Source organism: Ursus arctos, unplaced genomic scaffold (genome assembly GCF_023065955.2).
Source record: "Ursus arctos isolate Adak ecotype North America unplaced genomic scaffold, UrsArc2.0 scaffold_9, whole genome shotgun sequence".
Classification (NCBI taxonomy): Eukaryota; Metazoa; Chordata; class Mammalia; order Carnivora; family Ursidae; genus Ursus; species Ursus arctos.
In genome coordinates, this window is record NW_026623111.1 from 57,436,175 (window position 1) to 57,580,353 (window position 144,179).

A 144,179-nucleotide genomic window follows, 5' to 3' on the forward strand; every position below is an offset into this window, starting at 1 on the left:
TATCTTTAGTTATTATACATGTGAGAAGGTATCCCTAAAATGCCTTAGAATTTGGTAAATGTTTCTGTAGTGGATAAACATATTTTAACCAGGAAGATTTAAAATTAAGTATAAAAACATTTCAGAGAATTATACTTAAAATAAACCAATAATAATAATAATAATAATAATAATAATAATAATATTCATGGTTTAGGAATCTCCACGTATTTTGTATTTTATGTACTACTATTCTAAAAAATTTGGCCTATTAATAGAGTCATTTTGTAATTCTTTTAAAATACACAAATATGTCATTCAGGTTGGTGATTTTAAATAGAAAATTTCTTATTTTATATATTATTTGAATATTTAAAGGAACTAGAGTCACTATTTGCAAATTTAATTTGTTAGACTTAAAAGAATTATTAAAGAATTCAGAGAGGTTTTGTTCATGGAGCCTGACACCAGAAATACCTAAAAGGGAAATACAAATAATAAATTCATAATTGAAGTTTAAAATATCTTAAGAGATTTAACTTGCTTTGTGTAAGAGGCTATTACCCAAAAACTTTAAAAATGATATCTAGAATTTGACTAATAAACAGAATGAAACCATAAATTGAATACAAAAGTTTCAGCATTTGTAATTTTAATAAATAGAATATTTTTATGCTCAAAACAACCAAAAACGCCACATTGGTAGAATCCAGAAGGAGAGATGATAGGGGGAGAGACATAAGTTTCCAAGCCAGTTGGGTTAGCTGTGTTAACAGTAGGTGTGACATTACATGTAAATGTATTATGTAATCACCTTTTTTTTCCCCCTCAGCCTCTGAGTTAGGTATCTCCTGTGCTTTCTGAATACATGTTTTTTTTTTTCTGAAGACACCCAGAAAGTGATTAGAGCTTAAATTTATTCTCCTGAAGCAACCGGTGTCAAGCTCCCTGGATTGCCTACATTCACAAAGACAAGAAGATGAAGACATGACACTCAATTAAAGGGTAAAATGAACAAAGCCCTAAACCAGAAGTTGTTTGAGCTGGGTTTCTCTCTGAAACCGATTGCAGTGTTGGTCATTATCACTGAACCTCTCTGTTCTATAGTTTCCTCCTCCGTGAAATGAAAAGAGAAGACAATAAAACCACCAAGATTTTTGCCACCCTCGATATATTATTAATTGTAGTAATCCATTACACTAATTGTAATTATTCTAACAAGAATTTAGACTAAAGACATTAAATAATATCATAAATTGTGATTAATCTTTTAAAAAATAATTTTAAAAGGAAAAGCCATGACTCCTAAAAGGAATGAATAGCAAAGGTTTTACTTTGCTCCTTAGGAAATGAGGGAACCAGTAAGATGTTACAACTGACTTGAGGACCTCAAAATACCATACATTTTGAGCAGATAGGGAATGTTGAAGCAGATTGACACATGGACGCAAAATTGGCCAAACCGGTCACTATCCACAGAGTGAGGGTCTGGCAGAAATCTGGAGGTCACACTTGATTCCAGCCTCCTCCTCCACCTCACCGTGTTATCAGTTAATAGTCCTCTTGCCTTTGCCTCCAAAATGTATGTCAAGTCTGTTTTTATCCCTCCATCCTCACTGCCACTGTTCTATTCCAAGGGTCATCAGCTTTTATCAGAACTACTTTCATCTACCATCACCTTTAAAACATGTCGCCGGAAAATATTTTAAGCTATTCATCTACTTCTTAAATTATTGCTGTACTTCTTTTCTCCCTTTACCCCAATTCAAATAGTCAATCCAGTTTTTATTGCCAGCCAGGTAGGGAGGAGGCGGCAAGAAAAGGAGTGTAGCGGAAAAAAATTAGAAGTAGTTTGCTAATCTCCCAGGCCTTTGTTTCCAAAGACAAAATTCCTAAAACTGGGAGAAAATTAAAGAGACTGCAGACAAAGCGTCTAGGCTGGAATCATCAAAGAAAAATGATTTTCCTAAAACAGAAAAGAAATTCCCAGGACTTTAGGGCAGAGGCTGCATAATGAGAACAGAGAGGTCTGAGGGTCTAAATTCAGAGGGAAGGTCCTAGGCAAAGCCACTGGAGGAGTGGGAAGCCCTCAGTAATGAAAAGACTACCCTTTTAAGAGTCTGAACAGCCTTGCAAAAACTCCTACACCCCCACCCTGACAGGGAGCCCCTGGATTTGAACAGCCAAGCTGAAGGGAATGACTGATTCTCAGTACCAAGGTGGATTTCAAAATAAATGACCCAATAACCAGGTGCTGTCATCCCCACTCCAAACATCAGAATTGCATAAGATTCTGGAACAATCCAGAAAGTTGGGAGTAAATCACAATGACTAGGGGTCAAGTTTTCCACCAGTTTAATGGGATGTGAGGCTTATAACAGAAATCGAGTTAGACAAAGTAAAGGGACTTAAAACGAGAAAATGGGAGGAAAAGCTAAGAAAATACAAGAGATGTTCTTATCTAGAAATAGGTAGGTCTAGTTATTCTGAAAAAAACACTTCCTGAGGCAAAAAATGTGTAAGATGCTGTATAGAGTACTGTAAACTTTTCATAAATCTATCACTGGGCTCATAAGAAAGCAAAGGCTCCCCTCCCCGAATTCACTTTGACCGAGTTTGAAATGACTGGAAAATTAGCCTCTATGAATGTTCTGAATAAAACTAAAGTTGAGAATATTTTAGAAGAAGATGAAAAAACCCGAACTCAGTACAACCTGAGGTAGAATCTACTAAGATGTATTACAACTGACTGTGGCAAAAACATATGTAGACCAGAAAAAAAGCTTAGTTGGATAAATTTGCCAATTTAATGAAAATGTAAGGTGTTTACAGACAAGGTTATTCCTTGTATTTTTCATTACAACTATTTGTGGACATCTTTGGAATTTATCACGTATTATTAAGTCTGTAGAGTCATTGGGGGACCTCATTTGCTTTTATGAACTTCGCCTCTTTCAGTTCCAGAGTATTTTTTCAATAGAAACTGAACATCCTGACTTGCTCCACCATACATTGGTTCAATAAGTTAGCAGGGTGTGGTTTTGCTGTGATTTTATTTTTTAGCTCAGAGCTGAGAATGGAATTTTCTTGAATGAGAAGACTCCTCTCAATCTCTATTACTAAACACTGAATGACTTTGGAAGTTCGCTTTTGCTGCCCTCTGCATGAGCTCATTTCTTTTGGTTTCAGGTGACAGGAACCCAATTCGAACTAGCATGACCCAAAGGGGAAATTGATCGAAATGCTCCTAGAGTGACGAGAAGATGTGGTGGCGTCTCAGAGACAAGGGTGGCTAGGGACCGGAAGCCACCAGACCTCTTCTCTCCCATTTCTCCTTTTCTCTGAGAGTCAAGTTTCTGGATCCTACCTCTGCTGGCTTTTTTTCACACGCTAGAGTGGTCCACCAGAATACCAGAACCCCATCATTTCATCTTCAGAGAGCAACTCTTAGTGGCATTTCCTGGTCCCAAGTTTTAAAATCCTGGGAAGTGCACTCAGTAAAGCAAACAGAGTCTGATCCACGCCATCCCAGTCACTGTGACTAAGGAAGCAGGCTACACAGCAAGATATAGTCATCACTGGAGCCACTTGCTTCCAAAAGGGGAATACGCATCTCCCTTTAAAAAAAAAAAAAAAAGTCTTCTCTGGACAGGTAAAACAGTTCACGTCCTTAACAAACGTCAAAGATGTCTCCCTACACCAGCAGTTCTCAAAGTGTGGTCCACTAACTCCTCAGGGTCCCAAGATCCTGTCAGGTCTGCAAAATCAAAACTAATCTCATAGTAACACTAAGATGCTATTTACCTTTTTTAAAATTTTATTTATTTTTTTGTGGATGTTGACTTAAGCATTGGTGATGCAAAAGCAATTGTAGGTAAAACTTTGGTGTCTTGGGACACCTAGTGTCTCAGTCGGTTAAGTGTCTGACTTTGGCTTAGGTCATGATCCCGGGGTCTTGAGATTGAGCCCCACATCAGGCTCCTTGCTCACCACAGAGCCTGCTTTTCCCTCTGCCTGCCGCTCACCCTGCTTGTGCTCTCTCTCTCTGTCTCTCTGACAAATAAATAAATAAAATCTTCAAAAAAAAGAAAAAAAATTTTGGTGTCTTAGCATAACTGAAGGCAATGACACCGCATTATACTGCGAGCCATTATGTTCTTCACCACCACACCTGTTGAGTTTAAACGGGGGAAAAACAAGTTTCATTTAGGAATGTCCTCAAAGAAACAGTAAAAATCATTAATTTGATCAAATTTCCATCTTAAGTACACATCTTTTTCATCTCCTATGTAAATAAATGGATGTATGCATAAAGCATGCTTGCTGCTACCAAAATGAGATGATTGTCGCAAGGAAATGCACTTATGCGATGACTCAAATTGCAAGCTAAACTAACCACTTTTTTTGTGGAACACAAATTTTATTTGAAAAAATGACTAAGACATACTATGGTTATTCAGATTTGGATATTTACATGACATTTTCTCCGTCACTTCAAAGAAAACTGTTGACAGTATTTGGTGCCAATGGTAAGATTCAAGCTAAGTTAAAATTAGAATTTGGGGGCACTTGGGTAGCCCGGTCGGTTCAGTATCTGACTCTTGATTTTGGCTCCGATCATGACCTCAGGGTCATAAGATCAAGCAAGCCCTGGGTGAAGCTCCACACTGGGTGTGGAGCCTGCTGAAGATTCTCTCTCTCTCTCTCCCTCTGCCCCGCCCCTGCTCTCTCTTTCTCTCTGAAAGAAAGAAAGAAAGAAAGAAAGAAAGAAAGAAAGAAAGAAAAAGAAAAGAAAAAAGAAAATTAGAATTTGGTCTAACTTGTATCCTCCACAATTAATTTAACAGCTTCCTAATATTTAAAGACTTTTCTGATGATATAGGTGGAGATACTAACAAACGTAACTTTTTGATGTTGTATGTAATAGTGTGTTAAAATACGGAAGGTCTTCATAATTCAGTGAACAAATATTTTCTATTATGACCAATGCATGATGTTACAAAACCATATAAGGGTAAAAGATACAAAATGCAAGATAGACCAATGAATTTTAATGTGATAGAATATAAAAATTTCATTGAGACACTTTCAGATTCCACATTGCCGCTAACTTATAAGAAAATATTGCTTGTTGGGTTTTGGTGCAATATAAAAGCAGAAAAGCCATAATTATCTGAAAGGGTTCTTAAAATGGCCCTCCCACATAAACAAATGGTTTTTGGAGTTTTTAATCCATTTTAAGAATGTAAGGGGGTCCTGAGACCAAAATGTTTTGAGAAATACTGCTCTAAACTCTACTTACATACATAGACGTCTAGGGACAAGGCATAGTGTTGATGCCTCTAACTAGTAAGGAACACCCAATACTACAATGCCAACTGGAAAGATTTTACTATTAATAATCATTTTTCATCATCATCATAACCATTGCTACCAAACATAACAATAACCATTTATTCAGGCTCCGCTCTGTCTAGTGTCTGTTCTAAATGCTTTCCGTGCATTTAATCCTTACAGTCATCCTTTGAAGGAAGATATCATTATTTATCATCATCTCCATTTCATAGAAGGGGAAACTGAGAGTCAGAGAGGTTAATGAGGGTCAGAGGCCATGCAATCAGCAAATCCTAGACTTCTAACTACTCCACTGTCAGTTAGGAAAGTCCCACTAGTACTGCTCTGTCCTTTTACAGGATGTATCATGAGACAATGCAAAAGACAGGACCAATCAATGTTCTATAGCCACACTGCCCATTATGACAGCTGCTAGCCATGTTAGGTTATCGAGTTTTCAAAATGCACCCAGTCTGAATTGAGATGTTACGTAAGTGTAAAATATACTTGGGTTTCTGAAGACTTAGAACAAGAAATAGAATGTAAAATATCTTGTTAACATGTTTATATTCATTACGCGTGAAATGATAAATATTTTAGAGATATTGGGTTAAATAAAGCATATTATTAAATACACTAATTAATTAATTGATTTCACCTCTTTCTCCTCTTTTAAAATGTGATTTCCAGAAATTTTTAAATTACGTATGTGACTTGTATTTTACTTCTATTGAACAGCACAGGTCTGCAGCATCGACGGAATGACATTTGAGACTTGTTCAAATAAGACGTTTCATTATGTGCATCACCTCCAAGAAGTCAGTTTCTTCCTTTCTGAAATACTTGAAGGGCTTCCTCCTTAATTAAAATAAAAATTAGTGACATGTGGTTTTGGGTCCTCGAACAGCCCATGCAGCTTCTAACAATTTTATTTAAATCAGGGAAGTAATCACGTTTCATCATGCCCTTTTAAAATTGCTCTTGTTCAGGCAAATATTCTTTGGCCAAGCGCCAAATTTATGCTTTTACACATATCGCATAACCGCTTTTAATCTTTTTTTTTGCCATTAATATTTAAAAAGAGGGAATTGGAGTTAAGAAGAGAAAAGCAGGGGCGCCTGGGTGGCACAGCAGTTAAGCGTCTGCCTTCGGCTCAGGGCGTGATCCCGGCGTTCTGGGATCAAGCCCCACATCAGGCTCCTCTGCTATGAGCCTGCTTCTTCCTCTCCCACTCCCCCTGCTTGTGTTCCCTCTCTCGCTGGCTGTCTCTATCTCTGTCGAATAAATAAATAAAATCTTTAAAAAAAAAAAAAGAAGAAGAGAAAAGCAAAGTGATGAGAGGACATGTAGCAGCACCCACGGAGACGTTTTTGCAGTGCAATGTGAGAAAAGAAAGAAAACGAAGACAAAATATATCATTGTCCTCAGGCTGCTGCGTTCCTGCCTTTGGGGAGGAGCGTGAGGTGGGGAAGGAGCTGTCAGAGTGGGTTTAGAGCTCCCCCCCCCCCACCTCAGCTACAGCAGGGGTGGAATTCCTGAAGGCAGAGCCCAAGTCACGTAACTGCCCATGTGAAGAGACAGCGGGAGCAGGAGGAATGTGTTGCTCTGTACCTCAGATCCAAAGATGTTTTTTTAATGCACCCCCAAAGTTTCCCCTCTAATAACAGATAACATTGATCGGCACCGAGAACACGCCCACCTTTTACATATATAATCCACTTAATCTTCCCAATAATGCCAGGAGGAAAAGGAGACGTAGCAGTGCCAAGTAATTAGAGTTACTCGGTGCGTAGAAGGTAGAAAGCAGATTCGAATCCAGCCTTCCGGGGCCATGGGCGAGACATCAGAACCCAGCCTCTAACCACTTCACAATCCTGCTTCACCCAGCTCTCTCAACTCAGTTATTCTGTCTCTCCCAGCCTAGGAAGAAGCCAAGAGCCCAAAGCTAACACTACTGTATTCTCTAACATATATTCTTTGACATTATCTGTAAATTATCATAAATTCAGAATGTCGAAAGCTAAGTCAACCAAGGGCGATTTTTTATAAGATGTTGAAAGTCTACAACCTTAGAAATTCATTTTAACAGTGACAAAAAAAAGAGTGGAAGTCAGCAAAAGGCAGATTTATCTCAGATTTTATCCCAGTGGAGTATTATAAAGGAACTAAGAGAATTCTATGAAGAAACTGGTTTTTGTTACAAGGCGTGCAAGAGTTGCGTGCAAATTCCATCCCTGGCCCCACTGAGGAGTGCAAGTCCCCCTGGTGCAATATCTCATAGCATCTTCTGGTTTCCTTCACACTTACAGTCTCTTTAAGTATCTCTCAGCCCTTTATTTGTAAAATCAGTATAACCTTATGGGGTATAAAGTTTAAACAGATTACATAAAATGCTTGGAATGATTCCTAATACATAGCAGAAGCTCAAGAAATGTTAGTGGGTATTATTATTTATAGTATTTAATGTAATAACTTATTGCATATATTTTAAAACTCTTTAAAAATTCAGTTTGTTGGAAATGCAAAAACAGTTCACCCATTTCTCCCATCCCTCCATCTTTAACATCATAAATTATTGCATATATTTTTCTGATTGTTTGTTCAATGCTTGACTTTCCACTACTAGAATATAAGCCCCTGATGGCAGAGACAATGAAACACCGTGGCGTACATCACAACCGCTCCCTCTTCTCTAGCTCTCCTCTCCATCTGGGCAAAGGAGAAGATTGTGCTTCCTTGCTTTCTTGGGAGTTGCGCGTGGCCACTGACTCGCTGTAACCAATGAACTAGGAGCAGAAGTGCCACTTCCGGGTAGGAGCCGGTAAAGGCTGCACGGAATTCTCCACTTCTCTTTCCCCGTCTCAGTGAGTGTGGAAGCAGGTATGGTTAGGGAGGTACAACACTGAGGCCCTCGACATAGAGGATAGCTACTGTGGGAAATGACCTGGATCCACAGCAGATGTTGATGAGCAAGGAATAAATCATTATGATTTATGAGACTTTGGGATGGTTTATGACAGCAGCATAACCTAGCCTACCCTGACTGTTGCAACCTGTGACATCCCCACAGCCTAGCATAAGGTCTGGCATCTAGTAGCAGATCAAATATGTTTTCACTAAATTAATAAATTGAACGTTTTAATCATTAATAAAAATGAATGATTTCAGCTAAAGAACGCAATTGTTTTCAACTCCATTCTGTGTACAGTGGGAAGTTTTGGAAATTTTAACTGATTCGGATGTGGGGATTACCATCCTTTGGGTACCAAACCATCAATTTAGGTATCAAAGTCAGAATCACACATGCTTTGCACTCCAGATGGGTTCCATTAAAGTTTTGCTGAATTTCAATTGAATATTTTTTCTTTGTAGGTGTTTTGAAAAACCTTTATTTCTGCCATAGAGTTACTTACTTCAATGGCTCTTATTTAAAGGCACCATTGCCTTATATAAATTTTATATATAAATATACAAATTTTAGTTTATATATAAAATTCATCAGTGTGTGGCCCTTGCCCCCATGACAACCACAACTCAGATACAGAAATTCCTCATAATCATATAGATTACACTAGAAACTGGAAAAACCTCAAGGCCAAAAGCACTCAGAAAACATGTTCAGAAATTAAATTTGCAGTTTCTCTGGCCAGGGAGGAGGAAAGGGGGATAGTCACTTGGTCGTGATATCTTTTTTTTTTAAGATTTTATTTATTTATTCGACAGAGATAGAGACAGCCAGCAAGAGAGGGAACACAAGCAGGGGGAGTGGGAGAGGAAGAAGCAGGCTCCCAGCGGAGGAGCCTGATGTGGGGCTCGATTCCAGAACGCTGGGATCACGCCCTGAGCTGAAGGCAGACGCTTAACCGCTGTACCACCCAGGCGCCCCTGGTCGTAATATCTTTTACTTCTCATTCCAACAGTGATCAACAAATGAACCAAAACTGAAAGAAAGAAAGAAAGAAAGAAAGAAAGAAAGAAAGAAAGAAAGAAAGAAAACCACCAAAACCAATAACAAAACAAAACAAACAACAACAACAAAACAAACCATCAAAACTAGAGCCCAGTTTTATCTGGTTGTGGAAGACAAACTGCACAAGTGGTAAGGGTGGGGTCAGGCAGAGGAATGGTGCAGTGATAAGACCCAAACAAGTGACAAAATGAAACCTGAGGTTCTGGTACAGGAGAAAGAAGTCACAGGCAAAGAAAGCTATTCCCCAGGTCTGCGAATGGTCCTGAGTGAATTAATTCTTTAGGAAGGCTCATTAATCCCAGCCACTGTCCAGCTCTAGTGACTAGGGGACCAGCGGGCAGCTGCTAACAGAGACATTGGAGATGATCTGGCATCTGGTCTGATAGAGGTGTGAGAAATAAGCAAGTCTAAGGTGATGGGGAGGACTAAGTGCAAGGTCAGCGTTGATCCGTGTGAACATACAGAAACCCTGGGCTTTGGAGAGCCAGTACAGTACAGGGAATGACCAGGGTGCCTGGGCAGGCGTCCCATCCGTGCCATTGGCTCGTTGTGTGACCTTGGACATGTACTTAAACCTCCCTGTGCTTCCATTCCTCCCCTGAAAACGACGATAGAATAGTGCCCACCTCAAAGAATTGCTGTCAGACCCTCACTTGGTTAATATCTGTGCAGCACCGTGGCCCAGCACACAAGGATCACTTAACGAAATGTCAGCCTTTGTTTTTTTATGCCCCTGGTGCACAAACTATTCAATTATGAGGTCCAGTCCTTACCAGCCATGTGACCTTGAGTGCATTACTTATCTTCTCTGTGCCTCAGTCTTCTTATCTGTAAAATGGAATAATAATAATTCTTATGTCACAAGATTGTTAGAAGCAGTCATGATACCACACCTAGGAGGCTGCCTGGCTCAGTTATCCCATGATCACTATTACCTGACTTTAGTATTATTTCTTCTGGTAAGAAGCTGAAAATGATAAAGGACAGCCTGGCTTAGGCACCAGGAAGTGCAGTGGCGTTGAATGTGTGGGAAGGTTTAAAGTACACGCAGGAACATCTGAAGAAATGTAGGAAAAGGTTCTCATACTTGTCAAGTAACGTGTATGCTCTTTTGCAATAGTGGGGTCTTGGCTCTTGGAAGTGACGCCTAGCATGGCCTATGCTCACCTGTTGTAAGCTCGCGTAAGAGAAGTTGAGAGTCATTCCTGAGGGCAGAGATGCACTCACACTTCTTTGCGCCCCCTCAGTTCCCAGCCCGGGGCTAGACGCCAGGACCTTCGCCGAACCCCGTCAGAACTCGGGTCTCGCGCCCTGACTGTCCAGCAGAGGCCGCCCTGGGCCGAGGCTCCCGGGACCCGAGCGCCGGGAGAGGGGAGGCCGGGGGTGGCCTTGTCAGCGCCGCGGGGCCCGGGTGGGAGGGGTTTGGCGGGGGCCGGCGCGGCGGCAGAGGCGGCCCGGGCTCGGGCGGCGGGGATGGAGCAGAAGCGCGCCGGGCGCCGGAGGACACGCAGCTGACGGAGCCGCGCCGCGTTTGCCTCGCTTCTCCGCCCGCCGCCGGAGCAGCCCGAGCCGCGCGGGCCGAGCGCGCAGAGCCGCCCTCGCCTCCCGCCTCCCACGGCCGCCTGCCCGGCGGAGCAAGAGCCGTACGCGCTCCCAGCGCTCGGTCAGTCCCGGAGCTCGGCACCGCACACCAGGGTACCATGGTCTGCAAGACTCTCTTCGCTCTCTGCATCTTCACGGCAGGTATTTGGGGGCGCCGTCCTCCCGGAGGGGCCGGGCGCCGTACGGGCCCCGGTGGCCAGCGCTGGGGCTGGGGCTGGGGCTGAAGCGGGGACACGGGGAAGTAAGTCACCACGCGCGGGTGGCCGGAGTGGGACGAGCCTCCGGAGTTGCGTGAAGGTATGTGCGCACTTGGATTTGGGGTGGTGTAAGCCTGTCGAGATCCTGAGCCCTACGGGACGGAGGGGATGACAGGGTCCTTCCTGCCGCAGCCCGCGTCCACACAAACTCTGGGCTTTGTGGAACAGGTGGCTGCGCGACGCGTTCGAACCCCGGGTGGGCGACACTGACTGCGTGCGACTCGAGGCTTCTGGCGTCTCCGAGCACACCCTGCCAGAGTCGGGAAGCAGACTTCTTGAGGCGGTTGGGCCCCGGGAGGGACGGGAGAGGCGCGGGGAATCGCATCTGGAAGGCTCTAAGCAGTGGCTGCGCGCGCGGCGGGGACTTGGTCTGGTCTCGGGTCTCCGGCGTCCCTCCGTGGTTGCGCGCTGGGGATGATGCGGCACTCACAGCCCCGCCGGCAGCTGCCTTAACCCGGCTCGAGCTCGCGATCACCACCTGGGTTTGCAGTTCTACCCTGTGGCGCGGAGCCTCCCCCCAAAATGAGTGCAGTGGCAGAAACTGTCTAGTTGGCTTAAAACTACCCGCCGCCCCCGACACCAATTCTGGACCGCTTCGCTCCGCGCGCCTCGCTGGTCTCGGGACCAACCGCTGCGGCCTCTGGCAGGGGCTGCGGAGAGAGGAGCAGGGGGACTGAGCTCGGCTTAGTGGGGGCCGGGAGACGTTCGAACAACGTTTTCAGTCTGGTGTTGGGTACCCAGTTTTTCCAGAAAACGCAGCCCCACAAGGGACAATCGACTATGGATAAGGCACCAATGGAACCAGCAGCCCGAGTGCGCGGACACTTGTTCCAAAGCCACACAGCACAAGCTGATTTGACTCATACTTCTAGTCCGTGGTTTTTATCCTCCTGAATTGCTTGGGTTCCTGTTCTTGTGGACACAGGTTGTTACAATCCCTTGAAAAGAAGCTAGGGGTTTCCTGGCCGCTCGCAAAGGATAATGCAATTTTGAGGAAAAGTTTCCCAACTCAAGATTATAGCGTGTTTTGTTTCGTTTCTGTTTTCTTCCTTTACTTGCTGGAAGCCTGGGGAAAACCCCCTTCTCGTTTTGGTATCCGCACTGTTTGCAGTCGCGTCCGCAGACGTTCCCGAACACTCTGGCGGCTTTGGCTACGCAGCCTCCGCGGGGCTGCGAGCGCCAGGATCCCAGCAGGTGTAACAGCCGCATCCCAAACCACGGGATTGCCATGTGAGGCAGTTCCAGGAACCCTCCACGCAAGAGATGTTTACGAAACGACATGAAAGGTGCCTTTACTTTCCTCCTCACTGGAAATCTTTTCATGAAGCCCAAGGCTCAGAAAAACTTGAGAGAGCCAGTAGAGCCAGTGCGTAGGTTTGTTTGCTAATTTTATCTTGTGGCTTGTCTTTTTAATTTTTATCGACAGCTCTGGCAGCTGGCAATACCCGGCCTAACCCTACTGGGCAGTGTATGTAGCATTTTTTTTTCTTAGGAACTCAACATTCTTTTTTTCTTGGTCAATTTTAGAGTGTAGTCCAGCTGTTCTGGGGGTGAGAATATTGCCCTTGTCCATCGCCGGAGTGAGGGGGCTTGGGGGGCCACTGCGCAGCCTCATCCATGTAGGGGGTGGAGGTGTCAGAACCAAGACAATCACACCCTCCCAGTTCTGGGGCTCTTCTGACCCCAGAAGACATAGTTATGTTTCTGCGTACATCTTACAAACAGAGTGATGAAGCTTCAACCTTCCCTCTTTAGGGATCCCTGTGTTGTTAGAGCTACTTGCAATTAGTGGTAAGGAAAATAATATAAAAATTGGCATAAATACCTCATGAGACTCTTTGCATCCCAAAGTAGGTTGTTTTAAGAAACCAAAATATCATTTTTCTAGGAAAAGAAATTGCTGTGTTGGGAAAGGAGGGGGGGTGAGGGTTCCGGAAATGAAAGTGGCGTGGGTGTTTCTGTGGCATCCCCCAGCTCCCTTGTAAAGCTCTGGTCAGTTTCACCCAGCAGTTGCTGCTTTTCTGTTCTTCTCCTCTTCCTCTTCCTCTTCCTCCCCCTCCTCCTCCTCCTCCTCCTCCACCCACCCCTGACTCCTCCTCTTCCACCTTCTCCTCTTCCTTCTTCTTTTTTACCCCTCCAGTAAAACTCTTAAGGTGATACTTTCTTGAGTCAGGAATGGGGTTTGGCAGGGGACTGTATTTTAGGTTAATAAATCCACTCAATATATACATAGCATTTTCTCCTGCCTGTATAATGGACTTGCAAATATGTGGGTATTGTCAACAACAATAATCTCAACATTTATTCACTTGTATTTTAAAAAGAAAGAAGAGGGAAAGCTTGGACTGTCTTCAGTTCTTTCAAAGTTGATCGTGGTATAAACTATAGTTGGCTCTTTTACAGACCATTCTCAAATATCTCTATGCTCGAGGTGTATAGGAATACTGCCCCCAAATTAAAATACAAGGCCGCACCCTTGTTTTGGCTTCAGAACTGATGAGGGAAGGAAGCTTCCCTCTTCATCCCTCTCCCTCTTCCCTCCGGATTCTCTTCTTTTTTCCCACCACCATCATTACCCCCCTCCGGTGTTTTGCATTGATTTAAAATCTCCCTCACCGAGACATACTGGAACTTTCAAAAGGCCTTTTCCAACAGTCAAGGAGGACAAAAGGAAAAGAAGCATAGGTAGAAAGAGGCACAAACCCCATGATCCTACTTTCCTGCCTTGGATTCTGCCCTGTCTGTCCCTGCTCTTCCCACAGAGAGACCATCACATCCCACTCCATTACCTAGGCCGATATACTGGCCGTTGGTGACCAAACCCAACAGAGCTAGACTCCAGTCTGCCACCCAGCTAGAGATCCCGTCTGTGTTGTGGGCCTGTCAGATCACTCTTCTCTGGGTGACTAATACCTAGAATGTCCTGATCATTGAAGGGAGACCCCACCCTACACATTTACAGCTCTGTTGTCACTACGAATCATGATGTAGGCCAACACCTTATCATAAGCCTATTAAAGCCTTTTCATGAATCATATCTTAAACATATTAAAAATAAACCAAAAATGCACACACATTTATGAGAAAAGCAAGGTTGCCTGTGGTTATTGGGGGGGGGGAGGGGTGAAGGGTTACTCCCATTCCTTTAGCCTGGTCACCTCCCATTCTTCTGAAGTCTGTATCACAGTCCAAGAAGTGACACCTCCTTCCCATGAAACCCGACCTGAGAAGGTGGAAGCTCTTCGTTGTTATCTGATACATTTACTGGGGCAGTGTTGCAAAGTGGTAAGCCCGGGGATTCTGCAGCGAGATTGCCTACGTACAAAGCTGAGTTTTACTCCTTACTAAGTGTGTAATTTCGGGCACGTAACTTAACCATTCTCAGTTTTCTCATCCCCAAAATTGGGCAAATAAAACCTCATAAGGTTGTTGAAAGTTTTAAATGACTGAACTTACAGCGCCTGGGACGTAGGAAGCACTCAGTAAGTGCTAGCCCCCGTTGTTTCTATTGATCTTATTGATAACGTTTGCCAGTGTTTGGTACCCATTAGGTCGTCCTCTCAGAAGCAGAGCGTCTACGTTTGCGCTTAGACTACGTAAACCAAAGATCTCAGCTAATAGTCCAGCGTAGAGCCAGCTGTTCTGGCAAACCTTAATGTGCAAATGAAGAAAATATTCAGCTGAGCCTACTAAATGCCTAATTTGAAAAGGTTAATAATGTGCCAGCTCCGATTTAGCACAACCGTCCGAAAGAATGCTCTGTAACGAATAGAAGCAAAGGCTCACATGGACTTTGTTTCTTCCACAAAGTCTTTTGCAACCTGGTGTGTTTCAGAAGCCCAACTCCGCTAAATCTTTTAAGTCAGGTTCCCAGAGCCACAAATTTTAGATGATTCCGATGAAAGAACTTAGGAAAAGGCAGTTCATGGTACCTGAAGGATCCAGAATGGCTCTCTTAAAAACCCAGAAGCGTTAGTAATGACCAGACCTCTAATTTACCTTGAGTGTTTGGGCCAGGTCTAATTGTGTGTGTGTGTTTCTAAAGAAAATATTGGCCAAGTTTTGTATACTGTTTGATCAGACTTTCTTAAGCAATAATTTTCCCTGTGGGAGTAGGGAGGTGGGGAAGTGGCCACAGCATCCACTGGAAACAATGGAGAGGGACATTTTAGAAATGTTTTCAAAAGGGATTGGCTGTCTTCACATCCCAAATGAACGGAATTCTGCCATAGCGTTTATAATGGTTTGCTTCCTTCTGGAAGTATCTGTCACTTAAACTGGGTGTGTTAGTTTGGGAATCAAATATTTGCTTTGCTAATAAGATACTGACTGAAACAGTTGTTTGGAAAAATTAATGTTTCATTTAGAAGACAGCAACAATTCTAGAAAGAGGTAGGCAAGTAGTAATGTGTGCCTTAGGCAAAGCTGGCTTTTTACTCGGAAATGCAGGGCTAATGGGTGATTGTCCAGTTAAGGTGACTATAAAATAAGACTGATTTGTGTGCGGCATGACTTTACTTTTAGTCACAGCATAAATTATTTAAATGACAGAATTCACATAACAGATTTTCTGATGTGTGGATCTTTAAACGTTCATCATTATCCTTACACCAGCATAGCCCGTTTCTTTTACCTGTTTTATACCTGTTTTAATGTCATTTCTAATCATTGAGACCTTTGCCACTTTTAAATAATAGAAATCATTACAACAAAATAGACAATTACATAATTCTTTTCATCAGTGTTTTCCATTGGTACAGGGCAGTATGGTGTCAATTGAAAATAATCTGTTTTAATTTTCCTTTGGCTAGTGTTGCCAGATTTAGCAAATAAAAATACAGATTGCCCAGTCCAATTTGAATTTCAAATAAACAGTGAATTCTAAGCATGCCCCACACAATAGTTGGGACATACTTAAACTAAGTAATTTTTCGTGATTTCTCTTGAATCCAAATTTAACTGGGCATCCCATATTTTATCTAGAAACCCGACGTTTGGCCTTTCATCTGCAATTCGTCTATACAATGGGTTTGATATAGGACTCACTTTCCCTTGAATCCCCCTCACCTAGCTTTAGTTGCCCTGCTCCATTTCAGTCTGTTCATGGGAAGACAGGGAGATTTCAGGGCAGCTCTCTCTAGGATAGCAGCTCCAAGGAATAGGGTTCAGAGGCAACTCTCCAATGAAACTTTTTAATCTGATTGCATTTCCTTTTTTTTTTAAGATTTATTTCTTTATTTTAGAGAGCATGCGTGCACGCTGGAGTTGGGGGGAGGGGCAGAGGGAGAGGGAGAGAATCTTGAAGCAGACTCCCTGCTGAGTGTGGAACTGGGACCCTGAGATCATGACCTGACCCCAAATCAAGAGTCAGACACCTACCCAACTGAGCCACCCAGGCGCCCCTCTGATTGCATTTCCATTAACTGTGCACTGTTACGTGTTTCTGAACAGCTGGAATTTCTGTGGCCTTCCTGAAGCTACATTACCTTAGCCTCTTGTGACTTTTCCTTTAAAAAAAAAAAAACACGGTATCCGTATTTTACATGGTAGCAATATTCTTGCCTGGGAGCTGGAACTAGAAGCCTTCTAGAATCCAGCTGGCAACTGATTAAAAAAGAAAGTTATAGAATAGCTTTGGATTTCAATGCTCTTTTCTGTGCCAGGATCTTAATACATCTCACAAATATTAATTATATAAGGTTACATAATTCCTGCAGGATAGGACTATTGGTACACTTGAAATCTGTAGGTATAAAGCCTGAAGCAACACATTAGAATTTCAAGGCAAATTGGGAAAAAAAAAAAAACCTTAAGCAATTGAACTGTGGTGGAAATTAGCATCTTTTATACCTATGGCAGAATCTGTGAGATCTGTGAACAGGTAACTGTTAAGTGGGGGGAAAAATTGTGTCAGGTTACCAGTGTGGTATTTGGAAAACACGTCTATTCGATACAAAATAAGATGAATGGTAGAATACAACTTTGATGATAGTATCTTCCACTTATAGTCCAAATTCTGACACCTGATTTTGTTTTCTATCACGGGGGAGATAAAGACAGAGGAACTTCGGTGCAGGTGTTGAACACGAAAAGAATTGGAAGAGAGAAAATTTTGTTTGTTTGATTTTTTGTGTTTTTTGGCCGTGATTGAATGGGGTGATGAAAACATGTTAAATGATGGTATTCTTGCCAGTTTTGTGTTACCCAGAAGCGTACTCGTTACTGACCGTTTGTTCACGTACTGTTGTGTCCCGTGATGGATTACTAGTAGTGCTTCTGCTTCTTAGGACCTAGAAAAGCTTCTGTGATCCTACGGACGGACAGCAGACAGATAGCATTATACTGGCGTTGAGTATTTGATTGTTAAGCACTCCACGCCATAGGGTTCTTGCTTTGTGCTGTAATTTGGATTCTTTAGGAAGAACGATAGCAATTATCGTAAGGCTAAAAGGATGCTCTCTTTCTTCACCCTGCAGAAGCTACAATGCCTTGTCTCTGTGTGTTGAGGGAAATGTTTAAGACGCCACCATTCTATTGAGTTCATGTAGTGTGTCAGATTACGTCAAATTATGGGAGGATTTCAGTACATCGCAGAATTACAATACGGAGGGGTCTTGATGCCCGTTTGTTCATGAGAGGGTCCTAAAGAAATCTGGTGGACTGAACACCTCTCTGGTGGCCTGGGAAAAGAGGCAAGTCGTTGGTGGATCGCACACTCTGCCAGTGGGGAATTCTTGCTCTCGGTGGATTAGCGGCATGAGAAGCAACATCAAGAGGAATATGGCCATCACCCAACCGATGAGGAAGCCTGGGTGTTTTGTCTTAAAAATTACTATTTGATACGGACAACATCCAAGAGGAAGAGCCCTGGAATTCTCCTTTTTGAAGAGCTATTCACACAGGTCTGAGCAAGAGAAAGAATGATCAGTTTTCAAGAATAGAAGATCATTCATCATTTACATTGTAGGAAATGTCAGTGGGGAAGTAAGTGTGATATCAAATTACATGTGGAAACTGGGTAAGAAATGGACAGTAGGAAGGAGTCATGGCTGTTCCAGAAATTCTGCCTAGGATACATGGGGGAGAGGCTGGGGGTGGTCTGTTACATGAGACGAAGAGAATATCAGATGGCTGAATGTGGTGGCGGTTGAAGAGTAATGGAGGTAATAATTAAAATTATTGGGGGCTACTCCAGACCAAACCACCCCCTTGCTGCTGCTGGGAATGGGGAATGCATTAAGTTTCATTTTGGGTGGAGGGGGTAGGGGAAAGGGGGTGGAGGATGGGATAAAAGATTCCTCCTCAAATTTGTATGAATATAAACCTACTTTAGTAGCCTCTTTAGGTCTGTGAAAGGTTGCAAATCGAGCCTTTCTGATGCAACAATGTGGTGGCCCTTAATGGCAGGTAAGTAAGGCATCCTCAGCAAAGTAAAAGGGGACAAAGAATGAGAAAATGCTTTGAGATGCCAGAAGGAATGTGCTGCTTAGTTCGAATCCATTAAGGAGGGCTGAGTGGCGTGGGGTGCTCGCTTCAAGGCAGCCATCCTAGACGCACCCGCACTTCAAAGAGTCTTACTTTGAGCAGACTCCCCTTTCTAGTCTTATAGAAAGAGGCGCACAGCCCTGATATTTATCAGGTGAGGATGAGATTTTTTTTTAAGATTTTATGTATTTATTTGAGAGAGCGAGTGAGAGGGAGCACAAGAGAGGGGAAGGTCAGAGGGAGAAGCACACTCCCCGCTGAGCAGGGAGCCTGATGCTGGACTCGATCCTGGGACTTCAGGATCATGACCTGAGCCAAAGGCAGTCATTTGACCAACTGAGCCACCCAGGCGTCCCAAGGATGAGATTTGCGAGAAGCAACAAGGTGTGGTGGAACAGGCTTTGGCTAAGTCAGGCTGGCATGGAATGCCAACTCCAAGATCTCAATTTCCTGCCTTTTTGGGTTGTGATGTATACATTGATTACGATGTGAGTAAGCATTCAACAAATAGAAGGTTTAATTTATTTTACTTCATTTGCTCGCCTGCGTCCCACTACTAGATTGTAAGGTGCGGGGAGAGCAGGAATTTTAGCTGCTTTGTCCCCACTGTGTCCCCAGCATGTAGAACAGAGCAAGACACCTAACGAGTGCTTAGCAAATATTTGTTAATTTTTAATTGAGAACCTGCATGTACTAAAACACTGTCCAAGACTCTGGAGAAACAACAATGAACAAAAGACACGAAACTCTACCCTCAGAGAATTTTCTTCTTTGCGGATGATGAATTTTGACTTGGTCAGAAGAAAATCAGTGGTTGACTATCTAATAGGCAGCAGGGAGTCTGCTTCTCCCTCCTCCTCTGCCCCTCTCCAGGCTCCTGCTATTTCTCTTGCTCTCTCTCAAATAAATAAAGTCTTTTAAAAAACACATTTTTGAGGGTTGGCAAAATGAAGACTTAATTCAAATTTTGCCTTAGATCACCCCAAAACGAGACATTGGCAAACTTGCTTACTATCAGGTGCTTACATCTAGTGTTTCCAAATAGCTTTTAAAAAAATATATGAGTCAGCCTTTAGTTTTCATTGAGGGTTACAAAAGATAAACTTTAAAATCAGCTTTTTTTTTTTGAGCTATGCACATACAAGACGTTTCTTTTAAAAATGTAAGCCTTTCCTCACCCCCATGGATATCACTTTGAAATAGTTGAAATGTAAAAAAATAAAATACAGTTTAAAAAAAGAAAAAAAAAATAGCTGAAACGTTTTAAGTTCTCTGGCCAATTAAGAAAATGTCACCTTTGAGCTCAGCTAGAAAAGTCCGCCATTTGAACATTTTTGAGAATTTTCGGAATAAGTAAAAATAAGCTGCTGATGAAAAGTGCTTTGAGTCTAAAGGAAGCACGAGTGGCAGTCACCCAGTGATGTCTGAGAAAGTTAACTAAACTCTACCGCTGAGTGTTGAGAGCATAAGTTAGTCGCTAATGAACCGAAGAACAGAATGGGAGTTTTCTTGGCCTTAAAGACTCCGCATCTGCCTCCACTGGTGACTCTGAATTGTGTTGTGGTCCAAGCGATAGTCTGAAGGGGTCGAGGTCCCGACTGGAATCAGCCGTGCGGTCCCGTGAACGCTTGTTACCAACGCCGCAGGGCGGACCCCCGACGGGACTGGCGTTGCAGTCACCCGGGCTGGCAGAGCCCTCAGCTTCATCGTCCAACAAATACTCATGGTACTTTCTGGCTCAAATAGAAACATTTAAGTATTTAGCAGCTGCCAAGAAGAACACGAGCTTAAGAAATAACAACATACGTGTCTTGAAGCCTCAGGGACAATGGTACAATTGAAGACTGGACTTGAAGAGCAACCTATAAGCAAACCAAGGAACAGCAAAGATGACACTTTATGTTACAAACATCTGCCTTGCTCGTTCAGCGAGGTCCACTTGCCCATTTTTGAGGAACGGTCAGACGGTTTTCCAAAGTCGCGGCACCATTTTATATTTGTGTATCCTTTCTCAATAAAGTCACTCAAGGACATTTTTTTAAGAAAAGGAAGAAAAAAGACAAGAGAAGCCTCCCCAGATCTCAAAGGCAAGTGCAGCTGCTGAGGAAGGGAAAACGATTACCTCACCGAGAACCGTTTGAGTTAGGTGGGTTATCGGGAAAGAGGGCGACGTGGTTTCTGAGATGAGGAAATTTACAGCCAAATTTTTGTTAAAAAAATTAAATGTCAGTAAGTGACAGTCATGTCTTATTTTATAACAGTTCTTAAAAGCGGCCCTCAAGCACTGTTTTCTTTTTTTGTTATTATGGAAACTATAAACAGGCACAGAAATTGCCAAGAATGTATCTATCACCCTCCCAGACCTGAGTCAGAGTCTGTTTTGGTTAAGAACTTTTAAAATTTTAATACGCTGGAAATCATATAAATGTCTAACCATAACGTACTGGTCGGATGGATTAGCAAACATTCAGTGTTCATTCAACTGGGCCACACCGAGCAACTGCTAAGAAGGGGGAGGTGCTTGGCTCGTTAATGTACGAACACATTAGGTGGTTACAGTATGTTGAACTAATAAGTGTAACTTTATATTTCACAATTATATCTGAAAAGCAAGCTACAGAATAAATGTACATTGTGATGCAATATTTAAAACATTTTTGTGTGTGTGCCTGTAGAGAAAATCATTTAGAAGAATATGGTGGCTATTTCTGGCAAGTGAGCTTTGGGTTAGTTTCACTTTTTATGCTCTTTTCTTTTGTCTGAAGTTGTTAGTTTGTATTGCCTTTGCCATTAAAAAAGTAAAGATATTGTCAAGATTTTAATTCCTCTTTATCAACACTTAATGCAGCTCTTGTAATTGCTGGATAGCTACTTCTGTCCTCAAAATCTTGATTCAGAAATCCTTCTGATGGATCCCTCAAAAAATACATCTTAGAAAAGCAAATAACCTCAGAAAGGTTTACAGGATATCACTGATGTAATGGGCCGGGACGGTTCTGGGAAGGAATTGACTTAAAGTAATATTATATTTCATAAAACCAGAGTGCTACATAAATCATGGATCAGAACAACCGTCTTGGATAGTATTTTAAGAAACTCTGACTTAACTGATCAGAATTTGAGATACTTTGTTTCTCTACCTTGGTTGTCACTTATGGAGCAATTTTTAAATTAGAACATTATTCTAAGCTTTTCTAAAATGAAATCTGTCATCTTAGATATCAAAGAAGAAAAAATAGCCCTCAGAAGAATATACAATTTGGTTTCCTTTGGAACATTAAATTTGTTATACCATCTTTTCAATAAATTGATCGATAAAATGTGGTTTAAGGAAATGCTGGTTCATCCCTTACTAGCAGTGCGTGAGCAGACAGGCCAGCCCCTTCAGATTCTAAGTCAAGCTCAACATGCTGGTGTGGGGTGGAGATTGCACACTTGTGATTTTTAGTTGTAGTAGGCATCACACATTATATGATGTTCATTTCATTTGCAACTTCATCTAATCCTCCTAACAACCCCATGAGATAGACCGTACCAATCCCACGGCGCAGTTCAGGTCACCACGTCTCAGAAGTTAAGTAATGAGATGTAGATCACACAGTTGGTAAGTGACAGAGCTAGCTTTGAACCCAGGTCTGTCATCTTTTACCCACCTCAGTCTGTACTGTCTTGAATGGCCAAATCAGACTATGTAAATTTAGTCTCCAAAGTTTCTCTAGACCCTGACCCTCTTTCCCATCCCCACACCTACACACTTTTTTTTTTTTAAGATTTTACTTATTTATTGGACAGAGAGAAACACGGCGAGAGAGGAAACACAAGCAGGGGTAGTAGGAGAGGGAGAAGCAGTCTCCCCACTAAGCAGGGAGCCGGACGGGGCTTGATCCCAGGACTCTGGGATTATGACCTGAGCCAAAGGCAGACGCTTGACCAACTGAGCCACCCAGGCGCCCCATACACCTACACGCTGTATAGAGAACCTTGTCATTTCTTCCTAGCCTGTCACAGTAACTCCTAAATGGTCCCTGGCCACCCTTTGCCTTCTCACAGTCTCTCGCCACTCTTTTGGAAGTCATTCAGGCCAGGCCAGACTGCCTGCTCCCCTCCAAAGGAGCAGAGCAGACCTAAATCTGCCCGAGAGTCTTCCAGGTGCTCAGCTTATAGCTGTAAATCCCCTTTCCACCAGAAAGAAGGCAGGCTCCTGGGAGAAGTGGGTCATTCCTGGTATGGGTTCGAAAATACATAAGATGAGCCTGGACTATCTTGTCATACCAGATAGCGAGGATGCTGTCAAAGACAGCCATGGCTCCTGTGAAGAGGACTCGGAACCCTTCAATGAGGCTCCCACTGGCCAAAGGTGAGCATCAGTGAGGATAACTGCAACGGACTGAGTCACACTGTTCAAACTCAGGAGTTAATTACGATACCAAAACCAAAGCAATAATACAAAACTTCATTTGTCTTCATTGCAGGACGCTAACAAGCCAATACATTATTTTGAAAAATAATAGATCAATAGGAAGAACTAAAATTCTTGATTGATTGATCTTATTTTGCCTTTATTTTATGAGGTGTATTGCTGGGTGACCAAATATTAGATAGTGGGCTGACTGTCCTTAAACAGGTTTTCAGCTAGTAAATGACGATGGCCCGGTAGAAAGAGAACAGCACCGTACTGCATGGCCGAATGAGCCAGTGGTCTTGGCACTGACCGTCAGCGGCTGCCAGCGCCATGAAGTGTAACACAACCAGATACTGTGTCTCCTGACGGGAGCGTACACCATCCCCCGTGAAATAGCCTTGCCACATTGAAAGGAACCCACATCTGATCAAGCCTCCACGTCCAACTATCAAGTCACAGGAAATACAGAGGACCAAAGAAAGTGTTAAATAACACCACAGGAATGAAATCAGCAAAAGCCAGACCACAGAAAGCTCTACCCGACAAACAGACCGGTTACTTCAACAAACAGATTGCAAGGAAAAAAGAGAGATTAAGAGAAAGATGGGAAGGCAGGATTTATTGGTGAAAAAGAAACTTTAAGAGACATAGCAACCAATCACAATTGTGGACCTTATTTGTATCAAACCAAAACTGTAGAAATAAATTATGACCTTTATGAGACGACTGTGAATTTAATCATTGACTAGACATTTCGTGATATTAATGTATTATCATTTTCAGTACGATAACGACATAGCCTGTATGTTTTCAACGACAGCCCTTGTCTTTTAGAATTATACACCATTATATTTACATAAGAAGTGCCACTGTGCCTGGGATTTGCTTCAAAATAATATGGGAGTGAGATATAGGTGGGGGCATTTGTAGAAAAAAAAAAAGATCTTGAGTTAATAATTCTTGAAACTGAGCAAAGGGTACATAAGGGTCCATTACACTCTTCTCTCCCATTTTGTAGATGATTAAATTTTTCCATTATTTTAAGTTTTTAAAGAGAATCTTCCAGAAACCCCCATTTCTTACAGAAACAAGTCCAAACTCCTTAGCAAGTGGCTTAAGATCTGAGTTAGAGGCAGAACAAAAGAAAGGTGGTGCAGGTAGTCACAGTGTGAGAGGCTAGAGAAGCAAATAGATCATTCTTGTTTGGGAAGTCTTCCCCAGGACAGAATCACGTGCCATATACCTTCAGGCCTTTGCCCCTGCCAGTTCCTCATTCTAGAATGCCGTACTCCACTGCCTGCCAACCAAAATTCTCTTTGTCCCGCAAGTTCAAATTTTCCCTACACTGGTTTGCCTATGTTACCCCCGTAGACTTCTGGTCTTTGGAGAGCAGGGATCTTGGTCTTAGTTTTGTATCCCTCCTGCCCACGTATGAGTGTGTACACAGTAGGTGCTCAGTACTTACTTAATTGACCTGAGGAAGCTGAAGCTCAAACGTGTAGACCGCAAGGTCTCACAGCTCATTTGTGGCTGAACTTAGATTACAGATCTCACGTATAAAGGAGTAGGAGTCCCCTGACTTAAACGACTCCAACGCTCCTTCCACATTGTTTCCCAGCAAGCCAACACTTGAGGGTAAGGCTGGAAGGCTCCCTGATCGCTGAGAGAAGTAACGCATTAACTCAGAGTAGCTGAAAGTGATTTATGGATTGGCAGGTAGAAGGGCGTAGAGCCTCGAGGGGGTTGCCTAGCGAATAAAAACATGCTGCGAGTGCGAAGTGGCCTGGGAGCTGGGACACCACGTGGCTAAAGAGCTGCACGGGGAGAGACTCCGTGGAGGCACTGGACATCAAAGGCCCCGGGGGAAGCACAGAAAGGAGAGGAGACCCGGTTAGCCTGCGTCACACGATCACACAGCAGCTCGAGAAATTTGGAAAGCAATTGTAATGGCTTTCCAAACAAGCCTGCTGTCTTTGGGCAAGCATCCTTAGCTGCACGTATTTGCGGAATAAAATTCCACTCTAGACAAGGAAATCCAGTAAAGATTATGCTTTAAAGGATACATAGGTAGAGGAATTCAAAAGAAAGTGCACCCTCCTGGGTAGGAGAGGCCACTGGCTCCTGTGTTCTCGGTTACCCAGCAGCAGAGGCCGCCAGCCAGTGTCCTCTCCCCAAACACCGGTCCCCCATGCTGCTGCAGGCGCTCGCTCCCTTGGACGATGCCACACTGCCAAGCTTGGGATAAATATAGATTAGCTATTGTCTTAGTTTCCTAGGGCTGTCATAACAAATTACCACAAACTTGGATGGCTTAAAACAACAGAAATTTATTCCCTCACTGTTCTGGAAGCTGGAAGTTTGAAGTCAAGCTTTCAGCAGGGCCATGCTCCGTCCGATGCCTGGAGGGGAGGACCCTTCCTTGCTTCTTCCAGTTCCTGGTAGCCCCAGGCGTTCCTAGGCTTGTGAAAGCATGAAGGTCAATCTCTGCCTCCATCTTCATAGGACCTTCTTCCCTTTGAGTCGGTCTGTGTCCAGATCCCCTTCCTACGAGGACACCAGCCATCCAGTCATACTGGATTAGGGCGCTCCCTATTCAGTATGGCCTCATCTTAATTTGATTGTATCTGCCAAGACCAGATTTCCAACGAAGGTCACATTCACGGGTACCTAAGGGTTGGGGCTTCATTCTGTCTTTTTGCGAGGACACAATTCAACCCGGGCCCGCTATATCATTCTCACATCTAAGCCATGTTCATGAAAGACCCACCCCCACTCATAAAAGAAGCAGTTAGTAATTTAATCAATTATAAATTACTTTTATTCAAGATAGCAGCTGCAATCACTTCAAGTATTTTTTGTTTTACTTGTTTACTTTTTAATGCATTTATTGCTCTCGATGATAGAAGGCTGGTTGAGACCGTTTAAATCAGGCATTTCTCAACCAGAGTGCTGTGGGCATTTGAAGGGGACATAGCTTGCAGAGACAGCATCTCTAGTCCCTGACCACTAAGTACCCAGACACTGTGACAAGCAACATAGAAGAAAAATGAGGGGGGGGGGGAGGAGGGAAGGAAATGCCTTCACATATTTCTAAACTTATTAGCCTCATTGAAAACCAATGGTGTAAATTAATGAGATTTTTAATGGCTCTCCTTAGAACAAAGAATGGGTTGCACTAAACAATAGCAGTTCTGCTTATGTAGCCAGAATAACTTCAAGAGTCCTCTGGATGCTTCCAGAACATTCTGATACTGGCATGATTTGTAGCATGTGTGCTTTTGGGAGCCATGGGGCAAATTTGAGGGCATCATTTCACTTCTTCTCTGCTGTGGTTAATACTGTATTGTTTTCAACCTTTTGCCTGAGGTAGGGTCAGGAAGAGAATAGTGAGAGCAAAAAGTTACATGGGATAAAAATAACCTCTCCTCTTTTTTGGTGTAGCTCGATGCTTGTAGATATGATGCCTTTCCTTATGTGCAGGGAAAACATGATCTGCTCCCTAAAAAAAGCCTCTTTCCCCCTTTCTCTGTAATGTGTTATTGGATGTAGGACATAGGAGGTCACAGGAATCTTTCATGGGAAACTTTAGAAATTGTGACATTCTAAAACAGTGGATTACTGTCTGCCAGTGTGAAGTGTGTGCGTGTGTGTAACGTATGTATATGTATATTTATGGGTAGGATGTGTGTTTCCCTCCTTTCTTTACCTGCGTCCTTCCTTACCAAATGCCAAATTACCAAAGTAATTAGAAGAATATTAAAAGGAGGAGACCAGGTAACAAGAGGAAGAATTTTTTTCAGGGAAAATTAATGTTCAAGGGATTCATACATTTTCCATAATATCTGAAATTCAACTCTTCCTCCCCATGAAAAGCTGGATATTCGATATATTTAATTAGCCATAATCATACTCGTCCACATCTTCTGATTAGTAACTAGGATGTTAATTAGATAGAACGTGGACATTTATTTGGTTCTATAGCTACCTAGTCATTTGTTGTGGAATTATAGCTTCCCTTCCAAGTCAGAGTGAAGATCAACATTTGAAATTCTTTTCCCTGGAAAATATACAATTTCTCTTATAGGAGATTTAATTACTCAGATAGTTTTGCTTATATGGGCAAGAGAAATATTCTAAGAGAAGTGAGAGGTGTAGTGTCTAAAGTCGGTATTGATTTGGGTTATTCTCAAAGGGATAAAAAAATTTAAAGCTATGAACAAAGCTCCTTGATGAGAACTGAGTTCATGCCGAGATAAAAAGTTACAGAGCAAGAGAACAGCCTCATTATATTTTTAAAATCCCAGGGAGAGCCATTGTTTTGCCAAAGCAATGTGGTAAAACAGCCTGGGACCCAACATCGGTGCCCAGGAGACTAGGAGTAAAGAGCTTTAGAAGCTTTGAATTTTTTTCTAAAACAATTAAGATGAAAGGAGTTAATCAGGAAATCTGAGGTTATATAAGGGTTGAGCAAGTCAACCAGCTCATATATCTGGTTTGGGGCACATGCTTGGGATGACCACACTTTTCCATGGAAGACTGTTCTTTATGATAATTCTTCCAGAATGAAAGGAGTGACAAGAAACATTAAAGTCTGAAAAACGATCCCCACCACCGACATCTGAGAACATCCTGGCCTCTCCAGAGACATCTGACCGAGGAAAGCAGACGAGCCAGCTGGGGCTCAAACCCCCAAGGGCCTGACAGGAAGAAGAAGGAAAGTGGGTCAGGCCTGGTCAAACAGCATGTCTCCCTTGGCAAGTCAAGCTGGCCACTTTGGAGGCTACCAATTCTATCATGACTGGCCTGGCCACCTCACGACCTCCTCTCCAAACCTGGCGTGGGAGCTGCTTGAGATGACGGCACTCGAGGCAGAAACTCGGAGCAGATCTGGACTAGAACCTCGGAAGCATCAAGCCTCAATCCCCACAACAGATTCTTCTCAGAATTGGTGGGAAGAGATCTTTCACTCTTTTTGCAGGAACTACCCCAGAAAAATTAAAAGCCTTCTGAGATGGTGTGTGAAGAGACAGGAGTTCTAGGGAAAAGACCCAGTTTCTCTTTGACTTCATTGTTGCTGGGTTTCTAGGAAGGCACAGAAAACCTGAACTGGAGACACAGGCTTACTGACATGTGCCAGGTCGGACTTCACCAGGTCTGTGCTGGCCAGAGTGACCTCATTTCTCTCCTCTCCTCACCTGGGCCGAGTCTGGTCAGAATATCAACAGTGGCAGCTTGGCTTTGGAAGGGCACTTATGTTTTTTGCTTACTGCAAAGGCTTTTTTTGTCCTTCCAATTTTTAAAAATTCCGGTATAGTTAGCATACAGTGTTATATCCGTTTCAGGTGTACAATACAGTGATTCAGCCATTCTGTACAGTACTCCGTGCCCGTCACGATAAATGTACTCTTCATCCCCTTCACCTATTTCACCCATCCCCCCCCCACCTCCTCTCTGGTGACCATCTGTTCTCTAGTTAAGAGTCTATTTCTTGGTTTGTCTCTTTCTGTTTGTTTTGTTTCTTAAATTGCACATTTGAGTGAAACCATATGGTATTTGTCTTTCTCTGACTGGTTTATTTCACTTAGCATAATACTCTCTAGATCCATCCATGTGGTTGCAAATGTCAGGCTTTCATTCTTTTTATGGCCGAGTAATATTCCTGGGGATATACCCACCACGCCTTCTGTGTCCATTCGTCTGTTGCTGGACACGCTGGGCTATGGCAAGTCCTGCTGCAATAAACATAGGGTGCATGGGACTGACTTCGTGTTTCCATTTTCTGTGGGTGAGTAACCTACATGGTGTAGTTTGGGTATAACCCACTGGATCCTAGGCTGGTTCTATGTGTAACTTTTTGAAGTTTTTGTAACTTTTTGAAAACAGTGTTTCCCACAGTGGCTGCACGAATTTGCATTCCCATCAGCAGTGCACCAGGGTTCCTTTTCCTCCACGTCCTGTCAACACTTGTTTCTTGTGGTTTTGATTTTAGCCATTCCGACAGGTGTGCTATCTCAGTGTGGTTTTGATTTGCCCCTTCCTGAGGGTGAGTGCTGTTGAGCACGTTTTCATGTGTCTGTTGGCCACCTGTATATCTTCTTGTGAGAAACGTCGTTCATGTCTTCTGCCCATTTTTTATTAAAAACTATTTCTGTTTTTTTTTTTTTTGGTGTTAAGTTGTATATGTTCTTTCTGTATTTTGGATACTAACCCTTTATCAGATATGTCATTTGCAAATACCTTCTCCCATTCAGTAGGTTCTCTTTTACACACTACAAGGTTTTTAACAACCCAAATTGGACCTGTGTTTGACTCATAATGCCTGACCAAAAAAAAAAAAAAATGCTATTTTGAAACTACCCAGTGAACAATGTGTAGATCAGACTTTGCTGTAAACTCAGTGTTCTAAACCAGCTCATTTGCTTTTCACGTGAGACACTGATGGTATATTCTAGCATCGTGTTCAAAAAATATGAACCAACCTCACTGCACCACAAGAGAGAAATTTCTATTGGTTGTGATGACAGTGAACAAGTGACAGGCACCAAATGGCCATCTGCAAGGGAAGTATTAGCCCTCATCACCTGGACTCTTTAATGTGCAAATTATATTGTCCACAAATTTTCTTGATTTTATTTTTATAAGAATATGCTTTTTTAGCTTCAAACTTAAGCAACACTTGATTTTTCTTTTTGGTGAGGAATCAGGCAGAACATAGGCAATTAGCTAGATGCTATGTAAATTCAGGAAGCCTGATTAATAGTGAGATCAAAATTCATCTAAGAATTTAGGTCTAAGCCATGGTGGATCAAGTATCCTAAAAGCATTAGCAGTTTGGCTTTAAATGGGACATTGGATTAATTCAATTTATCCTTCCTTGTGGCACAGCATCCTTTCAAGGTATAAACTCAATTCATGGTATGGGAAATGAATAAGATATGCATAAGCTTGTGTTGATTTAACAGGGATGACAAATTAAATGTTTGGGTAAATAAAATATGCCAAATAACTGAGCTTTCTCTATATAATATAGGTTGTTGGTTTTTAAAAATGGAAGAATAATATTTTTAAAACTATATGTAACATCTGTGGCCAGGTCCCTGATAAGGTCCATGTGTCCATGCATCATCTGTTTAAACAAGTCTTAAATGCGATGACCTTTGGTATCTGCCCTTTATGATCTGCAAAGGACTCTTAACCTGAGGTCCACCAAAGCCTAGATGATCCATAAATGAGCACCAGGAAGTCCATGAAACACCCAAAATTGTACCTAACATTGCATGTATATATTTATGTGTCTTTTTCCCTTGGGAGAAGATCCGTAGTTTGCATCCACTACTTGAACTCTGGCTCCCTAATAAGATTAAGAGTATCTGACGTTCATTCTGTGATTCATTTTACACTTAAATGATTTACCGTTCTTTGAAGATTCTTAGGACTCCTCAGGATGGTCTGGTGCTAGAGCACGTCCTTAGCCTACCAGTAGTGCTGCCTCAAGTTTACAGGACCTACGGCTTCCAACGTCCAGGCTGCTCTCATATGCATCCACATCACGCTCTGGTCACCCACAAAGGCAGGGATTGTCCCTTCTAGTTACAGATAAGGAAATCGTGGTGGGTCGGGGGCAGAATGGTTCGGAGACGTGTCACTGAAGCGGTGGGTCTGAGAGCCCTGGGAGTAAGTCATGGGTATCCGGACTTCCTGGCTTTGTGTCCTTTCCATTGCAGTCTGTTTGGTAGAATGCCATAAAAGCCATACTTCAATGCACAGCTTAGTACTTTGGAAACCACTTATGTTAGCTAAAGTCTTTAAACTCTAAGCTTCCCAGATACCTGGTCTAAAATTAATCAGACTAGTGGCGAGTACAAATTTCAGCTTAAAAATGGAAAATACTACCCTAAGTGTATAGATTTTCAGGCTCTTGCTTCTTAACTTCTGATAAACACATTTGAATAGCCCCTATGGTTTCCACAGAGCTTTCTGGTGCAAAATGACACTCAATCCTCACAAGCTCTCGCCAGTTGGCTCATATCCCCGTTATACAGATGAGAAAAATTGAGACTCAAAGAAGTGAGGCAACGTGTCCAAAGTCCCAGTGAAAGGCACAGAGCCGGAACTCAGTGCCGATCTCACGACTCCAACTTCACACCTTCTCATTGTATCACAGCGGTCTTTACAGTGCCCTGAGGGCATCCAGCATAGGGCAGGGGTGCACAGGCTGGGAAATACGTTGTCACATGACAACGTATGTGAAAACGTGAGACCACATTTGCAGAGACTCATGCATTGGAGAAGAAGCTGTCTGCAGAAGAAATTCCATGGAGGGGATCAACAGTGCTTCCCTGGAGTCTAGACTTGAAGAATTTTCCTAAAAGTGCAGAATTTTCCACCATACCAAGCAAAGAACAAATACATCTCCAGCCAGCAAGAAAACTACTGACACTGAAACCCTCCCTAGTCCTAAATGCAGCCTACAGCCTTTTACAAAGATTTTTTTTCTTTCCAGAAGAATACATAGCCTACTTCAAAGCAGGGGGACTACAAGAGAGATTTAGGACAAGAAAAGTTATTGTTGCTCCCTGTGTCTTACTGGCTTTTTGCAAACTTCATAGGAACCAAAACCCAATGATTATTCTATTATCTTTTGCCAACATTAAACCTTTTTCCTAAGTAGTTTTATGACAATAAGTAGCTGGCAGAGACATTTTTCTGAGCAGGCTGTGCTGAAGGTACATGAAAATGCACTGGGAGATGCATGACTTATATAGTTTGATTTTGATTTCTAAAAGACTTACAACTGGGCGTAGATATATAAAATAATGGGGAGAGCGTTTGCCAGAACCACTCAAGTTCAGCTAGCCGTAGAGCAGTACCTCAGTCAAGTTCTCGTTCCAGGTCTGCAGAGAACTTGGGGTTTGGAGCCCATGACCCTGCTTTTAGACTCCAGCTCAGCCACGGAGGAGACAAGGGAAGGGGGAACTAACGTTAAGTCTAATAAGGTGGCAGGTACCGTGTTACGCACTTGACAGTTTCTTTTTTTTTTTTTTTAAAGATTTTATTTATTTATTCGACAGAGATAGAGACAGCCAGTGAGAGAGGGAACACAAGCAGGGGGGAGTGGGAGAGGAAGAAGCAGGCTCATAGCAGAGGAGCCTGATGTGGGGCTCGATCCCACAACGCCGGGATCACGCCCTGAGCCGAAGGCAGACGCTTAACCGCTGTGCCACCCAGGCGCCCCTGCACTTGACTGTTTCTTGCCCGGCTCCACAGCAGCCGTGGAAGGTTGGTACTACTGGTCTCCATTTCCAAATAGGAAAACAGAGACTCAAGGAGATCCAATCATTTGTTCAAAAGCAAGGAGTCAGTGGCACCCCAGTTTGAACCCAGCTCTCTCTGCCAGGAAGCCCTTGCCCTTTCATTCCCCACTTGTATTCTGGGCTTCAGTATCTCCATCTGTAAAATGTGATCATTCGACATACCTCGTGTCATTGTTGGAGTGCAAGAGATTAATTCACCCCAAACACTGCTGCTACACAGGAAGTCTTCAATAAACAAAATTTCTCTTCCTACGTGTTCTTCTGTCGATAGCCCTGATTTTGTGTTCATTTGTTCCGTTAATCGATTTGGGGTTTTGTTTTGTTTTTGAAGATTTGGACCTAGCTCAGGTCTTTTTAAAATGCAGAAGCAAAAAGGGAACTCTAAATGCAGGTGCCTATGTGACTTTAGAGGCAGGGCGGGCAGGCGGGCAGGAATAACTTTTTGTTCTCCTGCTTTCTGTCGGTGCGAAGAGCCACGGGGCGGGGAGGCCCAGGGCAGGGAGTGGGGTAGTGCTGTTCTGTTCCTGCCGAGACTGTGTGGGGTTACCGGGTATCTTTGTCACTGTGCACCAGGGCCCTTGTGAATACCTTGACCATCCTTCATAAAGCAGCTGCTGTCCTGCCGCTCTGGGGAGCGGTTGAAGCAAGACAGCAGCCAGGCCGCACCCTGCTAGGCCTGCAGGCTTTCCGGGCAGCCTGTGTCACTGTAGGCCGCTAGCCCAGAACACTGCCCAGGCCTGGTGCCTGGTGGACAATGTGGATAGAACCTCACCGGCGTTGGTGGGAAGTGGCAACATTTCCTTGTCTATAAATGACAGCCTGCTTGCAGAGAGATTTGTCTCCAAAATAATGATCATTTATGTACGTGTATATGCATTTAACTTAGCTCTCTGCCCGAAAGCCCCAGAACGCTCTGCTTGCGTCTAAATGAATGCATCCAAAATGGAAACGTCTAGATAAGCTGGGGTATTTGGAAAAGGTGGTGACTCTTCATCTTAGAAAGATATTTGATATTTTGTTCAGAAAACATTAACTCAGCACCTTTTTTTGAACTGAGGATGTACAAATGATTAAGGCACAGACTTAATCTCAAATGCACTGACAGTCTAGCAGGAAAACAGACTTGCAAACAGATGTCCTAACAGAACCTCGGGGGCTCTGTGTTTGAGGCGTGAATGGAGTGTACTGGAAACCCAAAGCAGATAGGGCAACTATTTTGCCTGTTGGACAAGTGATATCTGAGTTGGTTTTTAAAGGATAATAAGAAGTTGCCAAGCAAAGGAGAAAAGGAGAGGAAGGGGGCCCTACACACAGCATGTGCAAAGGCCCAGTGTCCACCCAGGGGGGTGAGGGGTCCAAGAGGCTTGGCCAGAAGACAGTGAGACCAGAGAACAAGCTTAGGCCAGGGTGAAAACATCAGGGGCTCTAGATTATGACAGTGGACCCAAGTCCTCCCCCTGCCTCTTCTAGGATGTGGCTCTGCACAGCTGACACAGTCACTCTGAATCTTGTTTTCCTCATTTATAAATGGGAAAAATAACAGTTCCTACCTCTAAGGGGTGTTTTGAGGATCAAATCAAAATAGCCCATAGCACAATTCTAGCAATAGGAGCACTCAATAAATGTCAACTCTTAGCAGTATTTGTGGTAGCAATAGTTAATTTTACAGTAAAATCAATCACTAGGAACATGAATAGTGTTCACATTAGACTCCTCAAGAGTGTCTTTTAAAGAAAAAGGTCTAGAAGAGCGCCAACCGATAAAGCGTTCTGCAGTGGCGGCAGTGTCCTCTTTCTGCACTAGCCATCACCTGCATCCGGCTGTTGAACATTTGAAACGTGTCTTCTGCAGCTGAGAAACCAGAATTTTCATTTAATTGCATTTCATTCAAACGGCCACATGTGCCTAGTGGCTAAATATTAGACAGTGGAGGTCTAGCATCATGGAATCAGAGAAGATTCAAATCGTAAGGGATCTTAGAGATTGATATACACATTCTTCAGACTCTGCCCTCCCCACGCCATTATATTAATGTGGAGATGGAGGCTCCGAGAAGGAAATTGACTTGCCCAGGGTCACACAGAGAGTTAATGACAAACTTATACTAGAACCCAGCAGGTCTTCTTGCTCCCTGAGCAAGGCTCTTATTATCCTAAAGTTGGGTTGGATTATCTTTTCCACTCTAGAAAGTTCCTGTTGCATTAGCCTTGTGGGATCTGAGCCTAGGGCCACCTCTCCTCCCCCACCATAAACGTTTCTGCCCCTTTTGTTTCGTACACACATGCTGCACCCAGTAGATCTCCAGTAATCCACAGCTCATTGACAGATATTTTAGTCCCTGGTTTTGACGAATGCTAATGCGGGCATCATGTATCAGCAGCAGCTCATTCGGTACAAAATGCTGAGCACCACTGTCTTCATAACCAGTGCTTTTGTTGTTGTTGTTAATACTATTTTTTATGGCTTTGCCTGGTTGTTAACCAAATTGTCAACAAAAATATGGACCTTATTATAATACTATTTACAAAACATGAGCCCAGATTATCATCGGAAAACTGAGGCTGTTTTAGCAGAGTCATGGCTTCAGGAGGGGTGATGGGGCGTAGACACAAGTCTTGGCAAGAATCAGTGTCGCTTGTTGTCCTTGAATTCCGAGGAGGTATGCTCAGAGGACCGGTATGGTGCCCAGTCGGCCGAGGTAGTTCTTTCCTTCTGAGAGCGGGACTTCAGCCTTTGTCTGTGTCCCCGATGAGAAGTGGCGCGTGGGGTCAGGGAGCTGACCCTCGGGTTTGCTGTCTTGCTGTCCTTCCTGAGATGTGGGTGTGGGTGGAGAAGGAGCAGGGTGGCTGGGAAGGGAGGTGTGGCCAGGTCGGCTGGCACGTACCCACAGCTCACACGGGGCTCTTAAGAACTGAAGGCATATTTCACTCCTGCCCTCCTGAGCGCTTCCCGTGCACCTATGGGGAGGATGGCGTTCACAACCTTGAACATGGTCTTAACCTGGCCCTGCATGATAGCTGAGGTCATAAGGGTCTCTGTGCTCCAAACATACTGTCCTCTGCAGTTCCTAGAACATTCCTTTCAGCCCGAACTGCACTTCTCATAATCAGCTTAACTAACTTACTCATCCTTCAGGTCCCCTGAAAATGTTACTCCTCTAGAGAGGCATTCCCTGACCTCGGCCGTCAAAAAGTAAATTTGCTGCTCCCCACACCCTGCACATCTCTCTCTCTCTCTCTCTCTCTCATACACAGCAGGTCTCATTGCATCCTTCCTTGATGCTGTCATTATGATTCTTGTCATAGCTTGAAATGAGCTTAGTTTTATGATTATCTGGTATCTCCTTAGACTATAGATTCTGAGAAGGTAGGGATTGTATCTGTTTTATTTACTATCTATTTCTAGGTCCTGGTCCAGTCCCAGACATTTCGTAGGAGCTTAGAAAACATCTGTTGACTTAAAACATAAAGAACTAAAAGCTGCATTAAGGGCGGGGACTACCTGGTTTCCCAGCTAAACACAGGAATGATTTTTGTTGAGTGATGGAACGAATGACTGGATGGCCTGCGCCCCTGATGTCTAGATTCGTTTCCACTTCCCTGGGAATTTAGGGGTAGTCCTGCCTGAAGACTGTCTGGGACATGGAGAGGGGGGTGAGTGGCGAACTACAGCAGAGTAAATGAGTGGATTTGGGATTGCCTTGTGAATGTGACTGTGAAGAAAGGCAATATTGAAACTTTAGGCAGAATAAGTTCCTGCTCCCCCCTCCTGACCCCCAGATACGAAGACCAAGACAATTTGCCTCCACTTACCAGTTCATCTGGCATGGGTGAACTTTTTTTTTTTTTTTTGACATCGTTTTTTGCCTACTAGATGGTGAGTAGAAAAGATTTTCATAGGGGCGCCTGGGTGGCACAGTGGTTAAGCGTCTGCCTTCGGCTCAGGGCGTGATCCCGGCGTTATGGGATCGAGCCCCACATCAGGCTCCTCTGCTATGAGCCTGCTTCTTCCTCTCCCACTCCCCCTGCTTGTGTTCCCTCTCTTGCTGGCTGTCTCTATCTCTGTCAAATAAATAAATAAAATCTTTAAAAAAAAAGAAAAGAAAAGAAAAGATTTTCATAAACTTTATGTAATAGAAAAAATTGTGATTGGAAAAAATGATTGATTTAGTATCCGTAGGTGACTTTTGTGCAAATAAGTCTTCAGAATGGCCTCTGCTGAGCCAGATGATGGGGGTACAGATGCATAAGAAGAGATTTGGGGGGATCTGGGGTGCAGATTGGAGTTGGCAGGCTCCAGAGGCCACCTGGGCACATAGAGGCCTCAGGAGCTGACCTTCCTGCATAAGAGGGAACGCTGATAGCAGTGAGGATTGATTTCTTTTTCTTTCTTTCTTTCTTTCTTTCTTTCTTTCTTTCTTTCTTTCTTTTCAAGATTTTATTTATTTACTTGAAAGAAAGCAAGAGAGAGATCACAGAGGGAGAGGGAGAAGCAGACTCCCCGCAGAGCAGGGAGCCTGATGTGGGGCTCCATCCCAGGACTCTGAGATCATGACCTGAGCCGAAGGCAGATGCTTAACTGACTGAGCCACCCAGGCGCCCCTTGGTGAGGATTTCCATTAACTTGTGCTCTGTCATAGGCCGTGCAACTTTCTTCTCCTTACCCTTCCCCACCTTCCACCAGGAAACCTCTGGTCAAATGTCTCACTAATGCCTTGGGTAGGGGGTTTCCCCTTGGATCGCTTTGAATCGTAAAGAGTCCTGCTCTAAAATTAATGAGCAAAACCTGCCCTATTTGTAATAGAACAATCAAAATAATCACAAAAACATGACCACGTCACGAAAAGGACACTTCACCTCTGCGATATTCTTTCTGAAACCCCATTATCCCCGTCTCATGAGAAAACCATCAGACAGACTCAGATTGGGGGACATTCTACGGGACACCTGACCAGTACTCCTGAAGGCCGTCAAGGTGATGGAAACAAGCAGAGGCCGAGAAGCTGTCACAGACCCCAAGAGGCTAGGAAGACATGAACATCGAATGTGGTGTATACCTGGATGGAATCCTGGAACAGAAAGTGGACATTAATGGAACACCTGATGAAATCTGAATAAAGTCTAATTAATAACAATTGTAATTAAATTTAAAATTGTGATGAATAGTAATGTACCAATGACAATTTCTTAGTTTTGACAAAACTACGATATTAATAATGGGGGAAACTGGGTAGGTATATGATGGGGTATATGGCGACTCTCGGTACTATTGCTGCAATTTTTCTGTAAATCTAAAATTATTCCAAAATAAGCAGTTTATTTAAAGATAAAGACTCATAACTAAAATAGCCAGTGTTTTCTATAAATCTAAAATTATTCCAAAATAAACCTTTTATTTAAAGAGAAAGCCTCAAAACTAAAATACTCAGTGTTGGTTCTTCATTAAACTAGTAGGGGAAGCAAATAAAATAAAAATTTTTAAAGTTTATTTAAGCTAAATAATTACAAAAAGGAAAGCTTAAGCTCCCTGCTAAGCAGGCAGTGACATTTGTTGTCACCAAAATGCTTGACCTTTGGCTCCTATGGCAGCACAGTCATTACTGTTAATGAAAATGTTATTCCGATATGTGTTCAAATGGTAAGGAAGACTTTATTCAAGACTGTTGCAGGAGGTGTCAAGACTTGTCGAGTTGGGCGAGAGAGAGCAGGCTCAACTCCAAACACAGCAAGGGCAAGTGGGGTTTGACAGCCGAGGGTGAGGGGGCAGGAGATGGAAAATCACTAAGAGGACACGGCAAGGGTGGGGGATTGTTGCTAACCTGACCTCACCGGAAGCTTGTTGAAGGTAAGCCAAAGACATGAATGAGTAAATGTAGAAAACATCGAAAGTGAGGAATGAGGAACTTGGTCAGCTACCAAAGGTGGGAGGGATTCTCACTAAAGTGACTTAGCAGGATTCTCGCTGAGACTGGGCTAGGCAGGCCACAGACAGGATGAGGAGGGGAAGGAAGGACCCCGAGGTCAAGGCCTAGTTGAGAGGAGGACCCAGAGGAGCCTGACGGAAGTTTGGTCAGGGAGGCTTTATCATCCTCAGTCACGCTCATACCATCTGATTCCAATTTGAGTGGCGTCTATGCTGTCAGCATTTGCCCCGCTTGACTCCTATCCAGATGATTTGGTTACATCCGTAATCTTGGCATGTTACAGACTGGGAGCACATTCCACCTGTGACTTCACATCCAGCTGCTGGATCGTGGCCACTGGCATTACTGGGTTGATATTATAGGAACCAATTTCCTCCCAAATTGATTAGCTTTGGGGTCTGGAAACAGCAGGCCTTGAGGATTTGGCATGCAATTTTGCAGATGGTTTGGTACCCAGACTCCACCCGGCGGTCCTTTCCCAGGGCAGAAGTCCTTTTTCCAGGCAAAAATCCTTATGCAGTTGTAAGAACTTTGGATGTAGTGCAAACACAAATTCCGTGAATCTGCCAGGTTAGGTCGAGAAGATGAACTACGGTAGGAGGCTTTCTTTCCCTCTGTGCCAGTCCAGCACGTTCGTTCACATGAACGAATCCAGGTGTGCAAGGCTTCGCAAAAATTGATAAGCTCAGTCTCTAGTTTGCATTGCTTTTGGTGGAGGATGTCATGGTTGTTTGTCATTGGTAAGTCCTAGAGCAGTGTCTCTCCATGTGAAGCCAAGTGATGAAATGAGGACAGCCAGGCAGTTTTGAGCAGAACCAGTTTTTGGTTTTGGCCTGTATTCCGATCTAAAATTATCTTCACAATAGTCCCATTTCTCCAGCTAGCTCTGGCTATGGGCACACCTTAGAGCCCAGCCTGCAGAGAGACAGACTGTGTCATGGGGAGCACAAGGCTGGAGAGCTTGTCGGGGGAGCCAACAGAGGTTGACCTTGGCACATGGGCCAAGCTGGTGAAAACTTAAGTTCAAAGTTGTTTTCTTTTCTTTTCTTTTTTTTTGGCTTCAGTTCAAAAGAAAAAAAAATTTCATAAGCTAACACATTCTGACTCTCCCAACTCCTTAAATAAATTCTGAAAGGACATGAAAGAAGGTCATAAAATCCAACCAAATCCTTGTCTACCTGTAAAGTCCTCTTTTACTGTTGTTATTTAACTTGTGGTTTTTCCTTGGGGCATATTTTAATATACCTAGAAGGTGAAACAGTGGCTAGAATACTGGGCAAACTGTAGCCATTATTAAGCAACACAGTGACAGATTGTCAGCTAATAACCCCAGCATTTTGTGGGTTATTTAAGTATCCAAACCAGCACAGTGGGTAAAGCAGCAGTCATGCGATTCTGATGTCTTGGAAGAGGCGGAGAGGATATCTAGGTGTTTTATTATTTCTGAAGTCTTCCCAGAATTGTTTCCCGCTTTTTATTCTCCTTCTTGCAGAACTCTTTACTTTTAACGTCATCTCTTCGTCAGCTTTCAGAATAAAACTAATCTATGTCTGTGACTTCATTTCTTTTCAGCAGTTTATGATATTTAAAGACAAGCCAACCATAATTTATTTATAGAATGTGATCCCATTTCTGTTTCTCTATTTTGTCTCCTAGAAAGCAGAGGAAAATAGCTCTAAATATATCAGAAAAATTAGACATTGAACTTTCCTTTCCCCCAAATGCTACAAATAAAATTAGAGCATTTGTCTCAAGAAAAATTAAGGAAAAGAACATTGCATCATTTGGAAATCAGATTACTGAAACATCAGGTCTAGATAATTAAGTTTGTACAGGTCAGGAAATAAGAAAGTCGATTTATTCTGGTTTTATGCCTCACCCTTTATGTGGGTATTATATTCTGTAATAAGACTTTTGTGCTTCCTGAATTCTATACCATCTCAACCTCAAAAGAGATTTGAAATTTGCACATGTCACACTCTGATTATTTGTCAGCGTGCAGAGAAGGGAAAAGGAGGGGAAAATAATACTGGCACTTAAATGAACTGAGACAGTAATTAATTGTGAAATCAGCCTCCTTCCACCTGACGTGGTCCTGCCGACTGCACAGAGAAAAGGCCGTTCAGGATCAGTTGTCCATTGTGCTTTCTTTGGCCAATTTTGCATCCAGTTTCTTCTTCTTTTTTTTTCCAGAACCAAAAAAAAAAAAAGGAACTTTTTCTTTTGATCATTTACTTCTGTCTCCCCATTACTCAAAGGCAGCGAAATATGTGATGTGATTTCAGTAGAGTGGATGTGAAACCAAAGCTGAAGTTTGGGAGGGTGTCAAAATCATATCCTAGAAATACGCACAGATCAGCAGGATTGGGGTTTCCCTTCATTCTGAGAGTAGCAGCGCGGTCCCATATTTAAGCAGTGCTGTGATGAGGTGAGAATGTCTCCAACTACATGATTAATGTCTGGACGTGTGACATTCATGTCGTCCCGCTGTCACTCAAGGCCAGAACACTTACACCTGAAACTCTGGGGACAGAGCTTAGGTATTGGTAATTTTGCAACATCACCACGTGCTTCTAATGTGTAACTCAAGTGAAAAACCACAATTGTAAAAATATTTCTTTGCAGAAGAAGAGGAAGGAAATGCTGCGAAAGACAATAGATTATGAACTAGTTTGCCAGAGCTGTTCACGTTCAAAAACAGAAATAACCTTCCAGACAGAGAACCGGACTAGATTGAATTCAGGCCGGAGGTCAACCACGTGTGGCTGCTGGCTCTTGGGGCAGGTGGCTGTGGTCAGGGTGGCCACAGGGGGTGCACAGAGGGCTTGTGCTGGTGACAAGACGAAGGGTAAGGAGGAGTGGCCCATAGCCTCCAGCTGCTTCAGCTCAGGGTCAGGACTACCCAGGAGCCAGCTCACAGACCCCCTGTGTCACGTTGGGGGACCCAGGCCCCTTCTTAGCTTCAAGAGGGTCTGTCGGCGTTAGGAAGGAAAGCACGAACCTAACCTCCTACGGGAACATACGAGAGGGCACTTGAATGCAGAGCCTCCGGAATGTTGTGTCAGCCAAGTCGCTGCCATGCCGACACCAAATCCGAATGCCCTTGCCACCCCACCGTCTCCAGGGCGGCCTGTGGGGCTTGCCTTCCCGAGTCACGCAGCTGTCCTCCAGAGGAAGACGGGGGCAGATGGCCTCACGTTTCATCCCAAGAGCTGGAGGGCCTGTGTTGCTTGTGAAAACAGTGCCTCCAGAGGAACGATACATTTGCCCAAGCAGCGGGAAGGAAGGCATGGCTCCGAGAGCGTTTCCTTTCTTCACAAGGCAGGGAGCGCCAAGGAGACAAAGGCCCAAAGCCCTGGTGTTGGCACGATGGGCGTGGCTACCTCGTGGGGAGCCAGTGCCTTTGTCCCTGTCCCAGCACGGGCAGCCTGGCCGCGCCTTCTCTTTTGGGTGCTCTTCGACACCTTGCTATCAGGCTGGGCAACTGGAGAGTGGCCAGGGCCCAGCAGGGTTTGGTTTCCCGCTGCTTTTGAGATCACAGTGCACCGCGCTCACATCTTGAGAAGATCTGTGGGCTGAGCTCCTAACCGGAGAATCTGGGTGCAACCTTTTCTTCTTTCCCGTCTAAGGCATTGGCATACTTAGGAAAGCAAAGCAGTTCACAGCCAGATGACCAGCCCGGGCCCCAAGGGGGAGTCGCGGGAGGGGGGGGCAGGGGAGAGGGGGTGAGAGGGACATTATGCTCAGTCACCTGCAATCCAGGTATTGGAATGCTCTGAGTTAAAGGAAGCTGGTCCCCATGTGAGGAATTAGAGGCCATGCCTCCCTGAGCTAAACTTAGAAGTGACAGTATGTAGACAAGAGGTACACAGTATCTGAGGTTCCTGGGGCACCAGCCAGATGGGACATTCCCAATCATTCTCTTCCAAGCCTAATTTATGCCTTGATGCCAGCCTGCCCAGAGGAGGCACTGAAGAGGGGGCCGTCTTCCTGTGTGGCCCTGGCCCCCTCCTCCAGGCTGCGGGGGGCTCTGGGCCATGTGGGGCTGCCGAGTTCGCATGCCAGCCACCAGAGCATTTAGTGACGAGCAGGGCAAGCTTCCACCATCTACACGGTAGAGGAATCTCGGCCAGCTTGGGGGAGGGAAGGGCTAGGCCTGCAGGAAATCAAGTCCTTCTCAGCCCCTTCCACATTGCAGTGAAGTCCAGATCGAGAGAAACATCTAATCTAACTGCCGTAAGTAGCTTCTCAGCTACCAGGCATGTGGTGATCTTCTGCGGAGACTTCCCCGAGTGCATTTCAAGTCCAGAAGCACTATCTTCCCCATTGGCAAATGTCTGCCCTGACTGCCTCCAGCCCGCTGCATGGGTTCAGGACAGTAGGTGAATTTTGATCTTATCATCAGCAAAGCCTCATCAGGAGACAAATGCAATTCTGTTTTCCAGCGCCAGACATCAATACCTTGAGGCAGAGGCCGCACAGGCTTGTGGGGGCCGCCTGTAGGGGTCAGGGCGTAACCAGGGCCCCACCTCTGCTCCCCATCAGCTCAGTGACCGAGAGAGTCACCTAGCGACTGGACTCCTGCTTCGTCATCTGCGAAGCAGAAGCAACACCGCGCAGCAGAGGACCGAAAAGACACCCGAGGGCCGAGTAGGGGGCGTTGGGAGGCAAGCTGCCTCACACCTCATCAGCCCTAAGACACTCACTTTTTGTTCTTCACATTTACCACCTCTGGACCTGGATGCATGCCACAGTCAGTGGCCTGTGGTGGTTTGTGAGCAGCACCTTGCCTCTCTCTTGCCGGCACACGAAGTACCGGTGCACTGATAACCACGACTTGTTAGGCTTGCTAAAACCACAGTCGTTTTCGCGGCTGGGGTTGCTTACCTGAAGATGAAGAGGTGGGGGAGGCCAGCTCTGAGGTTTTGAGTGCCGCTTTGCTGAATCGTTCATTCCATCGCTTTCCTCCACTGGTGGGGCGAATGAGGGCCGTCACCTTTTAAAAACCTTACACCTGGGGCGCCTGGGTGGCACAGCGGTTGGGCGTCTGCCTTCGGCTCAGGGCGTGATCCCGGCGTTATGGGATCGAGCCCCACGTCAGGCTCCTCTGCTGGGAGCCTGCTTCTTCCTCTCCCACTCCTCCTGCTTGTGTTCCCTCTCTCACTGGCTGTCTCTATCTCTGTCGAATAAATAAATAAAAAATCTTTAAAAAAAAAAAAAAAAAAAACCTTACACCTGATCCTAACTTTCTCCCAGCTGGGGCTGCCCTCTTCTTTCCAGGAGAAAGTCCTCAAGGTTTTCGAGAAGCCTGAGTTATCAGAACACATTCTTCCCACAGCACGGATTAGCCGGGTGGTGCCACTCCCCACCAGGACCAGTGGACGGCCACCAGCATAATGATTTCTTGTCACAGATCCTTCTTTACTCACCTATAGCTCCTTGAGGTCACAGGTGGTAGGGGCTGGGCTGGGGTGTGCAAGGGTGTGCGAGGGTGAGCGGGGGTTTTGACGCCATGCATATCCCTGTCTCTAAGCAGGTCAGGGGATGGAAATGTTGAAATTCCTGAGTCCCGTCTGGCTGCCTGGAAGAGCAAGGCTTGTCTGCACCACCTTCCTGAGGAACCATAGAGCCGAGGAAGGATAAGCTAAGACCGTGCGGCTCGGCTCTGCAATCTCCCGACCATCCACACCTTGGGCCCCTGTGAGGGATCCCTCCCCTTTGCCTTAAATATTAGATTTGTGTGGTTTGCTTTTTTTACAATGTTAACAAAAATGCCTGTGACAATATTTCCTTTTCAACCATATTTGTCCCCTCGGTTTTGAAAGCGCTCCGTTGCCTTCAGAACTCCTGTTTATCATTGAGTTGTGTGTTTATATGTCTCATTACAATCAGAAGCACAAATAAGTTAAAACCTTTTTTGAAATCCTTGCCTATCTCACCATCACAGTGGGATCTGAATGTTCTCAGAATCCCGTCTTCGTAGCGCGGCGTAGTGAAGACACTAGCAGTGTTAACTTGAGCTCTGACGTTCTGCCGTAAATAGCTTCTTAGAATCAAGAGTTGTATTCGAGGGACTTATCTTTTACTTTAACACCCTTGTGAAAACTCTTCTGGTAAACACTCAAAGTTCTGCCCCACGATTTCTTATTCTGATCGGCGGAGGCTCTAAGAACGGAACGCACACTCCGTCTGAGCCTAGGAACACAACAGGGCCCTCTGTGTCCTCTGCGTTACTTCACTTTAAACATACAGCCCTTGATGATGTAATGTGGACGACGCGCTGGGTTTGCAGGCAGAGAGATGAAATGAAAGTTTACAGTTTGGGCTTAGGAGAATTGAGGGGCCTCTGGGAGCTGGTCCAGAGAAGGCATGGGCTTTGCTTTCAGGCAGGTGACAGTTGAAAATGTTGGCTCTGCCCCTTATCTGCTAAATGGTCTTTGTTTCTCTGAGCCTCATTTTCCTCATTTGTAAATAATGAGACAATACCTCGGAGCGTTATTTTTTTTTTTAAGATTTTATTTATTTATTTGACAGAGAGAGCGCACAAGTGGGGGACAGTGGCAGGCAGAGGGAGAGGGAGAAGCAGGCTCCCCGCAGAGCAGCCCCCTCCCCCTGCCCCTGGGATTATGACCTGAGCCACCCAGGCACCCCCTCAGAGTGTTATTCTTAAGATTAAACAAATAGTATACAAATGTACCTACTATAATCCCGTCATACAGTAGGTATTTACATTTACTCCTTCTTTCCCATTTCCACAGTGCTTTTAGAAGATTTATGCAATATTTTTGTTGGTTTGAATTTTGGTTTTGCTTTTGCTTTTATATTTCAGTCAGCAGAGTGTAAATTCTGGATGTTCTCGCAGCGGTACACATGTATGCAACATAAACTTGAAAGAGAATAATTAGCAAAACCTGCGATTTAGGCGATGCTGGAGAATATATGTGGAAGAAAGTAACATATTTTCCAATAAATGTGAACAGACTTTTAAACAGTATAAAAGAGTAAATAATCTCAGCATATAAAATGCTTGCGTTTCCCGCATAAAATTCTCAGCATCTTGAAAGTGGTCAAGGCATTTCCCAGCGTCAAATCACAGTGCAGGGTAGAGCTGGGGACATTGTCTCTTCTGGAGGCCACAGGAGGAGGGTCAGGTCTCCTCATCTGCATCTGAGTCCTGGATGGGAGTACGAGTTGAGGACAAAGTCCTGCTGTGGGGTCTGGATCACCTCAGATCCTCCCCCAGACCCTCTTACGGTGGCATAAGCCTCAAGCTGGACATTGAGTTGAACATACATTTTTCAGGTGTAGGAAACCCATACTGTCCACCTGCTGCGGATTCTGGCTCTCTCCTGTCTCCTGGCACAAGGGAGCCCAGGCCACCTCCCTCAGGTTTCAGGACCTGGGGACCCCCAGCTCACTCCTGACCTAGCAAAGACGTGCTGGCAGAAAGACCACTGGGAAGTGTGGAATAGCAGCCAAGAGCGGATTTGGCCGGCTTTCTAGACTTCGTATCTATGCCAGTGTGGCTCTGTTCATTCCATTTCAGGAGATATGGAGACCTAGACTTTTATTGGCCGTACCAGCCTGTCAGAAGTTTTTCGCTCCCCGTTTTGGTTTATCAGCAGAGAATGTGGAGGCGGTTGCATCCACAGTAGAGTCTCCCGATTTGGTCACCCGAAGGGGATGCGTTTCAGGGGCAGCGCCGGACACAGCGATGACCCAGCCACCCCACTGCGTGTGTCAGCAAGACTCCGTCCAGCGCTACCCTGAAAGCTGACGCTACCAGCTCATGTTCCTCAGGAAACAATTCGCACATTTTCCCAGCCCCCACCCCCACCTTTGATTGTCAGTACAGCCTCTGAAAAGCTAGGACAGGTGGACCATAGCATCCAGTTTTTGAAAGATTACAGCCTCTATCAGGTGCATTAAATTTGGATGTATCATTTTTCTTAAAAGTATCTTTAGCCTAGCCTTAGAGTTCAGTGAGCTGTAACTAGACATAACCAGACAATGTAGTTAATGAGAGTTTGGCACATCCAAGTGAAGCTAGATTATGATTTTGTTTTTGTTTCTGGAAGGCAAAACAAAATAAAACAAAAATATGGGGTGCAAAGCTCCAAAAGCAGTAGTTCACTGATCTCAATTTCCTTGACCCACTTTGTGAGCTTTGAGGAAGTTCAAAGACATAAGCCTACTGTGAATACAAGGAAGGCATGTCCCTTACTAGGTTTTGACCCTTGCCAGACATTTTACAGGCATCCATGTACCAAAGAAGTTTGGGAAACACTGGTATCAAGTCACCTTTGACTCCATTCATTATATTGATTAGATTTTTTAAAAAGATGTATGGGTATTAAGGAGGGCACGTATTGCGTGGTGCACTGGGTGTTATACGCAAATAATGAATCATGGAACATTACATCAAAAACTAAGGATATACTGTATGGTGACTAACATAACATAATAAAAAATTATTATAAAAAATTTATTTATTTGTCAGAGAGAGAGCACAAGCAGGGGGGCAGCAGGCAGAGGGAGAAGCAGGCTCCCCGCTGAGCAAGGAGCCCGATGTGCACTGGATCCCAGGGTCCTGGGATCATGACCTGAGCCGAAGGCAGACGCTTAACCAACTGAGCCACCCAGGCGTCCCTGATTAGATTAATATAGTTAGGAAAGACAAGTGAATTGGTAGTTTACCAACCCCTGTATAATCAACCCTCCCACAGTGGCTTGGGTATACCTTTTTTTTGCTTTTTTTTTTTTTTAAACAAGCTTTGCATTATTACAGTTGCAATATATATGTTTTATAGAAAATTAGAAAATTCAGGGGTTGCTTGCAGGGAGTCCGCTTCTCCCTCTCCCTCTGCCCCTCCCCACAGTTCACGTCCTCTCTCTCTCCCTCAAATAAATAAATAAAGTCTCTTTTAAAAAAAGAGAAATTAGAAAATGCAAACAAGCAAACTTTATTTTTTAGTTTATTTTTAAATTTTTTAATTATGTTATCTTAGTCACCATACAGTACTTCATTAGTTTTTGTTGTAGTACAAACTTGAAAGAAACTAACAACTTCCTCTTCCACCCACCCATAGATCACCCCTGTTCAGTCTTAGTGCATGAGTGTATTTTTCAAATAAAGTCGCTGTGACCTGGGATTAAGGTTTCAAACCTGGCCACCGATGGTGCACGTGAACTTTAGTCCAGAGGCAATGGCCCTCCATTTCCAGGGTGACTTTCAGAAACACTTCCTTCAGGAACATTTTCTGAGAAGTTCAGTCGAGCTTTAAAAGAAAAAAAATTCGAAAGCAATTTCCCCAATGATATGCCTGAATTATGTTGCCATTATTCCAAGACATGTAGAGTTTAGTTCTAATTCTTTTTATACAGAGAATCATTATCACCTCTGGAGTCAATCAGCTCCCTATTCAGAGGATTCTGGGTCCTGACCCCATAAAGTATGCTTGCTGGTCTCGTGCAGATTTTTCTGCTCTTCCACTAACACTTTACCAGGAGAAGAAAGTCAGGTCTCCCGTGCCCTACCTCACCCCTAACATCATTTTTAAAAAGTTGTTCCGGGGACCAGATACTGTCATGTTTCTACGACGACAGCTCAGAATCTTATACTCAGTGGGAAGGAAACCAGAGGAGCCAAGGACAGGTGGGAAGCAGGAGAGGTTCATCGAGGGGGACCTGCAGCGCCACGCACGTGCTGGGAGGTTCACGGCAGACTGTGGCTTTCGTGACTGACTGAGGGTGGTCCGGGAAGGAGGTCATTCAGAAAACGAACATCTCTATCCTTTTATGGAGGGTGTTCTTGAAATCTTAACCTTTAACTCTTTTACGAGGGAAATCCTTCTGAAATGCATGGTTTCCTGACTCAGAAAACAAAGCAGGCTCTGTGTACATCATTCTCGCATCTCGGGTGATACGAGGTCATTGTTCCAGAAGCGCGTGTTGCAGCGATGCCGTGGGACCCCGGTGGCCGTGTGTCCTCCCGTGTGCGGGTAGCCGTGCCGCAGCTGAGGACCCCTTGTCACGCATCTGCTCCTGCCCCCGTGCGCAGCTTCCGGGGCCCACAACACGTCACCCCCCCTCCTCCCTCTTGCTCCCACTTACTCCTCTCTCCCACGACTTTCCCTCTCTTCTTTATCTATGTTAGGCCCCAGAGAGTTTGCCTTTTGAACTAGAACCAGTGCCTGGAAATTCGTGGGCACTGCATTATTGCTTCCCTCCGGCTTCCCTTTCCCCCCTGACCCTTCACCTTCCAGTCTAGCTGGCTTCCCAGACCTACCTTGTCTCTAGTCTTTGTGTCCCTGATGTCTTCCTGGCTGCTTGAGTTCATCCTTCCCCTCAGAGGCTGTCTGCACCATTAAGAGTTAATCAGCTAGTGAGACTTACCTCATCTCCTGTCCTGTTGTAGAAACCATCCCACAGTCACCTGGGGTCACTAAAGAGACCTGTGAGCCCCTCTGAGTTCTAGACTCCCTGCTCTAGTCGCAAATAGTGATTTGAAAATGTAAAACCCCCGCATAGACCAGAGCTGTTAATCAAACAATAACTTACTGGCTTGAAGCAGAGCTTAACAACCTTTATCATGTTAAAAATGATCATGTTTGCCCAGCGCACAGGGGTAAACAGAGGAGAGGGTCCAAGCCCCGTTGCCCAGCTGCCCTGAAAGCTGAGGGGTTCGATGTCTACACCCACACTTGTAATCTACTCTTTTTTTTTTTTAAACCTGTAATCTATTCCTGGCACCGCATTGGGAAGCCTGATAATAAAGAATTGTCCTGTAACCAAAGAGGCAGAACTCACTTGCAGGAGTGGAAAAAACTAGTCCCTGTGCATCATACGTGCTCCAGAAAGTTCTCCGTTATTTGGAGCACTGACGGGGTTGCCTTAGGTTTAGAGATGCACAGGCTAAAAGCATGAAGTGTAAGGACAGCTAATGCGTTCTGAATTTTCACGAATCTAGTGTGTGTTGTTTTAAGTGCTTTAGGTGGCTATCAGGGAAGAACCCAGCCTCATAAAAGTGGGGGTCATATCCAGCCCTCAGCTTATTTTTTTTCAATGTGTGGATTAAAAATGGTTTTCACATTTTGAAAAGCTGTTAAAGAAGAGAAATTCACAAAGAAGACTATGCAGTGTCAATCATATGTGGCCCCAGAGCTCAAAATATTCAGTGTCTGGCCCCTACCAAAAAAAAGTGTCAACTCCTGCCACAGAGGATGGCCAGGGGTAAGAAGAGCCCCCAGAAAGAGCCAAAGGACACGAGCGAGCAGGAAGCCTGGCTTGCCGAGACTCCATAGTTGTCCAAAGTGGACAATGAGCCTCGGGGGACTCCGGCAAGACAATTCTTCCTCACAGCACAGCGCACGGCAGGGGCGTCCCATGAGGGGGCCCACACGACAGGATGGACCCAGAGGGTGCCCGTGCGGCCAGCTGTGCTCCCCCTGGGGAAGCCGGGGCCAAGGGCTCAGCAGCTCTTAGAGCCAGCAGTGAACACGCCGGGTTCCCCCGGGGGAACACGCCGTCAGATGGCCGTCCCTCGGTGCCACCTTGGCTTACTTAACTGGCTGCATGACTGGCTGCAGAAATGGCTCCACGTGGGAGGACGGTTGGGCCTTGCCGTCGGGCACTCTTAGCAAGGAAGTCTACAGACGCTTGGGCCTGGGGCACACCGTCTCTCCCAGTAGCGGATCGTCTGTTTTGTCCTCACCACAATCCTGCAAAGTAAATAAATACTACCGGTCCCCCATTTTACAGATGGAGACACGGAGACTCAGAGGAAGGAGAGCAACAAAGTAACCTGCCCAACGTCAAAAGTCACTTGCCCCAGGTTGCATAGCTCAGAGGCCGGGAGCAGTGAGTTAGCCCTGATCTGTCTGAATGCGGAGCCCTGAATATAGTTGCTTCATTTGATTCAACAGGAAGCCAAGAACCACAAGGGCTCGACATACATTCTATACCTGATAAAGTAACTCGTTGTTTTGCCTTCTTGCTTTCACAATGGTAATGCTGAGAGATGGCACTTTTACAATGCGTAGGGCCTCCTATGCCCAACCCGTTCGAAGATTTACACGTGTTTAGATGCCAGCAAAAGTTTGCCGCAAACTTTCCCGGTTAAAAAAAAAAAAAATGGATTTGGCGAGGTTTTACCTTTCTCGGTTGTTTTGAAAGGTTTCCTTTGCAGTATGAAAAGCAAAACACGGATTTAATTACCCTTCTCTAGCTAATGTTGGAACTGCCCAATTACACTAAAAACATTAATTGCAGATATTACGGACAGCAACTCACAATAAAATGTTTTCTCCTAATTTATCCAGGCCCATCAATTAAGCAAAGTCCCAGGCATCTTCTTCCAAAACGCTTTTGCATTATTCTCTCTACATTTCCACAAACAAGTAACCAATTTGTATGTGGAGCGTCGAAGCAGGTGCAAAGCTGTGGTGTGTGCGTGTGGCCTACGTGCAGAAATGAGGCTGCTGGCGATGGGAATGCGAGCACATGCACGTGAACTTCGGTGACAAAGCTAGGTCTGACGTGGGGTGTACATGAGGGGGGCAGGGCTGTTGTATGTGACTTTTGCATTGCAGGTAACAAACCTCTGCAATTGTTTAAGCAAAGGGGGGAGAATTTAATAAAAGAAATTGGTCTTCGGTGCCTGGATGGCTCAGTCAGCTAAGGCTTCAGCTCAGGTCATGATCCCAGGGTCCTTGGATCGAGCCCCACAGTGTGCTCCCCGCTCAGCAGGAACCTTCCTTTCCCTCTCCCTCTGCCCCTTCCCCTTCTTGTGCGCTCTCTCTCCCAATAAATAAAATCTTTAAAAAAAAAAAGAAAAAAATGAAATTGGTCTTCCTTATAATATTCAAAGGCAGAAAGTTCAGATGAGTCACAGGCAAGATGAGGAAATCTGATAAAGGAGCCAGCCAGCTCTGCTCCCTGGGGTCTCGGGGCCCTTCACCTAGCTCCGCTGCTCCGGGCAATCTAAGGTCACGCTAACAAATCTGGTTCTGCAGTTAGACTGCTGGATTCACATCGCAACCCTGCCATTCCCATTAACCTCTCTTTGCCTCAGTTTCCTTGACTGCAAATGCTTGAGTTTAATTGAGTTCCCTGAGAATTAAAGAGATAGTACCTGGACACCTATTAAATGCTACTATCTGTGTTTCTTTTTTATGTTTGCTTCATTCTTTTCCATCTGAAAATCGGTTTCCCCTTCTTCTTTATGCATATGGGATGATGCCATCTCAACATAAACATTAATTCTAACAAACTACCTAATGTCTCAGTCCCAAATACAATTAATTTTCCAGAGGAAAGGGCTTGATAGGTCCAGCATGGATCAAGAGTTTACCCCCGTTCTGGTCAGCTGTGGTTGGAGGACAGGATCAGTGTTTCAGTGCAACCACAGGGGCCCATTCCATTGTTTGTTCTTAGAAGAGAAGACACATAACATTTTCATAACACTTTTGTATTCACTGTAAATATTCACAGTTAAAAGTCAGATGCAGTGAGTATTCTAGTAGCCCTATCTGTAAATAATAATTATAGTAAGGAAAGGTGTGTGTAAAGCAAATCCTATTTTGGTATACAAGAGGACCATGAAGTAAAATTATTTGTATGTAAAGACTCCTTTTAAATTTGAAATAATAGCTTTGCTGAATATCCATTTTGTGTATTAAAAAATAAAAATATTTGAAGTGTTATTTAAGCCAGATTTTGTCAAGGTCAGCAGATGAAATTGAAGTTTAAAGTCTGCCACTCAATTAGCTTGATTACCTTTTGAAGAAACTAAACTTGACAGATTTTGTGTTGTTTGTGGTATTCCCTTATGGTTGATCACTAAGGACTGAATCCTTTCTGTTTTGAAAGGGATTAAAGTCAAATAAAAAGAAGTGAGTCAGGGGCTCCTGGGTGGCTCAGTCAGTTGAGCGGCTGATGCTTGGTGTCAGCTCAGGTCATGACCTCAGGGTCCTGGGATCGAGCCCTGTGTCAGGCTCCATGCTCAGCGGGGAGTTTGCTTGAGATTCTCTCTCCCTCTCCCTCTGCCCCTCCTGCCTGTGCTCGCTCTCTCTCTCTGAAATAAACAAATCTTTAAAAAAGAAAGAAGAAGAAGTAAGTCAGCACCTACCTCCTCCAGGGGTATTAAATGACCTTGGCCCTCCTTTCAATTGTTTGAGACATAAACGGATTGTCAGTATCCTCTTAATTGAGCTGCATTTATTTCATTCAGAAGTCATTCAAGTCATTCAAGGCTCTGTACTAGGTTCCATGGAGGAAGCCAGAAGGAATAAGATGCCATCTGTTCCTTTCGGAACCTCGCTGGGAGGAAAAGTGGCCATGTATGGAGTGGACACATTCTCAGTGCCTCTGGAATGAGATGGCCATGTATGCGGCGGACATTTTCACACCGCTATGAGAGAGACAGCCGTATATACTCTGACATTCCATACTGCTGTGGGAAAGAGAGCCGGGTATGCACTGGACACATTCACACTGTTGTGGGAGAGACAGCCATGTATACAGCAGATATATTCACACTGCCGTGGGAGAAATGGATGTGTGTACACTGGACACATTCACACTGCTATGGGAGAGACAGCTGTGTATACAGTGGACACATTCACACTGCTGTGGGAGAGATAGGCATGTATACAGTGGACACATTCACACTGCTGTGGGAGAGGTAGGTGTGTATACAGTGAACACATTCACACTGCTGTGGGAGAGAGAGGTGTGTATGCAGTGGACACATCACACTGCTGTGGGAGAGATGGAGAATTATTTGGCTATCTCTCTAGCATGGAACCTTGCACATCATGGGTGCTCAGTCATTTCTTGTTGAATGAATAGACTAATTGGTGCATCAAGGCAGGATGATAAAAGTGCTGTTAGACAAGTACAAAATGTTATGAAAGCATAGAAGAGAAAGAGTCATTCATTCATCAAATAAATACTTCATTTGTGCCTTCTGTGTGCTAGGCACTGTTCTAAGCATAACCACACGGCTATTACTTCTGGCTAGAACCTTTGAGAAAATGACACGAAGGAGTTGGCATATGTGCTGGACCTTCAAGTTCAGACTCATAGGTTTAAAGAGGGGTTGCTGGGCCTGAGAGAATTCCAAGAGAAGAGACAAGTGCAGTTTGCCTGGAGCTCTGGGGTGAGTCATGACGGCTAAGATTACAATGGTATAAGCCAGAGTGACTGAGGAAAGAGCCTCTGGTGCTGGAAGATTCTTTTGGACTTCATGTCATAGACAGTGGACAGCTGTTGAAACTTTTGAGGAGAGAAGTCATATAAGCAGGCTGTCCTTGTGGGAGATTTACCTGGAAAGACCAATATGAGAAACATTGGAGGGTGAGAACCTGTAACATACAGGAGACATCATAAATGTAAAAAAACTGTTAGAACTGGAAACCAGATCAGGGGAAAGCAGTAAGAGACTGAGGTGTCCTAGATGAGTCCTGAGCTTCAAGTGTCCCTAATTAGGAGACTGAAGGCACCATTAATGAAAATGGGCACCACAGGGGGAGGATCAGAAAGGCAAGAGAGATGAGAAGGTGAATTGTGGATAGACTGGGCTTGAGGTGAGAGCAGAGTAGCCACGTGGTTGACAGCGTTTCTAATTCAAGCAAGCAAGGCCTAGGAGCCACTGCAGAAGGTCCTTAAGGGAATGACTTTTGCCTATGAGATAATAATTTAATTGATACCTTCATCAACAAAACCAGTTTTTCCAGCTGGAAGGAAGAAGAATTTTGCAACTGCAGTAGAAATAGGGATTATTGAGCTCCTTCAGATTATTGCTGGCCTCAGCACAACACAGATCTATCTAGAGATGAAATTTAGAATAGTACCAGAAATAGGAAATGGACCCCAGGCTCTGCCTATGATCCAAGAGACAGGGACTTAGGATCATCCAGGAGAGGTCTTCGAAAGTCACAGGTTGCTACCATCTGAGTTGGGAAGACATTGAAAATCATAGCAGAGAGCTGGAGCTCAGGATCAGAAGGCAGGGAGATGGCCAAAATAATGAGAGTCAACCAAATGTAGTAATTAAGATAATCAGACTAATTTTTCCAAATGGCGGGGGTTTTTTGCCTGTGTTCCTTTTTAAAATATTTGGCATGTAAATTCCAATTTGAGGCCTTCTGGTGTTGTAAAGTTGCCACTTAGGACTTAACAAAGATAACAGCTGAAGCCATCAGATTTGGTGACATTGTGCAGAGGAGCTCCTGTATCTGTGAAGTGGTAAGAAAAACCAAATATGGAGAAAACAGAGATAAGAGAAGGATCGCAAGGATGCACTATTATGGAGCAAACAGGAGATAACTGCACAGCCAGCCCTTCCAAGAAACCATGTAAGAAGAAACATATCTTTCAACATATGTATAGCACTGTGTTAGGTGCAAAAAAAGTCAAATGATACATGTTCTGCCCTCTGGGAGCACTTTTTCATGAGCATACGGGATATATGAAAATTGAGGGGAGGAGGGTAAACTGTGTTATAGATTACTAAAGCATATGGAACAGATTTCCACTTCTGAACATAATGGAGTGACAGAGACCAGATTTAACTTTCTGCCTTAAACAGCTAAAAACCAAAAACATAAAACCAGACAAACTATATGAATTAATGCTTTCCCCATATTGGACAACAGGCAGTAATCTCTTAAGAGAAGGGAAGCAAACAGAATGAGCCCCGCAAGTGCCTCAGTTTGAACCTAGACAGAGTGCCAGGCTGGGGAACAGAGAAAAGGAACTTAGGGAGAGCCAGGCAATCTCCCTGAGTTGAAGAGATAGAATTGAGAATTTTAGAGGAGGACAAAGCAGCTAAAATTCCTAAGCAGTGTACCAGAAATTCACATGGAGGGAGCTCCAGAACCTGAAGAAGGTTTTTTTCCAGTCCTGAGCTGAGTATTAAGTACTGCATGCTTGTGTGGAAAGTGCTTCAAGTTGAGGAAAGAATCACCAGACATGAACATGATTTGACAGAAAATTTCCTGGCATTCATTCAAGACTGGAAATAATTCAAATTCCCAGCAGCCAGAGGAGAGAAACTCCATAATACACGGGCATCAGATTTAGTACTCAAAAGGATATTGCCTAAGTAGAGGGGCCAAATTAACCTTAGCCTAAAGCCAGCTATGGTCCCACCTAACAAAGCTTAAATGTAAGCTGTGAAAAGATCAGAATGATTCCAAATAACCATGTTACAGAACAAAGTTCAAAAACGGTTTAAATACTGCAAAAATAAATAGGTAAATAAATAAATACCCAACATAAGACACACTGCCTGTCACCTATTCAAAAATTACCAGGCACATAAAGAGGCAATAAAATACAACTCCTAATGAAGAGAAAATTAATGGATATCATTTTAAGGAGAGATGTGGAAGATTTTTTAAAGAGACATATCAAACTTACAGAGAAGAAAATTACAATGTTGAAAAACCAAACCAAACAAACAAACAACAACAACAAAAAACCAAAGTAAAATTGTACTGAATGGGACTAACAGAACCTAGACCTGGCATAAGATAAATTAGTAAATTTAAAGACAGAGTGATAGAAATTTTCCAAAATAAGATAGTGAGAAAAAAAGATTTAAAAAATAATTGAAAAAGGCAGCAGTAAGTGGACGGACCTCACTGTGTGGCCTCCTCTACATGTCCTCAAGGGAAATGGGGAGTTCAGAAAAAATATTTGAGGACCTATGGCTGAAATTTGTCCAAACTTGATGGGAACTATAAACTTAGAAATCCAAGAAATTCCAACAAACTCCAAGCAAAAGAAACATGAAGAAAACTACATCAGGCCACATCGTAATCGAATTGTTTAAAACCAATGAAAAAGAGAAAGCCTTTAAAGCAGCCAGAAAAAAAAAATACAATAAAGAACAAAGGTAAAAATCATAGCAGATTCCTCATTGGAAACGCTGCAAGTCAGAAGAAAGTGAAATAACAACATTAAGGTACTTGAAAAAAAAATACTGTCAATCTAGAATTCTGTACCCAGCAAACACAAACTAGCTAACTAACTTTAAGAAACAAAGGTGAGGTAAAGATTCCTTCAGACGTACAAAAGCTGAAAGACTGTGTGTGCAGCAGCAGACAAGCAATGTAAGAAATGTTAAAGGAAATCCAGAAGGAACATGATGTCAGGTGGGAATCTGGATCTAAACAAAGGAATGATGAGCCCCAGGAATTGTCTTTCTAAAATAAAAATGATAACAGTGTGTTGTGCACTTTGTAACACAGGTACTGAAAAAAACAAACAACAACAACAACAAAACCAGTAGTAGTCCAATTCTAAAATGGCTCCCAGCGATCCCCACTTTCTGGTGTAATCCCTTACCCTGGGTGTGTAAGAGTCCTGGAAACTTGCTTCTGGTGAATGGAGGATAGCAAGAGTGCTGGGATCTCACTTCCAAGACTGGGTTATAAAAGACTGTTATTTCCTTCTTGCTCACACTCTCTGAAGCAACCCGCCATGTTGTGTGCTGCACTGTAGAGAAACCCATGTGACGGAGAACGGAGGGTGACCTCTCGCCAACGGTCATGACGGAATTGAAGTGTTCAGTCTAAACACTCCTCAGGACCTGAATCCTGCCAAATGAATGAATTTAGAAGCAGCTCCTTCCCAGTTGAATCTGGAGCTGACTGAAGCTCTAGATGCTTTGTTTACAGCTTTGTGAGATACCTGGAGGGGACCCAACCAAGTCCCATACGAATTCCTGACCCACAGAAACAATACATGATGTTTTAATACTCAGTTTTGGGGTAATTTGTTAGGCGGCAATATATAACTGATACGCCGGGAGAAGGGAAATGGGATATATATGAGGATAAATGTAAAATACTTTTGCCCTATTTTTTACATATCTTTATAAGATAATTGAGTGTTTAAGGCAAAAATAATTTTGTAACAAATGAAGAAATGAAATGCATGGCAATTTTTTTTTAATTTTTGTGACAGAAAACAGATCAGTGGTTGTTTAGAAACAGGGCGAGGTATGAAGAAGGATGGGACTTCAGGGGGGCACAGGGAAACTTGGAGGCGACGGATATGTTCACTCTCTCGACCGTGGTGATGGTTTCATAACAGTACACATATGCTAAATCTCATCAGTGTTGTATACTTCAAGTATGTGCTGTTCATTGTGCATTATTTATATACTCAAAAAAGATACGAGTAAAAGAATAAAAAATAAATAATAGAAGTTTGGAGAAGGGAAAAGTCCATGTAGGTTGTAATTATTACAAAAAACTTCACAAAGGACAGAAGACCTAGCAACAGGGTCGGGCTTTGGTAAAGAGGTCGAAGGAAGGCAGGGAGGCACTAAGGCAGAGAGTACGGTCCCCAAGACCGAGAAGCAGGAAGTACTATTGGTGTGGGGATGGGGAGAATTAGCCAGAAAACCACCTTCCTCAATCTTTCAAGGGTAATTTCTTCCAGAAAATCTCCATAGGACAAATTCCTATAAGTCTAAGACATAGATACTATTCATTCCAAGAGATGTTGATACTTCCTGAGCCCGGAAATTAAGCTGCTTATACTAAAACAATATCAAATCCCCTTTAAAATGGACACTGTCACTTAAGTAAATGACATTCGTTATCATGGCCTGGCCTTCCAAGGCAATTTCCCCTCGGTAAGGTTGAACGCCTTTGTTCAGCTCACTTATGGCTATTGCATCCCATACATTTAAACATTTATTATTCTATTTTAGCCAACAAAAGACAAGATAAATCAATAAAAGCAATGTAAATGGTGCATCAGTTTGTCACTACTATAGACTTACAAACCAAAAATACTGGGACTCTTTCACCACTGAGACAATGACCTCATAGGGGCTCGTTTCCTGGCACTCGGCTACTTGGGAAGTACACGCCATCCAAAGCAGTTCTCATAAATGTGAATGAAAGCATCATCATAAGCCAAAGCAGATATTGCATGAAACTCCTTGCAAATTTAAATTCTTGTAAGCCAGAAGGGCATACTCCAGCATATAACCATAATGGGAAATAAGCTTAAGGAAGAGCAAATAAGACCAGGTTAAGAAAGGCTTTTATTGTTAGATTAAGGATTTGGGACTTACTTGGGAGGCCTCTGCTGTCTGGAAAAGGGGAGCGACATGATGACAGGTGTACTGATGATCACGAAGAAGGCATGAGCAGAGTAGAATCAGGCAAGGAAGGAGCGAGGCGGGAGGGCTGAGATGTCGCCATGGGGTAGATGATGAGCTTGAATAAAGCAGGTGGCAGCGTAATATCAAAGACATGTCATAATAGTAATTAATATTGATTGCTTCTTATGTGCCTGGCACTCTTCTAAGTGCTTATATGTATGGGCTCTGCATTGACTGTGTATTTACTATGGGGTGTATACTGTTACTGTCCCGATTTTACATTTGAGAAAACCAAGGCACCAAGAGATGAAGTAACTCCCCCATGGTCAGAGAGCCACTAAGGAGCAGAGCTGGGGTTTGAAGAAGGTTGTCTGGCCCCGGAGCGCCATGTTGGCTCTGCAGACCCTCAGGTGTTCAGGCTGTATGGGCCCCATGATAGTACCGAGAATGACATGGAAGGAGCCCAGCCCACAAGACCCTGAGTGTACTCACTGCTCTCCATGTCCATGGCCCCCGCCTTTGTCCAGGACAGGGGCTTCTCTTCTCTGAAACAGCCTCCAGCGCCTTCCCCAGCTCCAGACTTGTCAGCCTCCAGTCAGTTCTCTGTTCTCCCCAGATCGATCTTCCAGAAACTAAATGCTGATCACATCACCCCCCCCCACTCCTCCACCCCCATTCAGAATCACTGGGATGAAGTCCAGAGCTCATCTGTGCCTTCTAAGGCCCTACACAGTCTGGTCCCAGATCCTTTGGCATTCTAGGTTCCAGACATGACATGAGACTTCATGCTCTCTCATTTCTGGGATTTGGTACATGATGCTCTTTCCATTTAAAACACTGCTCCCCCTCTTCCCACCCCCCACCCCCTGTTCCTCATGGTCTAACTGCTATGCATCCCTCACATCCAATCTGAGAGGTCACTTCCCTCAGAAAGTCTATAGTGACACCCTGAACCGCGTGTGCCTGAGGCCCTCCCTCTGATGTGCGTGCCCGGTGCCCTGTACCATCACTAATTATACAGCAGTCTAACCACACCCTTCGTAATTGGCTCACTCCCCTGAATATTAAGCTCTGTGAGGACAGTGACCTTGTTTGTTATTGTATCCCGAGCACTTAGCATGGTACCTAGTACGTAGTGGGCTCTAAATAACTTTTTTAATTGGAGGATAAACAAGGATTGAGTTTGACAGGATATAGAAAACAAAACTGCGAGAGAAATCAAACTTTCGTCTAATACACCCAACCTAACTAGTGCCACTGGCAGCACCAAGAGGGTATTTAGGAAAATCATTTGGGAATTAGGTTAGACTGGGACCTGTTGAATCTTGTGATAAAATGTCATCCGAGAAGAACTGATCTGTGTGCAGCTGGAATGATGGAACCGGGCTCATTTGTGAGGGTGGAGATTCAAACTTGCTAATGTTACCCTCTTAAGATTTCACCGCCTTTTTTAACAAGAGCACCTTGCTTTCCTGTCTTTGCTTGGTAGTGTTTACTTAGACTGATGGTGGCTTTACTACAGTGACACAGAAATCGAGGTTATTGTCAGGCATATTCCTCTCTAGGTTGTGTGTACAACCATACACAGAAGGGAGAATTAATTTTCTCTACACGGTTCAGAAAGTTTGCTTGTATCTTTTTTATTCTGCTGTTCTTTGCTTAGGTCGTAAATGAAAGGACGGATTTTGGAGAGAGAAGCCAAAGCTGAAATGCTCTTGATTCAATTACACAGCAAATAGGAATGCTATTCCTGATCAGGCAAGGAATGATTTGGCTTTTCTATGCAGCAGTATTTGATAAGGACTTAGTAAAAGGTAGATTTTCTGGATGAAGACTTGTGAATGCGATTCCAGCCCCATAGCCATACCAAGCCATACCATACCTGCTTCTGCTTCCGCCTGCAGAGACCCAGCCAACAGTTGATAAGTGCTTTTAGGGTGCGATGTCAATCTGTCATGCTAAAAGTAGCCTCTGAGCTGGAGAGATGGCGTGTCGAGAGTCTGGCTGGCAGATAACCCCTGCCAAAGGCTTTGTGGGCATCTGTCTTCTAATCTAAGAATGACCCACCCATTTCCTTCTGGTTAAATATATGAGGAATTTGTATGTTTGGCTGGACTCTGTGTGTGTTATGTGCGTGCGCACACATGCGTGTGTGTGCGTTCACATGTAGCTTAATATTTCACCATAGTGCAAACAAAATGCTTCCCTTACAGCCTTCACATCTACAGGAGTAAGGTCCTCCTGACAAAAAGAGCGGAAGGATTACTCGAAAGAGTTAGAGATATGAGGACTCAAACCCCAGCTTTGCCTCTTGTGGGCTGTGTGACTTTGGATGAATGGATGAAGAAATTATATATTTATATTTATATTTATAATAATTCAGCCTAAAAAAAAAGAGAGAGAGATCCTGCCATTTGCAACAACATGGATGAACCTGGAGGACATTATGCTAAATCAAACAAGCCAACACAGAAAGAAAAAAAAACAACTTTGTGACCTCACTTATATGTGGAATCTAAAAAGTCAATTACATAGAAGCAGAGAGTAGTAGAACCCTGGTTACCAAGGGGCTGGAGGTGGGGAAATGGGGGGAGATGTTGGTCAAATGATACGAAGTTGCAGATACATAAGATGAATAAGTCTGGAGAACTCACGTACCGCACTGTGAGTGTAATTAATAATACTGTACGGAGGGGCGCCTGGGTGGCTCAGTCGGTCAAGTGCCTGCCTTCGGCTCAGGTCAGTATCCCAGGGTCCTGGGATGGAGCCCCACGTCGGGCTCCCTGCTCAGCGAGGAGTCTGCTTTTCCCTCTCCCTCTGCTGCTCCCCCTGCTCGTGCTTGCTCTTTCTCTCTCTTTCTCTGTCAAATAAGTAAATAAAAAGTCTTTAAAAAGAATACTGTACTGACTATGGGAAGTGTGCTAAGAGAGTAGATTTCAGGTGCTCTCATCCTACACACAAAAAATGGTAACTTACATGGAGAGATGATATGTAAATCAGCTTGACTGTAATAATCATATCACTTTACATATATACGTATATATGTATATATAAAATCATCATGTTGTACTCCTTAAATATATACCATTTTTATTAAAAATAAAATAAAAGGAATTTGCATAAGGGGAAGGGTGATGACAGGAACAAGGGAAGCCCAGAGGAGCCAGTTTGATGAGGAAAGGTAAACCAGTTGCTGGACTTACTGAATTTGAATGCAAAACCCAAAAGGTATTTAGAGATAGAGCCCTGGAACCCAGGCGAGAATAATAGGCTGGATCGGTAGACCTGGGAATTGCTTTTAAAATACAGCACGAAGGAGGGCACATATTGCATGGTGCACTGGGTGTTAAACGCAAATAATGAATCATGGAACATTGCATCAAAAACTGGGGATGTACTGTATGGTGACTAATATAACAAAATAAAAATTATAAAAATAAATAAATAAATAAATAAATAAATAAACAAACAAACAAAATACAGCACGAGGTAGAGCTGCCTCCACCTCAGATGAGGCCCATGTGTGTGCAGGGCATCGCTGGGCCACCCCAACACTGCCAGAGGGGACTTAGGAATCTCTTAAAGAAGTGGTTCAGAAGGTGTCAGGTGGCAGAGTTACTTCTCGAATAAATTTTTTTCTAAGCAGCCACACTTACAAATTTCTTCTAAGTAAGTATACCGAAAGCAAAATGACGCTTTGGGTTGAGCTACCAATTTTTATACATCTTCTGCAGTTCGCCCAAGTTAGCTCACGTTGCCAGCTTCTGTCCTTCCAGATCGATGCGCTTAATAGCATCTGTCAGCAGCGGCTGCAGAGCAGCATTTTGATGGATCCCAACAATTTTCATCGGAATATGCTGGACGCCACTAAGGGTGCCAGGGGTGCCGGCCCCGGAGGCGTTGCTGACCGTCTTCCCAGCAGAGGTGGCCTGGCTGCAGAGAGACTGAGGGGGCAGCAGCTGCCAGTCGGTTAACAGACGAAGCCCTGAAGATGATGGCTGTGTGGCTGTGTGTACCCGACTAGTGATTTCCGGTATTTTAAGCCGAGATGCACGCTCTGTGATTAAGGAGAGTCAGCTGATTCTTTCTGGAGTAATGAATGTGTTCAGGAACAAGAGCCTAAGAGAGTCTGGATTTTTAGGCAAATTAAAAATCAGAAAGCTTTCTTTACACAAGCGACAAATTAGAAGGTAATTAATCACATTAAATGAGGATTCACCGTGGAATTCCTTCAAACAGCCAGTTTCCCTCATCACTTAAAGAATTTGATTAACATTCATTAGCCTCTTCTATCATGCATGGTTCCTCATACTGATTTCAACTGATTTAGTTCATCATAAGGAATATTGCTGCAGAAAAGATTCACTCCTACAAAATAACAGGGTACCCTAATAGCACATAAACGGGAAATAAGATTTGTTCCTATTTAGCTTCCATTCTTCATACCTTCATGTGAGCTATGAGCTTGCACCTGTAACTGCAAGCTCCTCATGACCGAGGCCCCTTCTCTTTCCTCAGGGAAATAATGGCGACTTGGTTCTCTATTCCCCTAGGATAGTATGCCTCTCTTTTTTCCCCTTTGCTCATTTGTTTTGTTTCTTAAATTCCACAGGAGTGAAATCGTATGGTATTTGTCTTTCTCTGATTTATTTCGCTTAGCATAATACACTCTGGCTCCATCCATATCATTGCAAATGGCAAGATGTCATTCTCTTCTATGGCTGAGTAATATTCCAGTGTGTGTGTGTGTGTGTGTGTGTGTGTGTGTGTGTGTAGCACATCTTCTTTATCCGTTCATCAGTCAGTGGACACTTGGGCTGCTGCCATAGTTTGGCTATTGTAGATAATGCTGCCATAAGCATTGGGGTGCACGTACCCATTTGAATGAGTAGTTTTGCATTCTTTGGGTAAATATCTGGTCGTGCAATTGCTGGATCATAGTGGGATAGTTCTATTTCTAACTCTTTGAGGAAACTCCATACTCTTTTCCAGAGTGGCTGCACCAGTTTGCATTCCCACCAACAGTGCAAGAGGGTTCCCCTTTCTCTGCATCCTCACCAACACCTGTTGTTTCTTGTGTTGTTGATATTAGCCATTCTGACAGGTGTGAGGGGATATCTCATTGTGGTTTTGATTTGCATTTCCCTGATGATGGGGGATGTTGAGCATCTTTTCATGCCAACACTGTTAAGTTTTTAAACCTGTTGTTTAGGAGACAGTTTAAAAGGCAGAAAGAGAGCTAAAGCACAGAAATTATAATTAATTAATTTAGTGTGTTATTAGTAGTCTACCAATCCCTTTCACCTCATTGTTTATCTGCTTCTGTCTTAGTCTCTTCAGACTGCTGTAACAAAATTCCACAGACCGGGTAGCTTAGAAACAACACAAATTCATTTCTCCCAATTCCTGAGGCTGGGAAGCCCAAGATCGAGGCACCAGCATTGTCGCGTTCTGTTGAAAGCCCTCTTCCTGATTCACAGCTCGTGTCTTCTCTGCATCCTCACAGGGTGGAAGGGACTGGAAGCTCTGTGGAGGTCTCTTTTATAAAAGCACTGATCCATTCATGAGGGCCCACCCTCATGACATAAGCACCTCCCAAAGGCCCCACCTCCTAATGCTGTCCCGTTGGGGGTTAGGACCCCCATGTATGAATTTGGGGGGGACACAGACAGCAGACCATAGCACCGAGCTTTCAGCATACTTGGAAAAACAGATGATCTGTGGGGAGAAAAAGTGGTAGAGGAGGAACCACAACTGAGCTAATATCAGAGGTCTTTATTCAGAAGGCTCAGGTGCAGAAGGCATTAATCATCAACACGCACGAGGGAAAAATGGAGTCCCATTGCAGCGGTCAGTGGAAAGGCTGGATGAAACACAAAACCCATTTCTATCACTTCCAGTATGCCTTCTTCCAGAGCAGGCACTCCAGAGGGATTTGTTACATTGGACCTAAGCAAACAAAAGTCGAATTGAGTTTTTAAAAAGTAAACTGCTAAGGGAAGCCTAAAATTTAAAAACAATAGGAGGGTGCCGTTCTGGCGAGTGTGTTCTTGCTTCTCCTCCCGGCGCTGATGAGGGCAGGCCAGCTGGTCTCAGAGGAAGGACAGGCAGGTCCCTGGTGCTTACTCGGTGCTACGCTCTCAGCGATCGAAGCAGGTCAGCCTCATTCATGTCATATCAAGATTCATGGTGAAACTGCCCCAGAAGTTTCTGAATGTTTTTTTCAATAAAATGGAAAAATACAAATCACCTTTAGCTGGGTTTTTTGGGTTTTTTTTCTCCCTTTCTGAGGCATTCCGTAGGTGTGGGAGGCAGCTCGGCTTTCACAGGCATCAGCCTAGTGAATGCCTCCAGGATCTCTGGCAGGTCCTGCTGCCTGTCGCTTCGTTGAAGGATGTGGGGAGCACTCCGTCCCTGAGGCTCACAGCTGATGCCATGAAGAGTGATAGTCTCCCTCTGATTGTGTCCATAAAGTGCCTTTTGCAAATTATTAGCAGATTGAAAGAGGTAAAGGCATTTGGGCTCAGTTTCCAGTCAGACAGAGGTCAGCACAACAGCCTAATATTTATTGAGCCCTTATGCTGTGCAAGGCGTTATGATTGGCCTTTTTACATGGTCTGTCATCTGTATTACAAGTAATGCAAAACCTGACCAATAGTGCCTTAATCCCCAAAGGGATTTATGTTTTATTTAACGGGAAGTTTGGAGATAGGCAGACCAGTCTTGGCTTGGCAAGATCAACAGTATCGTTAAGGAGAAAGGCTCTTCCTTTCACTTTCATCCCTAATGGATTGACTTTCATCCTTAGCTTCACAAGATGGCTGCCCCTATGCCAGACATCACATCTGCATTAAAGTCAGGAAAGAGGGGGAAGGAGTAGGTACCATGGGAATTTCCCTTTCTTATATATTCCTTTTATAAAGAAAGAAAATTTTTCCAGAAGGCCCTTAACCTACATCCCAGCAATCCCTCTGTGCAAAACAGGGACTCACAGATACCTCTAGCTCCAAAGGAGGCCAAGAAGGGAGCATTTAACTTTCCTAACTTTCCTAGCCTCTATGGGGAGGCAGGTAAGAGGGGATGGGGAGTGGATCTTAGCTTAGTTAAGCAACAGTGTCTGCCTTATATGGATTATTGATTTCATCCTCACAATAGCTCTATGAATGGAGTACTGTAGTTACCCCCAGTTTGCAGGTGAAAAGACAGAAATTAAGAGACTTGCCCAAGATCAAGCAGCTAATAAATGGTTTGGCTTATAGCTTTCACCATAGCAGGCAGCCATCTAGCAAGATGGTTAAGTAGGCAAGTCACTGAGATAGATTGCCTTCTAGACTCTGAATCCAAGCTCTACTTCCTTTTAGTTATATGTCTTGAGGGGTTATTTAACCTCTTTTCACCTTGGATTGCTCACTTATAAAATGGGGATAACTTTCCATTTATAGTGAAGATTAAGTGACTTAATACTTGTAAAGTGCCCAGAAAATTTGGCTTGGAATAAGCACTAGCAACCTGTTAACTAAGAAGCTATGAAGACGGCTCATTTCTAATAGCCCTAAACTGGAAAGAACCCAAATGCCTCCCACTGGCAGAAGGGATCAATAAATCGTGGTGTAATCACACAGCTGAATACCATGCAGCAGTGAAAAAGGATAGGTTATTAATACACACGGCAACACAAGATAGTCTCACAGTGGGTGAAAGAACCCAGACATAAAAGAGTACACACTGTATGTGTCCACGCATGTGAAGTCCAAAAACGGGCAAAGCTAATCTAGGGTGATGAAAGTCAGAATAAGAGTGACCTTTGGAGAGTGACGTCTGCGAGAGGGGATGAGAGAACTTTCTGGGCTGCTGGAGAGGTTCTGTATCTTGATCTGAGTGCTGGTTATGCCGGTATCTACACATGTAAAAATTCATTGATTTGTACACTGAAGATTTGTGCATTATACTGCGCGCATGTTATACTTCTATTTTAAGAGTACGTAAACAATTATAAAAAGAGAAAAACAGAAATGATGATGCATACCTGTTTACGCTGACTGGCATTTCTGGAGGACACTCTTAGAAAAAAATGGTGGCAGGAAGAGTAAGGAGGGCTACTGGTCTTCTCTCAGAAAGCCTCTGCTTCCCTCTTTCAGAGGATACTTCCTCTGAGTCATGTGCCCAGTCATGGAGATATGTTTGCCTTGGAGCCATCCTTGCCCTCTTGCCTGACCGTGGGTGGTCACGGGTGAGCTTTACTGGTGAGGCAAACAGAAACACAACATCTGATGGCATTTCTTGGGCATTATCCTGTAATGAGTCAGATCGCCTACTAACTGACCCATACAAATGCCAGGATGCATCAGTCTGGGGTGCCCCCGAGAACTGTCCTTCCGAAGGCAGACTGCCATGGAGCTGACCACCTACAGAGCTCCAGCTCTTCGTGTGGAACAAGGGGTCACGGATGGTACCCTCGCTGACCTGGGGACGATGTGGGGGCGGGGGGGGGGGGGGAAGAGGTGGGCAAGTACATTTAGGCTGAGAAGGCAGTGGTGCCCATGGCCCGGGGCTGCCTCAGCCATCTGGGCGGTTCAAAGCCTGAAAGAAGATCCTCTGAAGACGTTCAGAGTCAGACCAGGATAATATGAGGGGCTTTCTTACATTTTGTAGTTTGCAGGGGCTACAGGGGATGGGAAATAATCTATTTGTGATTTGGGCTTGTCAGGGGTAGGGTGGAAGGAAGGGTATGGCACCCCTCAACCAGGCAAGAGACCACTGCAGTTTATAAACACCCCAAACACAAAGACCTTTTTTCTGTTCAATCCCATGAAGATATATTTTTTTTAAATTTCGGAAATTGATAGAGCAAACAGGAGAGGGACAGGATGCTGAATTGTGCCTCCAGGCCAGAGGTGTGGCCAGCAAGCACTCCCGTGAATGTAGGGAAGAGAGAATCTCAGCCTCAGCTCTGGGTAAGGAGAGGAGTGGCTGTCTCTGCTTAAATTTGGTCACTGCAAGTCACCCAAAGTGCCACCTGCACCCCCTCCATCCCTTGTGCTTGGGAATGCCTGAAAAGCCTGCCCTGAAAGTGAGGCCTGGGGATGGGTAGCCTGCCCACCAACTCTGCCTGGGAAATATGTCCGGGGCGGTCTCCATCCTGGGTTTGGGTGGGCCCAGGCCCAGCTCTGGCCTGCACTGCCCCAGGAGATCCCTGGCCCCACGCGTTCCCAGGTCACCAGAGGGATCCTCTGGCTGTGGGCTGCAGGGCCCTGGAAGGAATGCAGCCTGGGCCACAGACACGAAATAACGTAGAGCAGTACATATTTAGACAACCTCCGTGTGGACCTTTGTGTGTGCGCTTGTGCTGGACCGCACAAATGTTGGGACGGGACCTATGGAAGGGAAGAACGAGAGAACCTGACGCTTGTTCAGAAATCCACCCCCCATGGAGGTCTTAGACTGTCTTCTTCTGTCAGCCTACTACACGCACTGTACACGCCCATATTGCCCTCGACCACAAAGCAGCCAACGAGAAGGTTCTCGCCCTCCCTACATTGTCTCTTTCTCTGCACTGCTCCACCCTGAGGATCCCCAATAAGGTACCTTCGGAATTTCGGGTACCTGTTGGCATCCTTGCTCAGCACAGCCGCTTCCTGAGACCAGGCATCACAGTCCCCACGCAACCAAAGATAATGAGTTTTGGGGGGCATCCGACTGACAAAAGACAGTTGTTGCTTCTGGGGGAAAGAAAGAACATGTTATATTTTTTTCTCCAGGAAGCACAACCTTCTTCCCAAATGTTATTCTGTCATTAGCATTCCCAGCACCCACAGGGAGCCTGGTGATATCATTAGTCCTGACTTTATGGAGAGAGAAATGGAGTCATACACCAGGTCTGTAGGTTCTCATTTGGTGGCTCAAAAACAGAAGCGTTTTTCCTCTTTTTGGACTAGGATTGCATCTCCTTTCCATAAACAAAACACTCGGGAGAATATGGCTTTTCTACTTCAAACAAGTGTCTTCTTAAACACAGTTTGATGGCTGTGGGGCATACACATTCTGTCTAGACATAGCCTTCAAATACCATATGGTTGGACCAGGCTCTGATTAGTGGTGGTTCTGCAGAGGTTAGATGAATCTTCTGGAGTGGTGGGTGCCCTCAGTTGGGAATTTTTGTGAAATTCCCTTACGATGGCTTCACTCAAACTAAAGAACACAAAGACCTAGTATTGATGTTAAAAAATATCTATCATCGTAAGATTATTTTTACTCTTTTTCTGTCTCTTGAACAGAAGGGTAGCTCAGTGAAGAAATGCTAAGGCCAGCCTGGGTTTGGGCCAACTGATCGATGGCCAGCGTCTCCAGGGCTGGTAACTCGGGTCTGTATCATGCCCAGAGAGAGGAAATCCTTGCAGTCTCCAAAGTGGAAACGAGCAAGCAAAAATAGCAAACGTCTGTTTGGAGACCCATCTACAGTTTCATATTAGCTGATGGTTTTTATGGAACTTACAGACGGATCAAAGGGAAGACGCATTTGTGCTATGAGGGCCCAGCCTATAAGCCAGAGAACACTTCCGTTTTTCAAAGGGTAGAGAATCCATGTTTTCACTCAGTGAATATTTACGGAGTCCCTTATCTGTGCCAGGCACTAAGACACAAAAAATAAGCTGCAGGCCCTACCATTAGGGCTCCCAGACGGATGGGAGACCAGCCTGGAGAGACACCATGGCTCGGTATAATGTGTGCTACAATTAAAATCTGTGTGAAGTGCTGTGGCCCCATCAAGTTGGAGGCACGTTACAGAGGGGGTAAGGCTCTCGAGTTCTCAGAATCGGGATGGGGAGAGGGATTTGGGGTGGGAAAAACAGCACAGGCAAAGGCAGGGAGGCAGACGGTAGGGAATAGTTCAGATTGCTAAAATATGTTTATTTTAGGAATTGTCTGAATTCCTATTAAGAGCCAGGCAAGGAGGATGCTTGGTGAGCAAACCCACTATGGCCCGTGCCCCGTGTGCAATGTGGAGGCTGGAGAGGGAGGCGTGCATTAAACAAAGCTACTTGTAAGCAATCACATAGTTAGCACGCCAGTGTCAGAGCTATCCGGTTAAGGTCAGGGGTGCTCTGAGCCCAGGAGGGCTTGGGGGTGGGGGAGGGAGGGATTTAGCAGGAGAATCAGCGAAGGCCCTTCAGCTAACACTGGCATGATGAATAGGAGTAACTGGGGCAGAGAGGAGAGAGAGCGCTGTTTAGGCAGAAGGAAGAGAATTAAGGGAAAAGCCTGGTGTGTTTGAGGGCCTGGTGGGGAGCAAGGCTGGAGGGGCAGACTGGGGCTGGATCATGGAGAGCCTTCCAGGCCTTGCTTATGAGGGAGCAGAAGGCTAGCTGAAGACAAAGCATAAGCTGACACCCTGCAACCTTCCCCCCACCCCACGCCCACTCCTGGGTGGGACAGGCGTGACATTCTTCCAGAAATCTCCCAACTATCTTAATGTTAATACCTTGCTAGAGGGGAAAACAACCTTAACATGACAATGGCAAGGCCTCTGGTATCTTGTAGGGCGCCTGGGTGGCTCAGTTGGTTAAGCATCTGCCTTTGGATCAGGTCATGATCCCAGGGTCCTAGGATTGAGCCCCCCACATCAGGCTCCTTGCTCAGTGGGGATCCTGCTTCTCCCTCTGTCCCCCTCCCGCCCCCCCGCCGCTTGTGTTCACAAGTGCTCTTTCTTACTCTCTCGCTCTCTGTGTCAAATAAATAAATAAATAAGATCTTAAAAAAAAAAAGAAAGAAAGAAAAAGCATATGAAAGTTCTTTTGAAACCTCTCTTTCCCTTATTTCCCCCAACTCCCGAGTATACACTCACCACCCCTCAAGACCCCGGGGCAGCAGCTCTTTCTGCCCACAGGTCCTATCCCTGTGCTTTCATAAACCACCTTCTGGCACCAAAGATGCCTCAAGAATTCTCTATTGGCCAACGGCTCCGGACTCCACCCCACCGAACCTCACCTATATTACAAAACCACATCATTGCTGGGGACTTGAAGTTTTAGCCTCAGGTCAGGGAGAAACCAGTGCAGGCTGCCCGTCCTCCTCTCAAGCCTCAGAGGGGTGTGCTGTAGCCCCCTTGGCCTCTCAGGAAGCTCATGGTGGTGGCCGTCTGGCTAACCTTAGCAATCATTTAGCGTGCAGCCCTCAGCAGCCATGGGGCCTCTGCCAGGCAGGCCTGGCATGATCCGCGAGACCACAGGCAAAGGCAACACACAGCCTGACTTGGCAGCAACGGAAAGGGCCTGGCTGCGTTTTGATCGAGTTTCACTGAATTTGCCAAAGCTTTGTCACATGTTTCCTCAGGTACTTGACAAGCCAAGGGCAGGAAAGGACAGGTTGGGGGTGGTGGGTGGATGATGGGTAAGCAGCACCGGCAATCAGGCTACCCGGGACTCTGGCACTGGCCCATGTTGCTGCTCATGAAACCCAGGAAAAGGTGACAGTTGGGGGCGTTCATTGTCCACTGGCTGCCAACGTGGCCGAATGGCGCTGACACCCGGGCTGGCCAGGAGGCGGGAGCACGTGTGCAGAATGCAGCCTCTCTACCCTGGAATATCTCAGTACAGGGAGAACTCACCTACCCAAACCTGGAGGCCCCCTGATCCCTTCTCCTAGCAAGGCAAGAAACTGGGGATCGAACCAGACACCTTTATTTCATACGTCAGAGAGACAGCAACTCTGGTATTCGTCACTCCCATAAAGGACAATGTACAGGGAAATGAATATTTTCCTTTCCAACTAAGAATCAGCTTTTCTTCTGAGCAACAATCTGCCAGCTCTTCTTGCAACATAAAAGCTTCAACCTGACCAAACTTCAGGAAAGGCTGCCATTTGTAAGCTTCCAAGGAGGAATCTCAGATTAGCTGCAGTCGGCCCTCATTCCCTAGAGCTCTCATCTGGGCCAAGTCTAAGAGATTTCCTTCCTTGAGTCAGCCCATTTCAGGCACGTAGGCCTGTCACTCCCCAGGCGGGGCACCACATCTGGCAATGTCACTGTTTTGGAACAATGCACATTGACCTCTAATTTATAGAGAGTAATGTGTTCGATTTCTTCATTCTGATTTTTCTGCCATTTTCTCAAGGAAATATTAGAACTAATTCTTTTCTTTAGGGGAAAGTGGCTCTATTTGGAATGGGAAGGTGTATGGGGCATTATTTCAGCTGCCCAGCCTCCCATGGGCTCCCCCTTGCTTACCCTGTAATGGCGGTTGCTGCAGTACATTCTACCACTCTTTTCGAGTCAAGGACACAGTGTGGGGGGAGGGGAGGTTCAGTGTCAGAGGTGGACGCTCTAGTTCTGAATCTCTCCCTACAGGTTTCTTTCTGGGCCACACAGCCCCAGCTCCCACTCTTAGAAGTATGAGTTCCCTTACACCACGTTCTGCGTCCTTCCTCCATGTATCCTATGAGGAGCTGTACTCACTTACCTCATAGCCCCTTTCTAGCTCTAAAAAAAAATTTTAATCCTGAGAAAGTGTACATCCTTATGTGTTTGACTTACTCAGTTTGATATTCCTTTGGAAACACAAATCCATCATGTGAGAAAGCAGAATGATACTTCCTCAGACTATCTCCATGATTCTGAACGTTGAAGTCCTAACCCCCAAAGTGATGGCATTTGGACTTGGGGCTTTGGAGAAGTGATTAGGATTAGAAGAGATCGTGAGGGTGGGGCCCTCGGGATGGGATTAGTACCTTCAGGAGAAGAGACAGCAGAGAGCTTGCTGTCTCTCTCTCTCTCTCTCTCTCTCTCTCTCTCTCTCTCTCCCCATGAGCGCACGTGAGGAAAGATCATGTGAGGACACAGAGAGAAGGTGGCCACCTGTAAGCCTTGAATAGAGCTCTCATCAGAAAACACCAGAAACTGAATGGGCCCACACCTTGCTTGGACTTCCCAGCCTCCAAACTGTGAGAAGCAGACTTCTGTTGTTACAGCCGCCCAGTCTACGTGGGATTTTATTCTGGCAGCCTGAGCAGAGGAAGGCAGCAGGCGTTCCCTGGGATAGTCCTAGCAGGCCTTGGATGTCTTCATGCTGAAGGAAGACCGCCCGTCACGCGATCAGAGTGCGTGGAATATGCACCATCACATAAGACGCTTCTGATGCCTTGTTCGAGTGAAGATGCCCAGCTCTGTCACAGTCTCCTGCACTGTTGTTTTGTTAGGATTAGGAATTGCTTGAACTGGACTGTAAAGTATTTTAAATAAGTACTCAGAAGGTAGCCATGGGAGATGAATGACCACCTCCAGTTCTCTTTGGAAGCAGAAAGGGTAGGAGTTATAAAAGTGTATTCGTCAGAGTTAAACAAGGAAAGAGATATTTCTAGCAAGAAAACCAATTACTGGAGCATGTTCTTTCCAGCACTATAATGATGTTCATGGGCCAGCTTTTCAGCTCCCCTGGAAATGACAATGCCAGTGTCACCCTGAACGTATACACTTTAAGTGGCATCTTGTGTGTTCTCATCCTTTCAAAACCAACTCAAATGTCCTCTCTTCTGTGACTTGTCTAAATGTCATTTGAAAATGACATTTGTATACTTCTGCATGCCACGGTCCCTACACAGGATGTACCCATCTTACTTCAGGGCTCCCACTGTAACCTGCTTTTACTTCAGTGAGGCACTTACCACATCATATTACAGGAAGCTGGGTGTCCTTTCTGTCCCGCTGGATACTGAACTCTCAGAGGGCAAAGCCACAGGCATAGGAACTACTCAGTAAAAGAATGAATGAATGAATGAATGAATGAATGAGTGCTCCTTTGTGTATGACTCATTCCTCATGTATCCCAGCTTCCAAAGGCTCTGAATCGGCTACCAGACTGAGACCGTCTCTGCCTCCTTCTGCCCGTCTATTTTATGATACTATCAACAGGAGTTAAACATAGTCATTTTGGGGTTTTCACCACAGAATAATGAGCCATGGGAGCTACCAGGATGCAGAGCCAGTCAGCTCCAAAGGTCACATATGAAGATCCAGCATTTTAATAGTATTTCCCCCAACTGTTGTTTTTGTCCATATTTTAAAGATCTCTTGCTCTGTATTCGTTCTGAAATCGTTGACACTTCAGAGCTGCCAAAAGTCCACTATGGCACCATGGACTATCATGTGGCCTAATTTAGGTCTGCCCTCCTATTTACTAGGAGAGAAACTGTCTTATAGTTTATGGTCCTGACCAACTCCTTTTCAAGAAGATAAAACCAAGTACTTTGATAACAATTCAAACGTTAAATTCAGTTAAATATGAGAAAACTGTTTTCAGGATAGATTCTGTAGCACAACTTTTCATCAGCTGCGGAGTCTACCGTGCCCCAGAATGAAGAAGTAAGCAGTTCTCCCCCAAGTGTCTGAATACATCCACGTACATCTTCCCCCTTCCTCTGTGCTGGAATCTAGCCCATGTTTTATTCCTTATGAAGTTTGATCATGGATGGCCATTACCCGTATGCTACCTCCAAGGAAATCTCCTCAGAGTATGGAGGGTTAAAGAGTTGAAGACCTAACATGACATCAGGCATGGGTATGTGTCATGGTAGAATGACAGAGCATGAGGCTGACTTTGCAAGCAAGGTTCCTGTGCTCACATAACACCATGTAGGCAGCCATTCCTGAGGTAGTTCTGATGGATGTGGCCACACTAAGTGATACGGAGAAGAGAATAGAGAGATTCTGGAGTATTTTTGGATAATGTTCTTAAGTTAGTTCCCTTCCCCTTCCTTCCTTCCTCCCTTCTTTCCTTCCTTCCTTTCTTCCTTCCTTCCTTCCTTCCTCCCTCCCTTCCCTTCCACAAGTACTTACGGAGCACTTACCATGACCTAGGCACTGTTCTAGGCTTGGAAGAAACAGCAATGAATAAAACCAGGTCCCTGTACCTCATGGAGCTTACATTCTGATAGAAGAGAGAGATAATAAATAAATAATAACATAATTTCAGGAAGAAACTTCTATTTTATGAAAAAAAAATGAGCAAGGGGTGTGGTGGTTCTTCAAGAAAACGAACATAGAATTACCTTATGATCCACTACTTCCGTTTCTGGATATATACCCGAAGGAATTGGGGCCAGGGTCTCAAACGGATATTTGTACCTCAGATTCATAGCATTATTCACAGTCACCAGAAGGTAGAAACAACTCATCAAAGTCCATCAGTGAATGAATGGATGAATACAATGTGGTCTATATATACAACAGAACATTATTCAGCCTTAAAAAGGAAGGAAATTCTGACACATGTTACAATATGGATGAACCTTGAAGACATTATGCTAAGTGAAATAAGCCAGTCACAAAAGGACAATATAATGTGACTTTACTTACATGCATTACCTAGAGGAGTCAAATTCATAGAGACAGAAAGTAGAATAGTGGTTTCCAGGGCTGGGGAGAGGGAAAAAGGGATACTGTTATTTAACGGTACAGAGTTTCAGTTTGGGAAGATGAGAAAGTTCCGGAGATGGGTTAGTGGTAATGGTTGAACAGTAATGTGAAGGTACTTAATGCCACTGAGCTATACGCTTAGAAATGATTAAAATGGGGCGCCTGGGTAGCACAGTCAATTAAGCCTCCAACTCTTGGTTTCAGCTCAGGTCATGATTTCAGGGTTGTGAGATCGAGCTCCGATCGAGCCCAGCATCAGGCTCCATGCTCAGCATGGAGTCTACTTGAGATTCTCTCTCTCTCTCTCTCTCCCTCTGCCCCTTCCCCCACACCCCACACTCCCTCCCTCTCTCTCCAATAAATAAATCTTTTTAAAAATGGTTAAAATGGTAAATGTTATATGTAATTTAACAATTAAAAAGTTAATTTTTTAAAAAATAAGCAAGGAGCTGGAGTAGGAATGATTTCAGTTAGGCTCATCTGGGAAGGCTCCTCTGAGGAGGAGGTGGCATTTGAGCAGAGACCAACCTGAATGCTGAAGACAGCATGGGGTGACATAGGGGATTAGTTTGGAATTTTGTTCTAAGTGCAACAGAATGGCTTTGGAGGGTTTTGACTAGTTAAAGAACATGCTCTGATTTACCACTTTAAAAGCTCATACCGGCTGCTATGTGAAAAATAACTGAAAGGGAGAAAATCTGGGAGGCAGAAGACCAATGAAGAGATGATGGCAGTTGTCTTGGCAAGTGACTGGTGGCTCAGGTGGTGTCAAGATGATGGGGGAGGTGGGGAAAAGTGGTTGGGTTGGGATATATTTTCAAGGTAGAGTCATTCTGATTCGCCAATGGATTTGATATGGGGTGTGAGGGAAAGAGGTGCATTAAGGGTGATGTCTCAGTTTTTAACTGAGCAACTCAGTGAAAGGGGGTGCCAACCACTGAATGGAAATGACTAGGGGAAAAGCTAGCTGGGGGATGGTGAGGGGCATGAGGACTCCATCAAACGATGGTTTACATAAAAAGTGGAATCAAAATCCAGGACTAGCTGAGTGATACACATAGAAGCCATTTATTAAGTACCTGAATGAATGAAAGAATTAATTAGTTAATTAAATGGAATGTGTAAATGGAGGGAGGAAGGAAGGAAGAAAGGAAACTAATTCTAAATGTTCTAAAATGTGAAGGAGAACATTTTGCAAAATGATATGACTGTACAGACCCCAAGCTAGAATTTGAAAGAACTCGGTTCCAGTCCCAGATAACATTTCCAAACCTCAGATTCCTCCTCTCAGCTTTTATTCTGGGACTTCCTGCCTTTCTCCCTTCACAGGGAATGTGTTCACATCTTGACTCATCGCACCAGCAAGCCTATAGACCTGGTATCACTGTGCATGAATGCGAAAGCAGAGCTCACAACCTCTGGGGCAGGGAACAGCCAATCCATCAGCTCCGCACTCACCAACCACGGCTTCCCCACCCTCAGCACACGCCCTGGGCATCCCCGCAGGTATTGGGGTGCAGGCCCCATAGCAATCCAGACAATTCCCAGGAAAGGTCAGTTCCCCAGGGAGTCTCACTTTTTAAGGGCACAGTTGTAAGCAAGCAGGAGACAAGATTAGTTCGTTCCATGGATTGGCCAGACATGTGTTGACTGACCCACTCGTTCTTCCTGGGCCTTCAGGCTGGTTCCCACGGATAGTCACAAAGAGAGGAGGGAGCAGTAAGTGGGCAGAAAATATTCACAGGGGGCGCCTGGGTGGCACAGCAGTTAAGTGTCTGCCTTCGGCTCAGGGTGTGATCCCGGCGTTATGGGATCGAGCCCCACATTGGGCTCTTCCACCGTGAGCCTGCTTCTTCCTCTCCCACTCCCCCTGCTGTGTTCCCTCTCTCGCCGGCTGTCTCTATCTCTGTCGAATAAATAAATAAAATCTTTAAAAAAAAGAAAATATTCACAAGTCACCTTCCCAGTTGGGAGGGCACAATGCAAAATGAGGAAGACGTGCGCAAATGCTGTGAAGCAGCCCCGCCTGCGAGGCGTCCATCCACTAACCACGTTTGTGCTGGCTCTTCCGCAGGACTGAGGGTACAGAGCCTGCCTACGGCAGCCCCCCGGCCTGGTTCTCTTCCGGCAAACGCTCTCCCTTCCACGGCCGTCTGGACGAGCTCTCCACAAAGCCCTCCTGCCTCCCCGACCAGTGGCACGCCCAGCAACTCGGTCTTCCCAGTTACGGCCTCGGCCCCAGCACCTCCAGGCCCCAGGAACACTTCCACAGAGCCCAGAGAAGAGGAGACGAGCAGCCCAGCGTCTCACTGGGAAGGCACGGGCACAGAGCCCTCACCCACCAGCGGCGGGGTGCCCTTAACAGCCACCCCGTCAGAACACAGCGCAAGCACTCCCGAGGAGGCAGGCGGGCCACCGACAGGGTCCCAGCCCCCCTCTGAGGCCCCCGCCGAGTCTCCCACCCTCAGCTCCCCTCAGGCTCCAGCCTCATCACCCCCACCCCTACCAACCTCACCCCCGGAGGTTTCTTCCGCCTCCTCCGCCAGCACCAGTCACAGCTCTGCTGAGACCAGCACCAAGCCCATGGGAGCCCCAACCACCCCAGAGTCCCCAACAGAAGAGCACGGCTCTGCCCACACGCCCACTTCCCATGCCACAGCCGAGCCGGTGGCCACAGAGACAACGCCCCAAGCAACGGCGCCAGCCAAGGTGACCTGCGTGATGATCGACATCGAGACCACTGCCTCCCCCGGGGTGATCCTGCAGGAAGTGGAGCACGCGCTAAGCTCAGGTGAGTCTCGGGCCCCAGAAGGCGGAGATGGTAAGAGTGCAGTGCCATTAACCCCACACTACTGATTTCAGTTTGAATTTCGGGGTGCAGAGCCTGCGCTCAGGTCACAGAACTTCCACAAAAGGACAAACTGGCTTTTAGTCACTTGATTAGCTTCCACATGCTATCTCACTAATGGCCGCCGGGCCTTACGATTTGCCTTCACATATGTCACAGAGAACGTCAACGGGGGAGACGTATGAACAGAGGGGGTAACTGCGCAGCTCTTGGCCAAGCTTCCTGGGTTTTAGTTCTGGCTTCTGCCCTTGGGCAAGTGACTTCATCTTTTTGTACCGTTATTTTTCCTCATCCGTAAAATGGGGACAAAATAGGTTCTGTTGGACGGGATTCTTGTGGGGATTAAATGAGATGACCTATGAAGTGCTCGGCACAGTTCCCAGCGCGCAGTCAGCACTCAGGAAATGTCAGCTCTTGGTATTTTGTGTGGTGTATTAACGAAGTGCTTACCTCATGGAAACCAGTCAGGCCAAGTAGGATGGGGGGAGCGGGAGGGAACTTGCTTATTCTTTATAGTCACGGATATATTTCTTGGGAAAGACGATAAATTTTACAGGACATCACATTCGTTTTTATTCTCCCAGCAGTCCTCTGAAGTCAGTATTATTCTTATCTCGATTTTGCAATCTTGGAAATTACGGTGAAGAGAGATTTAGGGGTCTCTTCTGAGGTCACATGCATCTGGCATTGACGTAAAGATGGTAAACTTTAGGGTACTGGGCAGGAAAAGGCTTTAGTGGGAGCATCTGGTCTCCCGAGTGAGAAACAGTGAGGTGAGAACAGCCAGAAGGTGAAGGGGCAAACAGAGCTGCGGCCCCTTCCGTGGGGAATGTTCAGAACACAGCCACACGACCAGCTGGGGTCAAAGGCATGGCTGTGCTGACGAGAAATGAACATCTTTTAACAAACAGTCAATAAGCAACCCCTAAGAACAGAAACTCCCATGAACAGTAGAAGTGGGGAGACAGGGCTAAGATAAACAAGACATGATTCCTCAGGGAAGAGCTCACAGTTTACTAGGAGATGAAGTCCCAAAGAATTGTGTGTTCTTATTTCAGAGGCCCAGTATATCCGCGAGAGTCCCCACGAGAGAGAGAGATACAATCACACTGGGACAAAGGAATTAATCACAAAGGTCTTGGCTGGGATCTGGGAGAACTACAGGGGAGCATAATAGCAGAGCCGTTATGAACCAGGCCTAGGAGGAGGGAACAGTCACCAGAGCCCGGAAAGAGAGTCTTGTAGAACAGACCACCTTGATAGAAGCAGTGACTCTTGGTTGAGAGACACCACTGACTCAAGGTTCATCTCCTGGGAGCGAAGGAAATTAATCTTCCACCTTCCCTGTCTCCCTTCCCCCTGAGATGCAGCCAGAAGCGAAGAACAGGGAAGCCACCACGTCCTCCATCCAGGTCAGCCTCCCGGAGCGAAGCGGAGAAGGCTGGAGAGGGCACAGCCAAGTTCAAATGTTGATTCTCTGTGCAGCCCCCACCCCCCCTCCGGCTGGCACTCATCACACAGCATTTAGATGTGCACTTTGTCTCCACACCAGGCCCACGCCCCCACTTGCTGCCTGATGCTCACCGTGCTTCCAGCATGCAGGGACCATCTTAGCATGGACCCAGTCCCTGAATGGAGTGCATGCTGACTTGACTCAGCATCGTACGGACTCTAGCAAAGGGGCCAGCAAAGTACAGGCTCGCAGGGCTCCTGATCTCTTCTCTCTGTCCCAGTTCGGGCCCTCCCTGCCACCCCCTGTGACACTGCTTCTTCAGTCTTCTAGCTGGTCTCCCTTTCTCCACTTTCTGTCCCCTCCAGAACACCCCAGGCATGGTAGATCCATATTTCTGTGCTCAGACTCTGAGCTTGGCATGCAAGAAATCTCCGTAATCTGATACAACCTACTACTTTCCGTGAGCACCCTCGTTCCATGGACTGGATTAGCTAAGATGGTCCAGACCCAGCATTCTGGCTTGTGTTGTACAACCTGTGACTTCCTCAACTCTAAGCCAGCAGGGTCAAGAGGCACAAAATTAGTGACAGACCTGGATCATGAGCCTTTATAGTTCTAGGGAATACTGCACCCAGGAGCAACCCCAGGGCGAATTAAGGAAGGACTGAGGGACTGACTTGAGAAGACACATGGGGGGCAGGGTGGAGAGAGAGCGGGCCAGGGTACATTTCATAGACCAAAAAGGATTTATCCTTGTGATCTAGTAAATCAAGAGATATTTTCTGTGTGTCTCCCAGTATACTGTGCTTGAGGCAAAGGACAAGACCCGTCTTTGAGATTTCATAGCTTCAGTAGAGAGAAATGGCACAAATAAGTCTTCATGCCACTACGATGACCACATTAGTTTCTCATCTGAGAAGGAACGGAAGTGGGTAGAAGGATCTTTGAGCAGATGGGATACAATCTCTTCATTTCAAAGGTGAAGAAATTATGTCCCAGAAGTTTGGAGTGCCTCGCCCAAGGTCACACGGCCCAGTGGCAGAGCTGGGCCCGGAGCCCAGACCCTGAAAACCACAATCAAGCCTTTCAGCAGGCGGGGATCGCTGCGCTGCTCTTTCCCCAGCCCCGCAGGCCCGCGGCACCCAGAGACTGTGCTGGCAGATTAATACTTGGGGGTGTTCTCGTTTGGAGCTCCTTGAGCTGCCTTCATAATGGCAGTAATTGTACCGCACTGCTTTTAGCGTTTCGTCTTATTGTGTATGAAGTTCACGTGGCATATTTTTATTCATCCAAGGACTCGTCCACTCGACACATATCTGAATGTGGTCACCAGTGAATAATTCTAAAACAAGGTAAATGCCATGGCAGCGACATGTGAGTAGGGGCTGAGGGAAGGTTCCCTCCATGATGGAGGGAGCCCGTGAGCTGAGTCCGAGGAGAGGAAGGGAATTTGGACCTAAAGAGAGACAGGGCCAGGAAGGTTCAGGCACTCGTGTGCAAATGCTGGGAACTGGTGGTTGAGAATCCGCCCAGCATGGCAGTCACCAGAACTGCTCTTGCGGAGGAGTCCAGCGCCCTCCACATCTGCCAAGTCTAGGGGTTAAAGTGAGGCCCGGCTTGACCCGACCTATCAGCAGCATTGGCCAGGGACGGTCACTGCCCTGGGCTTTGAATCCCTGTCTCCCCCTGACCTCCAGGACACATCTCTCAGGTCTTCACCTGCCTGGCTGAGCACTCCTTCGCAGTCTCTGCTGCCTGACTTCGCCCCTCATCTCCTACACCGGAGCACCCCAGGGCCTGTCCTCCTCTGTCCTGACCTCTCCCCACTCAGTCCTGAGATGATCTCATCCTGTTGCAGGACTTGACATGCCATCCGTATGCTGATAACTCTGAGACAAATTTCTATCCCTGTTTTGTGTCAGTGAACTAAAGACATGTATATCCAGTTGTCAACTAACTCATATCTCCACATGCGTGGCTCATGGGCGTCTCACACTGCATATGTACACGGTGAGTTCCTGATTTCCTCAGCCCTCCGTCTGCAACTCCCTCACCCTCCAGAAACCCTGGGCTAGTCCTGGACTCCTCCTTTCCTCACAGACTCCTCTTGCAGCCCATCAGAGCCCAGGCTCCTCTCAGCTCCCTCGCTTCTCTCACCGGTATGGCTTTAATATTCCTATAATGGATCCCTACTAGCTCTCCCTTGCCAGAGAGATCCTTTTAAAACCTAGGACAGACCCTATCACTCCTTGGCTCTGACCCTTCTGTTGCTTCCCCTCTGAAGTACAGCCAAAGCCAAGTCCGTGTCACACCTGCAGTGCTCCCACGATCTAACCCGTGCAGTGTCTCTGCTGTCTTCTCTTCTTCTGCTTTCACCTGCAAACACACCGGCAGCCTTACTGCTTCCAGAACATACTGAAGACACTCTCGCCTCAGTCCTTTGTACTTGCTGTTCCCTCTGCCTGAAATATTTTCCCTCTAGGTCTTTAATGTCTCACTCTTTTTTACCCGTCCAGATTTTGTTTGGCTGCCATGCCCTCAGTGAGCCTTTCCCCTTACCCCTGTGTGAAATAGTCACCCCATCACTGTTAATCCCGTTACCCTGACTTATTTTCCTTTTGATTACTTACCACTTTCTGACTTTATCTCATTTATTTAGCGAGTGGGTGTCTGTTTTCCACCATTAGACTGTCAGCTCCATGAAAGCAAGGAATTGGTTCACAAAGAAGATGTAGGTTACATCCCCAGTCCCTAGAACAGAGCCTGACACATGTTCAATATGTGAATGAAAGAGTCAGTCAACCAATACCAGAGAAGTTGTTTAACCTCTGTGAGCATTTGTCATCTCATCGGTAAGATGAGATAAGGATAGTATCCCCATGATGAGATTATTGTAAGGTTTAACTAAGAAACTTACAGGTTAGTGGCTGTAGACCAATGGCTCAGTCAATGTCTATGATTGTTATTTCACTATGATTTATCATCATCATGATTATTGCCATTTTGCTTTTGTTACTATTATTTTTGTTGTTGTCATATTTATCATAATGAAGAATGCCCACCATCTTCAACAAACTCTTACGGAGCTTTGACTATGAGGCAGGCATCTGGCTAGATACTGGGGATTTGGCCATGAATAAGACATCACTGTCCTCATGGAGCTTACAGTGTAGCGTGTGCACAGCATGGCAAGTAGAATAGTTTGGTGGGTCCCAGACTGCATGGAGGGGGGACTTGCAGAAGCAGGAAGCAAGGTCTCAGGACAAGTGTTAGAGGAACCTGAGTAGCAGGATGAGGGGATTTACTTTACTTGCCAGACCACTGATGGTCATCGACAGCTTTGGATCGGGGGAAGGAAGTGCTGAGAATTATATTTTAAGGATAGTCCTGTGGCAGCAATAGGTACGGTAAGTTGCAGGGCGTTCAGTACCGGAAACACATAGATCAGTTTCTACCTGGTTTCCAGTTTGCCATTGCCACTGATAGACCATGTCGCTTCATTACTCTGACTTTAAGGGCTCTTAGATATAAACCGAATACAAGAAAGGCAGTCTTTCAGGTCCTTTTGGCTTATCATACCAGGAAATTGTGTATCGCAATTATCCTCTGCTGAAGAAATGAGATCCGTATTCATAGAGACTTACTGAGAATATACATGTTCTAAGAGTCAAGCTAGCAATGGACAGAGGTAAGCCACTGGGTGATCTTCAGAACATTCCAGTTAGGTGATCTCGATGGTATCTGTTCTACCAAAGAGATTCAGTAACTTACTCAAATTCTCACTTGAGTGACCAGACCAGGATTCCAGTTCCGTTCTCCTGACTGACCTTAAGTCAAGCGTTCGTTGTGCTACAGTGATCCTACCTGAAGTGACAGAAGTGAAAAGCTGGGGGAGGACCGATGGCCTCCATCACTACTGTGGAAATAAGCCACGTGGGATGTTGTCAAAGGCTGCGTGTGGCCAGCCGAATCTAGGGGGCGGGGCTGCCTGTCGGGAAGGAAAGCAGGTGGTAGTCACAGCCATCTGAAAGCGGCCATGCAGAAGAAACGAGTTTTAGTTTTAGTTTTTCAGTTTTTGTTTTGCTTTTAAGGAAGAGAGACATGATTTGTTAAGTTTGGGTCCTCTTGTGTTATTAAATCGGCTCTTCAAGGGTGGACACTATGACTACGATATGTTTTGACCCATGACCCAAATTGAAGGGTGCCGTGTGCAATTCAGTGTGCAGCAGCTGCTTGATGGATTGACTGGCATTGCACGAGTTATACTAGAGATATCTTCAATTCTTGCAAATGCAAACCTTAAAATTATAGTCACTTTGCTTATTGCAGAATGGATATTCTCTTTTGTCTGTAAAAGCCAACTGTCCACTGGCCTTACTGTGCCAGCTTATACTTCCCATTACAAAGCGAAGGCCATGTAATTGTGAAAACTGATGAAGGTCTTTGAACTTTAAATTGCTAGTCTGAACCCCAGTCTTTATTCGGGGTGAACTGTGCTAATAAATACCCTTCCATAAAGGGCATTTGTCAGGCACAGCCATCTAGACAGCCCTGCATCCATACCTGCAAGGGACTTTTAGCTCCACGTGACATTTCCTTATTCCATGATTAACTTAGGACAAGCCATAGATTTGAAAAAGAATGAAGTCCTAAAAAAGGTGGAAGTCTATTTTTTAAAGTACACATGGAAAAATTTTAGGAATAAAAAAAATGTATATTGTGGTAAGTTAATGACCATCATATTTAAATGATGTATTAAAATATGTTAAATATGTTAAAAATATATATGATTTATTAAAAACACATAAGTGGGAAGATCATCTAAAAGAATGTTAAACATTTACTGACCAGATTCTTTTGGAATGCCCAGAATGTGTCAGGAAGTGAGAATCCTGAACGGCATTCTATCCCTCCTAGGCTCAGTGGTACAGACATCCCACTGTTGTGCGTGCCCAGGCTTGGCCTCTTATACTAAATGGTGCTGCCATCTTTTCGTGTCACTCCTTCTTTACTCCCTACACCCTCTCCATCACCAAACACTGTTGATTTCGAAGTCTTGGTAGCTCCCAAATTCATCCACTTCTCTTCATTCTCCCTCTCATGTCCAGGCTCCCATAATCCCACTGTGATGGTCCCTTCACATGCTCACCTGCCCCAGTCTCCTCATCCTGTCCATTCTCCACATGGCAGCCAGAGGGATGATTAGACACAGATCTGCTCAGGTCACACATCACCCAGCTACCACCTGCATCCCAGCCCCTGTGGGGCCTCCCACAACCCTGGGGATGAAACCCACAAGCCCAAAGAGCCATGCAGGGCCGGGCTGTGCCTGCCATCCTGCCTCATCCCACCCCCCACCCTTCACTCTCTGTACCTCCCACACTGGGGTCCCTCCGTTCCATGAACATGGTGATCTCCCTCTTGACACAGGGCCTTTCCTCATTAGAATGCTTCTCCTGGAAACCCAAAACACATCCCTTCAACAGTTAATTCCAACTCCTTCCAACTCAAAGATCACCTGTTCAGGAAGCATCTCCTGGCCCCCAGTCCCGCTCTGGTCTTCTGGTTACAAACGGTCACAGTTCAGTTGTATCTCTTCTTCACATTTACTCCTGTGGCTCTTTGTGCACTGTTACCCTGTGTTTCCAGGTACACGAGGGTGGGGCCTTGTCTGTGTCTCGTATATCCTAGCACCTAACAGTCTGGTTTAACGACTAAATGTCAAACTTTAGACAATAAATCCACGTATTTTCTTAGCCTCATAAACTCTGACCTTTGGATTGAGAATGAAGAAAAACACTTTGACCTATTGTCTTAATCTCTCTGAGCTACGAGGACCAAAATCCCATGGGCCGGGTGGCCTGAACTACAATGTAGTTTTCAGAGTTCTGGAGGCTAGAAAGCACAAGATGAAGGCACCTGCAGATTTAGTGCTTGGTGAGGCCCCCTGCTTCTTCGTTCACACACGGCCACCTTCTTACCATGTCCTCACATGGCAGAAGGGGGCACAGGAATGCTCTGGGGTCTCTTTTATAAGGGCACTAATCCCATTCATGAGGGCTCCACCCTCACAGCCTGTCACCTCCCCAAAGCCCCACCTAATACTATCATATTAGGGGTAGGATCCAACATGTTAGTTGGGGATTGGGTGCAGACATTCAGTTCATAATACCTGTGCACACAGATTACCACCCCCCCAACACACTGCCATCATTAAAGACCGTCTAAAGGGTTCTCTGCTGCCACAGTGGGTTTCAGCCCAGCCCCCTTCCCACCACACCTCTCTTCCTACCCTGCTGACTCCCTCCTGCCTTTGGTTCCCATGGACTTCAAAACTGATGAGATTATGGATTGCTATAAACCCTCACTCACATTTTAAAAAAAATTTTGTGCCCACTTTTTGAAACTTAGGCTAAACCTCAAAGCTTGTGAATCCTGAGTAAATTCCCATAAGGAGCTCCAATGATCAGATTTTATTTTAGGTAAAAATTATTCTAAATTCTTGTCTCTACTACTTTTTCTCTCCTTTGGTTTACTTTTACTACCTAAATCTTAACCTGAAATCTGATGATGAAATATTTCCAAAATATCCTTTGAAAAATATATGTCAAGGTAATAAAACCAGCTAGTTATGATTTATGTTGTTACCTAGTAGCTAGTTACCATTTCTGTTGTTACCTCGTAGCAGTTCAACTCCCTCCCATATTTTAATTGTCTCAGTATCACCTTTCATCACATTTGGATAGTTTCTGTCTTGGTGGAACACTTTCTTATTTTCTGTTTCAAATACTTTCACCAGTCATATATGACTAAAGTGATTCTGGAAATGCTTCACTGAGAGAGTGGGAGTTCGCTTATAAGCATAGCTGATATCATTAATGAATCTACGGCTTGCTGTCTCACTGGAGAAACTGACTGGAATAGACTCGATTCTATATCCAGACCCTTTACCATAATCTTCTCACTCAAAAGATCATGTCTTTTCATTATCAAATAATAACAGGAAAGTGAAAATGGATCAGCACCAATCCGTCATCTTTATCAGATAAGAATCTAAATATCCCACCCCAGAGTATTGACGGGGGAGCATTGCACCAGAAGAACACATGATGGATACTTAATTAATACTGCCCTCAGCATGCCTTGTGTCTCTGGTCTTATGAAAGAAAAATAGTGGCCAATAAGAGACAGCATTTCATTTAACAGTGCCTTGCTTTTATCATCAGACTCATGGCCTTCAGGTAGGAACCATAGTTTCAAAAATGAAGGGGAGGGGCACCTGGGTGGCTCAGTTGGTTAAGTGTGGGACTCTTGGTTTTGGCGCGGGTTGAGATCTTAAGAGTCATGAGATCAAGCCCCCCATCCAGCTCCAAACTCAGCACGGGGTCTGCTTGAGATTCTCTCCCTCTGCCTCTTCTCCTTGCTTGCTCTCTCTCTCTCTCTCAAATAAATAAATAAATAAAATCTTTAAGAAAAATAAAATAAATTTTAAAATGAAGATGAATTCAGGTTAAGATCATAAAATCTCAGTCAGTCCATGGAAGCAGGCCATCAAAAATACTTTGCCATATTTCTGTTTGGAGAAATTGTGGGGTCATTTTAAAGCCAGGCTCTGGAAGGGTAAGAATATTACTAATACCACAAACTTTGGCATCAGGCTGCCTGGTTCAGATCTCACTGGCACCACGTGCTGGATGGGAGATGTGAGCAAGTTTGTTCATCGCTGGGTGTCACGTTTTCCTCACGTCTAGAATGAGGGCTGTAGCATTGCTGTACGTGGCGTATAGGCCGCTTATTAACTGAAAGAAGCATATGAAGTGTCTCTTGCGGAGTTCACAGGAAGTACAGGTTAGCGGATTATTATTATTACAGGGGGCAGCCAGCTCTTCGTGTGGTACCAACAAGGGTTTGACTCTTCTAGACTTTGATATTCTTAACTTGAAAAATCAGAATGCTTGTAAAACACTTGAAGACTCCCAAAAGGATTATTACTGTCCATCTTAGGTAATAAGGATCCATTTAAGTACCTATCTATAACCCAATACAGAAAAGGACAATCAAGAATGTGAAAGGGAAAAACAACTACGTTCACATTTGAAATAGTAATGCTTTCATGGAACTTGGAAAATGCAGAGGAAAGGGGTAAAGAGTACACACGACTAGAGATTCCTAGCAGGGAGAAAAGCATTCTTGTGGGGAGCCGGGCTGGGGGGTAGGATGCAAAAGCTGAGCCAGGACTTCGCCAAGGGCCCACCAGCAGCGGAGGAGAGAAAAGTAGGAGCTAGGGGTTGCATTTGTCTCTTAACTGGCCTCAAAGTTTGGAAATTATTTTCTTTCTAAAGTTTTTAACCTTAGGGGCCTGCATCTGGGAGAAATTAAAACTTGGTAAAATACAGTATCCCGAAGCAGGTTTCTACCTGGCCTTGGTGACTCAGGACCTGGAGGCAAGGCTTCTGCAGGGATCCCTGAACCCTTGGGCTGCAGTAATTACACTACTGTCACTGCCGTTGGCCAAGGTGTTGGGACAGGTGGCCTCTGTTCCCCACCCATATCCCATGATAAAAATCACAGATTTGCACACTGCTTGGCACACAGGGTTGGAACTCTCTTTCGGGCTCTGAGAGTTTCCTTTCCTTCCTTCTTGCTCCTGTCCCCTGAACCAAGGAAATAGCACTGTGGAAGGTCTCACTTGCTAAGGCTGGTGAACCCCGAAGGAATCAGAGCTTTTACCTGCACACTGGCTGAGGCTCAAAAAGGGCATATGCCTCCTTTTCTGGTTTATTTTACCCTCGGGATTGTTTTATCCATGGTCATGCCTCATTTTCATCATTGAAATACTAAAGAAAGAACAACAAAATACCTCCCCTTCGGTGTCCACAGAGATAAATGACAGCCCTTAAACAAGACAGTGGCGTGCTTCCTACAATCCATTATTTTTTCCTTCTGAGTCGTTCACAAAGGGATGACTTCCCAGTTGAGATTCCCAACCTGGTCCTTCAGGTTGAAAGTCAGAGGCTACAGAAGGCTGACTTCCCAGCCTACACATTCCTCCTCCTCTCCCCTGCCCTGAAGCTAGTCATCCCAACCCAAAGGAAAGAACCCCAGGACATTGTTTTGGGTCATTTCAATGCTAATTGCATTAAGGATGCTCAGGTAGCAGACTGATTTAGGGATTTCTTTTCCCTTTTCTGATTGACTCCTGAATAAAAATATCTTTGTCCCCCAGTCAAGGAATTAGATGAGCTAACATGACACAGCTGACCCGCTCACACTTACAGATCAGAATTTTCAGAAAAGGAAAAAGAGAATTCTTTGTCATCCAGGGCAAACAATAGAGGGGAGTCTCTGTTTTTGTTTTTGTTTTTTTCCTCCAGAAATCACCCCAACCCCGTGCCCCCTTCCCTATCCCCCAGGGATCTGAGCTGAAATTCCCACCCATGGCAAGTTGTGGTACTCTTAGCTCATTAGAAGTTCTAACTCAGCCCAGGCTGAATTATATTCATTGTATAAAGTAATTTAAAAATAGTGACAATAGGCTATGATGCCAGGAACTGCAAATCTGTGCCATAGGAGAGAGTGGAGAAGGGCAGAACTGACATGGGGCATGGCAGGGGACAGACATCAGGGCTTAGTTAGCATCATGGACCCAGAAATGCAGTCTTCCTCCATGTCTGCACTGCTCCTGGGAGGGGCTGAGGCAGGACAGTTGTCCCTCCTATGTCACATTTCCATCAACTTTGGCCTCCACCAAGCAGCAGTACTCATGAAACTGCCACATTCCCTAGAGCAGTGGCAGGAGTCGACACAGCATCTGCTGACCCCAACTTTCTGCCTTCCATTCTTTTTGGCCTCTTCCAGGGGTCTAAGGACAGCTGATGTATCCCCCAGCCTAGCATCTCATTCCCCCGACCCCTTTGAGAAACTGGTGTTCCTGGGAGCAGTGTTCCCAAAGTATGGTCCCTACATGGGTAGTATGCAAGGTGCTGAACATTTTTTATCTTAATAAAACCTGTTTTTGTTTTCATGTGAATTTGAAAAAAGAATAAAATAGCACATTGAATTCATGACTCCAAAGCTATTATTGTTTAGGCTATATGTAGTAAATATCTAAAGAAAAATAATGACTTGATTTAAAGACATGTATTAAGAAAATGACAGTGTAGGTGGGGTGGAGATGGCAGAAAAAAACCACGAGAGTGGTATGGAGATGTTTGAATTTTGGAAACATTGCCGTGAAGTAGAGGCCAGGATCTTATCCTTGTTTATTGTCTCAGCTACCAGCTTCACTTGGGATGAGTCCAAGAAATAGAGAATTTAAAAGAATGCAAACCAGAAATCAAATCTAGTCCCAGCTCTGCAGTTGATGGAGTCTGATCTCAACCAAATCTCTTAATTTCTATAACCTTCCATTTAATCATCTGTAAAATGAAGAGGTTAGATTCAGTGAACCTTCTTAGAACTTCCTTTCAGCAGAAAATGACATTATCCCATTGGTCACAATCTCACTGGAAACAAAACCTGAATTTGAGATCTGCAGTCATTTCTAAGATACCCAGGTTGGCTCACATCTTCTCACATCAAGCTTTCTTACTGGCTTTAGACTTTTATGGATAAGAGATGCCCAGAATCTTGAGACCCTTCTATTGCACTTCCTGATGGACAGAGCATTTTAAATACACTATTTAATTTGGAAAGATGCTCTGAGAGGAAGAGGGTGTTTCATCAAAGTTTGGCATCTCGTAAACAATAAACATCAGCTGTGTGAATGATTGAATGAATCCTCATTTTACAAGTAGAGATAGAGACACAACTGAGGCTATGAAGGGGGGTGGGTAAAGCGACTTGCCCAAGACTGTTCAGCTTGTGAGGGCGCCTGGGTGGCTCAGCTGGTTGAGCCTCTGACTCTTGGTTTCAGCTCAGGTCATGATCTCAGAGTGGTGAGATCGAGCCCCACTTCGGGCTCTGTGCTCAGCACAGAGTCTGCTTGTCCCTTTTCCTTCCTCTCTACCCACTCTCTCTCTCTCTCTCAAATAATTAAATAAAATCTTTAAAAAAAAAAAAAAAAAGACCATTCAGCTTGTGTCTTTATAAGGCCAGTCTTTATGCCAGGTCTTCTGATCAAATGAAGTAGAAAAGCATGGGTTTGGGGGATCCAGCCTTAAAAGTTGAATCCCGTTTTTGCCCACTAACCAGTTGAGCTGGTAACTTGAGTTGCTAAGTTACTTGAGTAACAACTTGAATTTTTGGTAACTTCTTGGAGCCTTTATTTCCTAAATGCCCAAATGGAGATAAGACCCATCTGTGCCTGGCACAGGGTAGCTCGAGGAAATGATGGCTGCTCTGACTTCAATAACCAGGGTTACTTTCCTTTATGATTTTACTACTGTTCTTGGCACAATACTCCACATGTCCCCTGAGAGCAGTTGTTGAGCCAAGAACGAACTCAGGGCAGTCTTTAAGGAGACTCTGTGAATAGCATTCAGATGGAGGCTCACCCACGTTTCAGGAGAAATTCTCATTCCCCAAGGGCTCCTTTGGTCTGAGGAGTGCTGAGTGAGAGGAATGCTCCCTGACATTGACAGGAGGCTGCCGTGTGATCCTCGAAATGCTGTGGGTGAAGAGGATGGGGAGCGCAGTTCCTAGAAACCCAGTCTAGTTCACATTACAAGTGTCAAAGGAGAGCTGGGATCGGGGGACCTGAACACGTAGTTCGAACAAATTCCAGGTGGGAAAGAGGCTTCATTAGTGTTGGGAGAGACTGTAATTGTAAGTGAAATGAAGAAACCTTAAGACCATGATAACCAGGGACGGTGTCCATTTGTGTGCCCTGGGTTGTGTTCACTGCAAACCCAGGCACCCTATATCCCTAAAGTATAGCTCCCGTGCCCGCACAGGAAGAGGAAACGAGCATTTGTTTGATTAATATTAATATTAGTTAATATTCATGTTTCGAGGACATATCTTCAAAGAGATTAATATTTTCAGTATACATCTTTAACTGTATGCTGCCTAAGTAGGTCAAATGCTTAGCTAAAAGTAAAGCCAGTCCCCAAACCAGGTCTTCTGATTACGAGACAAAAGGGATAGGTATTGGGGATCCTGCCCCAAAGTTTGGATCCCCAGTCTGCCCACTAACCAATTCTGCCATGAAATGGGCATCTAAATAAGCAAATAAACATGAAATAAAAGGTGCCAGTTGTGGTAATATTTGACTAAATTTGATAAAGTTTGCCTCTGCCACTCTGTGCAAAGGGATGAGTAAGCAATAATTTAATGCTTTAAAGATCTGGAGATATGGGACAGTGGGGAGAACGACTAACTTACTGAGGCAAATTTAGGTTTTGCTAATTAAAAACATTTCTGTGGCATATTTGCATGCAAGCTGTATGCCTTATAAAGGAGCTCCATATTTGCATCATAACTACTAATAAAGTCCAATTTTTAAAATAGCTATACTTTTGGAAGAAATCATATATTTTATGAATTTCTTACTTTGGGCCTAGAGAAATGAAGAGGTATATTTGGTATCCCAGGATTTAAGGGACTTTCAATCGAGAGAAAGCAGACATAAAGTCATGAGAGGGCTCACGTAAGACTATTAGTATCATAGCATATATTGTCTTTATCTTGTATGTATGTGCATAACTACCCACAGCTACATGTGTCAGAGTTAGCTATGTACTAGAATGTTTATACATTGTGCCATGCTAAGTAAATCTAGAAAAAGAGGGCTCAAGATCAACAGCATTGCAGATAAGTTCCAAAGGAAGATTGGAGTTGACAAGGTTCTTGCAAATCACCCCTCTGCCCGAAACACCTCCACGGTCCCCATTCCCCACACTCTCATGGTATCCCCAAACACCATGTCTGGCTTTGAGAATACTCCCATGATTTGGGCCCGAATACCCAACCATTTCATGGTCCCTACTAATTTCCTTTACATCCTTTTATGGAGACTGTGACCTTGGTTTTTGTCAGCTCTGTAAATTGGGTGACCTTGGGTAAATTGCTCAGTGAATCCCTCAGTATTGAGGTCTCTGAATCCTAAAGTGATGGGGCGGGGCTATGCAAAGATCTCAACAGTCCCCTCAGTTTGTGCTAATTTACAAAGCACTCCATCTCATTTGATCCTCCCAATATTCCTGTGAAGTGAAGAGGATAAGGGTTGTCCCATTTTTTAGATAAGGACACCAGTTGAGTGTGCTTCCATCTCCAGGCTTAGCGCTGAACATTCAGTCCTGGAAATGTTAGGTATCTGTTCTCCATCTAGCTGGCTCCAGCCTCCAATCTTCATCGTTCTCTGTTCAAGTCCTGCCCATCCTTCAAAGAACAGCCTCATCCCCAAGATTCCAACTTTTATAGACACCCCCAAGTTAGAGGCAGAAATACAGAGTTTGGTACCATCCACCTCCCACATTTACTACCTACCTATCAGTGCATCCAATCCTACACTCCGTTGGATGGTTCTGGAGCCTGACACCAGTCTCTGCAACTGGGTAGTGAAACCTGGGAGCCCTGCCTGTTGCTTCTCCAAGCCCTGCACTGCCCTAGCTCAGAGGAACCCATGCAGCTTACTCAGGAGAAGCTCATGGGAGGAATTTGGGATCAGAGGGAGATAAGCTCAGCCTCCCTCGTTGTGGGGAAGAATGGGAGGGAAAACAGGAGTGAGATCCAAGCAGAATTCAAGGCCAGAAGTCCAAGGGAACTTAAGTAATGGTAAACTTAGGATCCACCTAGGTGGGGAATCTCCCAAATACTAAGATTTCCTTTTTCACTTTCTCTCCCCCATACCACATCCTACACACACAGACAGATACACACATGCCTCAAAGCAAACTGCAGTTAGCGTCTACCCTGGGTCACTTCATATGCTGCAATGAACAGCAATGGGCAATGCTCTCAGCGGTTCTTTTGGACCACAACACAGGCTAGAAACCAATGTCATGGGCCTGATTAGGTCACTGTTCTGTGACTGCTGTCTGCTTCTAACGATTACTCTGAATTCATAGAGTTTTAACCAACTTTCACCAGGACCTACAAGACCCAAACCACCACACAGCCCCGAGTTAGGTCGTGCCTCCTGGACAGCCAACAGAAGGCAGATAGGAGAGGTGCGTCAGAGCCGCAGAGTTCATCCCTGGGCGGACTCAAACTCACCACTCCAGCCCAGGGCGGCAGAAGAGCCTAGGGAGGCCCGGCATGGGCCTGGGAACCTGTGCCAGGGTCCCAGCAATTCCAGTGATCAACTCTGTGCCTCCTGGCCCTTCGTTTCTCTGTGCCTTGGTTTCTTCAGCTATAAAATGGAGATGAGAGTCCCCACCTTACAAGTACTCTTGAGAAGAACATGAATTCGAATAAGTGAAGCTCATAGAACAAACAGTCCCAGGCCCAGAATAAGTGACGAGAAATTGTGGGTTGCAATTTTTGTGGTCGTTGTTAATACTATTATTAACATTGTTGTTGTTTGGGGGACAGAGATGTGATGCAGGACTGTGACTGTAGGGCTGGGAGGGGCTCTTCCTAGTGTTATAGATGGATTCTGGCTGGGGAGGAGGTCTCACCCCCCGCCGCCACCCCCCCCCCACCGCCCCTCCTCCAGCACATGTGCAAACACGCACTATTAGAGAGGAAGAATTCCCTTGAGACAGATGTTCCTTCCCTCTCCGTGACCTTGACTGAAGGAGCAGCCACACACTCTGAAGTGGTCACCTGCTCCTCTTCTCCCATTTCTTACCTACTCTCTGGACCAGGAAGAGGAAAGAAAAGAACAAGACATGTCTGTTGTGTGAGAGGCAGGTGTGGGGAGAGAGACCCCTTAACAGGATGCCATAGTTCATTCCAGGCCAGCACAGGGCACAGAACAGACTCAAAGAAGGGCAAGCGATGACCTCCAGAGCAGCTGCCTGCCTCCTGGGGTGCCAGGTCTGACCGGGAACATGGCCTTCTGGGAGTCAGCTGTGGCTACTTCAAGGATGTTATCTGACTCTATTCGGGCAGTTATTCCCAAAATAACTTTCCTCCAGTTCCATCATCCATGGGAACTCACAAGCCCGTGCTGCAGGGGTTGGACCCCAGCTGTAAAGTCATAGGAGTAGATGCCCGGGGAAGACCCGGAGCAGGGGATTCCAGGACGGACAGATGGGAAATCTGCTGCTTGGGAACCTTCTCAGCACAGCGACTGGGTTCAAAAACTGCCAATTCTCCTTTTTTTTTTTTTTGCCAATATTACATTTATTCATTCGACATTAAATAAATGAGTCAAGTACCCACGATGGGCTAGAGACTGCACCTGGGGTTGAGAGTGTGGGAAGTAGGAGCAGAGATGCAGGATGAATATGGTTAGAACCTGCCTGGGGTAGCTCATAACACAACAGAGAGCATTTGAAAGCAGCAGACTCAGAGAGCTGAGAACCCACAATAACACAGGTCATTTGCATGGGGGTGTCAGGAAAGCTGATCAGAAGGGTTGGGATTTGGTGAGGTCACAAAGAAAGAAGAGTTGGCCAAGCTAAGAAGGGCCAGTAGAAGTAAAGCGTATGATAGTGATTACAAATGCAAAGCCTGGAGGGAAATAGTCCTGGGTTCGAATGTTAGCTTAACCATTCATCAGACTGTGAATCCTGAATCAAGTTCTTTATTTCTCTGAGCCTTAAATTTTTCATCCATAAAGTGGGACTATGTCCACTCATCTCATAAAGAGAGTTAAGTGACAAGATCCCCGTAAGGCTCTTGGCACAGTACTAGCCCAAAGTACCCACAGGTAGAGATAACTGTGGTTGCTCTTTATCCATTGTTGGGAAGGTGGTGAAGTGGCCCCCTGAGAATTTCCAGCCTCCAGAGAGGGCCAGTGTCCCAGGAGGCTTTGCATGGATCTTCAGCAGCCCTCTGGTCAGGCAGAACATGTTGGCACAGTGGAATGTGCTAGCACAGTGGAATATTCTTGCATCTCAGCTTATAAAATATACAGATAAGTTTCCTCCAATTCTCTCTAATTCCTTCTGGCTCCAGGGCTTTTCAGCGTGAGTCACACCCAGTCTGTAACGGGCAAATCCCACTGACGAGGACCTGAAATGCCAGCCGCCTTTCCATCCCCCGCTCTCAGCCCCTGCCCACCGAGTGTCCATACCTTCCACACAGGGCAGAGCCTTCCTTGCCCCAGCCACACCTTCCTCATTCTCTGTCTCCCTGCCCCTCCTTGAAAAAAGAGTTAAGTAGGAGGAGAAGGGGAATTCCAGTTTAGTTTAAACAGACCTAGAAGGGGAAATGACATTTGTTTTCACAAGGAGGAAATCAAGCCTTTTCAGTTACCATAAAAATTGTGCTAATGTGGGCTCAGCAACCCCCTCAGATGCTCGAACCGTGATGCCCTGAGGTGTGGAACTTCCCAGGATGAGGGTCCTGGCTGCTGCTGAAGGTAGCAGCTGCTCTGGGGATCTGAGCAGGCTCAGCCCACGAGACCTCCTAGGCTCAGGACCTTATAGAGATTGACTTCCAAGGGAGCCTGGCTCCCTTGGCTGGCAGCCCGTGAGAAGAGCCGGCGGCTGGCAGAATAGTTAAGAAGATGTCCTGAATATTTCAGTACAGCCTATCCTACCACTCACCTTTTGGCCTCATATTGAGCAGTACCAACCTTCAGAAGTGCCCCTTTGCTCAGCTGCCCTCAGGAGCCCATCAGGGGAAAAAGCACCTGCTAATCCCAGCTCTGGTCATGGAGGCTGCCCCTTGTGAACAAGGAAGGATGGCCTTGAGAGCCCCATGTGAGGACTGAGGCTACTTCGAGAGCTAAACAGACAGCCACCAGCCACTTACAGGGGCAGCGGGTCACTCTACCACTTGCCGTGTTTTGAAAAAGAACAGCACTTGAGCTGGGGAACTGCCTGACTTATCTTTAGAAAGAGGCACTGTATAAATATATCCAGTAAATCGCAGAATTGGAGGCGATTCAACTGCCTAGGGTTAGGAAAGAAACTTTGAAAAAGGTCAAACCTACAGTTTCCTGTATGTAACTGCTGGCACAAGAAAGAAGAATCTTAGAGAAATCAACTATAGTCTATCTCTTCCCCTGTCGTTTTTTGTTTCGTTTGTTTTGTGTTTTTTTGAAAGGGGCAAATTAAATTTAAAGGTCAGTTTTTAAACAGCTCCTAATTGCAACCACTGTATCTCTTTGAATCTTGAAAGGCCCCCATCAATTTACCTTGCAGTCATAATCCTCATTTCACAAGCTCTTAAAAGAGCTTTTAAGAGGCTTCAGTGAACTTTGAATTGTTCTAATTTCAGCACAGTTTGGAGGCTGTGAAGCTAAGTGCAGCCTTTCAAAGCAGGGGTGGAAGTTTTCCATAAGGGGATCTGACCTCGAACTTTCTCTACTTGATCCAGTCTGCACATCTGAGTATTCGGTGCCATAATTCTGTCTTTACTGTAGTAAAAAAGGGAAGAGAATTAACCTGATAATTATACGAATCTAGCTCTGAAGGATTCCAGGAGCAAGGAGGTGGGCATATGAGCCTCCCCATGTGCAGAAGCTCTGGAAGTGGAGTGTGGTCAGTCTGTGTGGACACACCAAGCTCTGCTCTTAGCCTCAGTGTGAGTTAGCAGTGGACCTCTTTGGCTCTCTTTTAGAAATTCTAACCAGCAGAGAGAGCATGGAAGTTTGATGTAGACTTCTTTCACTCAAAACTTTTGGGGAGTTACTAAAGAGTTAATAACTAGACTGATTTACTTCTTAGCTCTGCTCTAATTCCTTTGGTGGAAGGGCTAAGGAGAAGAACAATATACAAAAGCCGTTCATAACAGAGGGAAAGAAAAAAAGGGAGAAATGACTAAATAATCACAAATGATAAATCTCCAAAAATGTGGGGGCAGGTCCACCACCCTTGAGATCCAGTACACGACAGGTGGGCACTGGTCCAGGACGGTACATTGTGGATAAGATTTGCACTTGGTGTATGTGGCACCTCATTTAATCCCTCCTAAAGCCATGGGGGAGGGGAGAGCAGTCTTCTTCCTCAGTTGCTGCAGGTGAATGGCAGGTGAGTCAGTGTTTTGTAAATAACCCGTGCTACATACACAGCTAATGATGGAGCCATACTTGAATCCACAAATTCGGACTCCAGACCTCTGATGCTCTTTCCAGTGCGGCTGAGAGTCCCGTTCATTTGTTGAAGTAGTGGACGGTTTCCCAGTGGCCTGAAAGAGTACGTGGGGTCCCTAATACCAGCTTTAGTGCCAAAAAAGTCACTTTCACTATTAGGGGACAAGAGCCCAATTGATTCTTTGCATTTCTCAGATGAAATAAAGCTGAAGTATATACATTATTAGTCCAAAGCTCAGACAAAAAGGAGTGTTGTGCTTTCAGGTAGTAATCTTTGGAAGCAGTATGGTTATTCTTACAAAGCTACATGCTCAAAGGGTTTTTAACTGCCCATGAATAGTTGCCTTTGGAGCCAGATTTCAAATTACACAATAAAACATTCATGTTACTTTATAATTACACCTGGTTATTTCCATACAGAGAAAATAGTGTTACCTATCAGACCAGACCTTATTTTTACACCTAACTTGATTTTAATTTCTACAAAATCAAATGGACCTTTCAAGGATGAAAACTCAACACACTTCCCAAAAAGGAGTTTAAAAAAAAACAAAACAAAAACGCTTTGATTTGATGGCATCATTAAAATTAGTGCATCTCCTACCAAGATGATTCTTTTGAAGTGGACACTACTGATACAGCTGCGTGGTTCTGGTTTCTTTAAGAACCAGCCACGTTACTTTGTAGTGACCCTTGCATAGAGCCCCCTAAGCCTCCCAAGCTCTCACGAATGGTAGGAAGAGGAGCCAGAACCCATAAAAGAAGAAAGTAGGATGTCAGGAGATGTGAAATCCCCTACCCCTGCCACCAACCACAGCAGCAGCAACAGATGGGTGTCGTTCTTAAAACAACAAATATTCCTGGAGACTGTTTCCGGAGCTCCAGGCCAGCCAAAAGGTCTCGGTAATGTTGGCCATTAACCCAATCTCTCGGAGCCTGAGAAGTGTATTGGTAACAGAATTAAGATGCTGGGTTTTGTTCCAGCTCTGACTTCTGTGCAGACTGATTGGAAGTGAATGCCCTTCCTTCATCTTCTCCCTGTGCCTTTCCTCCTCCGCAGGCAGCATCGCCGCCATTACGGTGACAGTCATTGCCGTGGTGTTGTTGGTGTTTGGAGTTGCAGCGTATCTGAAGATCAGGTGAGACGCGCCCTATTCTTCCTTATGGAGGAAAGGATTCCATTTTATCAGGCTGCAGGCTGAGAGCTGGTTTGCTGAGTGCTTGTGTCCTGATAAGTATCTTAGCTCTCGGACATGCTGGTAGGGATGGAACAATGGGCGGCGTAGTGTATTCTGGACGGGAATCCATGGTACTGTATTTGAGCCTTGCAAAGCAGAAGAAATAAGCTGACATCTACAGCACAATGATGTAATGGAACGAGAACGAACTTGCAGTCAGGAGACGGAGGCCTTGGCCCTCTGTCTGTAACTCTGCTCCCCTGAGAAAGCCACCTGCCTCCTGAACCTCAGGTTCTTCCTCTGTGAAATGGGGCAGAGGCGGGAGCTCAGTGGTTCATAAATATTGATGTTCGGAATACTGCTGTGTGGTTGTGTGCCCAGTCTGTATGGAGGTGTTCACTGATCCTAAAGCAAGATGTTGAAAGTACAAGGAAATTGTAGTGTTTTCGGGGCACCTGGGTGGCTCAGTTGGTTACGCATCTGCCTTCAGCTTAGGTCATGATCCCAGGCTCTTGGGATTGAGTCCCACATTGGTTCCCTGCCTCTCCCTCTCTTTCTGCTCCTCCCCCCTGCTTGTGCTGTCTCTCTCTGTCTCTCAATTAAGTAAAAAATCAGGAAGGAAGGAAGGAAGGAAGGAAGGAAGGAAGGAAGGAAGGAAGGAAGGAAGGAAGGAAGGAAGGTGTTTTCTATAAAATTAGATATCCGTCCCTGAGATTATGTCCTTATATTTTTAAGATATCTCATCTTTTATTAAATGAAGGTGATCACAGATGGCAGCTGACTTTTTACTTGCTTTAGCTAAATAGAAAGTTGCAATAGTCTGTGAGCCCCCAATTTTGCTGTCTACTGCTTTGTGAAATCCCAAAGGCTCAAAAACCACATGACTTACCCTGAGGGTCCTTACAGCTAGAACATGCCTAATGGCAAGTGACAATCTTGTTTGCCAGTCTGTACAGTGCCTCTAACAAGGGATGAAAGGGCACGTGCCACTATGACGAGCACAGCCACTCTCCGACCTCCGACCCACTCTCTTGTTAACGGCTGGAGCCATCTTTATGGTAGCTCCGAGGAGACCCTGCCACTCCGTCCCTTACAAGCCCCCGGTGGCTTCCCCCTGTACTTCGAATTAAATTCTAACCCCCCAGCTTGGCCCTCAAGGTCGTTCATGGAGCCTGTCCTAGCTCTTCTCACTCATCACTTCTCTCTCTCCCTCTGAACCACCGAGCTGCAGTCACACTGGCTTTCTGTCTGATTCTTGGAAGGCACCAGGCCCTTTTTCTCTCCAGGCCCTTGGCTCTTGCCGGACCCTGTCTCTGAAGGCTTTTCTTCTAGCTCTTTCTCATGCAAGGTTTTCACATCACATGCTCCAGGAGACTTCCAGTTTGGTGCCTCATGACTTTTGTCCTGGCTATTACCACTGTTTATTATTTTATTCATTGTTTTATATATTTGTTTACTTATTTATTGTCTCTTTTCCCCACACAAAAAAATGTTAAGCTCCATGAGGACCCAGACTCTGTGAGCACAGGATTAGGCGCAAAGAAGATGCTCAAAAAACTGAATAAGTAGGGGCGCCTGGGTGGCGCAGTCGTTAAGCGTCTGCCTTCGGCTCGGGGTGTGATCCCGGCGTTCTGGGATCGAGCCCCACATCAGGCTCCTCTGCTATGAGCCTGCTTCTTCCTCTCCCACTCCCCCTGCTTGTGTTCCCTCTCTCACTGGCTGTCTCTGTCAAATAAATAACAACCAAAAATTAAAAAAAAAAAAAAACTGAATAAGTAAACAACGAGATGTAAGAATATACAGTCACGCAGGCACTACCGTGCACCCACACACGTACGCTCCTGACCGACGACCTCTCTTCCCCGCAGCTGGGCTGCTACCTCCAGAGCTGCGTGCCCGGTGCCTCCCTCCTGCCCTGCTTGCCCGCATGGAGCCCACGTATTTCATTTATCGTCTCTATCACACATTCCCTTTGCTGCCCTCTCTCATTTCCTCTGCTCCCCCCAGCCCAAACCAACACCCACCAGGAACCTCTCCCCTCCTCTTCCCCTTTTATCTCCCTCCATCTTTTGTTCTAAATTGTGCAGATCAATCTAATGATGGTGTCTAGTATGAGAGTGCCTTATAATATCACCTGTAGCTAAGGTACAAAGAACCGGAAAGCCAGGTTTCAAAGAGAAATTGGAATTAAAGGGCCAGCGTTACCTGTGTCTAAAAGCCTTTATGAAAAGCATCCTTGACTCCTTCATAGCTTAAAATAATCTCTTTTCTTCGCTAAGTCTGTATTTCCTTGACCAGAAAACTTAGTTTTATGAATTATATCTTACTAAATGGTACACTTTTCTATCCATGTCGTTACTAGTTTATCAATGCAGATACACTGTTTTCATTAGGAGTCAACTTGGCTTTGATGAACTAGTCAGGGACCCTCATTCCCACTTTATAGCAGTGTCTCTTTGTGTTGGGGTGGGAGGAGGCAAAAACGGAACTTACAGATAAACTTCAGAATCATTTTGCAGTCACAGTGGTGAGTTTCTGGAGAGCTGGGTCCCAAAAAATAGGACCTCCACTGGAATGTGGAGGGGAAGAGAAATGCTTTCCTCTTGCCACACACTTGCCAAAAATGATCTTCGTCTTGACTCCAGGCAAGAACTCAAACTACTGACTATAGACAGGCAGTCTAGAACAGTAAGAACTCAGACTCCAGAAGCAAGGAGACCTCAATTGGAATCCAAGCTCTACCAGTTTTTAGCAAGTTCTGGTGTGACTTGAGCATGTCACGGAGCTTCACTAACCCTCACTTCTCCTTCCTCTGTAACATGAGGGCCATAATATTAACTAGTTGGTAGCATTGTTGGGAAAATTAATGGACAACTGCTTCCCAAGTACATAGCACTGCCATCATCGTCATCACAGTGGTCAAGTGGAAGGAAGGGCCCCCAGTAAAACAGCTGCTTGACAGTTACTAAGCATCAGCTATGTGCCAGGCCCTCCTCTAAGCACTGGGGCCCCATCAGTGATGAGACACAATCCTGCCATTGCAGAACATTCTGTGTTTGGAATATTTTGTTAGCAGGTCATTAAAATTGGTTCTAATGAGTGCTGATTAAAATTGCATAACGTTTTATTTTAAAAATTTAAAGAGTGTTTTCTCCAGGCTTTCTCAACACCAGATAAATTCAGTGAATGATTAAAATGAGGTAGTCATTGTTTCTCTCCCCCATGTAGGTCCTTCTTCTTAAATGTAGAAAGGCCCAGTGGGATTAAGTTTAAGATTATTATTTATCTTCAGGACTATAAATTTAAGGATGGATAAAGTGATCAGACTCCTGTTTAGAAACCCCCTAAGGAAAGCCCCTTTCTGCTGCTCTGTTAATTATTTTGGCAGAATGATAACATAAGGAGGTTAAGAGCCCTCACGCATCTTAAGGCTGTGCCAAAACCCTTTCGAGTGTTATTTTGTCAGATTCTTACCATTCATCAAAAATACATGTGGCTCAATTGACAAATGTGTGTGTGTGTGTGTGGATGCATGTGAACACACACACATGCTTGTGTGCATGTGTACCTAGGGTTAGGTTTTCCCTTGGCTGGAAATTTATTCCATTCCTATCATCCCAGATTTCTGAGAACAGTAACATGACAAGAGGTCTGTCTCCAGTGGTCCTTCAGCTCACTTGGCTGGAGCAGCAAGTGGCTGAAATCACAGCCCAGGAGGAAACCACTCGTTTCTGGCCTGCAGCCCTGGGCTATCAGCCTGGTTCAGCCAGGGTCCCTGCAAATGCAAAAGAAGAGTCTGCTTCAAAGGGCAGCCCCACAACCAAGAGAAGGGCATGTCTTGTAAGCTCTGCCAACTGGCTCAGTAGTTTTCACCTTTTCCCAAATTCTGACTCCCTCTGAAGACATCGGCCACCTCCGCCATTTCTTTCTACACTCCTTTTCCTCGGGGATGCATGACCCCTCGTTCTGTCACAATATCCCCTGCCTAGAGCACCACCTCCTTCTGTCATCTAAGCCACTGTTGGAAGTGACTTACAAACATGAACTGCCTGAGCCTGCGGGGCTCTTCTCCATCCCCGACCCCGCGTCTTCGCTGGCGGTGGTGTGCCGGGGACAGAGGAACGTGGGCTTCGCCGTCAGGTTTGACACGGACCCTTCTTCTTATGTTGAAGTGGCCTTGGGCAAGTTCTAATCTCCCTGATCCTTAGTTTCTTCATCTGTAAAAATAGAGTGGATAACACCTATCTCTCAAGGCTGTTTTGAAGAAGAAATACAGAGCACCTGGTGGTTAAGAACTGTACTGTAGGGCAAATTTATCAATCACTCTGTGATCAGCTTTATAGTTCTACTCAGGTTAGGTAATACTAATACCTAATGCCCAACTCGGGATTGTTATGAGGATTAAATTATAATACGGAGAGACATTCAGCCCCTGGTGCGAGGTGAGGGCAGTGGAAGGGCTAAGTCCTGTTGTCGTAATTCGTGTGCAGCAGTGCTTACTACCGCGGTGCTCAGAGATGGTCGCAGGCGTCCCATTCAGTAGGCACTGGGGATTTGGGGGGGAGGGGGACGGGGAGGATAACACAGCAGCTCCATTTTCTAATGAGGCACTGATGGGCAGACTTCCATGTCCCATTTGCTGGTTTCAGTCGTGTTGTGCTCTACGCGCCTGTGAGGCTGCGTCCGTGTTATAGGCTCATAAGCAGAACTACTTCTGGGCAGTCTTGATTCCAAGGCTTGTGTGCAACTGGAAAAGAACGCAAAAGGCCTGCCTGCCTCTTGCAGAAGGGTGTCTTTAATTAGTGCTGATTGAAGAATGAGGTAAGTCGGTTTTGCTTTTGTTTAAATTGGCTCAAAACTGTTCTGCCACGAGATAATCCCCTGCGCGGGAGACCGTATCTGCTATCGCCAGCAATGTGGATGGTGCTATAATTAGGTGTGGGTAACCCAGACGGACAACACGGGCTGTTCCCTTCGCAAAAATAAATGTGATCTTGATTTATAGACACAACAGGGCCTGGCTCGTAAGGCATTTTGTTACAAGTCACCTGTTTTGCTTTAAGTCTTCCAGTGATTACATTTTATACAACGGGATGCCTTTTGGTCGTTGGTAGGTTTTAAAGAGTAGGCCCAGCCAGCCATAAAGTCTAAGATCTTCTAGAATTTGTTACTGATAGATTGACGTTTTGAGATAGGCTTTTGGCATTCTGTAGGTCCGCTTGACTTGATTCTCTAGCTCAACGGTTCTGAAACGTTAATGTGCATAAGAATCAATGGGGGAGCTTATTAAAAACACAGTTTCCTTTCAGGTGATGACTCGGCGATGTTAACAGCTCCTCCTGAATGTTCTCGTAAACCCCAATTAGTCACATCCTACCTTATTTTGACAGAAATCCAAAAAAGGGGAAGATGCTTACAGGTGATACCATGCAAAGTCTTCAGGAAGGAAGTAGGTCTTAAAAGAAATTAAATGATGGGGACTAACATAATAAAAAATTATTATAAAAAAAGAACTTAAATGAAAACAAAAATGAAATTTAATTTAGTATCCTGTATTTTATCTGCAGAATGTGTCCATGGCTTATCTAAGCAAAGTTGGGTGCTCCTTTCTGCTAAACATTGGAAAAACAGCTTTGATGGATATTGGACACCTCATTGTCATGTTCCAACTTAGCATATTTATGCTTAGACATCAATTCTATCCACTTATAGACAATATCAATCTGTGAAAACATGTGGGATTAGCAAATACCAGTCTATAAAAATGTTTATGATTGAAAAAACCTGTATTTATATCTGAACTCACTTATATAATCCATTCATCACTTTTTCTCCTTCAAGTGTCTAGTGCATTCCTCATGACCATTGTCCCTGTTCACATATCTGTCATTAAGGGTCTTTAGAAGAAATACATTTCAAAACAGTCCCCCCCAAAACAAAAACAAAAACCACCAGCACAGTTTCCTGGGTCTGGTCCCATAGGTTCTGATGCAGTGTGGCAGCTCACAGGTGAGGCCAATGCTGCTGGGTGTGAGAACCATACTTTGAGTAGCCCTGACCTACCCCCATCTCCCAACACTCCAAACACACACACGCTAGATACGGTGCCCCACTGCTTCGTGTCTTGGTTACTTTGGACATGCTGATCCCCCTGCCAGAGGTGTTTGGTTCGCCTCTTTTTTATCTGGCTAATTCCAAATCGCCTAGCTTAAAAGAGATGCTCTCTGGGAAGCCTCCTCTCCACCATCCCCATGGGGAACCCCTTACTGCATGCTTCTCCTTTGTACGACTCAGTTCCCTATCCTGGAATCGCGCCTTCTTTGTCAGTCTGCTCCGCTAGAAGGACAGAAAGCCCCTGGCAGTACCTGACATACGATAATTGTTTTATATGTAGTTACTGGAGAAGTGAATGATTCTGGGTAGCAAAATTTGGGGTACGGCGGCAGTGGTCATTTACTCCAAATATGGGGAAACGAGGTTTAGAAAAGGGGAAGCTTGTGGGAATCTGTTAAAACCATACACTTTCGTTAGTTACCTCGTGACTCTGAACTTCTTTACAAATAAACAGGTGTTTCAGTATGCGGGCCTTTTCTGTGACGAGTATCTGCCAGGATGATATAGGCAGATAATTTTAAAATAGGAAACAAACAAATTTCATCTACTCCTTCAAAGTAAAGGTGATTATTTAAAGATAAATTCAAAAGTAACTGCTCTTTAAAAGAAACCCAGACTGTGGACAGAACACCTTGAAATGAATGATTGGAATGTTTCCATCACTGGGATTTGGGTAGAAAGATAGGACTGATAGGTTTCCTAAATTATGATACTGATTCTGCCACTAACTTGCTACAGTAACTGTAAATTCACCCCTAATGGTCACAGCTTTCTTAGCCTCAAAACCTTCACTGACGTGTTCCTTTCCTAGTTTGGACAAATGTGCCATGGCTATGTAAGATGACAATATCAAAGGAAGAGGGGTGAAAGACATACGCGAAGTCTTTGTACCATCTGTGCAATTTTCCTATAAATCTAAAATCATTTCAATAATTAAATAATTTATTTTGAAACAATTACAGTTCAGCAGCTAGCACACCGATACGTTGTTTGCTTCTTCCTCAGAGCCCCTGCACCTTCTGTTCTCTCTGTATGGTTTATCTCAGGCATCCACATGGCTCATCCCGCATCTCATTCACCTGTCTGTTCAAATGTCATGTTAGTGAGACTTTTTTCTGATCACCATAATCCTAACGACAATCCCCACCTCACATTTGGAACTCCTCATTCCCCTTTGTTGCTCTGTTGTCCTCCACTGCACACATTACCATCCACCATGATATTTTTCATGTCTTATTTGTTGTGCCTGCCCCCACTGGAACATAAGGTCCCTTTGGACAGGGGTTTTGGTCTGTTTAGCTCACTGAAGTATCTCCTGGCCCCTGAATAGGGCCTAATAGATTGTAAGGTTTCAGTGAATCTTTAAATGAAAGGAGCCAGGCAGGGAAATGACAATCAGAGAAAGCAAGCCCCCAACAGAAACAAAGGAGACAGTGGCAGCTGTACCAAACTGGCTTTGCAGATGGATGATCATAGTCTGAAGGCTTAATTACCAGCGACTAATGAGCTGTAAGTTAGGCTGTGTTTTCCCAGTACTAAGCCATATCTTTTTCATCTTTATATCCCTCCTTCTTAGCACATAATAAGTGCTCACAATTGAATGACAGGACTCACTTGACTCGAGAGGAGAGAACTTGGGGAGGTGCCACAGTAAGCAAAGCTGGAGCCTAGAGGGAGACCTGGGCTTGACCCTTGTAAAGGAGAAGGCGTTTTCTCAAATCAGTGTGTGTCGGCACAAGGGAAGTAAAACACTCCATTCATTTTCAAAGACAGTTGAGTTCCATTAAATATCAATGCTACAGTTATCATAAAATAGGTACCATTTTGGAGTTGTGGAGAAGGCCTCCAACGGCAGATGTCATCGCTGCGTGTACTAGTTGTCACAGGGCATCAGCAATTAGGGATGAGGACTGCTTCCTGTTAGAGCAAAGCCGTTTGGGAAGGAAGCCATGAGGCCAGGGCTTGACATAAATCACTCCCTATTTTGTCCCCCCGGGTTCTGCTTTTAGCTCACTAACCCATACAGTAGCGGCAGCACGGTGCTCACAGCACAGGGCCATTGATTAACAGGGACTGTGAGCTCTGTGCTGAGTGCTTTAAAGCCACATCATTGCCTCAGAGAAATTTAGCTTGAATTCTCTTTCCTCTTCCTATAATTAAGGTCAAAATGTGGCTCTGAGCCTTTATATTCTTTAACAATATTTTCACTCTGCCCAGTTATATTACACAATGAATTGCCCAGGCCGTAGAAATCCCTGCTGGTATTGACCAAGCAAACTCCATCTGCACTATTTCTGTGTACCTGATGTCAGCCCTCATCATCAAATATTTAAGAAAGAGCCACTCTGCCTCAAGAGCTGTGTGTGAGATGTTCAGAAAATTCAAAGAAAAGCAAGAGGCAGTCTGCCCCCAAGAGGTTTACCATCTAAGGGAGCCGAGGCACGGTGAAGAGGCGTAGCTATGTTGGGTGGTGCCAGACTTGCGGAAGAAACTGAGTAAACAAAACTGGTCTGGCCTGGTGATGAGGCCGTTCGTACTGACTGCTCTTGAGAGTGAAGTGAGATGAAGCCGTGTTGCAGAAGGCAGCTGGGAGACCCAGATGTCAGTACCAGCTCTGCCATTAAATCATGCGGACAAAGGGATCGAGATTCCTCGAGCCCCACTTTCCTTATCTCAGGGGTGAGGTTGTTTGCCCCTCGTGGACTCCACAGGTACCAATCTGAAAACCTCCCCTTTGCCATCTAAAACATGCATGATTTAAGAAGCTCTGACCTAGAGAGATAGTTTAAAAGGATCATTAGTTATTCTCATCACACACACACACACACACACACACACACACACACACACAGGCGTGTTTGTCTTCCTCTCTCTCCAGTATTAGAGGATTGATTCAAACCTGGCTTGCATCCCAGCACACCCAATTCTTCTTGCTTAGGCTCATTAATATATTAAAACAAGCCCTCCAGCTTCACTACATTCCCAAATAGGGCTTATCTATAGCTCTTGCTTCACTTTCCTCAGTTATTGGTATTTTGCTCAACTCCCTGTTCATTCCAACAAGAAGGCAAAGAAAAATGAAAGTAAAGACCCATCCTTTGCTTTTATTTTTCTAGTATTCGTGTAGTGAACATCTCTCATAAAACAGCAGATTAGGGTACAGTTCTGATCAAATAGTCTTGTCTGGACTAAATATAAGCAGGAAAACCTGATGACCAAGAGTTTTTAATCCTCTGACCCCACACCAGCATAATGCTTCAAAAAAGAAATTCAAATAATAATAATATAAGAATCTGGTTTTATAACTGTGCCTGGAGTATGGTTTCAGGAGTTCCTGGTGGGAGGGAGGCTTGCTTTTCCCTCTGTGGCCTTTTCTACTATTTGCAGATTTGCCATGTGCTTGTGTAAGTTTCATTATAATAAAAATGAAAAAGCAGTACTGGCCAACATTTACTGTGCATTTACTATGTGCCAGGGCTTTTATATGCATTACCTCATTTAATCCTCCCACCAGCTTGAACACATTGTAAGTTTCTCCATTTTATAGATGAAGAAACAGGGGATTAAAAACATATTTGAGGACATACATCTATTGACCCAACTGATACTTCTTGAGAATAAAATTATATGATAGATAGAAAACGCTGCAAGAAGTTATATTACCATACAAGGGTGAGGCAGGGGTACCCTATCAATAAAGGAGCAGGTTTACTAGGTAGATGTTGGCCAGGCTTGCAACCGTAAGTCATGCTAAAATTTAGGCTCAGCTCCAGTCATACAATCCCCAGGTTTTTACTTGTTCATTCTCTAGCTTCCATTGCTCAACCATCCTCTTGAGGATTTGATTGAGGCTGGAGGGGTTAAATGTGGGGGGGACGTGTTGGCAATGCATGGCCAGTGATCTTGTGTACCAAAACTGGCCTCCCCTCTTCCCGTTGATCAGAAGATCAGTGGCGTGTTACGAATGGTCTCTGTCCTTCTCACACCCACGGAAGTGAGCGGGCCTTTAGGGTAAACAAAGCATTGTGGAACATCCTCAAATTTCCAGGTGCACAGGCTAGCTCAGCTGAGCCAGCCCTCAGAATTTTGAGGACTAAGAATCTAAAACCAACTCAGCAAGGGCCTGGTGCTTTGCCACAGATCGTCTCCTTTCAAATACCTGCATATGTAAATAAGCTTCAGAAGAGCAACAGCAGTTATTTCAGCAACAGATAGAGGTATAACAAATACTTTTTGTGCCTTTCAGATTCTGTTTTCATTTTGTTCAGTTTTCATATCGAGCTGAGAAAAAAATGAGAGGGAATGGGCCCGTTTGCCAGTACTATATATAGCAGACATGATTTCCAGTGGCAAGGCGTAATCATTCACACACGAACATGAACCTCAGAGCCCCTCGATGCTCATTTTGTGATGTTCTCCTAATCCTGACAGTACTTTTAGCCATACAATGACTATAAACCTCTCTGGGAAGCTCCCATCTTGTGAACAGATAGGCTTTTGGGATTTTTTTTCCCCCCAATCACTGTTTCTTCCAAAAACATTTATTAAGGGCTTACTATGTGCTGGATATTCTGCTGGGCATTGGAGATAGTGCCAAGAACAAACAAAGCAGGCAGATCATCCATACTTACAGTTTAGTTGGGGGAGGTGGTGATAAGAAAATAAACAAGTAAATTATATAGTATGTTAGTAGGTGATGAATACTTTGAGAAAATTAAGCCAGGAATGCTGCGAGTGCGGGGTGGGAGTTGCAAGTTAAATAGGGTTCTTAAGAAAGGCCTCACTGAGAAGGTGACATTTGTGCAAAGACTTGACAGAGGTGAAGGAAGGCAATCTGGAAGCCAGCTGTTCCAAGCTGAGGGAATAGTATGTGCAAAGGCCCTGAGGCAAGAGTGTGCCAGATGTGATGGGGCAGAGCAAGGAGGCATGGTTGGAGCAGAGGGAACAAGAAGGACTCGAATAGCAGCTCATGTGTTCAGAAAAATAACAGGGGCCAGACCCGGAGCATAAGGAGCCACTCCGAGGTTTTAAACAAAGGAGTGAGAACTATCTGATTTCAGTTTCTTACAGAAATAATACTAATTGTGAGACAGGTTCCCAGAATGACCAATCGAAGCCTGTTAAACCCAAATTGCCATTGAACTAAGGATGCTAATCAGACACTGGGAAGCTCAGAGCACGGGATCTAGACCCAGGAGGTAAGAATCTGACTGATAGCTCAGCTGAGTAACTTTGTGCACATCAATCAATAGCTCGGAGAGAGAACTTTTCCCCGTCAGAGAAATAAGCAATTTCTCTCTGTGGCCTTATTTTGAGGGTCAAGTGAAAATGGAACACAGAAACATCGTGTAGATTGTAAAACACCATATGCAGGTCAGGAGGTGGAAGGGACAGCAGCAGTGGTTGTGGTGGCGTCATTATGATTCCTGGGAAAATTCAGTCCAGGACTGAAGTCAAATGCCAGCAGTGCAACCTTCCCTTTGCTATTACTTCTTATTAAGTAGCCATAGGAATGGGCCCTCCTCCTTCTCCAGCACTAGAGGTCAAGTAGAGAGACAAGGACCCAGCTGATCTCAATGGAAGGGGCCAGCGGGGCTCCCACGTGAGCAGTCCTAACTTCCAGGGGTGTGTAGACTGAGGCCTCCAGGGCTGGCGGGTGGAAAAATCATGTCTCCCCTCCTGCGGGCCCTGGAAGCCTCCCCCGGGCAGGCTGCCAGGCATTCAGCTCTCCTCAGACGGGCAACTTCTCTACATAACCACAGCGCTCTCCTCCCCCCACCAGGCACTCCTCCTACGGAAGGCTTCTGGATGATCATGACTACGGATCCTGGGGAAACTACAACAATCCTCTGTACGACGACTCCTAACGAAGGAACGTGGCCGGGACGAGGAAGGACTGTGGTTTATTTATAAGTGCTTTCCCCGTAGGATTCATACAAGCACCTGAGACATCGAGCGACAATCTCTTAAGTCCTGTTTCGTTGGTTTGGTTGTTTTGTTTTCCTCCCTCTCCTCTGGCTGCTATAACTTCCCCTTTCTGGTACAAAAAGAATCATTGTTTAAAGGTGAGTGGGGGCTTCTTTGCAGCTGAAAAGGGCCAACCTGGAGCTGGAGCCGCACGCCGCCCACCGTGGTAGAAGCTTCTGTACCCACCGCAGGATCCACCGTAAGAGGGACTGGAGGCCAGGGTTGAGTTCTTCCGTCGGCAGGGGGGGTTACTTTTAGGGGAACTTTTTGTTTGTGATATTTCTTAAACTTTTTATTTAGGAAATTACATACATTACATCTCCATGAAATGAGGGAAAGGAGATGAGTACTGGGAGGATTTCACCCTGCAGGTGAGCAAGCAGGGGCTGCTTGGATTCCTTTTTAATCTCTGTTTTTACCTGGTTGTATCTGACAGGATGCCTGCTTGGCTCCGTGAGCTGGATCCCAGCTTCTTAACTGCCTAATTAATGGAGGAAGAAACTAGACGGTGCCCTGGAGGAGGCCAGCAGGCCGAGGGACAGCGTAGCACGTTGCTGTCAGATCTCAGCGTGCCCTCTACCTGTTCTCCCCTCCAGGCCGTCCATCTCTGCTCAGGGTGCCCATTCTAGTCAGCTGCTCCCGGCATCCCGGCCCACAGGCTCTCCCAAGGACAAGGCTAGGAGAGGAGTTTAGTTAGAGAAGAGAAAGGGGGAGGTGCGGTGGGGCAGTGGAGGAGGCCGGGATGGGAGGGCGGCAGTGACCTGCACGGAGGACCACCTGGGGGAAACTAGGAATCAGCCCCCAATAACTAACAGAGACATCCACTGCTCGGAGGAACCTCGAGAATCCTTGCTTTATACCCACAAAACAGCTGGCTCACTGCCTTACTGTCTGCTGGATAACGGCTGTAGACTGTTTTGTAAAAAATTGTAAAGTTATCAGTCTGTCTGCAGTGGCTCAGTGAGGCATTTCCATAGGAAACAGACACCACGATTAAGCCATTTATTCTTCCCCTATGCTTACCTTGCTAATTCTGCCCTCTACTTAATAAACACTCCTAGGTACATGGTCTTAAGCTCCTAGATCTCGAATTTTGAAAAAGAACTGATCATGTTTGCAGATGTCCATTTACTGCGGTGGTTATCAACTGGCAGACAGTTTTGCCTGCCCTCCCCCCCGCCCCGGAACATTTAGAAATGTCTCGTGACATTTTTGAGTGTCACAACTTGGGGGTGCTACTAGTAGGTACACACCATGGATGCGCTAAAGCCCCTACAATGCACAAGACAGGCCACCACAGCAAAGAATGACCCGGACCAAAATGTCGGTAGTGCTGAGTTTGTGAAACCCTGGTTTATTGAAATGCCCCTTGTGACAAGATAAGACACTCCCAGATTAGTAACATGTTTTAACTAAATGAAATGACTGGTTAAATTGTTACCTAAAAAGTATTCAGTGTTGTTGGCTGATGGGTTGTTTTGGCATGTGTGGTTGCCTTTTTCCTTCTGTGTGTTCTCTAGATAGCTTTATTTCATAGCTAGAATGCTATCCTCCTGAAATGCCTGAAGTTAGTAACCGGCATCTTATGTCCTGATTGGAGTAGGAAACTTCATGGATTAGAAAATATCCATTGGGTCCTGATTCGGAATGCGTTCTATTGTCCTACAGTGTCCTACAATGTCATAAAGAACTTGAAACTGGATCAATTTTATTTCTAAACTTGGACCTGCTGCCATGGCTGTTTCCAGAAATTTGACCCTCAGCTCAACCTATCACTTGCTGTGGTCCAGCAAAGTACCGACATGAAAACCACTGCTGCCATGCTATTCAGAGATGCTAGGAGCTGTGCCACTGTCCCCAGCCTGCCTTCCCATGCTCTGAAATTATTCCTGAACTCCTTACGTGTCAGAGGAGAATGAGCAAGCCCCAGACGTATTTTACAACAGGACTAGGTAATGAGAAGTAGGCTGCCAGGAATTCTGATATCTCTGATTATTAAAAATTTTAAAAAATGGGCATTCTCAGAAAAATGGTGAGGGATGACCCATGGTGCTCCCTCCAGCCGTGCCGGGCCTGAGTAATTGTCTCTCTCCCCCCACCCCACCCCCCTTCATAAAGCCTATAGGCTTTCAGTTCAGTAAAGGACAATTCAGTAACAACAGGACATCCTTTTTTTTCTCCCTCGGCCACACACATTTGGACGAAATGTCCACGAAACACCTTTAGAGCGGTGCTCTCCCGGATGCTGCTCCAGTCCCAAGTACTGGGTCAGAGGAACTGGCGTCCTCCCGGGGTACACTGCCCGACTATGACTACAGACTCAGTAAGCATCTGCCCTCACCAGAGCCCTTGTTGTGCAAGAGCTCTTGTTGGGTTTGCTCCTGTTAACTTCCAAATCCTTATGGCAAAGAGAGGGTTCTGGACCTAAAGCCAGTGTATTCAGCAAAGCGACGGCTTCCCATGAAAAACCCTAACCCTCCTTATTATGTCAGTATAAAATAGCTATAGGATGAACCTTATTTTGCCAAGTACTTTTTTTCTGAGTTGGCCAAAGAATTTGAATAACTGTATTCAACATATGTTGCTTGAAACACACACACACACCCAAAATACATGCTGATAATTGATGTCCTATATGTCAGGGAGAGATTCTGCCCAGGTCTGTCCAAGGGAAATTGCTCCAGTGGATCTAAAACAAGCACATTTCATCCAGGAATAGGACTAGTCATAAAGGGACAGACTGTCAGAGCAGGAAGGAGGCAAGCAGCCTCTTCTAGACCATAGACTGCAAATGATGAAGAGTGGGATTCAACTTTGTTTTCTTTTCTCTTGGCCCCAGTGAAGTCTCCTGCCCTCCCTGGATGTCTGTCTTCATTTCTTAAATGAGGGCGATGCTTTCATATTGACCTCACCCCATGCTACCTCACAAATGTGTTGTGAGGATTCATGAAACGATGTCTACAGTGTTTTCGGTTTCTGGAGAAAAGTATTTATAGACATCTTACGTATTACATAGATATATAAGTGATCTCAGTTTCAGTTTCTTGTTTTTTTTTATACTGGTGTGTTGTTTAGACTTAAATCTATAGAACGACAGCTGTATCTTGGCTGCATCAGGCAGCTGTCCCAGCTCTGAGCTCCCCCCCCCAGCGCAGCTGACTGCAGGGTGAACCGTGCCTGGGACCAGGAGAATGGTTTCCATCTCCACATGAAAAGATGTCCCAGGACCTATGTCTCACAGATTATTGAGTTAGGATCCAGGAGGTTAGGGTAACACAGGATGGATACCTGAGCACGAACAGCAGTAGGCCTCTGGCCTTCACCAGCCTGAAGTCTTCTGAGTTCTTTAGGGAGTTGATTTTGGTTTGATGTCATCCGTTTGCCCTTCATCTTGCTTGCAAGGTGCATGGTTCAATCCCTCGTGTACGGGAAGTGAATTTTGCAACTGGGCCGTGTTGATTTGCACGTTGATTCACCCTCTTTGCCTTTAACCTCTTTTTGGCAAATGAATGTACCATTTCAACGTTGATTTTAAAAGTGCTAGTTGGTACTGGTAATAGTGCTAACCAAGAGACCAATGCCGCATTGCTTTCTTGGGGTGAGTTAGCCAACATCATTTAAAGATGGAAAGATGTCCAACTTCTTTGATATTTGATGTCATTGTATCTACATTTGTTGTAAGACATATTGCATATTAATTATATCAATTAAAGTTGTTAAAAGCTTGCATCTGACAGTGGTGATTCACATTTTGATATGTTTTGTTATTCAGGTCATTCAGTTGATATGCTCATATTAAGTAGCTTTGACTTGTTCTTAAAGAAAATTTATCCCACATCAATAAATAATATTTTCTGCACAGCGGGAAGGTCTCCCTGATCTCGAAACAGAATTGAAGGGTGTCAGAAATGAAGAAACTTTACAAGCAGTGATTTTGCTCTTAACAATACACCATGTCATCTAAAGTAGATGTGAAAATAAACACTTCGATTCAATAAGTAGAGAGGGGTACAAAATCAAGTCATATTAAGGCATATTGGCATTAGCAGTACATTTGATACCTGCTTGTTTCATTCTCCTTCAAAAAAATTAAGTTCATCATACCCATCCTGACAGTTAAGATAGCAAGCAATTTCAATCATTCAGAATATAATATCAACCCTCGGGAGCTAACCAAATATATTTCTGATTCGGAAGAAAAGCGTAACAATAAAACCCATGCATTTTGCAACACAGGAGAGGAACAGAAGCACCTGCAAGCTAGAGCGAGGTGATTTGATGATTTGAAAACCTGAAGTCAGATTTAGTAAGTTTAGGTGCCTGGTGTCCAGTGGCACAGCATGGAGGATTGACTGGAAAGAGTCAAAAGGAAGAAAGCGGACCAAACATGAAACAGACCCTTTCCTGTTGATGATTCATTCAGTCGTTTCTGGATGCCCTCCATGGGCACAAACGCAAGTAGCAACTCCATTATTCCAAGTTTGCCCGAACACAGTCGGTCAGAAAGCACTTCAAATGTGCATGGAAAGAAAAGGTCTCATGATAATGTGTAGTGTTTACCTATTCTGAATTATTGGGTCCAAATCAACATATTTTCCTACATTGTAGCTTTTCCAAGTCAGACCATAGTATGTTTCAAGTATTTAGTAACCTGTCTGCCATCTTTTACTCTCCAAAAGTTCAGCAGTACTCACCAATCACTGGCTATATTTTGATTTTTGTCAGAAAGCATTGAGATTGAAAAGTACTGATCAGATTGGGGGGAAAAGCCTGTAAGAGGTATGATCTCTTCTCTGAAAGGATCTAAACTTTGGCAAGTATAGAATGGACTCCATTTACTGCACTAAAGCAGCATTAATCAGTTTGACTCAAGAAATGTATTCTGTTTCTATCTTAAGCAAGATACTGAATATTTACTATAAAACAGAAGGAACATAGAATCCAGTAGGAACTTTGGGTGCCTGTGGGCATTGTCTGATGCCATCCTTGTGTCAACGTTGTGGTCACTACACCCTCTCCATGTTACAGATATGGAAACTGAGGTTCCAGGATATGAAATGCACTCCTGCATGTACTGAATCCTTCTATGGACTCCACATCAAATAGGATGGCCCCTGCTCACCACATATTTACAGTTTAGTCAGTGACAGAGGTGGGATTCCAACCAGGTCTGTCTGTCACCAAAGCCCTGGGTTATTTTCCACTCAAGGGACTGGTTTCTGATCTAAGTATAACCCAGCGCTCACACCTTCTACTAAAATGGGACCTTCCACCTCTTGCAAAGTCTCCCCTCAGCTATTTTAGGTGATCTCAAGGGGGTCTGGCATGAGGCCCAGAGCAAGCCCAGTCAGCACCCAGGCACGTGTCCCCTGCCAGGCACTGTCACCTTCCTGCCAGTTCACACTGCCCTGCTGGGCTGTGTTCTCTGCCAAGGAAGAGGATGCCTCCACCTCCCCCACTCTGCTAGAGCACAGGCCCCACTGCCTCCCAGAGTTGAGTGAAAACCTCTCCTACCTTCCACCTGCAGCCTCCCCACTCCCTGTAGGAGACCCGGGTGAGTCCACAGCAGCCTGGACTAGGGATTCTGTCCTCAGAATCTCTTCCCCTTTTGCCCTAAGTTTCCATTATTTCAAGAACTTGTCTCTCCTTGATATCATAACAATAATGCCAGCTATTCTCACCTAATGCTCATTAGGAGTCAGATCCTGTTTCAAGCCCTTTACCTGGATTCACAACCCCAGGAGGTAGATATTCTTAATGCGGTATCCCCACTGTACAGATGAGAAAAGTAAGGGCCAAGGGTGTAGAGACTTGCCCAAGGTCACGCAGCTTAAGAGTGCTGGGGCAGAATTCAGACTGCAGAGTCCGTGCTCTCCATCACTTCCACGAGCCCCCGCTCGGTGCCAAGCTTCCTGCTCATGCGCTCAGGCCGCCATCAGACAGGCTCCTCTGTGTCTGAAGCCACTGTGGCCCAGGCTGGACACCCACTGCAGAAGCAAGCTCCCTGCCTGAAGGAAGGGCTCTGGCCTGGCAGACTGTGCTGCCTCTGTCTAGATTCTGGTACTTCCAGACAAGGTCGCCCACCCGACAACCCCCAGCTTGACAGCAGGCGACTCCAGGCTGACGCTTCCCTTGTCACCAGACCCACACAGTGGCTGTGGTGAGACAGTGCAGAACACTTGTTCTCCCACTAGCCATGCCTGCCTTGGCACTGGGACAGAATTCCCTGCAACAAACACTGCTGGGCAACGTGCTGAAAAGTTCAAGCCCATCAGAAGCCAGGGCTTGTCGGGTGGTGTGAGAGACGAATGCATACCCCCGCACCAGGACACGGAGGCTGCAACTGGCATTCTTCAGGGAAAACAAAAAACACTTCTCCATGTATTCCTGGTGTATTAAAATCGTAATACAAAGCAAAGGATTTCACGTAGAAATCAGAGTCTCAGACTTTTCGAGGGTGGGAAGAGAAGTGGGTAGGGGAGCCATAGCAGGTAATGACTGAAATTCTTGGGTGTCTGGGAAGCTGCCACCACCTCAGGCCCCAGAAGTGAGGTGGGGGTGAGGGGGAGATGCAGGGTCCTCAAGAGCTCACTGGGGAGCTACAGCTGCCCCCACAGCTGACTGCAATGGTTTCCAGAGAATGGCTTTCCCTTTCTTCCATCTTTCCTATCTCATCTGAGAACATCTCATGGACAAGTGCGAGCCAAACCCTGGAGGAAAGGGAATTGGAAGAAATGCGATTTCTGGCTTCCCCCTGGCCTGCCAAGGAGACCTTAGACAACATGGGAAGGATGCTGAGGAGCAAGTAAGTGAGCACAGTCCACCCTTCTCCTCCAAGATTAGAACATCCCCAAAAGGAAAATAACAACATCATTTTATCCCTAAGGTGACACAACTGTCCCTTACACAACTGAGGGTGCACTCACCTGCCCCCTAAAAAGAAAGAGAAAGACACAGAATATGCCACGTGTGGCTTGAGCTCTGGGAACATTCACTCCTAGTCCAGATGCAATCTTCCTTTGACATCCAACAAATTAAATGCCCAATTATAGGGTTAACCACCTTAGATTGGACAAAGGTGGGGGTGAAGAAAGAAAAGGAACTGATAAATACAAATACATACACACACACACACACACACACACACACACACATTATGTGTATCAAATCAAGGAAGAGAATATACATAGTTACAAAAAGATTTCCTTTCTGCAACTGATTATGAGATAGCGTTGGTATTGAGAACTTGCTTCTACTAGCCCTTGCATGTTCCCTTGTCCTCGGCCACATCTCATCTGGACATGGCTCTTTATGTGGCAGGGTGACTCAAACCTTCTGCTGAAATGTGAGGAAAGCTTGGGGACTGGAAAAGCAAGACAGCTCCTGAACCGGATCCTACAAACAAAGGAACATGAGAGAGAGAGCCCCAGATGGTACCTAAGTGCCAAATACTCTCGCTTCCCTACTGTCATTGCTTTTTCCTCTCTCCGCCCCCTCCCTCCAACCACATCATCCACCCCCACTCAATGGAAGAAAAAAAAAAGGGCAGAGAAGAGGTTCAAAACCATTCTCAGCACTTAGCTTGCTGCATGCAGAGCCCTGGGTCATTCCACACCCCCATCCACCCACCAACTCCCCCCAGCCCCTCATCTCTGCTTGGGGTCTTCTGAGGACAATGATGCATTCTTCAGAAAGCTAGAACTTGATAAAAGACCTGCTGGGAAGAGTGGGGGACAGTAAGAGCAAAAGTTTCCTTTCATTCGTTCACTTTCAACATAGACGTTCCACGGGCCACTCCGCCCTCCACATCCCCCCAACCCCCCCCATTGCTCTCCTCCTGTGAGGAAGTGCCTGGCTGCAGATGGTCTTGCTGAGCCGTGATGACAAGCTCTGGAGCTGATGTGCAATGAACTGAAATATATTTAACTTACAGGATGAGTAACCCCCAATGGCAATTAATCTCAAATCCTGAGGCCTGGGGGCTGCTTGAGGGACTGTGCTCTCTCCTTCAGAACAGCCATTTCTGGAAAGCAGTCAAACTTACTAAGCAGCCCTAATCACGGGGGCACAGCCTTGAAGTCTTTGCCTGCCCCCCCCCCCCAAGGGTTCCCAGCAATACCTGGCTGCTGGACTCCTCTCTAGAGTGGAGAGGCTGGATTCTATATCTGTCTCCCGTAGGCCAGTTTCAATGCCCCCATAAGTTCGGGTAAATCCCTGAACTAACTCCTTGGAGACTGACATCCTGAGCTATCCAGGGAGCTGAAAGGTGGCTCTTCAGTTAAAAGGAAAAGCATTCAGGATGCCTGGGTGGCACAGTAAGTTAAGCATCTGTCTTCAGCTCCAGTCATGATCCCAGGGTTCTGGGATCAAGTCCCACATCGGGCTCCTTGCTCAGCAGGAAGCCTACTTCTCCCCCAGCCTGTGTTCTCTCTCTCTCATAAATAAACAAATAAAATCTTTTTAAAAAGGCAAATCATTCTTTTCTAGCCTCCATAATCTCCTGGAAACTGAGGCAGCCAGCTCCCTGGAGGTAAATAGGCTCTCAGTCCAACCATAGTCAAAACCATTGACAAAGGAGAAGTGGTAGGCTAGAGATTCTGCCCCGCTTTGTATCCTTCAGCTCTCCGTGTCTTCTCTATGCTTAGGACACTGGCTGTAAGAAGGGAGGGCGGCAGTGGGAAACCCAGGCTGCTACCTGACGGAGGCATTATGGAACTAGGGGCCAACTGGGAAGCACTTGTTCATGGAGAGCCTCACTGCTCGATTAAAGGCCCCATGGATTCCACTGAGGGGTAGACTTGGTGGAACGGTAGCATTGGAAGCAAAAATTTCATTCACTCATTCATTTATTCACCATTCAACAAACTATCCATTTATACATTCTAGATGTATACACAAGTGAAACAATGCATGATCCCTAAGATAATATTCATCCTCAAAATGCTCTCAGTCTAATAATAAAACAGTCTAAAAATAAAACAGGCACTCTGTACAGAGTGATGGGCACCTTGGTAATGTGCAGGGGACACTGGGAGCACAGAAGAGGATATAGTAAAAAGATCAGGAAGTGTTCTGACAAGTTTAGTTTCATCTTCCTTATTCCCGGATGTCTCTCTGATCCTCATTCTGCCACCATCTGCCTAATCAATTTCCTGGATCTGAACTTGCCCTCTGGGCTATTCCTTTGAAGATCCATCCTTTGCCATCAGTTCCAGATTTTATCTTAGAAATTAAATTTGCTCCTCCTAACTGACATTTGAGCCAAGGGTACTGGCTTCTCCCCACCCTGGTCACACCCAGATCAGCCCTTGCTTCCAGTGTTTGTCATGGCCCAGGGATGCCTCAGCTGCAACTTGATAAGTATTGGGTCTCTCACTACAGAAAGCAAGCCGGAGAGGGAGGAGGGGGTAGGGAGAGAAATATCATCCCCTCTTCATCTTGCTGCATTTTCTATGATCATAATTCCCTAAGGATCACCAGGGAGTTTAACTGGTTTTCCTGACTGCATCCTCTGATTGAAGAGAGAAGGGGAGAAAGGAAATGACATTTGTCTGAATGCCTGCAATGTGCCTACACAATGAGGAAGATTGTTAGGTCTTTCTAGAGACCAGAAAATGGAGGCTCGGGAGAGTTAGGTGGCCTTCCCATTAACAGAGCTAATAAGAGGCAGAGTCTTGATCTCAACCCTGGATCTTCTTACTCCAAAGCCCATGTTTCTATCTAGAATGATGAAGCTTCTCAAACTCTAATGTGCATGCAAATCATTGGGAAATCTCATTAAAACACCGCTTCTGATTCACAGATAGGGGATGAGGGATGAGAGTCTGCATGTGTAATAAGCTCCCAGGTGGTGCTGATGCCAGGGGTTCCCCACTGCCCCCCGATTTTGAGCAGTAATGCAGTTTTCTACTCCTATTCCCAGGTAAACCGCAAGGGTCTGCCAGCGAGCCCTTCTCAATAGGGCTGATAACACCACCTCTTACCCGAAGGCAGCAAGGTGTGGCAGCGCACTCTGGTTTTGGTTCCTAGTTATTGCTATGACTGGTGGAGTTACCAGCATTTCATATCTGGTAGTCAAGGAGTTCAGTGTAGGAAACAATCCAGGGTTGATTTTCTTGGGACAGTTGTACACGGTATGGATCGTCTCATCTAAAATTCTTAAAGCATCATCGTCAAGGCACCCTGAGCAGCAGCTGGGGGTGGGGGCACACTACTGTTAGAAGTGATCCCTTTGGCTGCCTTATCTTGTTCTCCGTCATTGGGAACATTGGCTGTCCTCCAGCTGCTCTGCTCCGAACTGTCATCACTGACAGCCGCTCTACAGGATATCACTGCACACACATGAGCGCATGTGGACGTCTTGCTTCCCGGGCCTCCAGCATTTCAGCAGAAAAGATGATCCAAGAGGAGCCTCATCAGAGAGAGAGGTATGTTCACATATTTCTTGGCACCGCCAAAGAGCACAGGGATGCTGCTATGACACAAACGTGAACATTTGATGAAAGCATGTTGGCCGGCTGATAAATTCATATTTTGCATTCCACGACAATTTCAAAAGGTATTTCTTGAGAAGGTTGGAGAGAAGCTGACATCTACTAAGCCTCTGCTATGTGCCAGGACCTGGACAGATGCTTTGTGGTGTGGAAGAGACATTACAGACTCACACTCTGGAGCTCGAGTGTTGGGTATGAACCTCACCTCAGCTACTTACTAGTTGTATTACCTTGAAAACAATATTTAACCTCTTATTTCCTCAGTTACTTCATCTGCCAAATGGGGATCTGAATGGTATCTACCTCATTAGCTTATTATGAAAGTTAGATGAATTAATATCTGAAAAGCACAGAGTACAGATCAAAGACTATAAAAGCATATGCTTGCTAAATAGAATCACCATATAAGATAACTTATTTTTACAGATTTTACGGATGGGGAAACTGAGGCTTACTCAAAATCACATAGCTACAATGTGGTACAAGCTGTCTGATCAATCATAATAAAAACGACTATTCACTGAGGGGTGCCCGAGTGGCTCAGTCAGTTAAGTGTCTGATTCTTGGTTTCCGCTCAGGTCATGATTTCAGGGTTGTGAGATCGAGCCCCACATCGGGCTGCACACTGAACAGGGAGCCTGCTTAAGATTCTCTCTCTCCTTCTCCCTTTGCCCCTCCCCCACTGCTTGCATGCTCTCTTTTTCTCTAAAAACTAAAAAAAAAAAATAAAATAAAAAATAAAATGCCAAATACTAATCATAAAATCGCTTTAGATACACTTTGACAAACATATATTTAAAATATAAAATGAAACACATAGTATAAATCTATATTTGAAAATATCAGGGTGTGGGCATAAGTGAACTCTTCGGTTCCTGAAAATCTGAGTCAAGCAACATGTGGACTGAACATGCCTTCTTTCCTGGTAAGTTTCTTTATAATCAGAATCAACAGCTGTCATTGCTCTAGGGACCCTGCAAATGTTCAATATTTGGTTCACCTCAGGCAAAATTTTCCACTGATGAGTTATTGAGCATAAATGGCCAATTCTCAGGGAAGAGTTTCAAAGGTAACTTCTCTTACAGTAATCTCCTGCTACCTTTTCAAAAACATGAAACACAGATCTTGGACAGTAGCCTTCATCTTCAAAGACATCAGCCAACTTCTCCAGAGGAGCCTTCCGTGTCTTTAGATCTGTCTCTTCAGCTTCGCCTGAAATCTGAAATTTACCAGCCAGTTCATCTTCCTGAATGATTAAACCATTCTTTACACCACTTATGATTTTTTCTCGATGGTTTCCCAAGCTCTGTCCATAAGAGTTTTTAAAAAGTGACAACCAGTACCTATCAATAAGCTAGGAATTCATAGCCTAGCTGAGGAGCATGCACTTTAGCCAATCAGGAATTCACATTGCCCAGCGCTTTTTTTTCACTTTTCAGATCAACACACCACATTGTCAACACCAACTATTTGCCTTGACTTAAGTCTATTCTAAAAGCACATCAGCTTCAGCTGTTAGGTACTCATAAACTCAAAGCCCGTTCGGTATGGTTAAAGTGTTACTTATGATAAGCCTATAAAGATTGCAGTTCTCAAGTTAAGCCATCCCAAGTCAGGTGGTGTCTGTTTCCAAATATTCCATTAAGTACATGTGATGTCTTTGCTGAAAATGGGGATTCTGGTCTGTTAACTAATCCTACTAACATTGCCTCTCTCTGAGCTGGAAAAAGAGGAGTTATTTTTGGCAGTAGGTAATTCCATGTCCCAGAGACAAAGTTCTTTGCATAATCAAGCTTTTAAATGTCAGTAGCAGTTTGGAGCATTATTAAGGTATTTCTGGTTTCTGAAAAGATTTCCAAATATCCTCCAGTGTGTTTAATCTTTCCTAATGAAGTCAGATAAGAGCTGAAGTTTTTTGTCAGTCTGAAGTGGATCCCAGTACACGGCCATGGTTGCTGAGTGCTCTGTCTGCACATTTTGTCCTGAAAATATATATCCCTCCATCCAGAGAAAATAGCCCAGCCTTGGAAAATTTGAAGTCACAAGCTTGAAAAGCTTAAACAAACCAAGAGAAGTCATGAAGTATGTTTACAGCCCTCTAATAAAAAACCTATTTATATTTAGCCTCATTCCAACCCAGTTTTATTAATTGGCCCTTCTAGGAATTTGGGAGATTGAAGGGCAGACTAGTGTCTTATTTGATGGTAAACAAGACGATCATACTTCAAAATCTTCTGCTGCGGGCCATGAAAAAAAGTAGGAAAGGCAAAAAGAAATGGCCATTGGTCTGGATGACATGTAAAGACCGGGTCCAACAACATTCGTGCCTCAGACATTTTAAGATTATTTTCAACCTTGTTAGTAGTTTTTAAAATTCCCAATAAAATGAGTGCACCATTTTGCACTATACATTTAGAACACAAAAACTGAATCCCCAACTTTAAAAACCCAAGGCATCTAATAGCAGAAATTCTGGGATGAAACTATTATTTCATATAATCTAGTGGGATATAATTTGGCACAAACATTCTGTCACAGATCATAAACCCAAAATCACGGTCCAAGATAGAGATTCATGTGCAAGAGGTTTATTGGAGGTGATTTACATAGAGACCAACACCTGAGAGGCAAAGCAGGAAGCAGGAGTAGGCAGAGGGTGAACCGAGACTCTAATACCATTGCAGCAAAGGTCTCAGTCAATCCTAAAGGGAGCTTGGGGTTGAAATGATCCTGCAGAGTTGTCTCAAATTAGGGTGTAATTGCAGGTTCCCCCTCTGTATAACTTTAGGCAAGGCAGCTCTCTCCAGCCTACAGAAAGTCCCAGAAGAGGAACTCAGCTATGAGCCATCTGCCACCAACACTTCTATCAGCTGGAGGAATGAATGAACCGACCTGGAGGGGCATCTGGGTGGCACACATGGCATTCTTTGTAGACAACTCCTTGCTCCACTTGGATCCACTAGCTTCATATAGTAAGGTCTTAGAGAAGCTCTTCCAGCATTCTGATTTCCCTGGGAGAATCTTATAGGGGGAAGCTTAGTGGGAACAACTAGCCATCCCTGCCATTGAACCTGATCTTGAGGAAGTAACAAACTCATCCTGCCTCTCCTCCACCATCTATTCTATAGTCTCCTTGCCCTCAACTAGTACTTCTGCTGGTCTAGGTGGCTAGGCTGCTGAGATGACACAGACACTCATTTTCTGAATAAGAGAGGCAATGGGCCACTGGTCACCATGACCTTCCCGGGCTGTGGTTGCTGCCACACTTATCATCAGAATTGGGCAGTTACCAAGAGCAGCCCAAGTGGACCCCCTGAGTGCCAAATATATACTTCCCTGACCCTAGTGTGGAACAGCAGCTCTACCTCTGCTGGATGGTCAGGGTGAATTATTCCTGCCAGTATGGTGACGACATTCCTTGCCTGCTGGTCTCTTGAGACAAGATCTTTGAAGTAACCAAGTAAGAGCCTAATCCTATTCTTACCTTAATAGGGTCTTGCTGGGTTCCTTAGTGGACCCATGACCCCTCTAAGAACGAAGACTGTGAAGTGTCAGGATTCACTGTTGTGAGGAAGGGGAGCACAAATTCCCTAAAGGGGCCCTTGGGGCTGATGGTAAGCTGGGTCCCTGCTGCTTTCACCTCTTGCTTCCTAGATCCGTGCATCCTACATCTTGAAAACACAGATTCATATAGTATTTAATGATTTGAGGTATATACTACATCTTAAAGGATAGCGTTTCATCTGCACAGTGCATTCTCTCCAAGATGGCACATTGTTAGACCTTCAACAGATCATTCCAGTGTTCTGTCAGTCCAGCAGCCTGTGGATGGTGGCACATATGATGGGACCATAGATACCATGGTCACGTGCCTACTGCTCACCTTCTTTGTCATATAATGACAATGGGTCTCTTGGTCCAATACAATTTTATGTGGGATCCCATGTTTATGGATCAGACTCTTTCTAAGCCCTTGGTTAGTGGTGCTGGCTGAGGCACTGCAGGTAGAAAAAGTAAATGCATGTTTGGAATAGGTGTCAAACCCAGTATGGAAAAGCCTATCAGCCTGGAACTACTGCAGATTCTTTTTCTCTTCTGAGACCCACTCAATGATGGCAATCTTATGGGTCATCCCATAAACGGGTTGAGTCAACATTCCCAGTATACTGCTCCCAGAAATCAAAGACTCCAGTTGGGTACCCTTTTCTTTCCTGGTGGTGGGAAGTGCAAGATGTAATAATCTGCTCCTAACTTGGGAGAATGTTCTAGTTTGTTTCAGACCATTCACCTAAAAATTGCACTAATGCCATGGGCCCCGGAGTCTTTTTAGAATTTAACTCCCAACCTCTGGAACACGTATTAATTTGTATTATTTTCTGTCTTTGCAAAAATTACCACACATTTAATCGCTTGAAACAACACCCATATATGACCTCACAATTCCATAGGTCAGAGGACCAGGCTGACTTAACTGGATTCTCTCCTTAGGGTCTCACAAGGCCAAAGTCAAGGTGGTGGCTACATACCATTCCAGTTCACCACTATTAAAAAGTTTAACAATTGGGGAACCTGGGTGGCCCAGTCGGTTAAGCATCCAGCTCTTGATTTCAGCTCCAGTCATGATCTCAGGTGGGATCAAGCCCCATGTAGGGCTCCATGCTCAGCAGGGAGTCTGCTTGAGATTCTCTCCCTCTCCCTCTCCCCTCCCCCCGCTCACTCTCTCTCTCTCTCGAAAGACTCTCTCTCTCCCCACTCTCTCTCTCTAAAATAAAAATAAATAAATATTAAAAAAAAAAGGTTTAACAATTGCTCCACCACCCCTTACCCCAGGCTGTGTTCCACCTGTCATCAGTAGATTTCACTTGTTGCCCAATTTTTTGCATAATGCATTGAACATAATGCACTAGGTAGCCACTATTTGTATTCACAACTGTGGCCCACTTCAATGCCAACTATTCCACGTGAATGAAACAGTGAGTGATTTCACATTCCCATCGAATCTCTTTTACTTGCTGTGAACACAGCTGGTCCTCCTTTGGAACTAATCTCAATGTATATCTTCCCATCTGCATCGTGACTTACAAAGTTACAATTAACTGAATGAACTAAAATCTCCCATATCGTGGATTTTCAGAATTAAATAGAACAAAAAATTATCAAGCAATTTCCCCTCATATATAACTTGACCAATGTCAGAAACTATTTAAAGCTCTGAAATTGGTGATTTTTTTAGAACCACAAAGCATAATGTTTATTATTATTAGGCACTCATGATAGTAATCGCCCCTTCACATTATATTTCATTGACATTGAGCAATATACAACAGAGCCATTTCATAAAGAGACTTACCAATAACCCTCATACATGATATTTATCATGAACTTGGTGAATGATTTTATAAGATTCTTGTGATTTGTGTGATAAATACTCATTCTTCATAAATAGCCCTACTTTAAGTGATTCTTCTTCCATTTTGGTCTCTGCCTTTAGCAACAAAATTTATATTGGTATTATACTGGAAAGCACCATTTTGTGCTTATTCTTGAAAACTGATTAACTTGCTTTGGAGGTCATTTGTGGAAGAAAGTGCTAGACGATGTCCATTCTCCCCTTCCTCCTTAGTATCAGAACCTCAAATTTTAAGTGGGCACTCTTGCTCAGATGGAGGACTACCTGCCCACCTCCCTTGCAGCTAGGATGGTCATGTGACTAAGTTCAGGTCAGTGAAATATAAATAAAGGTGATTGTGTAGGATTTCTGGGAAGTCTCCTTGAAAGGGAACAGGTGTATCTATCCTCACTTTTTCTTGCTGGGTACAGTAGGAGGTGATATCTGGAACTCTGGCAGTCATTTTTGGCCATGAAGTAACTGTAAGAACAGAAGCCACCTGGGGAGCTCTGAGGACACCACAGGCCCACTATACCAAACCTAGACTGCCTGCCTTAGACTTCTTTGACAAAGAAAAATTAATCTCTCTCTGAGACATTGTTATTTTGGAATTAATTTCTTAAATGCAGCTAAAATTATTCCTAGTGGATATATTACTCTGTTCTGTTTTTAAAATATGCAAAAGCTATAATGTCTTTGTGCCGCTATTTGACTATATTTTTCAATAGATAATACACTAAGTATTAGGGAAATTTAAGTCGTCAGTCCATTAACATTCAAATTTCAAATATTTACAGTTATGCTTTCTAATAATACTAAGGCTTTTTTTCTTGTGCAGAATCATCATTCCCAAGGATTTTCTTGTCCCAGTTGATCCACATTCTATTTTGAGAAGTTCTGTTCATATCTCCTGAGTTATAGTATTGATGTAACTATTGTTATCATTATATTTATACTTTGATAAAACTCTTTTAAGCCTTTGATTCATAGTGCTAAAATCAACGTATCATGCAACAGCCAAAATCAAAAGTAATAACCATTAACACTAACAGCAAATAAAATGCAATGGTAGAAAGGGGTTGAGGAAAAATACTTAACTTGCCAGATTTCCCTATGCCTAACAGTTTGTAATGGCCTCACGTCCAGTTTGGGTGTGAGGTGGACAGAGAGACTGTGAGTGTGACACCTTAAAGTAAAAAGTTATTGGTGTGTGAGCACAAGACATGCACATGTGTGTATATTAGCTCAGTTCCATAAACTACCTAAGATGACAAATAACAACATTCATTAAGATGTTGATCCTAAATTGATGGCTAAGATAACATCTACCTATTTTTTAATCTGTAATATTAAGTAAAAATCATTTGTTAGGTGTGGGCAGGAATTGAATCCTAGAGTATAGATCAAAGAAGACAGCTGTGGGCAGAGGAAGGAAGACCGGATCTCCATTCTGGCCAAGGCTATGGCACCTGGGAAACAGGTTAGTCTCCTACAACCCACAGACCCTACTTCCTTCAACCTTTCAGAGCCACCCTCAAATAAAGTGGCTTTACGGACAGCTTTCACTTAAGTATCTGTGGGGAGCACCTGCTACTTGGGCATTCATTCGCCAGAAGCCCCCAGTGGCTGCTCAAATGTATCACATTATCTCTGTATATCTCCACGTTTCCAGCCAAGAATAAGAGAAGGTCACATGTCTCTGCCTGCCCTACCTAGGCAAAGAGAGGTGTGAGAAGTAGGGAAAGCCTAAATGTTTAAAAACATCTTGCTTCTGCCATTTATTTTTGGTCCCTACGAAGTCTGGAGCAAAATCCTTCTGCATGTGGAGCAGTGATTAGGAACTTTTTGAAATTCCCACCCAACACAAACACAGTGATGGAGACGAACCTAATGTTTGCAAGGACAGCTGACCTCCATGGCCTTTTGACAGAAGCAACAGTTTTAGAATAGTTTGGTTTGTTAGGAATGTAGGAATTCCTTTGAAGTCTATCATTAATCTTACATTGCAAATATGGGAAATAAATATGAACAAAATGGTCATTTCTTTTTCCTATAAAAATGCCACACTTTGTGAGGACTTCCTGATAAACCACTGGGCTAACCAGTGGCTTTGGGAGCCCATTCAGAGATCCCGGACAGCAAAAGCAGAAATGTCACAGCGAGAGAGAAAGTGAATAGCAGAAGAACCAAAATGCCCTAAAAATACTACTTTGGTGTAAAAGATTCTAAGAATCCAGTGCACAGCACTCAAACTGTTTCTAAAACTAGGGTACCTTCTGAATTCATCAGGAAACCTGAAACTGCAGCAGCCTGTCTGCAGGTCCTTGGCAACACGAGCATAGTAACTGAGCCGGAAATGACAGCTGCCTAGGAGATGGGATTGTATATTAAAAGGAAAAAAATATTGTTGGGCTTTATATGGTTTTATAATCTCTGGCCTCTGCTCTCATTGTAACTCTAAGAAGGGGAAAAATTAAGAAAAAAAAATTTCTCTGCCAAACATAATTTTCTAACTGCCCCTGTATTACGCGGGCTTTAGTGATTCCATCCTGGGGAGTGTAGAGTTAGGATTCCTTCCATCCTGCCCCCCCCCCCCCCAGTCACTACTGCCTAGCAGTGAAGCCACCCTCTTAGGCCCACCGGAGGGACCAGGCAGTGCCCTGCACAATGGCAGGGATAGATAGTGTCAACAGAGCTCCCCTGGAGCTGTCCGTGGTGGCTCCGGCCCCAAAGACCCCTCTGCCTCGAATCTTCTCTTCCAGTCTGCGCCCAATTCCTAGAGCCTTTTCAGCAACAATTGTGAGAACACTGTACAAGGGTATTAAAAACTATGTGAACCTAAGGTATCTGGGGGCCTTCAGTACTATTTCCAACAGCCCCCTGTTCATATATCAATGTATTACCTAGAGGAACTAATTTATTGATATATTAATTTACTCTAATAAGTTGATCGAATGATGTGGTATGTTTACAAGCACTTAGCAAACTTTCAGGGACCCTACAAATGTTAGGTGTTTGGATGATGATAGCGAGTGCGTAAATAAGCAGTCTATTAAACAGAGCCTCAAAAGAATAAGACAAAGACACACACGGTTTAACGGCGGAAGGAGAGTCCTGGTGAGCCATGGTATGACCTTACAGTAGAGAGAGCAACCACAGACAGCATAAGGTGACTGAGACCCCAGTGCCAAGTGGTTAGAGGGACCCCCGGGGGATAAACAGAGATGCTAAAAATAAACTTCATCTCCTTAACAATTTACCTGTACAATCTCAAACTCATTCCATTTGGCTTGTTCTCTGTTTCCTCCCTATCCATTCTTGTCGGATACCAATTTGTTAAAACAAAAATGAAACTTCTCCAGAGGTTCACCCAACCAGGGCTGTTAAAAGATAAACCGTCCAGATTGCCTCGAGTTTCCTCCACTGGGAATAAACACCCTGGCTGCTCTCTCTGGGCCACGAACTCCTACAAGGGCCAACAACCGAAGGCACTTCTCTAGTTGTTTCCCCCAATTTCTGTCCCTTTCTCCCCGAGAACTGGCTGTGTTTTCCTGCAGAGAACCTCACTCCTGAAGTTATTTCACCATCTTACTTCCCTCCCCGCTGGACGCGCTAGATTTTAAATCCCTTGAGATGGAGCCAGCATCTTGTTCGCCTTCCCATTCCCCGTTGTTCAACAAGGAAGATGATGGACGCTTTAAACTACACTGCACTCCGAAGTAAGTGGCCTCACAATTCTGCTCTTAGCCTCGAGGAAGGGAGGGCACATTTTACTAAGAAAATTTTAAGGACCTAACCTTATATACTCAAGAACCTGAACACTTATTTTTCCTCAACAAATCAGAGATGGTACTTACTGTTTTAGTCTTTGCCTACAACTGTTCTGGGTCCACTGGAAATAGAGAAGCACAGATCTGAGGGTCCAGGCTTCTCACACCCGAGTCCCAAGTGGCTCAGAAAAGAGATGGCAAGATAGACAATGAAACTTAAATTCTAGTGGGAGGAGACAAATAACAAACAATGAATAAACTGGAAGGACCCTGGCTATGGTCATTGTAGCATATATTTGAAATTTAAACCTAATTATAGTCAATAAAATCTCCCGTTCCCATTTGTAAGGAAACTAATAAGTGATTACATTAAAAATCCTTCTCTTAGGTGACATTGCATTTCAAAATAAAGGGCCTGACTGCTCTAGAATATTACTCCTATAATTCCATAAACTTAAGATCATGATTAACCAGTAACCTTTGTCATTTCCTTAAAAAAAAAAAAAAGGTGATTTAAATCAGATCTAAAAGAAGTTAGCCATAAAATGGAAAAGATTGGTATGGTGGTTTTTCTGGGTCAACCTGGTAAAGCTGAAACTACATTTCCCAGAATCCTTCTATCTGTTTATCATATGGACTTAAAATTGGAATTTGCATAAGATGTGAAAGGTGGAAATGAAGCAGCAGCCATTATTCTCTAGGGTCTTCAAGCTTAGATGTAGGTGACAGACGATGCAGGTGCCAGCATGTTCCATATTGTTGTCACTCTCCTCCACTCAAGGTCAAGCTCTTCTTCCTGACTGCTCACCCTGCTGTCTAACAGAGATCCCAGATTCATCAACAGACGGGTGGCTGTGGATCCAGACAGGCAATAGTTCCCCAAAGACATCTCCATTGGCTCCTCTTTCGGTCTCACTTTGGTGGCTGGAAGTGCCTGGCTTTCAGATTGACTGGTTGTTGTCTCCTGTGATCTTCCAACTCACCCTTCAGACCTTCACTTCCCCAGCCTCCCACAATTGCATAGGGTTTAATTCCTGTAATAAATCCTTAATCCGTAGGTGAGATGTTACAATTGGCTAGAAAGAATCATCCAATCCCATTAACATTGGTTGAGCATCTATCTGGGTCAAGTGCCTTTCTTATAAACTAACCTCATTTTATCCCATGACATCTATATGAGGTTGGCATCATAACTCCCTCGTACAGATAGGGAAACAAAAACTGAGAGGGATTAACTGGCTTGTCTAAGAGAGCCCCACTAGAAAAGAAAGATGAGGGGAGCAAAGCATCTCTCCTTGGCTTGCCATCTTCTGCCCCACCCAGCTCACACACATGTCAACACTCCCAGCAGAGAACAGGCTACATTTTCACCTTCTCAAGACCAGCTGGAGAAAGAAATAAATGACATCATGGCTGAGGGAATTAAAGTAATTAAATAATTAGTGAAATGGGAGCAAGGGCTAATTTAAAGGTGGGGCCGGGGGAGAATTAAGCAGGCTGGGAACACGCCACAAATTCTCACAAAAACCCTGTAAGGCAGGCACTACTGCTATCCTCCTTTTACAGATTAGGAAACAGAAAGAATAAAGCCTCAAAGCAACCTAATGAAGATAAAGCAAGTCTTCAAACCCTCTTGTTCTTCAATGGTAGAATATTCTGCCAGAATTCTGAAAAAGCCACATGACTTTCCCACATAAATAAAAAGAGAAGGGGGGGAAGATGACAAGAGACTGACAGAAAGGGAAGAAGAAAGAAAGAGGGGGGGGGGAGAGAGAGAGAGAGAGAGAGAAAGAAAGAAAGAAAGAAAGAAAGAAAGAAAGAAAGAAAGAAAGAAAGAAAAAAGAAAAGAAAGAAAGAGACAGGAAGAAAGAAAGAGAGAGAAAAAGAATGAGAGAAAGAAAGGGAGAGAGAGAAGTGATGGAAGAAATTGAGAAGTGAAAAGGCAAAATTGGGAAGGAACAGGGAGAGGCTGGCATATGATCTCCATTTATTCCAACAACATTTCTTGGTCACCTGCCCTGGGTGTAGAACTATACAGACTCCGAGTATACGGTATGAATAAGTCCCCTCCCATCCATGGAGCTTACATTCCAGTAAGTAAATCAGACATTAACCTGCATATTTAACAATACTGTATTGTCTTCACTTTAATTTAAATGACTTCACAGACTGTGTAATATATAGGTGGGCATTTTAATTTATATCTAGAGGTGGTTGGTTAATATCTGAACTACCCTAATCAGAAATAAACGCTCCAGTGGTAGTTAGTTAGCATGTGAAAAACTCTAATCAAAATCTACACTGCAGGGACCACAAGGCTACAATCACCTCAACACTTGATCAACATCAGATTGTTACTTAGTGTAATGAACGTTGGAAATAATTTTTCTTTGGTGAAATAAATAACCTTCCAGTTGTATGGAATGGCTACAAATATTGTATAAGCCCTACGAGACTTACATAAACAAATATAGAAATCTATTAAGCCTAATAGCTTTATATCTTTTGAAATGACGCCCTAGGCCTTGGTATTTCTTCTGGTCGCATACCCTACCATTTAGGTGGTATTGGATACTACTTAAAAATGTAGCTGAATCTTGCTGCTAGAATATCTTCACATTTGCCTCAAATGAACCCCTTAATTAAAAGCTTGTCTGGGTGCATAAAAAGAGAGCTAGGCTTTCATTGAGCTTATACAACAGGCTGTGTGATAGTTCTTGTGCCTGCCTGATGATATTTGTTGTGCAGAATCCCTTTTGGGACTTGCCTTCAGTGTAACATCCCTGCTGGTTGTGAGTTCTGAAGAAGATATAATAATTATAAATGAACAAGTTAGCTTAGGTCATTTTACAACAGCAATTAATTTCAAATGTTACAAATGCCCTAAGGGAGAAATACTGGGTAACAGGGAAGCATATGACATCTACTCTGATCCAATCTAATAAATCAGAATTAGAGTTTACATAAGGCAGGGGGATTAATCCATTGTAGGTAAAATATCAAAGATCAAAGAAGGTTGAAATATTTAAGGTTGAAAGAAGGCTACCTGTGATGAGTGAGCTGAATCAGGAAGGGAATTAACACAGGCAAAATGAATGGATGGATGGATGGATGGATGGATGGATGGATGGATGGATGGATGAGAGACATTCCAAAGAAGAGACCAGAAGAAAGAACACTAGGTCCAAACACACAAATCCTTTCTGTTTGACAGCTGAAGACCAAACTAAAAGGGAGGTGTGTCTTGGAGAAGCTTGATCTTGGACAACTGAAACAAGACTTCAACCTTAGGAAGGAAGATTAGTTGTTCCAGTCAAAGTCCCTGGCCTTAAGTGAATTCTTCTGGCACTTCACCTTTGTTCTTGGACATTAAGTTTATTTTGTCAGTACTCATGTGCTTAAAGAGACCTCAGAGATGGAGATGAGGGAGATACTTTCTGGCATTGTGTTTGGCAATGGTGTTTTTGTACCAGTGTCCAATTAGCCCACAACTCCTCAGTGAACAACAAACCTCATTCATTTGCATAGTTATTTCCTTTGCTGCTTCCTTTATAAAAAATAATGAGCCATTATGCACATAATTAAAGCAAGCTTAACAAACGAGGGCCAGGCTGACAAGAATCACATGAGAAGGTCAAGAGAAATTAGCATCAAGGCCTGTCTGTTAAGCAGAAGGCCAATCTAATATGCACTGTCTCTTGGGAGCAGAAGGACTCCTTTGGGGCCTCTGCTTTCAGATTTCACTGAGGTCAGGCTTCCTGGAGAAAACATGATTTGATTTCATCCAGCCCTTCTCCTGCTTCTGTCCTTTCCCTCCTGTCCTCCCCTATGAGAAGAGGCTAGCTTGCTTGTTATTAGCATACCTCTCAACAAGTCCTGTCTCTTCTCCCCCTTCCCCTGATCACACATTTTCCCAACAATCCTTACTAAAAATCTAATACAAACAAGCAAAGTTCTTTCATCCTAAGAAGCCCAATGACAAGCTTTATGAAAACCAATATTTCCTTCTTTAAAATTTTTTGATCACAAAGTGGCTAGGACCAAGCACAGATGGGTAAGTACCTCTTCTCCCAGCTACATGTGGGTCTCCTGGTCATGTGCTCTCTAAGCCGTTTCTTTCTTCTGGTACCAGAGGATTGTTCCACCTTAGCATCTTACACAGACCCACCCTGGTCAGTTTCCGATCCTTTAGGCTGAATGTCCCAGTTTGTGGCAGGTACAATCAGGCATTCCTGCATGGGCTGGATCCCTAGATGACTGGAAGGTCATTGATGAGCGATACAGTAAATGTCCCAGGGCTCCTTGGCCTGGACTCTGTGTTCCTTGGGGTCTTGAATGCAATATCTCACGCCCCACTCGAGACCTACTCCAGACCTACTCGGTCAGAATGGGTTTTAAACAAGATCTCTAGGGAACTGGTTTTCACATTAAAATTCGAGAAGCAGTGATCTAGGGCATTCAGTGGGACCCATTCAGTTCAGTTTCTTCTAGGGTATTTGACCACCTCCTATTCACCCTGTATATAAAAGAGGGATTCCTGTCCTTGGGCTATGGGGATGCCCAACACTCAACACCCAACACTGGACAGATGAGATTACAGCAGTTTATTAGTCACATGTATTCACAGCCCAGAGGCAGGGAGGATACCACACTCCTCACAGGCCACACAGAGTTTGTGCTAGGGAACAGAGTGAACAACCAGGGGCTATAGGAGATAAGCTTTGTAGTAGCAAGAGAGTGAGGCACCCACTGCTTCCCGTGGGAGGATGTGCTTGGCTTGTTTGAATAACTCTGTGGGTTGGGAGGGAACTGAAACCTGCTACCAGGGATATATGGGAACTGTACCTGGTCTATTGGATGGTAAGGAGGGTGGTTTGGCTTGGGGACCTTACCTGCAGTAGGATGGGAGGGAAACTCGTGGTTAGGATATTCAAGGACCCCCTTTGCCCTCCTGATTCCCCCAGATGTCAAGGTAGCGAATAATATTGGACTTTAATTTTAGGCATGTACCACAAGGGGAATTCATCTTATAAAAACATTTACTAATTTCACAATACCAAGCTATGTGTGGAAACCACCAAGCATAGCGTCTGGGCTATACAAAATACCCCAAAAATAGATACCACTCTGCATCTCCTCTCTGCCTTTGGTCTGAGCCCTGTAGTAACCATAGCCTGGAATGATTCAGATTCTACCAACATTACTTGCATATCTGCCACATGCCAGGCACTACTAGTTGCCCACATATACATGATTTTATAATATTCATCCCAACAGTATGACTCAGTTATTCTAATCCTCATTTTAGGATACCAGGAAATTGAAGAGAATCTTACCAGTCTAAATGGACTGTGTTTATCATGTCTCATTGTGGCATTTATCATTGCAATCGCTGATCTGTTATAACAATACAGTGAGAATCTAGCAATGCAATGGGACCTTCACAAATACACAGATGCCAGTTACAATTTATAAGAAACCAGCAGTAGAAAAAGTTGAATTTATTTGGCTAACTCAATAATGTGAACAGTAGGAAAGATGGGCAGGCATAAAATGTTTTGGATTGATTTGCTAGTCTGATACAGATAAAGTCCGACAGTAACTAGAAAGTTACTTGAAAAACATGTAATTGAAAGAGACAGTCGAGGAGAGATCGCAGCTATCAATTTTTTTAGATTTTCCTAGTTTTATTTGATTAATTTAGATCATCAGGAGCAATGAACCTGGGCTATATTTTTTTAGTTCCCAAAAGAAAGGCCTTCACTCCCTCATGGTTAGAGGTGGTATAGCATAGTACTTAGGGGTGCAGACTCTCAATCCACACATCCTAAGTTCAAATCTCAGTGCCAGTGGTTTAACTTCTCTGCGCCTCATTTTCCACCTACAAAACATAGATAACAGCAGCTCTCTTCACAGAGTTGCCGTGAAGATGAAATGAGGTAACACACATAAAGCACTTAGAACGGCGCCTGGTAGAGTAACTTCTATTGAAGCAGAGACTATTATTACTATGAATCAGTGTTATGTCCTCTTCTCACATAAAGGGTCAGTAAAATAAAGTGATCATGTGAAATTTATCCAAATAAATGGAACAGAACAGCCCAGAACAGACCTCAATATATAAAAGAATTTTGTTTATGGTAAAGGAGACTATTTCAATAAGTAAAGAAAGATTGGGTTATTCAATACATGTGCCAGAGGAATTGGATAACTTGGGCTCCTGTTACTTTGCCCTCCATTTGTTCTCCATCATACGATAGTCCTGTGGCTACTCTGGTTTATGATGACACTACATACTATCGATCACCAATGTCCCATTTCCTACCTCTCCAAAAAAAGGTTATTCGTGTATTCATCAAATAAGTCAGGAGACCATTTTAATCAGAGTCCATTTTAAAAAGCTCAGTTCTGAGGCCTCTCCTGGTACCAGTTATATAATCCATTAGGTTGCTGGCGGGATGTAGATGGCATATCCAAGCAGGGTAATGAAGAAGAGTTAAGGTAAGGGACTACTGACAAAAGTGTGGTGGAAACCAACAAGAATGGTGAAGAACCACAGGGCTAGTAACAAGACGTGGAATACCATACCTAGGCCTGAAGAGATGGAACAATTATCAGAATGCAGTAAAACCTTTAGTTATTAGACAGCCACCTGACAAGAGCTGTGGCCTTAGCAGAACTCAGCCACTACCAACCTGAAGCCTGGCAGGGAGGAAGACATGGAAATAAATACTTTGCCTGTGTCTCCTCTGACACCCTCTAAACTTCTGCAAGAATAGGAGCCTGGCTCATCCAGCAGATACATGTCAACCTTCAGGGGCACAGAGGAGGGTGGAGAGAAAAGACTGAGCCTGAAAGAGTAAACAGAGAATAAGAGAATATCCAGCATACCCAGTAAGGAAGCAAGTGTGTCAGTCTAAATAACTGGGGGGGAGGGACATTGTCTTCTTAGTTTCCTAACCACCAGGGGACATCGGCCTTACATAGGACTAGATCCTTATCTCTTATACTAATAGGAAGGGTTCTGTTTGTAGTCACTGTATAAATGGTTCCAGAATTTAAAAGAGAAGGCCACATTACCTACATCCCCTAGATTTACTCATATCATTATTAATCTTCAAGATGGCTCAGAGTCTATAACTCCTGTCCACTTAATGTAAACCTGTGATTGGAATCTGAAATATGTAAGTAATAATGAACTATCAGAAAGAAAAATTAAGAAAACAATCCCATTTACAGTTGCATCAAAAAGAATAAAATACCTAGGAATAAATTTAATCAAAGAGGTAAAAGAACTGTACACTAAGAACTATAAGACATTGATGAAAAATATTGAAGAAGACACAAATATATGGAAAGATATTCCATGCTCATAGATTGAAAGAATTAATATTATTAAGATGTCCATACTACCCAAAGTAATCTACAGATTCATTGTGATTTCTATGAAAACCCCAATGGCATCTTTCACAGAAATAGAATAATTCTGAAATTCATATGGAACCACGAAAGACCCTCAATAGCCAAAGCAATCTTGAGAAAGAAGAACAAAGCTGGAGGCATTACACTTCCTGATTTCAAACAATATTACAAAGTTGTAGTAATCAAAACAGTATAGTTTTGGAATAAAAGCAGACACTGATCCATGGAACAGAATACAGAGCCCAAACAAACCCATGCATGTATGGTCAATCAATTTATGACAAAGGAGCATAGAACATACAATAGGGAAAGACAGTCTCTTCAATAAATGGTGTTGAGGGAACTGAATAGCCACATGCAAAAGAATGAAACTGGACCACTTTCTTACACCATACACAAAAATCAACTCAAAAATGGATTAAAGACTTGATATAAGATCTGAAACCATAACACTCCATGAAGAAAACATAGGGGGTCAGCTCCTTAATAGTGGCCTTTTCAATGATTTCTTTTTTTATTATTTGACACCAAAAACAAAAGCAACAAAAGTAAATATAAACATGTGGGATTACATCAAACTAAAAAGATGTAAAGGAAACTATCAACAAAATGAAAAGGCAACCTATGGAATAGGAGAAAATATTTGCAAATCACATATGCGATCAAGAGTTAAGATCCAAAATATATAAAGAACTCCCACAACTCGACAGCAAAAAAAAAAAAAAAAAAAAAAAATTGATTAAAAAATGAAGAGTGGAACTGAATAAACATTTTTTCAAAGAAGACATCCAGATGGCCAACAGACACATGAAAAGATGCTCAATATCTCTCATCATCAGGGAAATACAAGTCAAAACCACAATGAGATATCACCTCACACTTTTTAGAATGGCTATCACCAAAACGACAAGAGATAACAAATGTTGGTGAGGATGTATGGAAAAGGGAATCCTTTCGCACTGTTGGTACAAATGTAAATTGGTGCAGCCACTACGGAAAATAGTATGGAAGTTCCTCAAAAAATTAAAAATAGAAAGACTATATGATCCAGCAATCCCACTTCTGGGTATATATCCAAGAAAATAAAATAAAAACAGGACATTGAAGGAGTGCCTAGGTGGCTCAGTTGGTTGGGTGTCTGCTTTTGGCTCAGGTCATGATCCCAGGGTCCTGGGATGGAGCCCTGCATCAGGCTCCCTGCTCAGCGAGAAGCCTGTTGCTCTCTCTCCCTCTGTCCCTCCCTCCCCCCACCCCATGCTCTCTCACTCTCTCAAATTAATAAATAAAATCTCTAAAAAACAAAACACATCAAAACAGGGTATTGAAGAGATATCTGTACTTCCAATTTACTGCAGCATTATGCACAGTAGCCAAGATATAGAAACAACCTAGGTGTCTCTCAATGGCTCAACAGAGAAAGAAGATGTAGTACATATATATACAGTGGTCTCCCCTTAGCCATAGTTTCACTTTCTGTGGTTTCAGTTACCTTGGTCACGCATGGTCTAGATGCAGATGATCCTCCATCCGACCTATCCTCAGAAGGTCAATGGTATCCTAAAGCTAAATCACCATGCACGCCATTCACCTCATTTCATCTCATCACACAGAGGCATTTTATTATCTCACATCACCACAAAAAGAAGAGTGAGTGCAGTATAGTAAGATATTTTGAGAAAGAGAGGCCACATTCACATAACTTTTATTACAATATATTGTTACAATTGTTCTACTTTATTACTATTGTTATTAATCTCTTACTGTGCCTAATTTATAAACTTTATCATAAGTATATATGTATAGGAAAAATATAGTATTCTAAGCAAAAATGGGGCGTTAACATGTGATACATTAACACATCCATTAACACATATATTAACATGTGATACATTAACACGTCCATCACGGAAGTGTTAATAAACAAGATGGAGGAACCCTTTCATAATGCATATGACGATCACATCATCACATCGCACACTTTAAATATCTTACAATTTTGTCAATTATACCTTGATAAAGCTAGAGGAAAAAAGAAATTACCAAAAAAGCAAAAAAATAAAATAAAATTCGTTGGGAAAGTGATGTATAATTGTTTCTTTTAGATTTGATAGGACACTTGAGAGAAAGCAAGGCTGAAGCCCTTTTAGACCTTGCCCAAGAGAGTATCTTGTAGGTGCAATGGGACTTACCAGAAATAGCTAGTTATAGTTAAGTTTATGTGTCAAGTTAGCTAGGCCATGGTGCCCAGTTACTCCATCAAGCATTTGTCTGGATGTTGCTGTGAAGGTATTTTTTTTTAGATCTGATTAACATTTAATTCTATAGAAGCATAACGTGGGTGGGCCTCATCCAATCAGCTGAAGGCCAAAAAAGCAAAGCCTGAGATTGTCCCCAAATGAAGAAATTCTCCTTAAGACTGCAACATAGAAACCCTCCCTGAGTTTCTACTCTGTAGCTTTCAGATTCAAGACTATCATAATTTTGCCTGAATTTCCATCCTACCTGCCTACTGTACAGATCGTCACTTGCCAGTCCCCACAATCACATGAGCCATTGCTTAAAATAACTTTATCTCCCTCCTGTCTCTCTCTCTCTTTCTGCCAGTTGCTCCCTCCCTCCTGTCCTTCCCTGCCTCTCATACATAGCCCATCCCACAGGACGTGCATTCAAGAATTCTCAGAAGGGGCCTCCAAAGGGGAAGAACGACAGAGAGAGAATAAACACCAACCAAACATAAAGACTGCGCAGCCATCTCACAATAATATCCATCCTGTAAAACTTCTCTGTCTCTCTTACTTCCCCTTCCTCTATCACCCCTCCCTCAACCACATCAATCCAGGCAAGGATAGAAAACACAACCAGCCAAATAAAAAAAGAGGAATGGAAGTCCAACTTGGGAAAGGAAAGAGAGGGTAACCCATCCCCTTCCCTGCTTTCCTGCCTAAAGAAAACTACCAGCCAGGGAAGGAGAAACATTTTAACTTTAGATGAAGTTCAGGGTTGGGGTCATTACTTGGGATGGATATCTTAATTTCTGAATTGAAACACAGGTTGTAATTGTACAGTTATTTTTATTGTTATTATGGAAAAGTAAACCAGGGCAGGGAAACACATCCTCCACTGAATACATTTGAAGTAGATCATGGGAAATAAAAAATAAATATGCTTTTTGAAGATATCCCAAGAGTCCTACCTATTCAAGGTACCAGTTACACAAGTATTCTTTTTGTGATTAAAAATCAGCCACTATTACATTTTTAATATCAATTTAATGAATATTCTCATATCTCTTACAGGTCCTAATTAAATACATTGTCTGTTATACTACCTAATAATGTCTTTTATATGCAGACTTAAATGATAAATTCTTCGAAGAATAATTTGGTCCCCCAAAGTTAGATTTCCCAGAAAATATATACATATTTTAATTTATAATAAAAATTAGATTTCATTTTTTTCCAACAGATATTTGGAATACCACATGCTGGTTGTGTGCTAATGATAAAAGCAGACACTGCTCCTGCCCCCTGGAGTCACTGGCTGGTATGGGAGACAGTTACTACGTAAATAAATATAAAACTACACTTTTGGATAAGTATTGTAAGGAAAAGTATTATGTGAGAACATAACAGAGGATGTCAATTTAGATCAGTAAGTTTAGGAACTGTCCCTCTGAGGAAGTGACATTTAAGCCTAGACCTAGAGGAAGAGGAGAAGCTGATTAGCTCTAGAGAGAGCAGGGGAAGAGCATCCTGGCAGAAAGAACAGCACGCCCCGTCATGAGGTGGGAGAGCCCTGGGCAGGTTGAAGAAAACGTGGCTGGTGTGTATAGTGAAAGGCAAGTGCTGGGGAAGCAATCGGGGGAAATAGTCAGATTATGCAGGGCTTTGTAGGGCACATTAGGAATTTTGCGTCATATCCTTAGTTCAGTGAGAAATCATCAAAGGATTTCAATAAGGGAAAAGACATAGTTTTATGTATGATTTTTATTTTTATTTTTGTGCAGAGAGGTGACACTCGAAATGTTTTTTTTTAATAATTTTTTATTATGTTATGTTAGTCACCATACAGTACATCCCTAGTTTTTGATGTAGTGTTCCATGATTCATTATTTGTGTATAACACCCAGTGCTCCATGCAATATGTGCCCTCCTTAATACCCACCACTGGCCTATCCCAATCCCCTACCCTCCTCCCCTCTGAAGCCCTCAGTTTGTTTCCCAGAGTATGTATGAGTTTTAAATGCTCACATTGGTTGTGGCATGGGTGAAGGATTCAAGGTGAGCCGGAAGGAGAGGGAAGAGCCCTGAGTGGCTAGTGCAAGGGTCCAGGGAGATAATGGGGGCTGGGGGAGGGGGTGGAGAAGACTGGCGGGTTTGAGTTTTCGTTGGCCAGGCCGAGTGGGGGTTGGATGTGAAGGTGAGCTGAAGGAAGGAGATGTGAGGATGACTCCCAGTGTACAAAGGTTTCTGCATCCCCTTCACTGCCCTCAGTCCTGATCCACCTCTCAACCCATCCTCCCCTCCAAGCTGCCATCCACTTAGCACTCATGTTCAGCAAAAATGGTGTGAGACAAAAGGACGGCCTCTCCTCTCCGCCCTGGAGTCTGGCCAGACGTCTACACCGAGAGAGAGGAAAACCAAAAGGAATAGCACAGACCATGGAACCAAAACCACGGGTAAGGAACTTAACCATGCGGCCTGTGACAAGGTGGCAAGCCACAGTTACAGGCCCTTAATGACAGCCCTTATCAACATACATTCTTTTTGACAATTGCATTTACAACAAGAATTCATCACCCAAATATTAACATAATATTAAATTTTAAATAATATTTAAAAATTTAAATGCTAATGATTCTAATTAATCACCCAAACATTAAATAATAATGAGAGCATCTGTCTTAGAAACACAGAGGTCTCTTGCTTTAACTAGTTCTAAAGTTATCCTGCCCATTCTATCACTGCTCTCTGGGCCAAATTCAGATGATGCCCTAGTGCCTGAAATTGCGCAGATCCATAAATCAGACAGACAAGTACAACACACTATGCTGGGTAATGGGCTCTGAGGCATGCCAGAGAAACCTGTGTTATAGCTGGAATAAACTCAAATTACTGTTTTAAAAGAGAAAAAAATGACTCCTGGGTATCTGGCACGAGCAAATGGGAGGATGGAGTTAGTGACAATACCAACCACAGGGGGCTGATTAAACGGGATAAGCAAGTTTCGAACACGTTGAGCTTGAGGCACCTGTGAGGTACCTGGGTGGGGCAATCAAGTTGGCAGTTGCGTGGAAGGATCTGAAGTTTAGAACAAAGATCCGAGCTGGAGATAGAAAACAAGTTGAAACGGCTACGATATAACTGACACATAAAACCCTGTGAGAGGATACAATTTCCAAACAAAGTAAGTGTAAAGTGAACCAAAAGAAAGCCCAGGTCTGAATTCCTACATTTAGAAGCAGAGTTGAGAGAACGTGCAAAAGACACTGTGTGGTGGTGACTGAGAGAAAGATGAAAAACAGGACCGTGGGGTCATGAAATCCGACAAGAAAACAATTTGCTCCCTACTTGTTTTCTCAATTGTGGTAGCTAAGTCACGTTTGGGCACTAATATTCTGGGCACTAATCTTTCTCCACTCTCCGCCACCCTATAAATATTCATGTTGCACTAACGTTGCCTGCTCATTCCTAGGTTGCATTGCAGGCTATGAGTTAGGTTGGGCATTTGCTCAGGAGAACAAATGAAGGCAAGACCCAAGGGACTGCCAGTTGGTCTAAGAGAAACCTCATAGCCATAAAATCTGCCTTCAAATAGCCTCCATATCCAGATCCCTAAATTTAACTTAGTAACCTCCTTGATTAAGGAGTTGGTGCAGGAGAAGGATTAAAAGAGAGATGCTGGAAAGCAAAGAATAAAAGAAAAGAAAAAGAGAGAGAGAGAGAATCGCTTTAGAGGGATATCTATTCTACCAGACTTTCATCATTAAAATCTTCAGCCAGGCTTTCAAATCCTTAGGTGCAGCACGGCTAATTTGGAAAATAATGATCTCAATCGAATCACTATGCTGTACCACTGAAACTAATGTAACATCGTGTGTCAACTACACTTCAATTGAAAAAAAAAAAAAAGAATGATCTCAATTTGGCAGTGATCTCAATTTGGTCAGTGAAGTAACTGAGAGAGCCTCCACTTGCTGCAAGGAAATTTAGATAGAAAAAGGGAAACTAACTGTTCAGGAATCCCCCTTACTTTAAAAAGAGAACTAGACCATTCAAATCATTTCCAAAAAGGCCTTATAATTTTTCCAAAGGCAAGCAAAATTAGAGTGACTTCAATGTGTAAGTGGCATTCATTGTAGTTGGTGTGTTGATGACAGGTCACAGATATTGTACAGTTGAATTATTGTGTGAAATATGCATATTAATAATACACTGGAGACTAAATATACAATATTCACATACATTTCATAGAACTAAAGAAAGTAATTTCAATTATTTTAGATGTCTTTGTTGTATTTTTTTCTTTTTGACATCAACGATTATATCTATGGCTTATTTAATTCTACATCTTAAATCAGGAATGCAACTCCAGATTGTATCACTGTTGCTCTTTTTTAAAAAGAAAGAACGATTACACAACATTTGCAGCAACA

The 144,179-nt window shown here is 44.3% G+C and overlaps 1 protein-coding gene across 1 annotated transcript; it reads left to right on the plus strand.

Moving 5' to 3' along the window:
- The first annotated feature begins 10,723 nt into the window (after positions 1–10,723).
- PARM1 (prostate androgen-regulated mucin-like protein 1) lies at positions 10,724–114,177 on the plus strand. Its single transcript, XM_026509958.4, has 4 exons — positions 10,724–11,026; positions 76,874–77,590; positions 98,252–98,330; positions 110,266–114,177. The coding sequence occupies exons 1-4, from the start codon at positions 10,984–10,986 to the stop codon at positions 110,348–110,350; spliced, it is 924 nt and encodes a 307-aa protein (XP_026365743.3). The 5' UTR covers positions 10,724–10,983; the 3' UTR covers positions 110,351–114,177.
- The last annotated feature ends 30,002 nt before the right edge of the window (positions 114,178–144,179 follow it).

Bases quoted from the DNA above. Each gene is read 5' to 3' on its own strand.
- PARM1 (XM_026509958.4), top strand. From the start codon at position 10,984: ATGGTCTGCAAGACTCTCTTCGCTCTCTGCATCTTCACGGCAG. The intron at 77,591-98,251 runs GTGAGTCTCGGG...CCTCCTCCGCAG, and splicing joins GGAGCACGCGCTAAGCTCAG to GCAGCATCGCCGCCATTACG. The intron at 98,331-110,265 runs GTGAGACGCGCC...TCCCCCCACCAG, and splicing joins GCAGCGTATCTGAAGATCAG to GCACTCCTCCTACGGAAGGC.